The following is a 137,474-nucleotide window of genomic DNA, read 5'->3' as shown; positions in this document are numbered from 1 at the left end:
CAGCATCCTGTTATCCCCATCTCATCCTCTACCGCCTCCGCCCCTCTCCGTGGGTTCACTCACCATCTCAATCCCTGGAACAGACCAATTTCCTTCCCTTCGAGGCCTTTGCGCCTGGCTTGGCCAGGAATGATATCCCTCTCTCTCCTTCACTAAGTTAATTCCTCTTCATCCTCACCTCTTTAAAAGTAACTCTTTATAGAGAAGCCTTTCTTGACCAGCAACGTGTGTGCGCACACATACGCACGCACACACACACACACACACACACTCACACAATTGTGTTAAATCTGATTGTCCCTTTGTAGCTATTTTCACAATTGTAATCAAGCAATTAATTAGGAAATTCATCTTTTCTTTTCTCTTGCCAGAATGTATTTACGTTGATCCATAGGAAGGTGCCATTTTTGTAGATCCAAAAAGGTTGAATATTGGCAATTGTATTTTCATCCAATTCAACTTAATAAATTCTGTGTTTACCTTATTCATTGCTGTATCCCCTGTGCTTGCTACTGTGTCTTGAACACAGTAAGACCTCAGTATATAAGATGAATGAATGAACCCTGGGTATTCTTAACTTAAAATGCTCAGACATTCCATTTAGGTAGATTTTCCTCAAGTTTTTCTGGGATTCTCCAAGCTCATATTACCCAGGTTAATTCTTGACTCAGTCTTGATGATTGCTTCCTTTTGCTGTTGCTGGATACCTGCAATTCTGCCATCACCTCCACTGTGCCAAGACTCCTGTGCCAAGACTTGGTGGTAACCAAGCTGGAGATCTATCCTGCTATTAGCTGGGATGGGGATCTGCCAGAATTGCTGCCTTCTGCTTCAGCTGAGCTGGGACTCTGTCACTGGGTGCAAATCCCTGCCAATGTCACTCGCCACCAGTGCTTTCCCTTTATATGCCTTGATGACTCAGAAATTGGCTTCAGTTGGGGAAGAGAGCCACTCCCTCTCTTCAGCCATGTTGCAGGAGGCCCCACGGCAAGAGTGCTTGGGTCTCAAGGAGTTAGAACTTAGGAGTGAGAGCAGCATGTTCATGTTGCCCAGTCAGCTGGGTCAGGAAGGGTCCCCCAGTCAGCCACCAGGTCTTACCTCCAGGTCTTATTTCTGAATTCGCTTTCTAATGATGACATTTGATAAGTTACCTTTCATTGGTCCCTTTTTCCTCCTTTTTTCTTTTAAATTTTATTTTAGTTTTCAATGTTCATTTATTTTGAGAAAGAGAGCTAGCACGCGTGTGGGGGATGGGCAGAGAGAGAGGGAGAGAGAGAATCCCAAGCAGGCTCCATGCTGTCAGCGCAGAGCCTGACACAGGGCCCAGTCTCATGAATGGCGAGATCATGATCTGAGCCGAGATCAAGAATTGGGTGCTTAACCAACTGAGCCACCTGGGAACCCCTCTTTTATATTTTAAAAGTAATACATGTTTGAAAATAAATTCAAAGCAGTAGAGAAAAATGTGAAATAGAAAGTAAAGGTCCCATAGTGGTAGCCACTGTTCACTTTTTCTTGTGTGTATCTTTCTGTATGTTTTCTATTCCAGTACAAATATATGTATAGTTAATAGTCTTTAAAAACCCACAAATAGGATAAGATTACAAGGCTCTCCTGCAATTTCTTTTCTCATTTAATAATCTTGTACATCTCTTTATATCTTTTCATAATAATTGTTTCTTGTACATCTACCTCATTCTTTTTGATAGATGCAGAGTATTTATTTTACTCAATGGGTCCACCATTGATGGGCATTTGTTTTCCTTGTTTACTGTAATAAATGAGGCAAATGAATGTCCTTGTTCACAAATCTTTGCATACTTGTAAAATCTGTAGAATAAATTCCTGGCAATGAAATTGCTTTGTCAAGGAGTACGTGTGTGCACTTAAATTGTTTAATTACATCACCAAATTGCCTTCAAAAATGCTGCACCAATTAGACACTCAACAGTATGTGATGGTCCCTGTTTTATCACACCCTTACCAGGTCTGGGTATTGTCACCTGCCCTTTCTTGAATCTGGACTCTTGTTTGCATTACCACTATGGGCATGGTTATTTTTTGTCTTTTTCCTAGAGGGGTGCTCAGTATCCTCAGTGTTTATTTGAAACCTGGTGGGGGTGGGAGTGGGAAGGAAAAGTTGTCACCTAAGACCTCACACCAGCCAAATCTTAGCCTATCTTGCTTTTTGGAGGAATTAAACAAAAGCACAAATGAGACCCCAACTGCACACCAGTAGGTCCACAATAATTTTTAGCTCTCTCTCCTTCTTTGGGGATTAGGCTGGTTTATCCCATGCATTGAGGACCAGCATCTCAGGCCAAGGCCCACATCATGAATTTACTTGCTCTGGTGGAATGAATTGCTCAGCCTCGGGGCCATGCAAGGCTGGGTCATTGAGAAATGATCTGGTGTCCACATTAGGGCCAGCTGAGTCTCCTAAGGCTGAATTTGTTTCTGTCCAGATAAAAACATTATTCCCTATGGCCTTGTCCATCCCCATGGTCTTGTACTATCTTGCTTTTAATGTGACTTTTCCTGTAGTAAAGTAGTCAGTTTCCTTTGGGAAATGTCTAACTTAGTCTTCTGTGTCTGACCTGGGGAAAAATAACTCGAGATTTGATTGCCTCTGGGAGGTCAGACCTGGTGGAAAGAAAGCCTCTGTCTAGAGTTACAGTGTGTGAGAATCACCTTCTTTCCTCTGTGTTGACTCAAGAGACTGGAACCTGGGGTGCGGACCAGGAGGCAAAGAGCTCAAGGGATGAGAGAGAACAGTCTGCTTTGTACCGTCAGTCCTTCTGGATTCTTGATCCCCTTACTTATTCCAAACCTTCAAGAATTTGACCCAAGACCCTCCCTCAACCCAGGATGGAGAAGAAGGGAGCCCAGGTTGGTCCTTGATTAGATGTCAGACAACCCCTTTCTTCAGGATCCAGGGAAAACTCATCTGCCAACTGTTTTCAGCAGCTATCAGTTAGTATGCCCTAGACTCCCCCTACATCTTGCAGGACCAGGAAGCTCAATCCCTGGCCCTACCCACCTAGGCCATTTGGCTGTGGGGGTCCAAATGTGGTGCCAAGAAGCTGCTCCTGACACAGAAAGAATCAAAGTCCCCTTCTGTATTAGACCCCACTCCCTCTCCCAACTTACTCGCAGTCCAGATCTCTGTACCCAGCCCATCCCCACTCCTGCCCATGACCGGGGCTGGTCCAGGTCCTGGGCTCTGCACACACCGGCCTACCTGCCTCTAGCCCAGGTACCACCTGCCCTTTTGGCTTCTGTAGGGAAGCCTGTCAGATTTTACCTTAAATTTCTCTCTCTGTCTTCAGTCCTCAAAGTCCTCTCTCTGAAACTGATTCTTTGCCCTGACATCTATTTCCCTTTCCTCTAGCCCTAGGAGGATGGTGTTTATCCCCCTGTGGCTGCAGCTATCCCTTGCTGATCCTGAAACCACCCCCTTGGACTATATTCTGGCCTCAGGAACTACAACCTCCTTCCCAGAACAATCACCTCTAGGGCTCTCCCAGGCCTGCCTTTCCTGCTGTTGGTGCGTCACATGTCCACCACCGAGGCTAATCCAGACATATTGACATAAAATCATGCTTCCTCACCCCTAATTCCCAGTGAGCGCTAGTCTTGTTCTGAAATGTACTTGTGATCAGACCGCTGGGTTCACAGTGACCCTGAGCGTTTGTGGAGTGCTGGGAAAAAGTACAAATAGAGGCCTACATACTATGTGTCTAAATATTTAAAAGTTAGAAGTTAGGGGTGCCTGGGTGGCTCAGTCGGTTAAGCGTCCGACTTCAACTCAGGTCACGATCTCTCAGTCCGTGAGTTCAAGCCCTGCGTCGGGCTCTGGGCTGATGGCTCAGAGCCTGGAGCCTGCTTCCGATTCTGTGTCGCCCTCTCTCTAGAGACTGCCCCTCCCCTGTTCATGCTCTCTCTCTGTCTCAAAAATAAACGTTAAAAAAAAAAGTTAGAAGTTAACACACTGGTAAACATGTTCCATCCTCCTACTTTGACAACTATACCTTCATAATGACAGGGCAGAAAAATAGGTGCAAAGCTGTGGTTTTAAGGACCGAAAGTCAGCACATTATCAAAAATGATTGAATTAAATTGTCACAGAAAATATAAAATATTTTAAAGTTCTTTCAGCGTTTTGGATCAACAACTTTATAGTGTTCATCATATTGGTACAGGTTTTGGTAATTGTTTCTTAAAATAATTTTGTGTACTTTCCCTACTTTTCTAGGATTCCAATTACAGGTAAATTTAACCACTTGAAATTGAGTCTGTTTATTTTTCCCAGTCTCTTTTTCCCCCTCTCTGTTCTCCATTTTGAATAGTTTTTACTGTGTGTCTTCAGCTTCACTGATGTTTCTTCTCCAGTGTCTAATTTGCTATCCAGTGACTTTTTCACATTATATTTTTCATGTCTAGAAATTCCACCTAGTTATTGTAAAATCTTTTATTTCTCTTCTCATCATGTTCATATCTTCCTTCAAATTACTTCAAATTTAGAAAACTATTCAGCAGAATATACTAATGCTAAACAAACGTGTTTCATGACTGTACGACTCAGCTCCTTGGGTATATGCCCAAGAGAAATGAATGCCTATGTCCACTAAAAAATATGCATGTAGTATATTCATAGCATCTTTTTGCATTATAGCCCCAAATTAGAAGCAAACCAAATGTTAATCAACAGTAGAATGGTTAATAAATTATGATATAGTCATATCTGGGATACTAAACAGCAATGAAAAAGATTTAACTGCATGCAATAACATGGGTGAATCTTACAATTGTAAAATTGAGCAAAAGATCCAGACACAAAAAGCTACATTCTGTATGATTCTATTTTTACATAAAGTACAGGCAAAGCTACTCTATGCCAATAGAATTTCAAAAAACAGTGGTTATCTCTTGGAATGTATTAAGTGGCATCATGCATAAGGGAGCTTTTATGGGATATCAGAAATGTCTATATCTTCATCTGGATAACAATTACATATGTAACAATTCACAGATCTATACAATTAAGATTTGTGCAGTTTATTGCATATAAGGTATATCCCAATAAAAAAGAAGAAACTCTTATGCTTCTAAAAAATGTATAGGAGTAATGATGTGATAACCATTTCAAATTTTAAAAACTTATTTTTAAAATAATTTGTTTTACATTTATTTTTGAGAAAGAGTGAGACAAAGTGTGAGTGGGGGAGGGGCAGAGAGAGAAGGAGACACAGAATCTGAAGCGGGCTCCATGCTTTGAGCAAGCGGTCAGCACAGAGGCTGATGCGGGGCTCGAACCCACAAAGACCTGGGATCATGACCTGAGCTGAAGTCGGACCCTCAGCCGACTGAGCCATCTAGGTGCCCCAAATTTTAAAAACTTCTGTTAAAATTCTAAAAGTTTCATTTAAAAAAATATTTAAAAAACTTTTAATTTCAGTATAATTAACATACAGTGTTGAATTAGCCTCAGGTGTACAATATAGTGATTCAACAAATCTGTACGTTGTTCAGTGCTTATCATGGTAAATGTACTATTAATCTCCTTCACTTATTTCACCCATCCCCCCAACCCACCTCCCCTCTGGAGTTTGTTGGTTTGTCTCTCTTTCCTTTGTTCATTTGTTTTGTTTCTTAAATTCCACATATGAGTAAAATCATATGCTATTTTTCTCTGACTGACATATTTCACTTAGCACTATACCCTCTAGACCATCTATGTTGTTACAAATGGCAAGATTTTGTTTTTTTCTGTGACTGAGTAATATTCTATTGTATATGCATACCACATCTTCTTTATCCATTCATCTGTCAATGGACACTTGGGTTGCTTCCAAAATTTGGCTATTGTAAATAATGTTGCAATAAACATGGAGGTTAATATATATTTTTGAATTAGTACTTTTGTATTCTTTGGGTAAAGATCCAGTAGTGGAATTACTTCCCACCAACAGTGCACAAGGGTTCCTTTTTCTCCACATTCTTGCCAACACTTGTTGTTTCTAGTGTTTTTTATTTTAGCCATTCTGACAGGTGTGAGGTGATACCTCACTGTGGTTTTGATTTGCATTTCCCTGATGATGAGTGATGCTGAGCATATTTTCATGTGTCTGTTGAACATCTATATGCTTTCTTAGAAAAAAATGTCAGTTCATGTCCTCTGCCCATTTTTTAAAATTGGATTATTTGTTTTTCTGCTGTTGATTTGTATAAATTCTTTATATATTTTGGGTACTAATCCCTTATCAGACCTGTCATTTGCAAATATCTTCTCCCGTTTAGTGGGTTGTCTTTTTGTTTGTTTCTTTTGGTGTGCATAAGCTTTTTATTTGTAGACAATTATTTTTTAAACATTTTATTTTTAAGTAATATATACACCCAACATGAGGCTGGAACTCACAATCCTGAGATCCAGTATCACATGCTCTATTGACTGAGCTAGCCAGTCACCCCTTGTGATAATTATTTTTGACTTCCGTATTTTCTTCTGGTATTTTCCAATATATATAATACTAGCTTGAGGACTCTGAGAAGATGGCAAAAAAGGAGTCACCAGGAATCTGTCTCCCCACCGAGAGGACAATTGCACTGGCAGAATCTCTCTGATGTAACCGTTTTGGAACGCTAGAGTCTTTGAAGGCTTGGAACTTCTGGGGAAAACTTAGGATGGTAAATTATGGCTAATTTTGGTCATTCTTAGCTATTAGTACAATAACACCATCCCCTCCCCCTCAGTCACATAGCAGACAGCTGTGTAATATTCCTGGAGCAACTTGCACATAGTACATGGGAGATAGGGTGTGCAACTATGAGCCTGTCTTCCAAATATACGGGATCTGTGCTCTGATCACTGATAGTTGCTTCTGATCAAAGAGGTGCAAAGAGATGTGTGGCCATTGTCGCACCACCCTGATCCCCCCTTGTTGAAAAACACATTTCTGCTGAAGTGATTTGCAGGAGATTTAAAGGGTCAGGGTCTCTTTTTCCTCCTTTATTTTTGCTTTTTCCCTTTTGAGAGACAGATATGTAAGATTAGAACATTGAAAAGCAACTGCATATACAGAGAAAATTAGAAAGTGGCCACACTTGCCCAGGGAAAGATCCAGAAAGACCAAAGATATTAAGCTTACACCTTATTCTGACCCTCAGCACAGAAATGGTCTAAAATGACCAAACAAACAAAACTCACAGTAAATAAAAATAATAATAATAATAAGATTGAGCAAACCCTAGGGAGGGGGAGAAAATGATTTCTTGAGTTACCATAATTTTAGATTCAAATTTGTTGTGTTCAGCAAAAAGTTCCAAAGCATACAAAGAAACAGCAAAGTGGCCCATTCAAAGGAAGGAAAGGGGCGCCTGGGTGGCTCAGTCAGTTAAGCGTCTGACTCTTGATTTCAGCTCAGGTCATGATCTCAGGGTCTGTAAGCTCAAGCCCTACATCCAGCTCTGTGTGCTGACAGCTCAGAGCCTGCTTGGGATTCTCTCTCTCCCTCTCTCCCTGCCCCTCCCCTACTCACACACACACTCTCTCTAAATAAATAAACATTTTTTTTTAAAAAAGGAAGAAAAATAAACCACCAGAAATGGTCCCTAAAAAAGACCTAATGGCAGACCTACTAGACAAAGTCTTTCAAACAACTATCTTAAAGGGGCACCTGGGTGGCTCAGTTGGTTAAGCATCTGACTTCAGCTCAGTTCTGTCTCACTGTTTGTGAGTTCAAGCCCTGCATCAGGCTCTGTGCTGACAGCTCAGAGCCTAGAGCTGCTTCAGATTCTGCAACTCCCTCTCTCTGACTCTCCCCCACTCATGCTTTGTCTCTCTCTCTCTCAAAAATAAATAAACTAAAAAAAAAATTAAAACAACTGTCTTAAAGATGCTCAAAGAACTAAAAAAACTGTGTGGAGAAAATCAAGAACATGGTGTATGAACAAATGAAATATCGATAAAGAAATAGAAAACCTAGGGATTCCTGGGTGACTCAGTCAGTTGAGTGTCCAGCTCTTGATTCTGGCCCAGGTCATGATCTCATGGTTCATGGGATAGGGCCCTGTGTTGGGCTCTGTGCTGACAGTGTGGAGCCTGCTTGGGATTCTCTCTCTCTGCCCCTCCCCTACTTGTGCTCTCTCTTTCTCTCTCAAAATAATTAAATAAACATAGAAAAAAAAAAGAAGGGAGAGATAGAAAACCTAAAAGAAATCTGAAAGAAATTCTGGAAATGAAACGTACACTAACTGAGATGAAAAATTCACTAGAGGGATTTGAAGGAAGATGTGAGCATGCAGGAGAAAGAATCAGCCAACTTGAAGACAGGACAATGGAAAGTATTGAGGCTAAGAAACAGAAAGAAAAAGATGAAAGAAAAGTGAGCAGAATCTCAGGGATCTGTGATACAATCAAGTGGACCAACATATGTGTCCTAAGAATCCTAGAAGGAGTAGAGAGAGAGAAAGGGTCAGAGTTTTTGAAGAAATAATGGCTAAAAAATTTGATGAAAGACATTTGATGAAAGACATGAATATAAATGTCCAAGAAGCTCAATGAATCCAAGTAAAATGAATTCAAGGAGACCCACACCAAGGCACATTATAATCAAACATTCAAAAAACCAAGAGTCTTGGGACACTTGGCTGGCTCAGTTGGTACAGCATGCAGATCTTGATTTTGGGATTGTGAGTTTGAGCCCCATGTTGGGTGTAGCGATTACATAAATAAATAAATAAATAAATAAATAAATCTTTAAAAAAAGAGAGTCTTGAAAGCAGCAAGAAATAAGTGAATCATTATATTCAAAGATTGTCAGCATATTTTGCATAAAATTTGGAGGCCAGAAGAGAGTGGCCAATATATTCAAAGTGCTAAAAGAGGGGTACCTGTCTGGCTCAGTTGGAGGAGCAGGTGACTGTTGATCTTGCGGTCATGAGTTCAAGGCCCACCTTGGGTATAGAGATTCCTTAAATGAATAAAAACTTAAAAAATAATCCCAAAGTGCTAAAAGAAAAAAACTGTCAATCAAGAATCCTATATTTGCAAAACTGTCCTTCAAAAGTGAGGGAGAAATTAAGACATTCTCAAGTAAACAAAAGCTGAGGGTGTTGGTGACCACTAGACCTGTCCTGAAAGACAGGTAGAGTCCTGCAAGGTGAGAAGAAAAAACACAGTAAACAGTAATTTTTTTTAAATTTTTTTATTTATTTTTGAGACAGAGAGAGACAGAGCATGAGCAGGGGAGGGACAGAGAGAGGGAGACACAGAATCTGAAGCAGGCTCCAGGCTCTGAGCTGTCAGCACAGAGCCTGATGCGGGGCTCGAATTCACACACCGCGAGATCATGACCTGAGCCGAAGTCAGACGCTCAACCGACTGAGCTACCCAGGCGCCCCAGTAAACAGTAATTTAAAGTTGTATGAAGAAATAAAAGATCTCAGTAAATATAAATAGGCAATTATAAGCACTAGTATTATTGTCACAATGGTTTGTAATTGTATTTTTTGTTAGTTTTCTACCTGGTTTAGAACACTAATGCATTTATTTATTTGTTTGTTTATTTATTTATTTATTTATTTATTTTTGAGAGAGAGAGAGAGAGAGATAGAGATAGACAGAGACAGAACGTGCACTCGTGCACACACAGGGGAGGGGCAGAGGGAGAGGGAGAGAGAAAATCTTAAGTAATTTCTATGCCCAGCACAGAGCCTGATGCAGGGCTCAATCTCACAAATGGAGACTTAACTGACTGAGCCACCCAGGCACCCCTAAACGCTAATGCATTTAAAGAAAAGACTTATTAATGTAAAGCCTGTATTACTATAACTTTGGTTTGTAACTCCAAACCTTGTTTTTTACATAATTTGGGGTACTAATGCATTTATTACTTTATGTTTTTGGACACTTAATGTTTAAACATGCAATTTTGGGCACCTGGGTGGCTCAGTCAGGTAAGTGTGTGGTTTCAGCTCAGGTCATGATCTCCCAGCTCGTGGGTTCAAGCCCCACGTTGGACTCTGTGCTGACAGCTCAGAGCCTGGAGCCTGCTTTGGATTCTGTTTCTCCCTCTCTCTCTGCCCCTCCCATGCTTGTGCTCTCTCTCTCTCTCTCTTAAAAACAAACAAACATTTAAAAAATCTTTAAAAATGCAATCCTGTGATATCAACAACCAAAAGGGATAGGGACAGCTGTAAAGGAGCAGAGTTTTTGTATGTTATTGAAATTGAGCTGGTATAAATACAAATTAGAGTGTTATAACTTTAGGATGTTAAATGTACTCCCCATGGTAACCACAAAGAAAATAGCTTTAGAATATACACAAAAGGAAATGAAAAAGAAATCTAAATGTTTCACCAACAAAAATCAACTAAATGCAAAAGAAGCTAGTAATGCAGAAAATGAGGGACCAAAAAGGTAGAAGCCATGTAGAAAACAAATAGCACAATGACTTAAATAAGTCTCATTAGCAGTAATTACTTTAAATGTAAATAGATGCAATTCTCCAGTCAAAAGGAGCAGAGCTTGGTAAATGGCTCAACTGTCTGGTATCTACAAGAGACTCACTTGAGACCCAAAGGCACAAACTTTGAAAATGGAAGGATGGAAAGATTCCATGCCATGGCAACCAAAATAGAGCAGGAGTGGCTATACTAATATCAGGTAATATAGTATTTAAATAAAAAAAGTTTACAAGAGGCAAAGAAAACCATTACACGTTAGCAAATGATTTAATATGGTAAGAAGATACAACTATTACAGGCATAGCTCATGTAGTGCACTTTGCTCTCCTGCACTTCTCAGATACTGTATTTTTATAGACTGAACGTTTGTGGTAACACTGCAGTGATATTTTTCCCAACATTTGTTCATCTCATGTCTTTGTGTCACATTTTGCTGTTTCCCACAATATTTCAAGCTTTTTTTCATTAGTATTATATTTGTTATGGTGATCTATGATCAGGGATTATGATCTGATGAAAGTTCAGATGATAGGTAGCATTTTTAGCAATAAGTTATTTTTTTAAATTTTTTAAAAATGTTTTTATTTATTTTTGAGGCAGAGAGAGACAGAGCAAGAGCAGGGGAGGGGCAGAGAGAGAGGGAGACACAGAATCCGAAACAGGCTCTAGGCTCTGAGCTGTCAGCACAGAGCCCCACGCAGGGCTCAAACTCACGAACCGTGAGACCATGACCTGAGCTGAGGTCAGATGCTTAACCAATAGCTAAACAGGCGCCCCTAGGTATGTACTTTTTAAAAAAACATAATGCTATCATACACAAAATGGACTATAATATAGTATAAATATAACTTTTATATGCACTAGGAAAGCAAAAAATACACTAAACTCACTTTATTGTGATGTTTGCTTTATTGTGGTGGTCTGGAACCTAAGCTGCAGTGTTTCTGAGGTGTGCCTGTAAAAACTTTTCACACCTAATGGCAGATGATCAAAATATATGAAGCAAAAACTTACAGAATTGAAGGGAGAAATAGATCTACAATGATAGCTGGAGACTTCAATGCCCCACTCTCAATATTGGATAAAACAACCAGACAGGAGTTAAGTAAGGAAATAGAAGGCTTAAGCAACACAATGCACCAACTACATCCAACAGACGTATACCGAACACTCCACCCAAGCATACACATTCTTCTCAAGTGCACATGGAACATTTTCCAGGATAGACTATATGTTAGGTCATACATTAAGTCTCAATAGATTTTAGAAGGTAGATATCAACAAAGTATCTCTCTGACCACTATGAGATAAGGTTAAATGAAACAGTACATTTTCCAAACAACCAATGACTCAAAGAAACCACAAGGAAAATTAGGAAACACTCAGTTGAGTGAAAACAAAAATGCAATACGTTGAAACTTATGAGACATAGAGAAAGCAGTGCTAAGGGGGAAATTCATAGTTATAAATGCTTACATTAAAAAACAGGAAGGATCTCAAATCAACAACCTAACTTTATAACTTTAAGGAATTAGAAAAAGAATGAACTAAACCCAAAGCAAGCAGAAGGAAGGAAACCATAAAGATTAAAGCAGAGATAAATGAAATAGAGAATAGAAAACAATAGAGAATGTCAGTGAAACCAAAAGTTGGTTCTTTGAAAAGACTAAGAAAATTGACAAATCTTCAGCTAAATGGACTAAGAAAAAAAAGAGAAAACTCAAGTTACTAATATCAGAAATGAAAGTGGGGACATTATTGCTGATTCTATAGAGATAAAAAGGATCATAAGAGAGTACTATGAACAATTGCATGTCAAAAAATTGGATAGCCTAGATTAAATGGACAAATTCCTAGAAACACAAAACCTAACCAAGACTACATTATGAAGAAATAGAAGAATATTTATGTAGCTATTATAGTTAGGAGATTGAGTCAATAATCAAAAAATCTCCCAATGAAGAAAAGTCCTGGACCTGATGGATTCATTAAGGAATTCCACCAAAAATTACAGAATTAACATTATTCCTGCTCCAACTCTTCCAAAAAATTTAAGAGAGAATACTTCTTAACTTATTCTATGAGGCTAGAGTAACCCTGATACCAATCTAGACATAGATAATACAAGAAAAGAAAACTACATACCAATATCTCTGAACACTGATGCAAAAATTCTCAACAAAATACTAGCAAACAGAATTCAGCACCATATTAAAGGATTATGCACTATGACCAAGAGAGATTTATCCCTGAAATGCAAGAATGGTCCAGCATATGAAAATTGATCAGTGTCATATTTGACATCAACACAATGAAGGGAAAAATCCACATAACCATCTCAACTGATGCATTTGACAAAATACAACACTTTTTCATGATAAAACCACTGAACACACTAGGAATAGAAGGAAACAGCTTCAACACAATAAAAGTCAAATATAAATAAACCACAGCAGACATACTCAATGGGAAAAGACTGAAAGCTTTTCCTCTAAGACCAGAAACAAGGCAAGGATGCCTACTTTCACTGGTTATATTCAATATAGTACTGGAAGTTTTAGAGCAATTAGGCAAGGAAAAAAATGCAACGTACAGAATGGGAGAAAACATTTGCAAATTGTATACCTGATAAGGGATTATTATCCAGAATATAAAGAGAACTCCTAAAATTTAACAACAAAAAGCAAGCTGATTCAGAAATTACGAAAGGACTTGAATAGACATTTTCCCAAAGAACATATATGAATAGCTAGTAAGCACATGAAAAGATGCTCCACATCACTAATTTCTAGGAAAATGCAAAGCAAAACTGAGACACCACCTCACACCTATGAGGATGGCTACTATTAAAAAACAATAATAGCAACAGAAAATAACAAGTGTTGGCAAGGACATGGTGAAATTGGAACTCTTGTACACTGTTGGTGGAATTATAAAATGATACAGCTGCTGTGGGAGACGACATGGAGGTTTCTCAAAAAAATTAAAAATAAATTACCATATGATCCAGCAAGTCTACTCCTGGGTATATACTCAAAAGAAATGAAAGCAGAGTCTTCAAGAGATAGTTGTACAGTCATGTTCACGGCAACATTATTCACAATAGCCAAAATGTGGGAGTAACCCTTGTGTCCATCAACTGATGAATGGATAAGCAAAATGTGGTATATACCTATATTGCATCTTAAAAAGTAAGGAAATTCTGTAATATGCTACATCATGAATAAAACTTGAGGACATTATGCTAAGTGAAAGAAGCCAGTCACAAAAAGGCAAATGGTGTAAGATTCTACTTATATGAGGAACATGGAGTAGTCAAAATCCTAGAGACAGAAAGTGTAATGGAGTTTTCCAGGGGCCATGAGGAAGAGAGAATAAGGAGTTATTATTTAATAGGTATAGAGTTTCAGTTTTACAAGGTAAGAAGAGTTATGGGGATGGATAGTGGTGAAGGTTGCAACAGCAGGATGAATGCATTTAATATCGCTGAAATGTACCCTCAAAATGGTTAAGATGGTAAAATTTATGTTATATGTCTATTACTATAAAAAAGGAAAAAAAGTTTGTTGTTCAATATGACTCTTGTTCCTGTAAAATCTAGTTGACTGAAGTAATATTTACTTATCGAAATTTTATATATAATTTCTTCTCTCACTATATTGCCCATTATATTGTTAATCTCATTTGAACTCTTTATCTCAGAAATGATTACTCATTTTGTCATTACCCTTTTATCCACTTTACATGTTTTCCATTCTATAATAAAATTTCAAAATCATCTGTACTATACCCAGAAAATATCTATTGATTTCTGGAAATATAGTGCTTTTGTTAGTTACATACCAAATATAATATTATCCTTTTAATAATATCATGGCAACGTTCTTTATCAAAGTGCATATTTGTTTAGTGCTGACAATTGTTGCTCCTTTTTTTATCCTTTTCTTCAGACATCTTATTGGACGTAATTTCAACAGTTTTAGATCCAGAGGGACAGAGGCATCCTTGTGTACTTTAATAAATTGTGGTGTGTGTGTGTGTGTGTGTGTGCGTGTGTATGTGATACGCAAGATTCTCCTAATCACAGGGACCAGATATGGACCTCTTTTCCTTCAATTTAAGGAGGCTACTGTCTGGACCCATATGTTTGCTTTCCCAACACTTGGCCTGTAGTAAGAAAATAAAATATTGAGAACAGTCTTCATTTCAAATATTTAGACCTATTGTCCTCATAAGTGGGAACAGCCGTTTACTGTTTCCTACATCTCAGGCACTGTTCTACACATTTTATACTTACTAGTGAAACATCAGTATTTAATCACAAGAATTCTATAAGGTAGTTTCCACTATTATACCTATTTTAACAGATGAGGAGACTAAGGATAGAGAGGCTAAGCAAATTGTCTGATCATTAAAATATCCCAAGAATGTCAACACTTTGCTGTTAAAATTTTCTCTCTTGAATCTAGGAGAAGCACAAAAATTCAAAACAAACTGGTTCCCAGTTCTTGTTTCAGAAACTATGGTCATCAAATCTATCTATCTATCATCTATCTATCTATCTATCTATATATCTATCATCCATCTATCCTGGAGTTCTCATACCACAGGTCCACCTGTCTATGAGGGAGAGTCTCCTGGGAATCCCACAGACATCTCCAACTCAACATGTTTAAGATAATATGAGTAGTTTTCTCCTCCAGTCTTGCTTTTCCTCCTGTGATTTTTATTTTAGTGAATGACACTGCTCAGTCATCTGAGCCAGACCCTGGGGTGATCTGAGGTTCTTCCTTTCTTCTTCTACCAAGTTGTCCTTATTTAAACATATAATTTAGTGCTGATAATGTGCTGTTTCTTGATTAGGACAAGTTACAGGAATGTGTTTACTTTGTGACATGTTGATCAAGTGGTACACTTACAATTTATGCAGTGAATATATGTATGTACATATGTATGCACATTATATACAATCCAGTTGTAATTCAATATAATTATTTTATAAATTTAAAAATGTAATTTACTTAACATTTTAATTAACTTAAAGAAGAAAAATATACTTCAAAAAAGCATTTTAAAAACTGCTTTAAAAATAAATGTGGGGCGCCTGCATGGCTCAGTTGGTTAAGCATCTGACTCTTGGTTTCAGCTCAGGTCATGATCTCGTGGTTCGTGAGATCGAGTCCTGGGTCAGACTTGGGAGTCTCTCTCTCTCTCTCTCTCTCTCTCTCTCTCTCTCTCCCTCCCTCTCCTGCACTTTCTCTCTTTCTCTGTCACAAAATAAATTTAAAAACTTACAAAAATGATATAAATGTAACAGAATGTTATGGTTGTGTATGAACTGGGGCTCAGGTGTTTCTAAGAAAGGTTGGACAAATCCTCCTCTCTTTGTATCCTTTTACATCTAGTGATTTACACAAGGCCTGAGGAACCCCTGGCGATAAGTCCTAAACTCTTTTCAGAGATATACAATATGGTGGATGAAAGGGGTGACCCTAAATAGAAACCAGATGATAGGGAAGGAGACCAGAAACCACTGAGGGAAAACTCCCTATATAAATGGGAAAAGTTGTTGAGTACATAAACCAGCTCTAACAATAGGTCACAATAATGGAGAAGAGTGTCCATGTATAGGACAGTGGCTGAAACTGGAGGTGATTCCAATCCAACCACTCTGGTGGCAGATGTGCATCCTGGTAGACATGCATTATGAGTTTTAATTGGAAGAGTTAAATCACTGATTTTTTTAAGTTTGTTTGTTCATTGATTGATTGAGAGCTGGGGAGGGGCAGAGAGAGAGGGAGAAAGAGAATCCCAAGCAGGTTCCATGCTGTCATCACAGAACCTGATGCAGGCTCGAACTCACAAACTGTGAGATTATGACCTGAGCTGAAATCAAGAGTCAATGCTTAACTGACTAAGCCACTCAGGTACCCCTAAATCATTGATTTCTGAAATACCCTGGGGCTCAGTCAATCTCATTATGTGGTTCCCCTCCTCTTTTACCCTGTGCATGTCTCAGGAGAATCTTTCTTACTTTCAAGGGGTGAAGACATGGACTTTCTGCCTTGAGTGTGATGCAGTGTCCAAGTTTCATGGCCTTCAGTCTACAGCTGAATTCTAGCACCAGCATGTGGGAGTTCCTACATGGGGTGGTAGGGATGACATCCATAGGAATGGAGTTTCAGCAGGAATATGACTCTTATGGAGACAATAAATCCTGAGGTTATGGAGTCCCTGCCTGGATGTCTATGGCAGTAAGAAAAAGAAGGATATAACTAACAGCTCAAGCAATTTCATGGCAGGACCTCTCCAACTGAGCATAACGTAGAAAAAGCATTCTCTCTATTTCACAAGAGATAACTTTAATCCCAAGCATCAAGCCAAAGCTGCAGCATTTCAGCTCCACAAACAATGGCTTGTGGCAATGATGGGATTCAATTGCCAGTGTGGGGTGGCACTTTCATGAATGGTTGGGGCCTGAGCATGCAGATTTCTGGCTCAACTAGCCATGGTCCAGAGCTCCCACTTTTTGCTTGCTTGCAAAAATCCTTGGTTTTAAGCTAACAAGATCTAGTTGCAAATGTTGATGGGTGACATTTGTATTACCAACTGGTAAAAGTTGAGAGTTTTGGTTATCTTTGTACAATTACATGTAGGTGTGTGTGCATGTGCATATGTTTATATAAGACTTGGTCTATACCCATGTTCTTGTTAGAGTGTTTCTTTCTTTTTTTAAAATTTATTGAGAGAGAGAGAGAGAGAGAGAGAGAAAAGAATGATTGGGGGAGAGGTACAGAGAGAGAGAGACAGAAAGAGAGAGAGAGAGAGAGAGAGAGAGAGAGAGAGAGAGAGAGAATTTTAAGTAGGTTCCATGCTCAGTGTGGAGCCCACTGTAGGGCTGCATCCCACAACCCTGGGATCATAACCTGAGCCAAAATCAAGAGTCACATACTCAACCAACTGAGCCACCCAGGCACCCCTAGAGTGTTGCTTCTTAGAACAAATTTGACCATGTTGGTCTTCCTTACATGAAAACTCTTCACTGACTCATTGCCTAGGGGTCCAGCTTCTTAGCCAGGTTCACCACACCCTCCATAATCTTGCTCCTGTCTGTATCATTAATCTCATCCTCCTCTGCTATCCTTACACAGTGTAATCATTCTGAAATGGTACTTGGATTCCCACTTTCATTGAGTGTCTCGTATTTAAATTTTTCTACAACTATTTTGGAAATTATGTACTCTCTTTCTATTCTTTTATTGATTACTCTAGAAATTTTAACATATTTATTTATGAAAGTCTGAAGTCAATCCCCTTACCCCACCGCCACTCCCACCCCAAATTCAAGGACCTTGGACACTTTAACTCCACTTTTTCCTTTCCAGAGATATAAGCTACTGTCCTACGCTTTAATTTCATCTTTGGAAAACTCACCAGAGCTCATGATTACTATTTTAACAGTCATGGTTTATGCATATGTATCTACATATTTACCATTTTCTTTGTCTTTATTATTTCCTGCATCCTAGACCTTCCATCTTAGATCACTCCTTACAGAGGAGATCACATTTGGTCTAAAGAACTTTTCTTTTATAATTTTATTTATTGAGGGTCAGCTAATGGCAGTCTTTCCATTTTTTCTTTTCTGCAATGTCTTTATTTCACCCTGATTCTTAAAAAATATTTTTAACTGTGCATAGATTTCTAGGTTGACTGTTCCCTCAGCACATTGGACATACCATTCCACTGTTCTCTGGGTGTCTGTTGTTGCTTTGTGAAGTCAGTTGTCAGCTTATCTATTGTTTGTTTGAAGGCAACCTTTCTTTTCTCTGGCTGCTTTAAAATTTTTTTTATTCTTGATTTTGCAGTTTTAACATGATGTAATAGGTGTGGACTTATTTCTATTTATTCCATTTGAAATTCATTGGGCAACTGTAGCTTGATACCTTTATCAATTCTGGAAAAGCATCAGCCATTATCTCTCCACATATTGCCTCTACGCCATGGTCTCCCTCTTTTGGGGGGGTTTCTGATTAGATGTATGTTTGGCCAACTCGCATTACACTTCACGTTTTGTAACCTCTCCCTCAGAGCTTTCTCTCTCTAGGATGTCTTCCTCATATATTTTTCAGCTCTTTCTGTTCACTGATTCTATTAGCACCTGCATCCAGTTGGCTGTTAAACCCATTTATTGAGTTTCTAATTATAGTTATTATATTTTTCATTTCTAGAAGTTATATTTAGTTCCTTTTCTTATCTACTTGATCATTCTTTAAAATTCCTATCCTTTGCTCATATTTCAAAATTGTCTTTTATTTTTTAATGAATCTGAGACACACAGAATTAGATAAATCTTAATCCTTGATTCATGGTCACACACTGTGATCATTGGACACAGACCTCTATTTTGTGTATGAATGTATGTATGTATGTATGTATTTTTAAAAAATGCTTATTAATTTATTTATTTAGAGAGAGGGGGGTGGTGCAGAGAGAGGGGGAGGACCCCAAGCAGGCTCCAGAGTGTTAGCGCAAGCCTGTCGCAGGGATTGATCTCAGGAACCTTGAGATCATGACCTGAGGTGAAATCAAGAGTCAGAGGTTTGACTGAGCCACCCACGCACCCCTGCGTGTATTTCTAAAAGAATGTAATGAATTACCTAATCCCACCATCCAACTCAAGAGCTAGAAGACCTACCTATCTGCTTCTTCCCATCCTATAATTCTGCTTTCCCCCTTCTGAAATCTGTGATTATTGGGGTGCCTGGGTGGTTCAGTCGGTTGGGCGACAGACTCCAGCTCAGGTCATGATCTCTCAGTCAGTAAGTTTGAGCCCCGCATGGGGCTCTCTGCTGACAGCTCAGAGCCTGGAGCCTGCTTTGGATTCTGTGTCTCCCTCTCTTTCTGCTCCTCCCCCACTCGCACTCTGTCTCTCTCTGTCTCTCAAAAATGAATAAATGTTAAAAAAAATTTTTTTTTGAGGTCTGTGATTATCATTCATTTTTTTTGTTCTTATAGTTCTAATAAATATATATGTGACCTAAATATATTGTTCAGTTTTAATAGTTTCTGAACTTTATGAAGAGTATTATGGCATATATAATATTCTGGGATTTTAAAAAATATCTGCATTATATTAACTAAGACTTTTCTATATTTTTGCACACTCTATAATTTCCATTGTGAGACTATTCCATGACTATTTTATTCATTCTTCTCCTAATGAGCATTTTGGTTGTTTCTATTTTTTTCTACTATCAACAGTCTTGCTATGAATATTCCTTTATCTATTTTTTGACAAACATGAGCAGAAATTTCCACTGGGCACATAGCTATGGGTGGAATGCTGGGTTGTAGTGTACATAAGATAGTCAGTGCACATCAGTATAGCTACAGGCTAACATCTAGTCTGGTTGGTCAGGCACTCCATTCTGATTAGTCAATATCCATGTGACATTGGTTGTTCATACTTTGAATATTATCCTTGAGGATTTATGAATGGCAAACTTTGTAAGCTAATGTCAAATTATTTTAAATCGTTGTCCTAATTTATACTTCCACCAGAAATAATATGAGATTGCGTTGATCCACATTATCTCCAACATTTGGAATTGACAGATATCTTAATTTTTGCCAATCAGATGGGTATGAATTGGTATCTCATTCTGGTCTTGACTTGCATTTCCTGTTTATTAATAAATTCAAGTATCTCTTCAAGCATATATGGCCATATGCATTTCCTCTGAGAATTTCCTACTCATATACCTTGCTCATGTATCTTACTCATGTATCATTCATGTCCTTTTCTATTTGATTGTCTTGTTTTTTTTTTAAGTTTATTTATGTATTTTGAGAGAGACAGACAGCATGAGAGATGGAGGAGCAGAAAGAGGGAGAGAGAGAGAGAATCCCAAACGGGCTCAGCACTGCCAGTGCAGAGCCTGATGCAGGACTTGAACTTACAAAACTGCAAAATCATAATCTGAGCTGTAACCTAGTTGGATGCTTCACCAACTGAGCCACCCAGGCATCCCTGTCTTGTTCTTATCGATTTGAAAGAGTTTATATAAAGAAAATTTAAAATCCCTTATGCCAATTCTTGGTCATTTATGTATATAATGAATATGTCCTCAACATTTGTAGCTTTTCACTTTCTTTAAGATGATTTATAAAATAAAAAATAATCAAAAATGAAAAAAGATGATTTATGAATAGAAGTTCTTCACTTTCATATAGTCAAATGGGTCGATATTTTCTTTCCGAGATAGTGCTTTTTGTATGCCTTGTTTAAGAAAACCTTCTTAAACCAGGTTCAGAAAGATATTTACCTATACTTCTGTGATGTGTCACACTAGTTTCATGTGTCAACATGACTGGGTCATGTGGTACACAGATATTTGGTTAAATATTACTTCTGGGTATGTCTGTGAAGGTGTTTCTGGATTAGATTAACATTTCAGTAAAGCAGATTGCCTTCCCCAATGTGAATGGGCCTCATCCAATACGCTGAAGTCTGAACAGAATAAAAAGGCTGAGTAAGAAAAAATTCTCTGTGTCTGCCTGTCTTCAAGCTAAGACATCAGTCTTCTGCTTTCGAACTTGGACTCCAACTGGAACTTATGCCATCTGTTCTCCTGGTTTTCAGACCTTTGGACTTAGACTAGAACTATACCATTAGTTTTCTTGGGTCTTTAATTTGCCTACAGGAGATCTTGGGACTTCTCAACCTCTATAATTGCATGAGCCAATTCCTTATAATAAATCTTTATATATATATGTATATGTTTAACACATATATAAATTATATATTTGTATATATATTTATATCCTTATTTATGTAACTCATAAGCAAATATATATTTATATATGCAAAATATATTGACATGTATTTTATATTAAATATATACTTATATATATATTTTTAAGATTTTTTTTTAAGATTTTTAAATTTTAAGCAATCTTTACACCCAATGTGGGGCTCAAACGCACAAACCCAAGATCAAAAGTTGCATGCTCTACTGACTGAATCAGCCAGGCACCCCATATATTTAATGTACATAATTTACATAAATGTACCTTAAAATAAATATAAATCTATCTATCTGTCTATCTATCTACCATCTCCTATTGGCTCTGTCTCTTTGGAGAACTCTGACTAATACAATTTCTATAAGACATTTAAATTTATTTGATATTTAAGTCTTTAACCCATGTGGAATTGAATTTTGTGCATTATGTAAAGTAGGGATCCAATTAATTATTTTTCTAAATAGATCATCAGTTCCCCTTCTTTTCCCATATATCTGCTATGCCACCTCTGTTGTACATCTAAGTTCCATATGTAAATCTGTTTTGAACAATCTAGTCTATTGTACTGATCATTTTGTATCTCTGAGCCAGCATCAAATGGTCCTGTTGCTATACCTTCTTTTTTTTTTTTTTTTTTTTTTTTTTTTTTTTTTTTTTAATTTTTTTTCAACGTTTTTTATTTATTTTTGGGACAGAGAGAGACAGAGCATGAACGGGGGAGGGGCAGAGAGAGAGGGAGACACAGAATCGGAAACAGGCTCCAGGCTCCGAGCCATCAGCCCAGAGCCTGACGCGGGGCTCGAACTCACGGACCGCGAGATCGTGACCTGGCTGAAGTCGGACGCTTAACCGACTGCGCCACCCAGGCGCCCCGCTATACCTTCTTAATAATCCCTGGTATCTGATAAGGCAAATCACACCACTTTATTCTTTTCTTCAGAAATGTTTAAAGTAATTAATTAGATCTCTTAGTACCCATTTTGGAGCTTTTAATATGATTTCCAATTAAAAGAATCCTGGATTCTTGGAAAAATGGCTATTTTTCACATCTGGATAGAAAATGTACAAAATGAGTCGAAACATTTTCTAATATTACAAAATGAGGAAATTATAAATATTTCTGGGACTGCAAATGACCCGGTGGCCAACTTGAACCCTGGTCAAAGATGGAAAAATAGAGTATAAGTACAACAATAACTTTGACGGGTTAAAATACTTCAAATATATTTTAATACATACATTTGTAATGATACTAAAAAACCCTCATTGGTGACCTTTGGAATATGCTAGTGAACCATTACTTTTGTTTGATTATCTTACTTTGTATTGGGTTAAAAAAGACACAGCAAAATGCATTTAAATGTATAGGCCTTAATATGTGCAAATTAAGTGTATAATCTTAAATGTATAAATTGATGAAAATTTACATTTATATACATCTATGTAACTATCACTCAATATAAGGTATAGAATAATTCTTCTCAACTCTTAACGTGTATATGTATCAGCTGGTGATTTTCAAGTTCTGATTCAGTAGGTCTATTGTGAGACCTTGGATCCTATGCATTTAATAAGCTCCCAGGTGATGCTGATACTGATGATTTGTGGCCCACACTTGAGAAGCAAGAATATAAATTCTTCTATGTTGTAGCGTGTAGTAGTAATAGTAGTTTTTTTTTAGTTGCTGAATGATTTTCATTTGTTAATAGAATTACTATTCCTACATTTATTACTTATTTTACCATTAATGGACATTTTTGTTTCCAATTTTAGGCCATTATGAATTCAATTGCTGTGAAAATTCTTGTACATGTCTTTGGGTGGACATATGCACTTACTTGGTAGGGAGTATATACCTAGGAATAGAATTGTTGGGTCATAGGTCTCTGTATAACTTTAGCAGATACTGTCAAACAGTTTTCCAAAATGGCTGTACCGTTTCGCTCTTACCAGCAAGGTATCAGAGTCTTGGTTGGTCCATACTTCACGGACACTTGTACTGTTCTTGTTAAAATACAGTTATCCTGTTGAGTGTGTGGCGGTATCCAATGCAGGTTTTCTGGCCAGTGGGAGACCCTCTTTTGAGAACTTCCTCCTCAAGTGATTTTTTTCTCCTACTAAAATTTGTGGCTTGTTTTTTTGTTTCATATTGGCTTGTAGGGACTCTTCACAGATTCTGGATGTGAGTTCTTCATTTGATCGATATACTGCAAATACCTTTTCCCAGTCTGTGGTTTGTTTCTTCACTCTCTTTAATGATGTCTTTAATGAACATAAGTTTAATTTTAACAAAATCCAATTTGTCAGTATTTTTTTCTTCAATTTTTGAAAGTTGTGGTAAAATACACATAACATAAAATTTACCATCCTGACCATTTCTAAGTGTACAATCAGTGGCATTAAGTACATTCATACTGTTGTGCAAGCATCACCACCATCCATTTCCCGGACTTTTTCCCTTGCGAAACTGAAACTCCGTACCCATTAAACAACCACTCCCCATTCCCGTTTCCCCTCAGTTGCTGGTAATCATCATTCTACCTTCTGTCCCTAGGATTTTGACTACTGTTAGTACCTTGTGTAGGTGGAATCATACACTTACACCTATGGAATAATACAGTATTTGTCTTTCTGTGACTGGCTTATTTCACTTATTTCTTTGTCTCTTGCAATGTTTTTTGATTTAAAATTTATTTTGTCTGATACTAGCATAGCCACTCCTGCTCTTACATTACTGTCCTCTCTTGTGCTTATTTTTTGTAGTGAAATGCTTATATTCCTTTCTCATTTCCTTTTGTGTATATTTTATTTCTTTTTTTTTTTAAGTTTATTTATTTTTGAGACAGAGGGAGATAGAGCACGAATAGGGGAGGGTCAGAGAGAGGGAGACACAGAATCTGAAGCAGGCTCCAGGCTCTGAGCTGTCAGTACAGAGCTCGAGGCGGGGCTAGAACTCATGGACCACGAGGTCGTGACCTGAGCTGAAGTCGGACGTCTAACCGACTGAGCCACCCAGGCGCCCCTATTTCTTTTTTTTTTTTTTTTTAAGTTTATTTAGTTATTTTGAGAGAGAGAGAGAAAGAGAGAGAGAGAGAGAAAGAGAGCGAGCATGAGCTGGGGAGGAGCAGACTGAGAGGAAGAGAGAGAATCCGAAGCAGGTTCCCCATTGTCAGCAGAGAGCCTGACGCCAGGGTTGATCTTACAAACCATGAGATCATGACTTGAGCCGATATCAAGAGTCCTATGCTTAACCAACTGAGCCGCCAGATGCCCCATTGTGTATATTTTAGAGCTCTTTTCTTTGTGGTTACTATGAGGATTTCATTTAAAATTTTAAAGTTATAACTACTTTGAATTTATACCAGCTTAACTTTAATAACATACAAAAAGCTCTATCCCCACTGCTTTTGGTTGTTGATATCACAAAATTATATCTTTATATATGGTGTGTTCTCAAACATAAACTAATAATTATTGTAAGTGCATTAGTCTCCTAAATTAGGTAGAAAACAAGATGTGAAGTTACAAACTAAAGGTGCAGTAATACTAGCTTTTACACTAACACTTTTTTTCTTTAAATGTATTAGTCTCTGAAATCATGTAGAAAACAAACAAAAAATGCAGTTACAAACCATTCTTACAATAATATGAGGTTTTATGATTGCCCATGTTTTTACCTTTACTGAGATCTTTTTAAAATGTTTTTAAAAAGATTTTACTTTTAAGTAATCTCTACACCCAATGTGGGGCTTGAACTTCATGACCCTGAGATCCAGAGTCACATGCTATACAGACTGAGTCAGTCAGGCTCCTCAGCCTTTATTAGGATCTCTATTTCTCCATACAGCTTTGAGTTACTGTCTAGTGTCCTTTCATTTCACCCTGCAGGACTACCTTGAGCACTTTTTTGCAGGGAAGGTGTAATGGTAACAAACTTCCTCAGCTTTTGTTTTCTGGGATTGTTTTAATATCCCTCTTAGTTTTAAAAAACAGTTTTGCCAAATACAAGATTTTTGATTGACATTTTTTTTTCTCTTAACAATTTTGATATATTGACGACTCTAGTCTGGCCTTCAGAGTTTCTGATGAGAAATCTGCTTATGATCTTATTGAGGACACCTTGTAATGCGACAGGTCACTTCTCTCTTGTGCTTTCAAAATTCTTTGTCTTTGTCTTTTGGCAGTGTGAATATAATGTGTCTCAGTGTAGGTCTCTTTGAGTTCATCTTTGATTCTTTGAGCCTCTTAGATGTTTATATTCATGTCTTCCACCAAATTTGGGAAGTTTCAGACAATATTTTTTCAAATATTCTCTCTGTTCCATTCTCTCTTTTAATCTCCTTCTAGGACTCCCACAATATATTTGCTGGTCCTTTGATGGTATCCCACAGGTCCCTTAGGCTCTGTTCATTTTTCTTCAATCTCTTTCCTTTCTGTTCCTCAGCCTCAATAATTTCCATTGTCTTACTTTCAAGTTCATGGATATTTTCTTCTGCCTGTTCAAATTTGTGTTTGAAAGTCTCTAGTGAATTTTTCATTTCAGTTAGTGTATTTTTCATCCCTAGAATATCTTTTTAGATTTTTTTAAACATTTATTCATTTTTGAGAGACAGACAGAGCATGAGTGGGGGAGGGGCACAGAGAGAGAGAGAGAGAGAGAGAGAGACAGAATCGGAAGCAGGCTCCAGGCTCTGAAATGTCAGCACAGAGCCTGATATGGGGCTTGAACTCACGGACTGCAAGATCATGACCTGAGCTAAAGTTGAATGCCCAACCGACTGAGCCACCCATGCGCCCTTCTTTTTAGGTTTTCTATCTCTTTATTGATAGACATTTTGTTCATACATTATTTTCTTGACTTTCTCCATAGCTTTCTTTAGTTTTTGAACATTGTTAAAACAGTTGCTTTAAAGTCTTTGTCTAGTAAATCTAGCATTAGGTCTTTTTAAGGGACTGTTTTTGTTTGTTTATTATTTCTCTTTGCATAGGTCATACTTTTCTGTTTCTTTGTATACTTTGTGATATATTGTTGAAAACTTGAGATTTGTACCTAATAATGTGGTAACTCTGGAAATCAGAGTTTCCCCCATCTTTCTTTCTTTCTTTCTTTCTTTCTTTCTTTCTTTCTTTCTTTCTTTCTTCCTTCTTTCATCTTTCTTTCTTCCTTTCTTCCTTTAAATAAGTTTTTTGTAAACTGTTTCTATGCCTAGGATCAACCTGAGGTGTAAACTTAAGGTCTTCTCCACTGTTTTCTGAGACCATGTCTTTTCCTGGATATGCCCAGTGACACTCTAATTTCTCCTATATATGTAGTTGCTTTTAAATATCTTAGTCTTTAATGTCTAGTTACCAAAAAGAGAAAGAAAAATGAAGGGCAAAGAAGGATCTAACTTCTTAAACCCCTGGAAGCCACTTTAGCCAGGGTGTGTGCGTTGGTGTCTTGCAACAATGAGAGGAGGTCCAAATACAACGGCCACCTCCTCTTTGTCTACATCTTGTTATTTGAAGTAACTTTCAAGGGTCAGAGCACAGATCCCTGATATTTGGAGAAAAGGCCACTTTTGGCACCCTGGCTTCTGCAAGCTGCTCCAAGAAAACATGCACAGCCACCTGTCAGGTAGCTGGAGGTGGGGGATAAGCAGATGTTACTGTGCTAAACCTGAAATTGACCAAAATTAATAGGAATTTATTGTCCAAGTTTTTCCTGGAAGTTGCAAGCCTTTCCAAAGACTCCAGAGCTCCAAAAATAGATTCTCCAGTGCAATTGTTGCCTGGGTGAGGAGACAGGTTGTTGGTGCTTCCTACTCCATCATCTTCCTAGAATCCTTCTACGATATTTTATTATATGGTTATCACCTTTTGCATCCTGCTTAGGATTTTCCCACTCTAAAATCATAAAGATATTCTCCTATATTTCCATCCAGAAGATTTAATACTTTACCATTCATATTTAGGTCTGCAATCCATTTTGAATTGCTTTTTTTCATTAAGGAGGGCACTTGGGATGAGCACTGGGTGTTATATGTAAGTGATGAAGCACTGGATTCTACCCCTGAAGCCAAGACTACACTGTATGTTATTTAACTTGAAAATAAACAAACAAAAAACAAAAGAAAAACAGAAAAAAAAAAGAATTGCTTTTTTGTAGTCAAGATTTTTTAAAAATATTTTTTGATGTCAAGGTTCATTTTTTTAAGTTTATTTACTTATTTTGAGACAGAGAAAGAGAGAGAGAGAGAGAGAGAGAGAGAGAGAGAGAGAGAGAGAGACATCAGGGGAGGGGGAGAGAGAGAGAGAGAGAGAGGGAGAGAGAGAATCCCAAGCAGGCTCAGGACTCAATTTCATGAACCGTGAGATCATAACCTGAGCCAAGATCAAGAGTTGGTCACTTAACCGACTGAGCCACCCAGGCACTCCAAGTCAAGGTTCATTTTAACCAACTCATGGTTTCTCAAACTTAAAGGGAACAAATCAAATATTTTTTTGCTTTTCCTATATGAACTATGCATTGAGGAGAGAATATTTCTCTTCATAGAAGAGATAATTGAGGAATGATGTTTCTCTTCATAGAAATGATCCAGCTAATAACTGAGGAGGGAATTAAATAATTGGTATGTCACCATTTTTCAGCCTCTAATGCATAAAAAAGAGGCATCATATAAAGAGATATTACCAGATACAATCATCCACTGATGGAAATATACAATACTAGCTATAAAAAATTATTGCCCTCAAATTGAACTTGTGTCTGATCAAACCTCTAGATATACTTAAGAATTTTATAAAATTTTATAAAAAAATATGGGGGGATAGAGAAATATGATAAACAACTTTGCAAGCAAACCCTCAAACTATAGGAAATTCTCAAGATAAACAATCTTCTTTCTGCAACAAATGAATTTGCTGAAAAAAAAAATGGAGAGGGAATCTATAGATTAAAAAAGACTTCAGTGACATTAATCAATTATAATGTATGAGAAGAATCAGAGAAATTTGTGTATTTTACTATATATTTAATGATATTAAGGGATTATTGTTAAATTTTTAGATGTGATCATTATAATTATATTTAACAAAAAAAATGCCTGTATTTTAGAGATACATACTAAAATGTTTATTAGTAAGATATTATGTCTAGGACTTGCTTCAAAATAATACAAAGAGAGGAGGAAGTGGAAGATATAAATTAAATGAGATTGGCCAGGAGTTTATAATAATTGAATTGGATAATTGAATAGATACAGGGGGAGGAGTATTATATTATTCTTTCTTCTACATTTTTGTTGTGTGTGTGTGTGTTTGAAATTTTTCATGATAAAAAGTTTAAAAACTGTCCCCTTGTTACTTTTTCCATATTGATTTTAGAACCAGCTTATCAAATTACATGGTTTTTTATTGAAACTGCACTGAATCTAGGATCAATATGGAAAGAACTGACTTCATTATAAAGTTATACTTTTTAAATTCATGGATGTGAATTATCTTTCCATTGATTAGCTTTTTTAAAATTTCAAGAGGGCGCCTGGGTGGCGCAGTTGGTTAAGCGTCTGACTTCAGCCAGGTCACGATCTTGCGGTCCGTGAGTTCGAGCCCCGCGTCAGGCTCTGGGCTGATGGCTCAGAGCCTGGAGCCTGTTTCCGATTCTGTGTCTCCCTCTCTCTCTGCCCCTCCCCCGTTCATGCTCTGTCTCTCTCTGTCCCAAAAATAAATAAAAAACGTTGAAAAAAAAATTAAAAAAAAAATAAATAAAATTTCAAGAAATGTTTATACTTTTCTGCATCTTTATTAGGTTATTAAATATCTAACCCCTCATTGTAATATAGTAAATGATGTACTTTTGCAGATTACATGTTTTAGTATTGTGCTAATGTAAAAACATGCAAGTGACTTTTGTATATTGATCTTCTATCCAGGCACCTTGCTAAATACAGTTGCATCTAACAATTTGTCTTTCTTTTGTATTTTCTAGGTAAAGAGTTATGTCATCTGAAAATAATGTTAGTTTTATTTTCCCTCTTTAATCGTAACATGCATGTGCGTAAAAAAGTACCTTAAAAGAAAATTTGATAGGGCTACAATAGATAGGAAATAAACAAATCCACCATCATAGTGGGAGATTTCAATACATTTCCTTAAATTGGTGATAACACAAACAGATAAAAATACACTAAATATGTGGAAGACGTGAACAATAAAATTGTACAATAGAGACTTGACAATTAGTACAATTAAAGAGTACAAAATCTTCTCCGGAACTGTCTTAGTATCTATCTTACACTACTGAGAAAACTCAGTAGTGTAAAACAAAAATAAGCATTTAAAAAATACCTCAATGTCTGTGGGTCAGGAATTCAGGAGGAGCTTGCCTGGGTGGTTTTGATTCAATACATCTTTTAAAAATTTTTAAATTTATTTTAGGGGGAAAGAGGCAGAGAGAGAAGGGGACAGAGGGTCTGAAGTGGTCTCTGTGCTGACAGCAGAGTTGGCTCAATTTTCTCATGAGATTCACGGAGATGATTTTAGTGACTGCAGTTATCTGATGGCTTGATGGAAGCAGAAGTATCTACTTTCAGACTGATTTACCCACATAACTAGTAAGTTGGTGCTAGTGGTTGGAAAGAAGCCTCAGTTCCTCCTCATTGTAGGTCTTGTCACAGGGCTACTGGAATATCTTCATGACATGGCAGCTGGTTTCCCTTAGGGTGAGCAACCTCAGATAACAAGGTGGAAACTGCAAGGTGTTTTATGACTTAGCCCCAGAAGTCACATGCTATCATTTTTGCAACATCTTATTGCTTGTACATAGCAGGCTTATTATTCAGTGTGGGAGGCGACTACCCAAGATTATTAACGCCTTGAGATGAGAATAATTGAGGGCCACCTTGAAGACTGATAAACACATGTGTTATGTTTACAAACACCATTTATATACTAGTCACAGAGCAAGTTTCAACAAATTTTAAAGAAAAAGTATCATACAGGCAAGGTTCTTTGATCACAAATATACCCTAAATACTGCTATTTAGAAATGAAAAACATGCTTTCAAATAACTCATGTGTCAAAGAAGAGATCATAATGGAAATTTAAAAATACTCAGAACTGAATGATAATAAAACATGTGAGATACAGCGAAAATAGTTCTTCAAGGATAATTTTTAGCCTTACATATTTATATGAAAAAAGAAGAAAAGCTGAAAATTAGGGAACTAAGTTTCCAACTTAAGTGGTAAGTTAAAGAATAAGTAAACCCAAGGAAAGTAGAATAAAGTAGATAATAAGAATAACAGTAGATATCAAGAAGTTAGAAAAGATACAATAGAAAAGATCAGCAAAATTAACAAATTGATTCCTTATAATGATTAAAATATGGACAAAGAGTCTCTGCCAATGAGAACCAAAAAAATAGAGCAGACAAAAATAAATGTTAACCAAAAAAATAGAGCAGACACAAATATATGTTAACCAAAAAAATAGAGCAGAAACAATCACAGAGGAAGCAGAGATTCAGAAGATAACAAGAGAATTTTGTCAACAACTTTACAGCAATACATTTGAAAACTTAGACAAAACAGACATAGTATTAGAAAAATATAACTTATTAGAACTGACTCAAAAAGAAATAGAAAACCTGAAATAGTGCTTTAAATATTACTATTAAAGAAACAGAAGAAATAGTAAAACAAAACAAAACAAAACACTTCCCATAAAGAAAACACCAGTTCCAGATAGTTTTACAGATGTGTTTCACCAAATTTAAAAATATCAGATCATTCCAACCTTACATAAACTTTTTAGAGAAAAGAAAAAAGATAATACTTGTCCAACTCATTTTATAAAGCTAGAATAGCTTAGATACCAAATCCTAGATAACAAAAAAATGAAAATATCAGGCTTATTTTATTTATTAATATAGATGAAAAAATCCAAAACAAATATTAGCAGATCAAATCCAATGATATATGTACAATAAATCATAAAGTTCCTTGAGTAAGTTGGGTTTATTTCAGGAAAATAAAATCAAATATCAGGAAAATCTCTAAATATAATTGACCACAACAGATTATAGGAGAAAAACCATACGATCATGTCAAAAGATGCAGAAAAAGCCCTTGATAAAATTCAATGTGGATTTAATTAAAACTTTTAGTAAATTAGAACTAAATTTGAACTTCCTTTACTTGATCAAGAGAGGTCTCCAAAAACTCTGCAATAAATATCATCATAAAGAAGAAATGCCAGAGCATTAAATTCATACATAAGACAAAGTTACCTGCCATCATCACTTCTACCATTGTACCTTAGGACCTGGCCAGCACAATAAAAAAAAGGAAAATAAGTGAAAGGCAACAGGATTATTTTATCTCTAAATATATTAAACAGTTATTTTATATTCTGTGTTTCACAGCTCTAAGTTGAGTTATTTGCAGATGTGTTTCTGCTACTTGTTGTTTTAGCTGGTTCTTGTTCTTTTTTCTTGTTTCTTTTTTTAAGTTTATTTATTTTTGAGAGAGAGTGGCAGAGAGATGGTGGGGAGGGGACAGAGGATCTGAAGTGGGCTCCATGCTGACAGCAGAGAACCTGATGTGGGGTTCAAACTCATGAACCGCAAGATCATGACCTGAGCCCAAGTTGGCTGCTCAACTGACTGAGCTACCTAGGCGCCCCGCTGGTTCTTGTGCTTGATGTCATATTTCCATGTGTGTTTGGTGATATTTGATTGTGTTCATTCATTTTCTTTGGAACCTTATCTGTGGAAATCATTCGAGGCCTGAGTTTTATATTGGCTTCTGCCTGGCACCTGGGGCACTACCAGTTTGGAATCATTTAATGCTAAATTCTTGGTTTGAGGTTTTTCAGATGTCCCAGATAGTTGCATATTGTGTGAGGTCTAAGTTGTAGTTGTGGAATCTCAGGAGGTGATTCTTTTTTCCTACATTCATTGCTATTGCCAAGGTTTAAAACGTAATTTTCTTGAGGCACCTGGGTGACCCAGTCAGTTAAGCGTCTGACTCTTGATTTCAGCTCAGGTCATGATCTCACAGTTTGTGAGACTGAGCCTTGCATCAGGTTCTGATGCTGTCAGCATGGAGCCTGCTTGGAATTCTCTCTCACTCTGTCCCTCCTCCACTCATTCTCTCTCTCTCTCTTTCAAAAATGAATAAATAAACGTTAAAAAAAACCCCAGTTATTTTCTTGCAATTTCCTGGGTGTAGGGATGGGGCAAGTTTCTTCTAGTTCGTCTGTACCTTAGAGTAGAGAGAATGCTTTGAGGTTCTAAGTTTATGCAGAGGAGTGTTTGCTCAACTTGGGCAGACCCTATGCTTTATCTTTTTTCCCATATTGCCCTGAGAGATCATGAAAACTGAAGCTCAATTTCACCTGTTAGCAAATACCCCCATGTCAGTTATTTATCGCCACAATGTTATGGCATAACATACCGTTCAAAAATTCAGTGGCTTAAATTAATAAGCATTTATTATTGCTCAAGAGTCCTCAACTTTGTGGGATGGTTCTTCTCATTCAGCTGGCCTCACTTAAGTGTCTGCAGTCAGCTACAGTCAGGTATATACCTCTGTTGCTCTTGGCTGGGCCCTCTCTTGTTTGGGGGTCAGCTGGCTATACCTGACCAAGAGATGGTGGCTCTGATGGTCTTGGCTGGGAAAGCCTGGCTCTCTTGCACCTGTCTCTTGTCTCCAGCAGGCTATCCCAGGCTTACACTCACCGTGGAGGCAGGAGTTCAAGAGAAAGAGCAGGCGTATGCAAGCTCTAAAGCTTAGGCTTAGAACTGGCACGTGACTTCTTCCCTATTCTATTGGCCAAAGCAAGTGGTAAGTCAGATTCACGGTGTGGGAAAGTAGAGTCCATCTCTTGATGCAGGGAGTTTCAAAGTCATATGGCAAAGGACATGGATGCAGGGAGAGGTGAATTGGTGCCATTTTTGCAACCAATGTATCATAACCGCCAAGACTAAAGTTGCCTTCAGTGCTCTTCATACTTCTCTGGTTTTGCCTTCAGTTAGATTTTGGCTGGGGTGATTTTAATTTTCTTGCCAGCTCATTGATGCATTTAAGAAGATTAAAAAAATTTTTTTTTAGCTATCACTTTTTAACACTTATCACGTTTTCAGTGGGAGGATCAACGAAGCACCTAGTCTGCCATACTGCTTGAATGACAGACAGTTTGATGAGTTCTTGTCTCTGCACATGTGTGGTTTTCTACCCTAATTCTCTCTCCCAACTTGGAGCCTACTCAAATGCTTCCTTTATGTTTCTTTGCTTTTCTGACTACTCCTCTTCACTGAGGCAGAGTTGGCTGTTGCCTCTAAACTCAAAGTATTCTGTACTTATCTCTATTAAGGCATGGAATTCCTAACACGGCAATCATACTTTGTGAAGTGCAGGGTCCCTTGTTAAAGATTAAGAATTCCAAGATAGTGACAGCAGAGCATTACACCAAGAGTGGGGCCTTTTTAAGTGTGGGACTCTGTGTGACTGCACAGCTCACACTCCTAAGAAGCTGGCCCTGATCGTAATTATTGGCTTACATTTCCATCTCCTTTATATGTCACTGGATGGCTATGAAAGAACACGGCCTGAGGTAAGCCTGTCTGATTAATCATAATCAGTAAATCGTTGTTGAGTTAACAAATGAAAGCTGCCCTATATTCTCAGTTCTCAAAGATATCAACCCTTTGATGACAGCTTTAAGAGAAAAGTAGAAAACCATATTAAATGTCCCTATTCATTATAAGATGCATTCCAATGTCAGAATAGTTAACAAAATGTGTATCTGAGAAACCATGGTGGTGCCTTTTGGTGTCTGACATGATGACTATTCTCATACTTCATGGAAAGCAAAATGGTTCTTTCGGTTCTAAAGTGGGTTCCTGAGAACAAGTTTCTACTTTATTTTCTGTCATATCTGCTCGTGGGTGGTCCCTGGCCTGGAAATGGTCTGCAACCTTAGCTCATGATTGAAAATTCTTGATGGAACAGGGTTGTGGGCAGCAGGGCACGTAACCATTCTGCCAGACCCCTGTCCCCAGACTTCTAAGTTTCCTTGGGGAAGGGCTTTCCAAACTCCTTTCTGTCATTTATGTCATGTGGCATCTTTAAACATTTCCCTGGAGAAAGGGGAAAGGGCGTAGCTCCCTTTTGGAGCTTTGAATTCTACTTTCCCTGCTTCAGTTTCCCCCTTTATACAAGGAAGAGCCAGGAACCCCAAAGGGGTACAGGGAAAAGGGAACTGTTGAGTGGATGTTCAATCATAACTCCTCCAAGATCCGTTCCCGGAGAGGAGGACAGTTGGTCTCCCAAGCCTGCAAGCCCTCACTTCACCACCCCAAAGCTTTCAAGACCAGACAAGGTGAAGGAAGGAAGATGGGAAGAGGGCTTTAAGGATTCCTCTCCACCCCAACTTTCAGCGCCTGAGGCAGTGTTCCCTCACACCCACCCTGGGACGTCAGGATCCAGGACCAGCCCCTCCCCCACATTTCCAGCCCCTCCCCCTGCGGCTTCCCCCAAGCTGCCCCTCCTCCCCCCCCCCCCCCCCCCCCCATTACAGCATCGCTTTGGGCGCCAAGACGGATTCCAGCCAGGAACTGCTGCAGTCAGCTCTCCTCCGCCTCTCCTGGCTCCTGCAGCCTGTGTCCTGGCTCTGCAGCCTCCGGCTGTGCTTCGGACAGTCCCCTTTCCCTTCCCCACCCCGCCCCCGCCATGGCACAAACCCTGGCTCAGGGCCTAGAGGTGGGCGGGCACAGTGGGCAAGGGTGGGAGCCCCAGCAAAGTCTCCAGGTATAGCGGGGTTCTCCCTCCACACTGGGAATGCCTGGGGCTGTGCGGACTGTGGGTGGGGGACTCCTGTCCGTGGCTTGGAGGCCGGGCACAGCGCCCCACCCTGGCAGGGGCTGGGGCAGAGAAAGGGGGCTCCTCGAACCCAAGCCAGGAGCCGAAGTCGGGTAGCTGACTGGGAAAACCCGAAGGGTCTCCCGAGGCAACGTGTGTAGGGGGCTGTGTGTGACATTCAGGGTGTGACTGTGCCTCGGTGGGCGCGATTCCGTGCCTGTGGGGCTGTGCGACTGTCTCCCCGGCCGCCCGCCTCGGGGCTTGGGTCCCTGTGCCTAGGTCGGCTGTGCTTGGTCGTGACACCGTGTGCCTGTTCCTGGGTCGGGCGGACACGGACCCGGTGGTCCCCGGAGAGGGGAGCTGGTTCGCACCCCCGAGCTGGGGGCCTCCCCAAGGCTGTCGCTCCGCCCGGCGGGCGCTCCTCCGAGACCCCGGCGGCGGTCCGCCGGCTGCGACCTCGGCCCTCCTGGGTCCGGTGCGGGGGCGGGGAGCTCGGTCCCCCTCCCTCTCCCGGGCTCGGCAGCCCTGCGTGGGGGCGGGGGCGGGGGCGGAGCGCGCGGGCGGGATCCCCCCGCCTCCCCTTCCTGGTCCCCGGGAAATCCAGCCTCCGTGGCTTGGCCGCCTCCCGCTCCCGCGCCCGCTGCCGCTCGGCGCTCGCTCGGGGCTCCGCAGCCGGCGCGGCCCCTCCGCTGGGGGCTCCGCAGTGCCGGGCCCCGTCCCTGCCCGCCCGTCCGCCCGCCCGCCGCCGCAGCGCCCCCGGCCCGGGCCACCGGCACCATGTAACCCGGCCGGAGCCCGAGCCGGGCCAGGTAAGCCGCGGGGAGGGGTGGGGACGGGGCCGCGCTCGCGGCGCCCTCTGCAGCGCCCCCCAGCCTCGGCCTGGCTGCGGCCCCGGCGCCGCCCACGCCCCGGGCTCCCGCGGCCTCGGCTCCCGGCCCCGGGAGCGGTGGGGGGAGGGCTGGGCCTCCTCCGCCGCCTCCGCCCCCGCCCCGGCCTGGCGGCCGCGGGCCTGACCCCGGACACGGGCAGGGGGACCACGCGGAGCGAGGACCGGCCCTCCGGGGTTGAGCCTCGGGGGCCGGCCAGCCCCGGCCCAGTGCTGGCCGGGGCTGGAGGCTCGGGCTGGGGAGGGAGTAGCCAGCCGGGTTGTGGGGGGAAGTGGTGGTGTTGGGGAGATCCGGAGAGAAGTTTCCTTTGCAGGTGTGTGAGTGTGAGTGCGTGTCACTGTGTCTGTGATGAGTGTGAGTGTGTCACCGTGTGGGTCTGTGGGTGATTCTGTATGGCAGTGAGTGTGCGTGTGTCATTGTGGGTGAGTGTGTGTCAGTGGGTGTATGCAGTGAGTGTGGAGTGTGTTACAGTGTATGTATCTGTAGACATGTGTGTGAATGAGTGTGTGTGCTGTCACCGTGTGTGCCTGTGTATGTCTCTGTGCGTGTGTATGTGAATAGGATGTGTGTGTGCCAGTGTGACTGTGTCTCTGTGACTGGGTCCAGGTATCTGTGTGTGTTGGCTGTGTGAGAATGTATCTGAGCAGGGTTCACTCTGAATCACTGACACCTGGGCCTTGTCCCTCCTCTCCCCAGGGGATTCCTGGTGGTGTGGAGGCATGGGACAGGGAGATCAGACTTTTCTGAGGTCAGATCATCCCTCCTCCCCTGTGACTCCTCACCTCTGACTCAGGCAAGAGCTGCATTGTACTCCCCACCTTGATCCTCACCTTCACCTACCTCAGGGGGTATCCTCTAGGATGCTACTGGTTGTGTCCTTCCTGCCTGCTGGGGCCCCTGGTGGTAGTATGACCAGGGGTGAGCTGGAGTGTCTGTGTGCTTCATTTTGGAGCCTGGGAACTTGTGTCAGCCCAGTAAGGTTTCACCAAGGGCCCTTTAGTGCCAGGAGCTGAGGAGGCCAGGTGGAAGCTTCTGTCCTGTTGTTAGTCATCAGAGCAGGTGGCTGTCTCCCAGACTTCCAAGTCCTAAATTTCCAAGTTCTGGGTCATTTGTTCAGTTCCTTGGCTCCAGGTGGGTCTGTGCTAAAGCTCTTTGAAGTAATAATAGTAGGAAAACAATGCCCTTCTATCAGCCCAGGGCTTTTGAAAAATACTCCCCTCTCAACTCTTTCTTCTTATCCCCAGACAGCCTTGGGAAGCAGGCAGGCCAGGTTAAGCCATATGAAATTGTCAGTATTCAGTTGTTTTTGCTTTTTACCTATGAAAACAGCAACTTCATGTAATTCAACTAAATACAATGCCAATTTACAGATGAGGATGTTGAGGTTTGAGAGGTGAATTGCATTTCTCATGATTTCACCCTGCTAATCAGTGGAACAGAAAGACTCCAACCTAGGTCTTTGGGTGATTTCAAAGAGCTGGGCTGGGCCAAGGTTAAAGAATAGTACTCCCTGGTGTGTTCTCTCTGACCCTGGGAGCACTGATCTTCACCTCACCCCAGCATTCCCTGACTGCTGGGGCTACTTCTGCACCCAGCTGCCAAGGCCTAAAAGGGAGAGAGGGGGAGAAAGAGAGGAGGGAGGGAAGGGAGAGGCTTCGTGAGTTGGCAGTGAATCAGGGTCTAAAAAGGGAGCCGGGAGGGCTAGGGTGGCAGGTGTTTCTAAAAGGAACATGAACATAGGATGAACAGCCTCAGATACAAGCCCTGCATCCCCTCACTCCCACTGTCCCACTGATCTAGCAGACAGTGCCCACTGGCATTTTATGCCAGGGTGCTCATGTCCAAGGAGTGAATTTGTATGTAGCTATTGAATGATGGCCAGAGAAAGGACCTTAGAATTAACTTCGTCTAACCTCTTAATTATAAAGTGAGGACACTGAAGCCCAGAGAAGGGAGGGGACTTGCCCAAGGTCACACAGCAAACCTGTGTGTTCCTGGCTAGTCTTAGCCCAGGAACTTTCCAACCCCCCATGTTGCTTTCCCTTCCTGGAATTCTCCCCCTGCCGCCCCCATCTGTGCCCATCAGAGCTCAGCAGAGGGGATTTGAGGAGAAGAATCAAAGACTAACTAAGCCTAAGGCTGTAGATCTTTCAACCTGGGGACCTTTTCAAAAAGAGAGATAGATGTTATTGGGGATGGGGATTTGTAACCATACCCACCACTGAGTAGGCCATGGGCTTGTCCTGATACCTGCTGGTGAGGGGCTGGAGTTGCTGAAGGCCAGACTCCCAGACTTTTCTTCTGTGGCAGCTCGGCTGCTGCCTGGCACCTCACATCATCTCTCTCCAGCTGATGTTAGGGCTTGAGCAGGCTGAGCTCCATTTTCCTTCATCCCACCCAATTTCTGATGCATTTTGCCTCTAGCTGGCCTGACAATTCCTTATTTCATGGATTCCTGTTGGGTAGAGAAACTTCTGGGGCTTTTCTGGTTTGGGAAGGGTCTATAGTTACCCTTAAACCCTTTCTAATTAAACTTTCTGGAAGTCTAGGGGAAATGATAGGATAATTGTCCCCATTTCACAGATGGGAAGACTGAAATTCAGAGAGGGGCCTTCTATTTGGCTGTTTTTTGTTTGTTTGTTTGTTTTGTTTTTTCTCTTAGTCTACTAAGATCAGTAGAAGAGGTTCTTGGAGTGAGGCGATGAAGGGAGCAAATGACAAAAGAAGCTTTTGTCTAGAGGGGCTTCTAGTGTCTTATCATCCCCATGGTCAGGAAACCTTTCCAGAGTCTGATATTATTCCCACTTGGTGGATTCAACGTGTTGTCTCAGTGGGAGTTGGAAGAACAGCTGTGTACCCTCCACTATACAAGCATTATGTCTTGATTCCTTCTTTACCCGCCCCCCAGTCTGAAGACTGCTGGCTCAGCGGGCCTCCTGCTGTCTGGGGAGTCTGGGTTTGAGCTGGGGTGAGGCAGTGGCACCATCGTTATGGTAACGAGCTGCCAGCTCATTGTTGCTAATAACTTGTCGAGTCCCTGGGCTCAAATGCAGCATGCCTTCCCACCAGCTCTTCTTCCCATGTCACAGAAAGAAAAAGTGAGGCTATGAGGGAGGGGGCCAGTAAATAAGGGCTTCTAGAGAAGTGGATGGCCTTGTCCTTGGATTGTAGCTAGAGAGTTGGGGGTAGGTCACTGGGGGGCTGATTTACATGTTTGATTACATAAGTTTGTGTATGATTGCCTGAGCTATTACATGTGAATACACTCAGAGCATTCTTGTATAGACCTGTACATGCTAGCTGACATGTTCATATGCTTCTACACAGCAACCCACATGTAAACATGCTTTCAAGTATCAGAACATGCTTGCACATGAATACTGCCTCTACCATCTGCACATAAGTCACCCAAGAAATCTGGGTTTGTGGGGGTGTCCAGGTATGTGGGTGGGGATCTGATCTTTTTCTGATGCAGCTTCAAAGTGTCTTGTTAACAAAGGGACAGAATGGTACCAGGGTTCCTCCTTCCTTCCAGTCAAGAGCTGAGAATGGGAGTGGGCTGGGAATGATGTGGGGGGCTCAAACTCCCAGCTCCTGAAGGCCCCTGCCTCTGTGTCCTTTGAGCTCAGGTATCTCCTGCTCCCCTCACTCTCTGTTCTTTCTCATCCTCTCCTCTTCCTATGTGTAGATATTAAAGAGCTGAGCCTGCAGGGCTGATGTAGACATGGGGAGAGAATGAAATTAAAAAGGATTCCCTTGCCCCCATCTCGACACCCCCACCCCGCAGTCCCCCGCTACTGCCTCCTCCCCTTTCCCTTCTCCCCTCCCCTCAATCAGTGCTTCCACATGTCTCTCCTCCCCCCAGTCCAGATGGGAGCTGGCTCCTTCAGAAAGGGGGCTCAGATCAGGGTGTGGGGAGCTACCTCTCTCTGCCTCCCCCCACCACATCTGCCTACAGGGCTGGGAGCCCCCACGTGAGTATTTCTCTTATCTTTGGGGTGGTGGTTAAGAAGGAAAAGTGGTTTTTAGAACCAGCTGTGAGTGGCGTTGAGAGGCTCAGGGCTGAAAGGAGGTGGGTGGGGTCCTCTCTCTAGGTTCCCTCAGGGAAGCCTCGTGTCTGGGTTTCTTTTCTTTCTTTGGACATAGAAGGAAGGGAGCAATACCAGGTGCTCCCGGTGGACGGGAGCGAGTGTGGGATGGGCAGGGGAGAGGGGCTTCTGTTTTAAAGAGCACTCTTGTGCGGTGGGGTGAAGCATCCTGGATTTCTGGGGACTGGCCCCTCAGAGTCGCTGGGAGCTGTCCCGAGTGCTGAACGGGACTCGGCGGGAATCTGCTTCTTCGGAACTGTCTTGGGTCTTGAATGGGGCTGCGTTGGGACCCGATGATGGAATGGTGACTAGGCAGTGCTGAGGGCTCACTAGAAAAATTCTCCCAGATGACCCACTTTCCAAGGAAGGAGTCCCTGGATGGAAAGATAGATTCTGGGGTCCTCCCTCTGTCTTTGGCCTCACAATTATTAGTGGTATTTGAGAAAAGGATTCCTCTTTTCCTGTTTCAGTTCCCCCTCCCCTTTCCAAAACCACCTTTCTGTTAGTGTGGAGGTAGGAATGGAGGATGATATTGTGGCTGTGAGCTCTCTTCTGGATAGTTTTTAGTGCAAGAAGCTCAGGGGTATGGGCACCAGCTTTTCTCTTACTGGGTCCCAGAAGTTCAGACTCAAGACGGTTCTGGATTAGGAGAGCTTAGGTTTACTAGTTAGGCCTGGGGTAGATAGAGCTCAGGAGTTCAGGACAGTTTGATTGACTATGTGGTACTCCTTTGCCCGGCATACTTCGGAATTGAGGCAGGGGACAGTGAAATATTCTGCAAGCCTGTCTCATGCTCTGCCTACCCCAAACACAGCTCAGAGCAGCATTTGGGAGAGACTTTTGTTGGGGAGGAAGATTTCCAAGCAAAGGATTCAAGAGTGGGTGGGGTTGTTCAGAGCCACAGAGCAGAGAAGGAGGAAGCCACTGGAGACAGGGCAATGAGAAGAGGAAGATTTGGGGGAGAAACCCCTCCCCCTGAAATTAGGGGATAGGGTCTGGGTTTCAATCCTCAGCTTCCTTGGAAATCTTTTCCCCACTAACCTAGAGTTGTCTCAATTTTCTGGGTTCTTGGACTTCATCTTTGTAACTCAGAAGGGAATAGAGCAAGGCCTTATTTCTCCAGGTCCTTTCCCTTGTCATCCCAGGGGGATGAGAGCCAAATGTCAGGACATGCAGATGAGACTGTGGGGGAACAACAGGCAGGAGGGGTTGATGGCAGCTTCACTTCCCATCCCCAAGAGCACAATCAAATATTCAAATGGGATCCTTCTTGAGGGGAGAGCAGAGAGGGTTCCAGATGATGCTGGGCAAAAACTGGGTGTGGCAGGGAGTTCAAGAAAAGGGGGAAGTATGTAGGGACCCCAAGCTGAGCCAGTTCATTCTTTCCCAGATGTGACTTCTAGTTAATAAGGAGCCCATCACCCATCATGGTTTTGATGTAACTCATCAAGATGATTCTGCTCTTCTCTAGCTGCTTGGGAGGAGCTGAGTTTTCCTATGCTGTGGGTGCTGGGAGGTGGTGGGTGTGGGTGTGGGTGCCTGTTTGGGGAGGGGAGGTGTTTGTGCTCCACTCAGCTCCCTTGGTTACATAACAGCTTTGATAAGACTTTACTTTGGATCTGCTGCTACTGCCTGAAGCAGTCACCCCTCCACCCCCACACGGAATACTGGATGTCCACCTCCCTCTCCCTGGCCCCTTGGAGAGTCCTGCTATTCATGATCCAATGTTCCGGCAGCCACTTTCCTGCTGGGAGGTGTCTTCAGCTTCCCTCCCTGCTCCCTACCCAGCTCCTGTTTTTTAAATACTTGCTTTTTTTGTTATCTTGAGCCAAGGTCATCATCTTTACATTTTGGAGCCTTGAGATCCTCTCTTTGGCAGGGTCCTTGGGCTGGGGTGGAAGAGGTCCACTGAACATCATGAAGTTGCCCTCTAGGAAAGGAGAGGCATCTCAGGAGGTTTTAGGGCCCAGAGATAATCTGACTGTTCCTTCTTCTGCTCCAGTAACTGTTTTGGAGTCTGGGAGCAGTGGACCATATCCAGAGGTACTGGGAGGAAAAACTCTGATCTTGATATTTTCTCTTTATTTTCTCTTTTTAAATTTAAGAGTTACATATGTATATGGGGGTGGGGGTGGGAGCTGCCTCTTCGGTGGGTAAAAGTACACCTACTCCAAGGTGTACCTGCTTCATTGTTACTGATCCTCCAGGTTGCCTGAGGAAATATTGGTTACTACAGACATCGGACAAAGGGATAACAGAGCCCATTTTTAGAATGACTTTTTTTCTGAGAGTGGGTGGGAATGGGGTGTGTCCAGGACTGGGACATATCCTATTGATAGTAGGAACAACTTTCCAAATGGAGAAGTGGGAGACTGGCAAGAAAGAGAGGGAGTGCAAACCTGTGATGTCCTTTGGAGAGAATATGGACTCCTGGCTTTCTTCACAGGATAGAAGTCAGGGGATGGACTGTATATCTCTGCTCTTCCAGTGCACATGTATGTGTTTTTCTGCCTGTGAGTGGGTATGTGACTGTGGATATGTACACATATGCATGAGTATGGTGTATGAATGTGTTCAAACACATTAACGGACTTGTGTATAAGTGTTGAGACATGCATACATAAGTATATGTATGTATGACTTTATGTGCACATCCACGTATATACGTGACTTTGAAGGCAATTAATTAAACCTATGTGTGAGTGTGTGTGTGTATTGGGGTGCTCGCTCAACAGTGCATATGTGTTTAAGTTTGCATGTGAGCATGGATGTGGGGACATATGTGCACACATGAATTAATAGCGTATGAATATATGCACTTAAGTTGGGTCATGTGAATAAATGTGACCTAGAGAAAGAATGAAAGAGAGAGAGAGATTCTGGCTGACACTGGGGCTGTCCAAAAGTTGTTTTCCCACAGGCTTGAATTTGATCCACTCTGATGCCTGTGGCTCTTCTCCAGAAAGCAGCCTCTTTGAGATGTCTCAAATTTTCATGTTCCTCACTACCATCCATAGGATGTGGGTTTTCAGAGGAGAAACCTATACAGGCCTTGAGGATGGCTAAGTGAGGGAGTCGAACCCAAGCTGATCAGATGCTATGGCGCTTAGGAGTGTATGTGGGGAAAGAATATGGGAGATTAAACATTAACGTGATCACAGACATTTCAAGAATCAAGCAGAACAAAGTAGCCTTGGTGGCTGAAAGGGGCAGGGATATTAGAGAGGCCTGAGTATGTGTATGAGTCTCACACGTGCAGGGCATGTGGCAATATGTGTGTATGTGTGTCTGTGTATATTACTTGTCTATGCTTCAGTATGCCTACCTTGACCTAAATGCACATTCTAACATGTACACACATGAATAAATCTACAGGAATGTATTTGTCACCATGTACTTACATGCTAACAAACATACATATAAACAGAGTATGCAGAGATATGTGGGCATATGCTAACACTGGCCTAATTGCAACTGGTGAGTGCATACATGTGCACCTCACTCACCCACTCACATGTTAACAACAGCCTGCAGATAGTCCCTTTTACACCACACATGCCTCATCCAATGCATCCCTTCGTTCAGCCAATGTTTATTTTATGCCTACGATCTGCTACAGTCTGTACTGGACACTGGGGATGGTCCTTGACCTCAGGTAACTTACAATCTAGGGAAGGTAAAAGACCTGGAACCAAGTAAGGAGAGTATTAAGGAAGGCGGTGCAACATAAGTGTTCGTTGGAGGTGGTGGAGACCTATAGAGAGGTTGGTCAGTTCTGGGGTGGGGAGGAGAAGGGTTTGGCAAAGGATCCATAGGAGAGGAGGCCTTTGAGCCACAGCCTGAAGTTAGAATAGGTATTCCCCAGGTGGACAACTGTAGGAAAAGGTGTTTCAGTGACAGGAAATGTCCTAGCTGGTCTCCCTATTTCCACCCTTGCCAGCCCCCTCCCCCATAGATTCTCCCCTGGAAAACCAGCCTGAGTAAGATGAGGTCCTGCCTTTCCAATGGCTTTTCATCTCAGAATGGAATCCAAAGTGCTTAGTGGGGCTTGAGTGACATAAATGCTGACCTCCCAGTCACCAGTGACCTCCCTGATCTCAGGTGTCATTCCTACAAGGTCTGCCTTTTGGTTCCACAAGAACCAAAGATGGTGAACACAGTCCCACCTTGAGGCCATTGTACTAACTTTTCCCTCAGCTTGAAACGTTCTTCCCCCAGATACCCATGTGATTTGCTCTCTTACTTTATTCAAGTCTTTGCTCAAAAGTCACATTTTTGGAGAGGCCTCCCCCACAGTCTATCTTGACTATCCCCTTGTCTTTCTGTCTCCTCACCCCACTCCATTATTAAATATCTTTGTTTATCATCTCTCTTTTTCGGAGTCAGGGACCCAAGCCCGAGGCTGATCAGACGCTGTGGTGCTCAGAGGTGTATGTAGGGGATATATACCCTATACATTCTAATATACATGCTATAATACATGCTGTACTAGAATATAAACTTCTTCAGAATGGGAGCTTTGTCCGTTTTGTTCACTGCTGTATTTACTGTGTCCAGAGGAGTGCCTGGCTTGGAGTAGGTATTCAATACATATTTGTTGAATAAACACATTTTAGACAGATCACACTGGCAGCCAGTGAGGAGAATAGATGGGGGTTGGGCCAAGATGTGAGGTAGGGAGACCAGTTAGGAGCCTGCTGAAGTAGCTTTGGTGAGAACTTAGGATGAGGGCCGCTTTGATGTAGAACAGTGGAAGTAGAGGTGGATAAAAGGAGATGCAATGTGTAAACACATGCATGCATGCACTCCTGTGCACACACATGCACACGTATGTATTTTGGCCAGTCAGATCTATTGTCTCAGCTGGAGACGGCTAAGGAAGAAAGTAAAAATGTCTTTATGTGTGTATGCGGTTTGCATGTCATGAACACCCCATGGCAAGCCGGACACCTTCCAGATAACCCTGGCTGACATTCTCCCTTCCTTTTGGGTCTTGTCACCGCCACCCCCCCTAGGCCTATCCCTGCCAGCCAGATTACAGAGGGCTGCTGTGTAGGGGTCCCTCTGGTTCCATTTGGTCAGTGATACAGGGCTCCTGCCTTAGGGAACAGGGTAGGGAACAACATTCTGGACAGGGGGAAGGGTCTTAGGAGGTCAGAGCCGCAGAGACTTAGGACAGAGGCCCTCGGGTCTGGACCCAGACCCGGAAAGGACTCAGGGCTCTGGGCCAGCCTTTCTGAAGTCAGATATGGTGGAGGCAGGGCAGCCTCCTCAGCATTTTCCCTCCCCTCTTCCTCTCCCTGCTCCATTCTGGGTCCTCTCTCCTGGTGGGGTGGATGCCTTGGCCGAGTATGGGCTCAGGAGTGAGTGGTTCCCCCAGGCTGTGATGTGAATTCAGGTATGTGGGGACATCCAGGGAAAAGGGACCCGTTTTCCAGAGGACGGAGGGGGGGGGGGTTGGTGGGGGTGGTAGGGGAGGAAGCTCTCGGAGAGTCTCAACTTTGGCTGTTTTCCTCTCTCCCAAGAGACACGGGGAATCGCGCCGGTGTAGCAGAGTGCGGGACTGAGGTTAGACCTCAGGTGGGGCTGGTTGGCGGCCGGCGGGAAGGGACTGAGACTCGAGGCGTGGGGCAAGCCGGGAGGAGGGCCGGCGAGAAAGGGGAGAAGTGGGAGTGGTGGGCCAGCCCCGCCCCGTGCCGCTCCCCGAACTGGGGTAGGGCCGGTTAAGGCCTACAGCCCTCTTTGAGCTGCTCCCCCAGACCTCCAGGCTCGCGCCCGGGTTGCCTCATCCCCCCGAGGCCAGTGCTAGAGCCCCCTGCAGGCTCTAGGTGTCTGGGGGCCTTCTGCCAATCTCCTCTCCATCTGGACTAGGGGCGGGGGCGCTGTCGCCGCTCCCCTCCCACCTGGGCTCCCAGCTTGGGGGTTGGGCCGAAGCTGCCGCCAGAGCCGCCCACCTGCCCGCGGTGTCATGGCAACGACTCTGCCCACGTGGACGAAGAGGAAAGGGAGAAGAGAGGAGGTATCACGACAGACGTGAGGATGGGAGGAGGCTCCTCAGGGTCCTATGTGCTGGAGCCCCCACCCTGCCCGTGGTTTGGCCCTAGCTGCTTTCACCCCAGGGCCCCCAGGGCAGGGTGGGGCTTGAGCTCCAGTCCTGGCCTCTGAGTGCCCGTGCCCTTGGGTGTCCTGAGTAATGCTGATGACCTTGGCCTCCTGTGCTGGGGGTCTCCCTGGCAGCGTCCTGGGGGAGATGGGGCCGGGCCGTGGCATGTGCAGATCTCTCCTCACCCCACCCGACGACAAGTCGGGGATGGTACCTGGGGCTGAGGGGATGAGAGCCCGACCTACTTCTCCATTTTCTCACTATTTTTCAAAAGGAAAATGACCCACTTTTCAGCCAATGGGACTGGGGCCTGCTCCCAGGCTGATTCCGTGAGCCCCCCTGCCCAGGCCTCTGCCCCATTCTCAGCCTCTTAGCCACGTGCTGGACCCACTTCCTGAGGGAAGCAGGTGCACCTGTGTGGAGGGGTCCTTCCCTGCCATCTGCATCAGGCTGTGGAGGGGCCTGCTCTGAATGAGGCAGGGGTGTGCTAGGCCCCTACCGATGGTAGGATCAGCCCCACTTTGGGCGGACCCCATTGGCAGCCACAGTCCTGGGCAGTTTGAGTGTCTGTCTGCTATCCCCATGCACTCCCAGGATGCATCTGTGGAGGGGAAGGGAGGGGTGGGGGGGGGCGCAATCCTCTCACTCTGTATCAATGGATGGTGGTAGGCTTTCTTCTCAAGCATGGAAAGGAAGAGCCTGTGGCCCTTGAGAACCATGTCTGTCTGTCTGTCTGTCTGTCTGCCGGCCTGCTAGAGCTCCTCCCCGAGAGCACTCCTGGAGGGTTCTGTCCATCTCTTTCTTCCCAAGCTCCTCCCCCTCTCTAGGATATTGGTCTGGGCCTCAGAGCCCCCTCCCTCCCTCAGCTATATTGGCCTGGGCTGGCTTGGGGGGGTGATTAGGGATTTAATTATTTAGTTTCTCCAGCTCAATAGATTAATTCCATCCATCACAGGCAGGCTGAGCCTTCTCCCCCTTTCAGGACTGCCTGGCCAACCCCAGAGGGAGGGAGCATCATTGCTCACCTGGGCCTAGTACTGGATCTGGGAACAATGGATAAAGTTCTTGTTGGGGGAGGATTTGGTGTACGACATTGAGCAGATGTGGGTGCCTGAGTGATGTGAAATGAACATGTATATTTGTTGTTTGGGGATAAACATGTGAATGAACATGTATGTGAGGTTTGTATCTGGGCAGCTTCTCTGTGTAGAAGCATCAATGTCCATTGGATAAAAATGCAGATGTGTGAACCCTTGTGGGAACAAGTTTGTGTGTATTTGTGCACATTATGTAGATGATGCCTATATATATGACAAATGCCACGTGAATTGTGTTGGATGATATGCATGGCTGTGTAATCTGACTCTGGATGAGCACATATGTTAAACTGTGAATAAGCAGCCTTGGCAACATGTGCCCATGTGCGAGGGAGGGATAGCAGGGATGGAGGTTTTCTGAGGCTGAGTGATGAGTCAGGACACACTGGGAGTCCACTTGGTGGCCTCATCAAATCCATTTGGTCAGAGAGACATGCTACTTTTGACCTGCTTGGGCTTGGTCTCCTAGTGGTTGAGAATGTTGGGCCTGGACTCAGACCAGATTTCAGTTCCTCTTCCTCCACCCTTGTGACCTTGGGCAATTTTCTTTATATTTTTCAATGAGCCTCAGTCCCTCATCTGTAAAATGGGAGTAAAAATGGTACCCACCGCAAAGGAGAGTTTGCGAGGATTGCATAAAGACGTGCATCAAAAGCACTTGACACAATGCCTGCTCCATTGTAGGCATTCACAGAGCTGCACCTTGGACTTCAGAGTTGAAAGGCAGCAGAAGTTGTCTGTTTGAAATGTGTTCAGTGCTTGAATCCATTCTATAGCATCCCTCCAAAGTGGCCCTCCAACTTCTGCTAACATGCTTCGCTAGACAGAACATGCCCCGTTCTTCAGGAAACCCACATCACCCTGGTCCAGCTCTGCCTGCTGGGGAGTTCTGATCCAGCTGCAGGCAGTCATTTCCCTGCTGCCACCTTCTGTCTCTCCTCTACGCCCCGTGCCCCAGCTGAGGGGTACTACTTCTTGATGGCTCAATCACTTATTGAGCGTCTATTATATGCCAGGTCTTGTCCATACAGAAACAGATCAGATGAATCCTGGTTTCCAAGGAGCTCACAGGCCACAAACAAATATTTACCCTATTGGGTTGAAGTATGGGGCCTAAGAGGAGATAGCAACTGCTGTGTCCTGGGATTGATGGGGAGGGCACGCGTAAGTAAGGTTTCTTGGAAGAATGGATACCATTCTTCAGAGGGCAGAGCTGGGAGGGCAGGCCTTCCATATGGAGGGATCTCACAGTCTGTACTGTCTCCTCTCCCCATGCTGTCTCCCACTGTGGTTGTGGCTCCTGCTAAGCCTAGAAGTCCAGAGAGGAGAGCAGAGGCTAAGGTACCCTGGAGGCTGGGACAGGATCAGGCAGTGGTAAGGGGTGGGAGGTGTTACCACGTGAACTCTGACAGTCAGCCAACCAACCAGCCTTCATGGGGGCCCTGTGTGTGACTCCCCTGTAGGAGAAACCCAGAGGAGGAGACAGGTCTTGATGCAGGCAGCCCCCGTCCAAGCTGACACAGAGAGCTTACAGGACAGTGTGCTAACTCAGGAGGCAGACCTAAATTCTGGACTCCATGAGGAGACCAGACATCTGGGCCAGATGGTAGGAAAGGCCATGGGCCTGGCCTGCCTGAGAAGCTGCTGCCCAGTGGACCCTTGCCATGGGCTTGGGATCCTACCTGTTGTTCTCTAATGGCTCTGGCAGGATGAAGTCTGGCAGCATCATGGAGGCCAGAGCAGCAGCAGCCCAAATTTTATCAAACACCTACAAATGGCAGAAGGTGCTGGGGTGCTAAAGTCAAAAGAAGCCACCATATGGAGACATAAGTGTCAGCTGCCTTGGTTAGATCAGCTTGTTTACTCATTGCCACAACCTTAGGAGGTAGGTATTATCCCTATTTTACAGATGAGCAAATTGGGACTCAGACAGATAAACAAGTTTTTCAGCATCATGCAGGCAGGTTGCAATATAATGGTTTGAGGCAGATGACTGTCTTTCCAATACCCAGCAACAAGGTCACTGGGCTTTCCCTTTCAGATCCCTGGCGTTGGAAGAGAGACCACCAGCCCTGGCTTCAGGGTTTGGTGGGTCTGCAAATCAAGGGCCTCTAGTCTCAAATGCCACTATCTTTGGCCGCCGGGGCTGCTCTGCTATCTTCAGCATGCTCAAGGTGTAGGAAGTCTTCCAAAGGAGCTCAGGCAAACAGAAAGTCCTGGGTGAAACATGAAATAAATGAGTTTCCAGAGCACCCATTTCTGATCCAAACCTGAGTCAGGTATGGCTACAGCCTCTGCCCAAGGCCATTTGAGAATGGTCTTAGAGACCCTGCTTCCAGACCTCACACATTTTAGTGGTTTCTCCCTCGTTATCAATAGGATTGATGGACAGTTTGCCTGTATTATCTTAATCCTTGTGACAATGCTATGAGAAAGGAACTATTTTTGCCCCCATTTGGAAGTTGAGGTGAAGAGAGCTCAAGAGAGATGAAGGGCCTCCCTTAAGCCCACATGTCTAGTAAGTGGTGGACCTGGGACATGAACCCAAATAGTTTAACTCAAGACCCACAGTCTCTCTGACTAGCTGCATCTGACCAGGGTCCTCTAGGAGTCTTGTCCTAAGAGTCCTGCCTTACAGCAATGGGCAAGCATGACTTCCCCCAAAGGAGGCTTCTGGAGATCTTCAGGAGGGGGAACATGGACATGACAAGGCAGAAGAGCCTGAGAATGGGTTCACTTGGCAGGAAGGGAGGAGCAGGCCAAAAGCAGTTGGCCATGGCTGCAATTAGGAAGGAGGAGGGGGTGGTGGAGATCAGGCTGAATTGTGTCCCACAGGGCCTTTGGCAGCCCTGGAGAAGGAGGAAAACTGAACTTTGCTCTGGTGTCTCTTGGCTATATGGCCCCAGCTGGGAGAGGAGCTGGAACCCAGAGAGTCTGAATAAAGAGACCTACTTGGTGTGGGTGGTGGACCCTGAGCCCTGAGATTCCCTCCTCAGAGTCTCATTCTTTTCTGCAGTGTGGGGAGAGTCATTTTCCCCACTCTTTCTTCCTCTTTCTCCCAAATGCCTTCCTTGAACTGTGCAAAGGGGCACATCTGGAGAGACCCAGATGCAGCTAGAAAAAAACCCATCTGTATCTGCCCAGTTGAGAGGGGCTAGATAGGTATGGTGAGCAGGGCTGGGTTTGGAGGCTGGACTTCTAATACTACATCCTTCAGGGGCTCTCTAAAGCTTTTAGATGGAAAGGAGTGGAGGTCCTTTCTCTGGGCTATTGGGCACAGGAGTAGAGTGGATGAGGGTAGCAAGTGAAGACTTTCATTCATACAGATACACAGATATATATGTCTATATTTGTATATCTATATATTTAGTTTATTTTTTGAGAGAGTTAGTTTATTTATAGGGAGAGAGAATGAGTGGGGGAGGGCCAGAGAGGCGGGTGGGGGGGTAGAGAATCCCAAGCAGGCTCTGTGCACTGTCAGCACAGAGCCCAGTGGGCTCCGATGTGGGGCTTGAACTCACAAACCGTGAGATCATGACCTGAGCCGAAATCAAGAGTTGGACACTTAACCAACTGAGCCACCCAGGTGCCCCCATGAAGGTATTTTTTTGAGCATCTGTTAATGTCAGGCATTGTTCGAGACACCCAGAATACTGCAGCACATGAAACAGACAAAGTCCATGCCGTCCTGCAGCTTATGTTCTACTATCAGGAGACATACTATAAACATGTAACAGATAAAGAAAATAATCTCAAAGAACAATAAGTGCTATGAAGGCAATGAAGCAGGCTGATGTAGAGCGTACCTGGGGGATGGGGCTCAACTTTAGTTAGTGAGTGGTCAGGGAAGGCCTCTCTGAGCTGAGACCTGAAAGATGAGGCAGAGGAAGCCATGGGAATATCTGGGGCAGAGCGTTCCAACAGAGAGAACATCAAGTGCAAAGCCCCCTGAGGTGGGATTTTCAAAGAGATTATAGGTAGTGTGGGTTATTCACAGACTGAGCACTGTCCAATGGGTCAGGAGATGGATTTAGACTTGCCTCTACCTAAATGTCTCAAGTGTTTTGGGGCAGTAAGCCTGTTTTCTGTAAAATTCCTACCCTAACCCCCCAGGAAGACTTGATTAAATAAAGCAATAAAGGGGAATGAAAAAGACCCCAAGCCTTCCTCCTAATATTCTCTTCCTCCTTCCTTCTCCATTTTCTGGGGGCAGTAAGTGTAGGAAGTTTTTCTCTGGGGTCCTAAGGGCTGGTGGTAGGATTGAGAGAGGTCAGGGACAAGGGCACCAGCCCAGCTACAAGAGATGCTGCCAAAGGCAGCTGGGCAAAGCCAAATGTTGAAATGGTCAAGGGGGCTCAGGCAGAACTGGATGCAGGAGGAGGCAGACAGCTGGGGGAGGAACGCCTACCCATGTACACAGGAGTATGGGCTACAGGTCATTGGCTGTGTGTTAAGGCTCCCCAGTAGTGAGCCCCCGCCACGTATGCTGCTGTTAGGACAGGGGGTGGTAGAGGACCGGACAGGAAAACTGAGGCAGAATCCTGGCCATGCTGGTTAAGTTGACACAGGGAAAGGGGATGGGTAGACAAAGCCTGAAACTTGCAGAAGCCCAGGACTACAGCAGCAAAATGAGTTCCAGGCCTTGCTTGTGGCAAGCTCTGTTGTGTTGGAACTGGTATGGGGATGACCTCATAGGTTCCAGTGTGAGGGGACTAGATAGGGCTGATCCCCAGCAAGAGAGCAACTGTACCCCTTTGCTGCCATCTGGACCATTGTGTCCAGCGTGTAGCTCTCCCAGACAGCTTCGTGGGGGGAGGCATGAATCAGTTAACATTTGATTTTTGAAATCTTTATCTTTGCTTTGCCCAAGGCATCGCTTTGTGTCTACCTCTGAGACATTGGCTTTTGCCAAACACGTCTGGCTCCCTGGTGCCCAGGTGTGGACAGCCTTGACTAAGAACTGCTTTTTTCCCAGCAGAATACCTTTGGTCTTATATGGTTGTCCTGGAGAGATTAAGTGGCCCACCCAAGGTCACACTGTAAACCAATAGAGGCAGTTAAAAAAAAATTGAAAGGACAGATAATGAGAGCTACTTTTATTAAGTATTCTGTACGGTACAAGGGCTTTAAAGACTGCACTTTGTTAACCATCACATCACTATTACCTTTCTGATGGTTCTATTATTATTGCCATTTTACAGATGAGAGGCTAAGACCTGCCCAAGGACACACAGCAAGTGAGTAAGTGGAAAGGGACTTGAACCCAGAAAGTCTGACAACAGAGTCTGCACCCATAACTACTTTGATCCAGGGAGTTTGTGAGTTGCCTGGGTCTCAGAAAATGAAAAGCAACTGATTTGGCTGGGCAGGGCCCTGGGGGAAAGAAAAAGAAAACACTCTGACTCTTTCCTCTGCAGCCCTTTTCCTTCCTCCATTTTCCATTCTTTTTCTGGAAGGTAATTGCTTGGGGCAGTGACAACCTCCTGGCGAATTACACAGCTGGTTTCCCAGTGAGATTTGTAACAACAACCCCGCCAGCCTGGCGGCCCGCAGCAAGTTCCGGTTTAAGAAACTAATTGCTGGATTGTGTAGTTGGTGCTAAATTGGGTAATTTCTTGGTGACGGCATGTGTGCCAGTTCTTCCATTCCCAGATAGATTCGAGCTGCATCAGAGAATTTGTCATACACGGCACCCTCCCAGACTCCTCCACTCTCCACTTCCCGAGCTAGCACAGGCAATTGCAAAAGTGGCTGTTTCCCTGGGCCCAGAGGTTCATCACCTGAGCAGCTCTCTGTGTCCTGGGATAGTAGAGAGGTGACTTCATGCAGTAAAATGGGGAACATACCACCAGCACCTAGAATTGCCATAGGGCTTCAGGGAGCTTCCTTTACTCTGTACTTATCTGACCTTGGACTTGGAACAAACTCAGCACTCACCTTTGGGGAAAAGGCTAAACCATATACCACACTCTGGTTTGCTCTGGAGTGTGTGGGTACGTGTGAGGTTTTTGTTTGTTTGTTTTCTTCTTCTTTTGACAAATTCACTTTCATTACTGTGTTTACTTCAGAATGGCTTTTAATAAGGGTGTCTTCTCTGGGCTGACAGCACAGGTGGGAGGAAAGCTAAGGTGTTGGGGTGAGGCAACACTGAGTTTGACTTTGGGTTTTACCACCAACTCTGTGACCCAGGACAGATCAGTTAGCCTCTCCCAGCCTCAGTTTCTTTTTCTGTGAAATGGAAGTGGGGAGGATAGTACCTATCCCTTGGAATAATTGTGGAAATTAAATAAGATGTCATAAGTGAAATGCTCACATTCACTCAACAAACACCTGCCATATGCCAAGCATCATTCTGGGGCGGGGGGTGAATAAGATGGATGAAATTTCTACACTCACATGGAGCTTACAGTGTAGTGGGAGAGACAGACAATCTCCAAATCACACACATTGAAAATGGTAATGATATAAGAGCTATACAGGTACCTAATGCCTTGAGAGCAAACAGCAGGGAGATCTGACCTAGTCGGGGAGGCCAGAGAAAGCTGCCCCGAGGAAGTAACAACGGGGCTGAGATCTGAAGGGTGTGTAGGAGTTAACAAGGCAGAGGTGGGCGGGAAGAGCTTTCTGGACAGGGGGAACAGGTCCCTGATGGGATCATGGGATTGCAAAAAGACTGGCCTGGTTGGAGCAGAGAAAGCAAGGGGGAGCATGTTGTGAGAGGGTGTTGGAAACGTAGGAAGGGCCGGACCCTGCAGGCCTTGTTGGACAGGTTATGGTGTTTTATCTTAAGAACATCAATAAGCCAATAAAGAGGTTTAAGCAGAAAAGTGACAATATCAGATTTCTGTTTCCAAGTGACCATTTGGATTGGAAGCTGGGTAGGAAAGGAAGCAGGGAGACCAGTTAGGAGATTTTTCAGATGCTCAGGCAAGAGATGGTGTTCTGAGTTAGCTGGATTGGTTAGTGGTGCTTTCTACTTACAAATACAGAAAACCTGGCCAACGATGGTTTAAATAAAGAAGAGTTTATTTCTTACCACATTTAGGCCCAGAGGAAGGCAGACGGCTTATGTTGGTTCCATGGCTCAATGACTCCAAGACTAGCATTTCTGGGATTCTCTAGGCCTTTCTCTCATGGTGGCAAGACAGCCCGCCTTAGCTCCAGGCTTCATGGTTGTATTCAAGCCTAGAAGAAAGGGAGGAAGGATGGTACTAGCAAGCTCCACCCCTTTTATCACAAAGGCAGAATATTTTCCAGAAACCATCAGAGTTTTATGTATGTATCATTAGCCAAAAGTGAATCCTGTAGCCTCTAGTTACAGGTGCTGGGAAGGGGGAAGGGAGGTTGAGAGTGAGTTTTAGCTAGGCAGCCAACCATTGTTGGTGGATATGGAAATAGTGGGCAGATCTATTTTTAGGAAGCAAAATCCGTAGGTCTTGGTGATAGATGGAATTATTAGTCCCCTCCTTGCTTGTTTTGCCTCTCTATGGATTAGTATATAAGGTGACAGCAGGAGAATGTGATGGTAAAGCATACCATATAAGAGGAAGCCTGTATAATCCAATCTACATCAATGATGTCTTTTCTTTAGGAAATCCATAAATTGGGTATCTCCTTCCCTCAGCAGTTTGCATTTGATCATAGTTTAGTATTTGGACATTGGGGATTTTGCAAATTCAGAATAAAGGCTTCGCATGAGGGATTACATTGTGTAATCTTTTAGAGTTCATAAAATGGTTTCATATACATTTTATCATTTGATATTAAGATCCTGGGAGATAGATGAGTGGGCATCATCTGGTCACTTGTCTAGTGTCACACACCTTCTGGTCTCAGAGCTTGTACTTTTTCCACTACCCAGTGCTACCCTATAGGACATGGGTAGTTTGTCTGAAGAGAAGCCCATCTCCCCTGAGACTTAGAGCTGGGAGAACATGGACTGATGCTAAAGGGACTGAAGTTTGATAATCTTGATGGAGGTTCAGAGGCTTCGCAGCAGCACCTGTGTGAGGCGGGGCCAAGGAGTAGGGGGAGCTTGGGAACATCTACCCTTGGGAAGCTCAGCATGACACTTCTTGATGTGAGCACAAACAAAGCAAATGAGATGGTCTGAGCTTCTGCCAAAGTGGACTTTTGTGCTGTGAGTCTCAAATGTGGGTCCTGCCTGGGCAAGAGGAGGAGGATCATGATGTGGATGAAGGACCAGGCTATCAAAATTTCTTTCCAAAGCAAGAGATGCTTCCAAGAGCTTTTCCAACAACTGCTTGTGAGGCCTCTTGGTCTGAAGTCACTTCTGCTTCCCCAGAGAAGGGCAGTGGAGAAGAATTGTTATCTAGAGCCAAGCAGTTGATATCTGTGAGGTCACCCCAGGTTCTCTCCAGGAAAGGTAACCAACAGCTTCTCCAGTCCAGGCCACAGGGTGGGCCAGGGGCTGGGCATGTCTCACCCTCTCCTCTGTGGAAGATTTCCAGGAGACTCTACCATTGTCTCCATTGTCTCACATTCCTCAGGGTCAGGAAGTTCTTCCTGATGTCTGACTGTGTCTCTTCCACTACTATTAATCATGCCTGCAAAGCTAGCTCTTCTTTCTGACATCCCTATGTCTAATAATGGCATCATTAGTCTTCCAGTCACGGCTGCTGCAAACTTCAGAGTTGTCTTCCTTCCTGACTCTCTCTCTCTCTCTCCCACCTCATCCCAGTATTTGCCAAACCCTAAATGTCTGCTGGAACTCCCACAGCCCACCCCTAAGAATTCCTTATTTGCCCACCTCTTCTGCCTTTGTGCCTCCTGTTTCCTCCTCTGGGAATTCTCTCTCCCCCACCACTTCGTCTTCAGAACACACAGCCATCTTGTTCTCCATCCCAAACACATCGTTCTCTGGGAAGCCTCCTCACTCTCCCTCTATTAAATCTGTTCCTGTCTTCATCTGAACTAGCATAATGTTTTGCTACCCCTTTCTAGTCCAGTCATTTATTCATCTACTTGGTGAACAATTTATTAAGCACCTGCTCTGGACAAAGCCCTGAGTGAGGTGTTGGAGATTCAGAGATAAATAGATATGGTTCCTACACTGCAAAAGACCACTTTCTAGTTAGGAGGACAGAAACTGAAACAGACAATTTCAATGCAGTATTATGTTTCTTTCATGGGGGAACCCAGGGTGTTATGAAAGCCCAATAGAGAGATATAACCCAGAATAAGAGTACAGAAAGTCTTTAAGGGATGGTGAAGCTTCATCTGGATAAGTGTTAGCCAAGAGAAAGGGTTGAAGGGAGTAGATGGAAGGAGATCTAGGAGGAGGGTACAGCTTGTGCAAAAATATAGCGACCTAAAATAACCCTGTCATGTGGGATTGGTCCCTTGTTAGACTATAAGCCTCTCAATGACAGAGACCACACTTAAATCACCTCTACACACTTCTTACTTAGAGTCTTACTTATGGTAGCTGCTCAACAAATATTTGTGGAATGGAGTTATATTTGAGGGCAATGGAGGAAAAAAAAAAAAAAAAGTAGTGGCTCAGCACCATGGACAGATCACACAGACACCTGCAGTTGGAGGTAGTCCAACCTGTAAGCTCATTTGCATGTATTTGCATAATGAAGCCAACTTCATTTCCCCGGGGTCCAAAGGCTCTGCATCATGGGGGATCTAATCAGTCCTGGTTTGGGGGGGGGGGGGGGTTGGGAAGGGAAACTGTCAAGGCCAGAGGCTGGTCCTCTGAGGACTCTGGGAGAATCTCTTTCTTCCTTTGCTCACTACTCTTCTTTTCCATCAGGAGCCAGTGGTCCTGAGCCTTCTGAAGTTAGAATTCTGTTTGGTGGTGGGGATCCTGACACCAAGGATGGGAAACCCCGGATGGTGAGTTGTAGGAGTCTGGGAGATGAGGAGTAGATTGAGGTTCTGAAATCAGAATGACTTGAGTTATTCTGGATGCAACCTGAAACAGTGGATATGGAGAGGTGGTGGTGGGGAGGAATGGAGGATGGGTCTCGGAGGTGCTGCTGTCTGGAGTCTTTGAGGCTGTCATCCCCTCCTAGTCAGCAGATGGCCCAGGAGCCTGGTCTAGGATGAGGGAGGGCGCCGTCTGCCAGCTCCTCAGTCCCTGTCCCTCCTGCTGACACCCCCTCCTGCTGTAGCTCCTGTCCTGGCAGCTCTGGAGTCCTGCTTGGAGGCAGTTCTTGCTGAGAGCTGACCTCTCTGTCCTGTAGCCTTGGCAAGCCTGGGATGGGGGCCAGGGGCACTGGTTCCAACGCTTTCTCTCCACCACCTCCCTGCCCTTCCAGCCTACTGTTCCTGGGAGGAGGAACTCCTGAGTTCCAATCCCAGTTTAGGATTTAGATGCTGCCTTGTACAACCAACGTTCTTCCTCTTTATGGTTTCTCCTCCCGGTGTGACTCCCCTACAGTGGAATGGGAGTGGCCAATGGGAGTGAAAGGCAAAAGGGGAAATTTCACTGGGGAACACTTGGAACCCAGAAGAAGAAGAGGCAGTCATCTTAGGTTATTCCTTCCTGTCTTAGCCCTGGAGTGGGTGGGTGGGGGGGTGTGGGAGGGAGGAGAATGAGCCTGCAGCCAGATGGAAGGAACAGGGTGTGGAAAGAAGGGGAGGGGGTGGGTATGTAGATGCAGGTCCAGCGTTCTCTTTGGTTGCTGCTGCTAGAGGCCATGACCCTGAGGCCTGGCTCCTGGAAGCAGTGGGTGTGGGTAGGGCTGGGGCAGAGGTGTGGCTCTGGATCAATTTGCCTACAGCCAGTTTGTTGAAAGCTAGTTCACCTAATGACTGGTTTCATATATATATATATATATATATATATATATATATATATATATATATATATAGTCTGTTTGGGTATCCTTTTATTTTGGGTACCCTAAGGATTTTTAGAAACTCATTTGGCTGAGGGTATTTTATCTTGTGAATAAGTATTTATCAAATTTGCAGCATTTGACAAATGATGGCATTATTTTGTGCCCTTGTGAGTGTCTTTGTCTAGTATGACTGTTTTAAGGAATTTGAAGCTCATTTGTGGAAAGATAGTACAATTAATTACAATAAATTGATATGCATTACCTAAAGGGATACTGGAATACCTAATAATAGATAGTTTTAGGTGAAGTGGCCTGTTGTTCATTCCAAATCCTTTTTCTCTTTATTTTCCCAGGAGGTTCCTGGGGCCTGGCCCCCAACACTATGAAGAACACTTGCTGAGGCCATGAGGGGTTACCATGGCGACCGCGGTAGCCATCCCCGCCCAGCCCGCTTTGCCGACCAGCAGCATATGGACGTGGGCCCAGCTGCCAGGGCCCCGTACCTGCTGGGCTCCGGGGAGGCCTTCTCCACCGAGCCCCGCTTCTGTGCCCCGAGAGCTGGCCTGGGACACCTTTCTCCTGAAGGGCCCCTGAGCCTGAGTGAAGGGCCATCAGTAGGCCCTGAGGGAGGGCCAGGGGGGGCCGGGGTTGGTGGGGGGAGCAGCACCTTCCCCAGGATGTACCCCGGCCAGGGCCCCTTTGACACTTGTGAAGACTGTGTGGGCCACCCTCAGGGCAAGGGTGCCCCCCGCCTGCCTTCTACACTCCTGGACCAGTTTGAAAAGCAGTTGCCAGTTCAACAAGATGGCTTCCACACACTCCCATACCAGCGAGGTCCAGCAGGGGCCGGGCCCGGGTCAGGGCCAGCGTCTGGCACTGCCCCGGAGGCCCGCAGCGAGAGCCCCAGCCGTATCCGGCACCTGGTTCACTCTGTGCAGAAGCTCTTCGCCAAGTCCCACTCTTTGGAGGCCCCAGGGAAGCGGGACTATAATGGGCCCAAGGCTGAGGGAAGAGGTGGCTCCGGAGGAGACAGCTACCCCGGCCCGGGCTCTGGAGGCCCCCACACCTCCCACCACCACCATCACCACCACCACCACCACCACCACCAGTCCCGGCACGGCAAGAGGAGCAAGAGCAAGGACCGCAAGGGGGACGGGCGGCACCAGTCCAAGGCCGCTGGCTGGTGGAGCTCTGATGACAACTTGGACAGCGATAGTGGCTTCCTAGCGGGTGGGCGGCCCCCTGGGGAGTCTGGTGGTCCCTTCTGCCTGGAGGCTCCAGATGGGTCCTACCGGGACTTGAGCTTCAAGGGGCGCTCGGGCGGGTCGGAAGGCCGCTGTCTCGCCTGCACTGGCATGTCCATGTCACTGGATGGACAATCGGTCAAGCGAAGTGCCTGGCACACCATGATGGTCAGCCAGGGCCGGGATGGATACCCAGGGGCTGGGCCAGGCAAGGGACTCCTGGGTCCGGAGGCCAAGGCCAAAGCCAGGACTTATCACTATCTGCAGGTGAGGCTTTGGTGGGGGTGGGGAACAGGGTCCTCAGTCCTCATTGAGGTTGTCACCCGGGGAGCTATCAAAGGGGTTGGATGGGAGTCAGTTGTCCCCATGATGGAGGCCTGGAGGCAGGGAGGTTCTGCCTGGCCTCACTGTGTCACCTCGAGCCCCTTTTGGGATCTCGGTTTCCCCATTTGTACAACGAAGAGGCCCTTCTATTCTGACATTATATGTCACTGCCAGGAAGACTTCCCTTCGACCTGCTGTTTGGACAAGCTGTGCTGGCCTCTGTCTCATGAGCTCGGAGGCAGAATGAGGTTGAGGGTAGGCAGTGGACAGGATAGTGTGGTACTCCCTGGCAGTTGCTTCCCTTGAGATTAGAGGTCAGCAGTTGGAAAGCAGTTCTCCTGCCCCCAGGCCTTCTCCAGACCTCTTTTCTGCTCAGATCTGGGTGGTCCAGATACTGTTTGAATATGAAGGTCAGTTATTTCCAGAATGTGCCTGTGCTGGGGTTTGTCATTCTGGGGTGCCTGCAGTAGGACACCACAAGGCTGTGGAAGAGCCTTGGGAGCCTGTCCTGTGGGTTTTCCTAGGCTGGGGACACACTGAAGTCTGAGGCCCAGATACAACACCAGGGCAGGGCTTCTAGGGAGTGGATTGTGCCCATGATAGTTGGCATGCTGTCTCCATCCTGTCTCACCACTTGTGTGGTCTCTGCAGGTGAGGCGAGGAGTTCTGACTCCTCCTTATGGAGCCCTTATCCATCCCACACTGTCCCCTCTCCATCTTCTCACTGAGGTGGGATCAGGTTCTTCTCACCATCTTCTCTCTCAACCTTCCTTTTCTCTGCCTCAGGACCCTCTCCCATACCCCTCATACCCCTGGCTTGCTTTTTTTTTTTTTTTTAAATTTCATTTATTTTATAATCTCTATGCCCAACATGGGGCTCGAACTCATGACCCTGAGATCAAGAGTCACATGTTTTTCCTACTGAGCCAGCCAGCCAACCCCCCCACCCCACCCCACCCTGGGCTTACTTTCTTGAGGCCTCCCATGGGTTTAGGAGGAAAAGTCATTACAAGGTCTGGAAGTCCAGCAGACTTAGAGTTATCCCCCAAACCCACATTCCACGTGTTTAATCCACAGTCATTCATTCAGTGAGCTTTCCTGGGTGCTGTGGATATAAAGAGGAAGACACAGACGCTGCTTGTGAGGAGCCCACAGGGTCGAGGTGGGATTGACAAGGAAGCAGGTAGAATAGAGTGATGAGGCTGTGATAGCACAGAGCCCCAGGCACCGTGGGGGCACAGAGGGGGCACCTCACCCACCTGGGGTGGTGGTGGCCAGGGGACTGCTCAGAGCAGCTTCGGGGGAGGATGGCCCCTGAGCTGAATCCTGGTGGAGCTGGAGTTGGTTGAATGCAGAAGAGGATTAAGGGTCTTCCAGGAAGAGGCTACAGCTTGTTCAAAGGTACAGAGAATTGACCTTGCATGTGTCTTTTGGGTGTCCCTGGCCTTGCTGGTAAGTTCTTCACACATTAGGGCTCTTCTGGGTGGAGAACTTACAAGAGCTCAAGGGAAAGCAAGAAGGAGGGGTAGACAGTAGGGAAGGTTAGAAACTTCTCAGATTCAGGACTTCTGGGTTGTCCTTGAATTGCCCCTTTCCTGGGTAGAGAGGTCCTCTAAGTTGGGATTTGAAGGGTCCAACAGAAAGGGCCAAGGAGGGAACACCAGCCCTTCTTCTGCTATAACTGAGCCCTGGCTGTCCCTGGAGCTTCACTGCCACTCCGCTGCCTCCTGCTGCTTCTCCAGGGCTGCCCTGACCTCTCTGGGGGCTTCCTTTTTAACATGCACCTCACAGTGTCCTGCAGAGGAGCGAGGAGCTGCAGTGGCTGTGGAGTGGGAGCCCTGCAGTGTGGCAGAGAGTGCCCTGGCTATCCCATCTGCTGGCCTGTCTCTCTCTGCTTGCTTGTGGCTCCTCTCTGTAGAGTGCAGAGACGGGAATGATTCCTTGGGGCCTGGGGTTCTAAGACATCTGAGGATTGCAAAGTCAGAGCCTGTTTGGGGGAGAACTAACAGATTGCAGGGACCTTGCACAAAAGCAAGGGAAGCTGGCCCCATCAGACCAGGTGTCTTTGTTGGATCCTTAACCCTTTTGTTGGGACCCTATTTCTCCCACTGGACCTCAGCTCTCCCTCAACCCTCTTTTGAACCCCTCTTTGTCCTCAGAGCCCTTGTTCCTTTATGTTCCTCCCTGCGTTACCCTCTTCTGATTGAGTTCCAGCATCTTCACTGAGCCCTGCTCCTCCTGGTGGGTTACTTCCATCCTGGAAACCCATTCCATCCCTGGGTCTCTGTTCTTGTATTTATCTCTGTCCCTTCACCTAGCCTCACCCCCAGAGTCTCTGTCCCTCCCCTGAACCCTATGCTGTCCCTGAATATTGACCTTCTTAGTCTCCATCCTCACCCCATTCAACCTGTTTCTTACAACAGGTGTTCGAAATCTTCCTTGCCTGCCCCAGCCCTCTCCCCCACACCTCTATTTATACGTCATTCTTCCTAGTGTAGGCCAACCATCACAGGTTCCCTCACCTTCCTGTCAGCCACCTATGGATTCGTCTAGATCCCTAGCCACCCCCATTGCCTTCCTTCTTGGCTCAGAGAAAAAGCCAAGACCACTCACCCAGACTGATCCCTCTAGCAGGGTTTGAGCCCATCTCCCAGGATCCCCTCTATCCCTGAATTGACTGCCCCTTTTCCATCCTACATTTAAAGGCTAGCTTTGTCTTTACTGGCTCTTTCTCTTATTCTGAAAACATGCCCAAGTCTCTCATCCTACAAAATCTTTAACTCCATACCCCCTTCTGTCTACTGTCTTCTCTTCATACCCAAGTTCTTAAAGCATAGGTTCTACACCTTCACTTCCTTTCATTCTCCCTTTATTACAGTCTGACATCCACATTCCCTGTCCTCTAAAATGTTCTGGCATTGGTCCCCAGTAGTCTCTTGGGAGCTCTCCTTGAAAGGCACTTTTCAAGGCTTATAATAATAATAGCTAACATTTACTGAGGACTTACTATGTGCTGGGCATGTCATATTGACTTATTTATCCTTCCCACCAACCCTGGGATGTAGGCATAATTGTCATTACTGATTCATAGATGAGGAAACTGAGAGAGTAATCAGTTTTGCCCAAGTTTGCCTAGCAAGTGATGGGGCGAGATTTTGAACATGGATTTTAACTCCTGAGCCCGAATTACTAACCTCTGAATGCACTGTGGCATTTGACATTATCAACTCCTTTTATTCTGGAAATGTCTCCCGTTTCCATGACATGGCATTCTCCTGACTTCCCTCCTACCCCTCTGCCCACTCCTTCTCAGGTGACTTCATAGGCTTTTCTTCCTTTCTTTGCAGTCCCCTTTTTAAATGTCAGTGAATCCCTCCCCAGCTCTCTTTCTTCTTTCCCCTGGGCTGTTTCATTCACCCTTATGGATTCAGCTGCCGCCCATGACTCCCACGTGTCTGCCTCCAACCCAGATTTCTCCAGTGAACTCCAGAACTGAACATCCAACCACCTGCTCAGCAGTTCTCTGCCAGACTTAAGATGCTCAACCCTGACCTATCACCTCTTCCCCAAACCTGCTTCTCTGGGATTCTGTGGCTCAGTGAACAACAGCACCATCCCCCAGGTCCTCAGCCAGCAGCCTCCCAGTCATCTGTGACTCCTCCCAGCGCGCCCCCCACCACCCCCTCACCCCCTACATCTAATCAGGCTCACTGATGCTCCTTAACACCTCATTTCCATCTCCTCGTCCCCCTCATTGTCATGGTCTTAATTTAGGCTCATCATCTCTTGCCTGGCTAACAGCATAAGCCTTTTAATTGGTCTCCCTCCTGCCACTCGATCCCCTGCCCTTCTCCCAGCGCTACACAGTGCATCCCCCCTTTGGACTGTCAGAGTGCTCTTTCTGAACCAAATTTGATGGCACTTCCCTGCTTAGAGCCCTCTGTGACTCCTCAGAGAGGGAAGGAGGGAGAGTTGGAGGATTTAGGATGTCAGCAGGTTAAGAGAAGGAAGGAGCAGGAGGGGTGAAGGGTGAGGGCAGGTGATACTTCACTGCGGGGGGTGGGTCAACACAGGTCACTTTGGCCTCCGATCTTCAACCTCTTGGCACTTGGCATATCACCTCCAAGACTCCATAGGTGGCCCTCAATTAAGTAGTAAAAGGTCCATGGAGGATGATGAGGCATCTCCTGTAAGGGAGGGGACAGCCTGAAACCTTACTTCCAGCTCCGCTTCTGCATGCCCCTGAGCATGGCCTGCTCCAGCTAGCAGAGCGCCCCGGCAGTGGGGATAGAGGGTTCTGGCTTCTAGATTTCATAGGGACGTGTCTGAGAGACAGAAGCCCCTGTCCCTGCAGGTGCCGCAAGATGACTGGGGGGGTTACCCCACTGGGGGCAAGGATGGGGAGATCCCCTGCCGCAGGATGCGGAGCGGCAGCTACATCAAAGCCATGGGGGATGAGGAGAGTGGAGACTCAGAAGGCAGCCCCAAGACGTCCCCCAAAGCAGTCGCCCGGCGCTTCACCTCCCGCCGCTCCTCCAGCGTGGACCAGGCCCGGATCAAGTAAGGACCGGGAGGGCTGGGGGCGGAGAGTGGGAAGCTGATGCTGGGTCCCTGCAGGAGGTGTGCACCAGAGGGGTTCCCTGCCTAGGATTCAAATGGGGGAGTCTCGCTTTGCCCCACAGAAAGAGGGGGTCCCTGGTGAGATAGTGCCTCTCTGAGTGCCTCTTTAGGAGAGTCTCTTCGCCCAGGAGTCTCCTGGGAGGATGCCTGTCTGGGGGTTTCTGAGGTATAGAACCTGCTCAGAGGCCCCAGTGCTATTATTCCCCCTTCTAGCAGACCCCCGTTCTGAATCTGGAATTTTGACCTTTCCCAGCTGCTGTGTCCCACCCCGGATCCATCCCCGGAGCTCCATCCCTGGCTACAGCCGTTCCCTCACCACCGGACAGGTAGGGATGGTCCAGCACACCTGAAGGAAAGGGTGGGAAGGAAGGGGGGTGGGGTCAGTCCCATACTCAGCGTATGCCTGCAAATCAGAGGTCTGCCCATGGAGAGAGCCCAGGTCTGGTTCTGGGGGAGCTGGGAGGCCTTGGGACTCCTGGATCTGACTCAGCCTGGGGGTCTCAGTCACATCCTTCAAAACCACCGAGGGGCCTCTGATGAGTTTGCAGGGGCAACATCAGTTTTCTGAGGTTTTCCAGTCCTGTCATGGCCTGATTACTCCCAGTTCGCCCCATGCAAAAGGCAGGCTTGATTGTGCAGATGGTACAGGGATAGGCAGAGCTGCGGTCTGAGAGATGGCCTGTGCTTGAGTTCTCTCCCCGCCACTCCAACCATTGGAAGACACGGCAAAGCCTCTGTTTTCTCACCTTTAAAATGACAGTAGTAGTGATATTTATCTCAGGGGCTTTGTGAGAGTTCCGTGAGAAAATGTATGCAAACACAAGGTACCTGGCTCCAAAGTGGTACTTTATAAATGTGAGTTCCATCCCTAAGTGTAGACTTTCCCCTTAGCTAAGCAGAGGCGGTGCAGTTTAGTAATTACATGTATGGCATGAATTGGAATTCTAGCTCAGCTCCTTACCAGCCGAGTGACCTGGGGCAAGTTACTTGACTTTTTTGAGCCCCACTTTCTCTATTTAAAAATAGGCATCGTAATAGTGCTCGTGGCACATAGCCAGCACTCAGTAAAGGTTAGCTATTTTTACTGTTTGCCAGGGAAAAAAGAGCAATGCAAAAAAGCAGTGCAGAAGAATGTCCACATTGGCTCCTATTGTTTGCTGCTGAGGTCTTTGTTACATTTCCTGAATCAGGGAATCTGATTGGCACAGCTGTTGTTTCTCATCAGACTAGCTTATGTTGCTCAACCCACTAGTTCAATGCTCAGTCCTCATTTTACTTGACCCATCAGCAGCATCTAACACAGATGAGGACTTTCGCCTTCCTGAAACACCTCAGTCAGTTGGCTTTGAGGACACCATACCTTTTAGGTTCTCCTAGATTCTCTCTGGCTGCTGACGCTTGGTCTTGCCACCAGTGCCTCTCCAACTCGCCAGGATCTGAACACTGGATTTTTTTCAGGGCTTGGTTTCTGGACTTCTCTCTACACTCACTCCTTAAGTGAGCTCATTTAGGCTCATGGCTTTGAATATTACTTTATTTTATTAAAATTTTTAAAAGTGTTTATTTGTTTTTGAAAGAGAGAGAGAGAGAGCAGGGGAGGGGCAGAGAGAGAGGGAGACACAGAATCCAAAGCAGGCTCCAGGCTCTGAGCTGTCAGCACAGAGCCTGATGCGGTGCTTAAACCCACAAACCGTGAGATCCTGACCTGAGCCAAAGTCAGATTCTTAACCAACTGAGCCACCCAGGCACCCTGGCTCTGAATATTATTGAGGGCCTGGTGACTTCCAAATGTGTATCTCCAGCCCCAATCCTCTCATAATTGCTGGGCATGTGTGTCTAACTGTGTACTGAAATCTCACTTGGATGTTTAGTAGACATTTCAAATTTAAGATATCCACAACGAAACTGCTAGTACCCTTACCCCATTCCCCCTACCTCCCCAAACGTACTCCTCCGTCCACTGTTGTCTCTGTTTCAGGTAATGACAACTTTATCCTTTTAGGAGTTCTGATCTAAAAGCCTGAAGTCAGTCTTGACTCCTTTCTCTGTCTCACGTGCCCCATCCAAGCTTTCGGCAAACCGTGTTGGTCCCATCTTCAAGTATATCCAGGACCAAAGCACTTCTCACCTCCGATGCCACCACTCCAGCCTAAGTCACCATGGCCTTTGTCTGGGCTTTGACACTGCCTCCTGAATGGTCTCCTGCACGTGCCCCTGCCCCACTTCATTCTCTCTCAGTACATCCCAGAGTGATCATTTCAAAATAGAATTACGTTCACTCAAAACCCTCACCTTACTCAGAGAACTTACAAGGCCCTGCACAATCTGTCCCTTGCTACCTGCGAATCCCGCTCCTAATGCTTCTCCGCCTGTCACCCACTGCAGCCACAGTGGTCCTCTTGCTACCCTTCTGACACCACAGGTGTGCTCCAGCTTTTTGTCTCCTTATGTTTTAGGTAGGTCTTTTGTAAATAGTTTAAGGAATTTAGTTTATATCTATACTGACAATGGCTCGAGGGTTTGGTACATTTACATTTATTGTGGTTACTGATACACCTGTATCAATACAACAGCATTACTGCTGTTTCATTGTGTGCCTTCTATTTCTCCTGCCTTTTGAGTGATGCTTTTCTACTCCTTTCCTACCTTCTTTTGGATTAGTTTTCTTCTTCATTTTTCTTACTACCAAATCCCACACTGGTTTGGCAGTTCTATTTTCTATTTTCATTCTTTGTGGTCACTCTTATAATCTTCATGTGCATATTTGACTTAGCAAGGTCTAAATTCGACAATTTCTTCTTTCCTTAGGATACTTTAGTTTTGATGACCTCTTCCCTTCTTATTGTACATGTTGCCTGGTATTTTGTTCCATGTTCTTTTTACCTCTCCAAATTAGTCTTTATTATTGTCACATTAAAATTTTTTTTTAACATTTTATTTATTTTTGAGAGAGAGAGAGAGAGATTGAACGGAGGAGGGGCAGAGAGAGAGGGAGACAAAGAATCTGAAGCAGGCTCCAGGCTCGGAGCTGTCAGCACAGAGCCCGACGCAGGGCTTGAACTCTTGAACTGTGAAATCATGACCTGAGCTGAAGTTGGAGGCTTAACCGACTGAGCCACCCAGGTGCCCAAATTTTATGCTGTTAGTACTTGATTATATAGACTCATATCTTTAACCCCTCCCCCCATAACTTCTTACGTTTCATTCCTTCCTTTTAAATATTCTTTAGTTACAATAAATTACGTTTAAAAAAATAAAAAATAAATCTTCTTTAGTAATTTTTTCAGTGAATGTCTGTTAGTATAAAACTCTGCCTTAAACAAAAGATGTAGTCTGCCCTCGTTATTTAACATAAATTAGCTTATTATGGAATCTTAGGTCAACATTTATTTTCTCTCAGTGTTTTGAATGTATTCTTTTGTCATCTGTCTCTTCTTGTTGCTGTTGGGAAGTCTGCAATCAATCTAATTGTCTTTGTGCATAGTTTTTCATTTCTTTCTGATTGCTGTTGAGATCTTCTCTTTGATTTTGGTGTTCTGCAGTTTCATTGTGGTATGTGTGTGTGCTCCCTGAATCTGAAGATTAATGTCACTCATCAAATCTGGAAAATTCTCTCATGGTTACTGTTTGTTGGTACATCTTTTTTCATCCTTTTACTTTCAACCTACTTGTGCTTCAAAAAAAAAAAAATCCAATCTAACAATTACCACCTTTCGAATGAGGCTTTCTTGTTCATTCACATTTAATGTGATTATTGATATGGTTGGATTGTGTCATATGTCATTTTTGCTCCTCTGTTCTTTCTTTACTGTCTTCTCTTGTATTAAATGAATGTTTTAGTGAACCATTTTAATTTCTTTGTTATTAACTCCCTTTTACTATATTATTTGAGTTATTAGAGTTGCTTAAGGAATTACAAAGTGTATCATAACTGATTAAAATCTAATTAATTCTGGTAAAAAAAATTAATTCTGGTAATTCTGCTCCAATGTGTCTCTTTTTTCTCTCCTCTCTTTGTGCTGTTATTGTCATGTACCTTTCCTATGCATATGCTATAAACTAACAGTTATTATAAAGGAATGTTGGTATTATAAATAATAGCTTTGTGAAATTTTGCACCTTTTAAAGAAGTTAGGAGAAAAAATGAGAAAAACATATCTATAGAGTTTTTTATATTTGCCATTTCTGGTCCCCTTCATCTCTTCCTGTGGATTTGAGTTACCATGAGGTATCACTTCCCTTTAGCCTGAACAACTTCCATTGTTTCTTGTAAGATAGGTCTGCAACAAATTCTTCAGTCTATATGTATTTTTACATCTTTAATTTTACTCCATTTTTGAAGAATAATTTTGCTGAATATAGAATTCCTGGCTGACAGTTTTTATTTTATTTTATTTTTTAAATATTTTTTAACATTTATTTATTATTGAGGGACAGAGCATGAGCATGGGAGGGGCAGAGAGAGGGGGAGACACAGAATCTGAAACAGGCTCCAGGCTCCGAGCTGTTAGCACAGAGCCCGACGCGGAGCTTGAACTCACGAACCGTGAGATCATGACCTGAGCCGAAGTCGGACGCCTAACCGACTGAGCCACCCAGGGGCCCCAGTGGCTGACAGTTTTTAATTTCAACATTTTGAATATACCATTCCACTGCCTTTAGCGCTCATTGTTTCTGATGAAAAGCCCGTTGTTAATCATATTGTTGTTTTCTTGTATGTGATGAATTGTTTTTCCCTTGTGCTATTAAGATTTTCTCTTGGTTTTTGGCTTTCAACATTTTGACTGTAATGTATCTGGCTATGGATCCCTTTGTGTTTAACCTACTTTGAATTTACTGAGCTTCTTTAATCTGTGGAATAATATTTTTTTTCATAACATTTGGAAAGTTTTGAGCTGTTATTTCTTTGTTCCTTTTTCTTCCCCTTTCTCTCTTCTTCTTTTGGAATTCCCATTACATGTATACTGCTTTACTTGTTATTGTCCTGTAGGTCTCTGAAGTTCTGTTTATTTTTATTATTTTTTTCTCTCCATTCTTCAGATAGGATAATTTATACTGATTAAGTTTACTGATTATTTCATATGCTGAGCCGTTCTAGTGAGTTTTTCACTTCAGTTATTGTACTTTTCAGCTCCAGAATATCTATTTGGTTCTTTAAAAAAATGTTTTTTTCTATCTTTTTGTTGTGATTTTTTATTCATGAAGTTATTGTGCTTTCTTTTAAATCTTTCAACATGATTTACTTTACTTCTTTTAACATATTTGTAATAGCTGCTTTGTAGTTTTTGTCTGTAAATCAAACATTTGGGAACATTCATATTTTCTTGTTTATTTGCATGTCTCATAATTTTTTTGTTATATTCTGAACATTTTAGATAGCGTATTGTAGCAACTCTGGATTCTTACTTTACCCCTTGATTGTTATTGCTTTGTTTATTATGTGTTTGTTAATCCCTGGACTAAATCTGTGAAATCTGTCTTCCATGCTAAACGTGGCCTCTGATGTATTCACTAAATTTCTTTTCTTTCTTGTTTTTATTTTTAAGCCTGCCTTCCTAGGAGTTGTCCTGTGTCTGTATAGCTTAGTGTTCAGCCAGAGATTGGTCAGAGATTGTGCTCAAAAACCTTAAGCCAGAAAGGCTTCTCTCTGCTTATGGTTGTGTGTGTGGACTTGGGAGTACAAACTTCAGGCTCTTTTTAAGCCTACCCTGAATTTTACTTTTTGCCAGTCTCTCTTGTGTTATCTCCTCACATGTGCACAAGTCCCATTGGCCAGAGGTGTGGGCAGCTCAAGACGTCTCTGGTCTCTGCTGTGTATGCACTCACCCCTACTTAACTCAAGATATGTGGAGAGCTCATCAAACCTTCTCTAGCTGTTTCATCCCCTGAAACTTCTCTGTTAAATCTCTGCCTCATCTCTTAGTCCATTGCTTGTCCCAAACAGCATTGAAATCTCAGCTTAGCAGTGCTGCTGGCTATTCCTGCTCTATTCCCCACCCCCCCCATTCTTGATACTATACCTGACAATGTTCCAAATTAAGTGAGCCCAAATTAAGTGTCAGTGGCAATGAAGCAGCTGGTTTTCACAGCCTGCCTCACCCTGATTGAACTATTGCAACTGATAGAGCTGGGAACTTGAGTAATGGGAGCAGCCCCAGGCAAGGCCACCACGGACTCATGCTCTTCAGTAATTTTCATGTATATGTTTCTTTCTTGTATACCTTTGACTGATTTTCAGAGTGAGGAAATAGTTATTTTTGACAGTTTTGTCCAGCTTGTCACTCTGTCATGCTTGAAGTTAGAAGTGTGGAAAATTCTCCATCAGTATAATTATCTCCAAATATTGCCTCTTCTACATTCTCTCTATTCCCTCATCTGGAGCTCCTATTATTTGTTTTGTTTTAAGATTAAAAAAATGTTTATTTATTTTATTTTATTTTTTTGAGAGAGAGGCACAGCTCAAGTGGGGAAGGGGCAGAGAGAGAGGGAGACATAGAATCCAAAACAGGCTCCTGGCTCTGAGCTGTCAGCACAGAGCCTGACATGGGGCTTGAATCCACGAACTGCAAGATCCTATTCTTTCCTCCATGCATCTTAACCTCTCGTTCATATTTTCCATCTCTTTGCCTCTTTATGCTGCCTAAGTTCCTTAGATGTATCTTCTGATTCACTAATTTTCTTTTCAGTTGTGTCTCATCTACGATTTAACTCATTAATTATGTTTTTATTTGACTGACTTTTTCAGTTCTGGAAAGCTGGTTTGGTTTCTTTTAAATATTTCTAGTCTTCTTTTCAAAGTTTATGTTCTCTTCTTATATTTTCAGTTTTATCTTTTAAGTTTTAGAAGTTTTAAACATAGTTTAAAAGCTAATCTGTTTTAGCTAAGGTAACACGAGCTGCTGTAACAGATGAAGCTTGAATTCTCAATGGCTTAGCTCAATAAAAGCTTAGTTGTTTATGTCACAGTTTGTTTTAGTTATCTATTGCTGTGTGACGTATTATCCTCAAACATAGAGTCTTAAATCAACAAATATTTATTATCTCACCATTTCTGTGGGTCAGGAATCTCAGTGCAGCTTAGCTGGGTACCCTCTGGATCAGGTGACTCACATGGCTTCACTAAGATGTTGGTCAGGGCTGTAGTCATGTCACGGCTTGACTGGAGGAATATCTACTTCCTTACTCACTCATATGGCTGTTGCCATGTGATGCTCACTGGCTATTGGCCAGAGTCATCAGTTTCTTGACATGTTGGACTCACCATAGGGCTACTCAGAACATAACAGCTTGCTTCTCCCAGAGCAAAGACACTGAGAGAGAGTGCCCGAGATGGAAGCCACAGTCTCTTTGTAATCTAATCTCAGAAGTGACATTCCATTGTATCTGCCATGTTCTATGTATTACAATAAGTATAGGCCATACTCAAGAGGAGGGAACTATACAAGGGTGTTAATGCTAGGAGGTGGACATCATTAGGGGCTGTGTCGTGGGTAGTGTACCACATGGTCTGGTATGAACTCATCTTCAGTGGAACTTTATCTGTGACAATCCTGAACAGCCTGGGTTAGAAATTTGTTCCTCAGAAAATACTTTGCAATCACTTCTGTTAGACTATTCTTGGTCTGGGACCATTTTATGTTAATTTTTAATTTGCAGGGAGGTGTCTGGGTCACCCAGGCCTATGCAGACAGAATCCTGTATCTATGTGAAGACCAGCTTGTGGCTACAAAAATCTTAGAACATTGGCCTACTTCTCCCTCCCTCCAGTGCCTAGATTACAGACTAGCTTCCTATTATCATCCTGTGCTGATAATTAATTTTTTTTTAGTCTACTTTTCATGAAAGGTTTCCCCTTTCCTACCTTTATGGAGGTTCTCATTTCCAATGCTGTGTTTCATGTGGGCCCAGCGCCTTACTCCTACACCCAAGTGAGTGTTAATACCTAAACCCGTTAGTCCCTGAGACCAGCAACCTGCACCCCCACCTTCCACCGCCCCTGGGCTGTTTGCAGCCCTGACTCACACAGTTAATATTCTGATTTTCTAGTCTCCTCTTTGCTTTTGTCCCCTGGGGACACATCGTGCTTTCTTGTGAGCTCAGCTATGCATATAAAACATTTCTTATATTTTATCCAGTGTTTTAGAGTGTTTTGAAATGGGAGTGTTTTCCAAGGTTAGCTAAACTAAATGACACAGGTAAACTATGGAGGATGTTGCGTAGCCCCCAGATGAACCTGCCAACTCCAGCACGGACAATTTCAGTTAGACCCAAGCAAAGCGTTTTCTGCTAAATATCCCACACCCTGGGAAATATTTACCGATTCTGAGTCTGATTTGGAAAAAGGCTAAGGTTCCTATTTTCTAAGAGGATTCTTTGACTTTGACTCTACTGAAAGTGGGGGCTGGGGGAAACAGGGTGGAAGACAGTGCAGGGATAATAGGAGAATTCACAGCACAATGTTACAATTTTATAATTCTAATACAGTAAAGATCAACACCGGTGCAATATTCCTCTGGGAGTCTATACAATTCTGTGTTTCCCTTAGGTCCTGGTCCCTTGTGGGAACACTTCAGAAGCTCCTCTTGGCCAGTAGAGATAGAAAGTGTGTCCCCAGGGAGTTTCTCATCTTCCCTCTGTCTGCCTTGGATAGAATTGGTCATAGGAATAGCATATGGTTGGGATTTCAAGAGCTTCAGAGACTCTGGGAAGGAGAGGCCTCTGAAAGGTACTGTCATTGTGATTTAAGACCCTCTGCTATATGCCAGATATTATGTCTAGAACTTTACACACAGAAGAGGCTTGGAGATACAGAGATGAGCTGCAAAATGAGATTCCTTCCATCTGTGGTATCCAGAATGCTCTCTACTGGAGTTAGATCAACTCTCCTATGCCCCAGAAGGGACTCTCTGAGCTGGATTGGTTCTAGTTGGGGAGTATCTTGAGCCTGGCCTAGAAATAGCAGGAGTTAGATCAGTTTCTGAGCTTTAGGAAATAAAACTGGTCCTTGGTACCCCAGAGGTCCAGAGATAGGAAACTTGCAGAAGTCATGATGAAAACCACAGGTGCCACAGAAGTGTGGCCTGTGCCAAACATGGCAGAACTTAACTTCTACAGGATCTTGGATTGATTTTTCCATGACCTGTGATTTCTGTACACTTGTAATGAAATTACTTTATTTTATTTTATTATTATTATTTTTAATGAAGTTACTTTAGAACAAGCCACAGAAAGAAGTCCAGACACTCCTTTTTGATTACTGGGCCCACACTGGAACCACTGAATCCAAATTTTCACAAAATTTTGTCCCTGAGCTTTGAAGCAGCCAAAGCAAAGAGAGGCATATGGTTAGAGAGCCTTGGGTTCAGATCCTTGGAGTGGAGCTTGAGTTAAGGTAGGTTTAACAAGGTCCTCAGGAGATTCTGATGCTCAGTCAGCCTGGGAAAAGAGCCAGGAAACCTGGCATTTAACTTTGGTAAATCACTTACAAGCTGGGCATCTTTGGACAGTTCATCGGCTCTCTCTGAGCCTTAGTTTGGGCAAATTAAGATCAGTAGAATTGGATGGAAATTTCTGCTCAATTTGAGGTAGAATTTAGTGATGTCATGTTATGCTTTGGAGGTGGAGTTATGGAAATGTCAAGTTGCATTTTACACGTGAGCCAAGCCACTACTTTATCTGTTGATTGCACATAAATATGATGTCATGAATCTCCTGGGAGATGTCACAAGATGCAGCCATGGGACACTTGGTGTCATATTTACCATGTGGATGCTACCGAGGACCTTATCCATGACTTCCTCCAATGGTCTCTACGTAATCACTCATGGGGGGATTTCTCTTGGGCTCAATAACAGGGAATAGTTGTGGTTCTCAAGAGCAGTGGCTTGTTTCCAGGTAGGTCCTGAGACCTTCACATGTCATCCACTGAAGGCTTAGGATGTACCAGTACCTGCACCAAATGCCCCACATGTTTTTCTTTGAGTCCCCTAAGTATCCCCATGAAGATGGTACCATTATCATTCTCATTGGGCAGGTGATCAAACTGAGGCCCCAAAGCTTTAAGTAGTTAGTGCTAGGAAGGTGCAGAGCCAACATCTGAGTCCAGGCGGGTCTGGCTCTGTAGCCTGTGCTGCAGGCAACCTGCAAGCTACACTCCTTGATGCTTTGGCTGCTCTGAAGCTCAGGGTCAAACTTGTACTCATCCTGTGCTCTGGGTGTAGAACTTATCCCTGGACCACCTACCTTTATTTTTCCTTTGTGCCAGTTTTCTCATATAATACAAACGATGCTGCAATCTCTGCGGTACATTTAGTCTTAGTGCAGTGCTAGGGGACACGGTTCCATGAACAGAATTTTCGTTTTGCTTTTTTTCTTAGTTGCTTTAATTTTTTTTAAACCACCATGGATTCTGTACCACAAAATATCAAAACAAAAACTTTTGCTCCATCACTTACCCATTAATTTCTGCCCTGCCCCATGGTATATATATCTCTATAGGGTGCAATCAGTTTTGTAATGTAATGGATCATAAATAATAAAATAAAAGGCGCGCACTGCCTTCCCTGCAGTTCCCCACCTCCATACTGGGCAGGAGGGTGGATGTCCCTGGTCCTCTCCCTCTGGGTCAGGTGAGAGAAATGTGAGGGGCTGGCTGTAGGTGGAGAGAAAGATGACGCGGTCCCAGGTGTCCAGGAGAGGCATAGATGGGATGGAAGGAGAAGTATGTAGGGTAAAGAACAGACCCCAAGACAGTGGAGGCAGGCCTGAAGAGCCGCACAGGGCATAGGATCCTCAATCCTTCTTTGCACAGAGTGAGGGTTTCTTTTCGTCCCAGCATCACACAGAGGCAGTCTCTGCAGATCCAGATATATTCCTAAGGCAATGCGCCTCAGAGACACCCGCTTTCATCCCAGCACCCCTGTAACTATCGTCCCTACCCCCTGCCCCCAGCTCAGTGAGGAGCTGAACCAGCAGCTGGAGGCCGTGTGCGGGTCTGTGTTTGGGGAACTCGAGTCCCAGGCAGTGGACGCCCTGGACCTGCCCGGCTGTTTCCGCATGCGGAGCCACAGCTACCTCCGGGCCATCCAGGCCGGCTGCTCTCAAGACGACGACTGCCTGCCCCTCCTTGCTGCCCCTGCCTCTGTCTCAGGGAGGCCCGGCTCCTGTGAGTGTGCCCTCTCTGCCCCCCCGCCCGGCCCTAGGTTGGAGAGTGCCCTGGGCTCTGGCGCTGGCCCCAGTCACAGCTGTGCTGTGTGATCTTGGGCAGCTGGCTTGCCTCTCTGGGCCGCATGATGGGGAGAACAAGCCTCGGCTCTGTACATAGCAGCGCTTGGAGGACGCGTGCCTGCTGCCTCCTCGGGCACCGCGTGGGTGTGGGGCGGTGGGTCACAAGACACCCGATGGGACGCGAGTTTCTCACCCGCTGCGTTTCTGCGTTCCGGCCACAGCCTTCAACTTCAGAAAGGCCCCGTCCCCCATCCCGCCGGGAAGCCAGGCCCCGCCCCGCATCTCCATCACGGCCCAGAGCAGCACCGACTCCGCCCACGAGAGCTTCACGGCCGCCGAGGGCCCCGCCCGGCGCTGCAGCTCCGCGGACGGGCTGGACGGCCCGGCCATGGGCGCGCGCACCCTGGAGTTGGCTCCGGTGCCACCCCGGGCCAGCCCCAAGCCCCCTACACTCATCATCAAGACCATTCCTGGCAGGGAGGAGCTGCGGAGCCTGGCGCGGCAGCGGAAGTGGCGGCCGTCCATTGGGGTGCAGGTACGGCAGGACGAGGCGCCGAAGCAAGCTCAGGCCCTGGCCGGTGGGGATGGGTTGACCTTTTCCTTGGTCTGCTCTGCGCCTGGTCATCGACAGGGCCCTTACAACCAGTCCCGGCCCACTCCCTTGTCACTTGTCGTGGAGCCATCGCCTCTACTGGTTGCCAGTACGATGCCTCTGACCTCCTGGGTCTCTTTTCTTGTTGGGTCAGATTGTCTTTGCAGAATCTGCCCACTGGCTTGGGGCTCAGCCTCTGCTCACCCCTCTGCCTGCGGAGAGCTTGTGTCCCTTGTCTAGCCCCGGCCACTGACTCCCGCTACCCTGCCGCCAGGTGGAGACTATCTCGGATTCGGACACGGAGAACAGGAGTCGAAGAGAGTTCCACTCCATTGGTGTTCAGGTGGAAGAGGACAAGAGGTAGGTCTGGGTGGGGCTATCTCAGGCTTCCTTGGGGGAGAAGAGGAGAGGAGGCTGCACAGTGCCCTAATTGGTGCGGTCTGACTGCACACCCTCTCTTTCTGGACTGCGACTAGAGCCCTCCTAATGGGGAGGAGTCTGGGCAGCCACAGAGGTTACCCTTGGAGATGTCAGCAGGGCAGCCATCAGATCTAAAGTGAGTTCTCCTTGTACCCGTGCCTGTCCCAGGTGTTCCGAGGCAACAGGAGTGGTTGGAGGAAGGGGCTGGTAGGGAGAGGTAACAGGTAGGTGCTGAGCAGGCCTCCAACAACTGTCCTTTATAGGGGATAGCAGGATTTTCCTAATCCCTCCTTATGACCTGTGGTGTACAAGTATGTGAGCTCAAAAAGAAACAAATAAACATGAAGATTGCCTCTCAGGGGCCTCTGGCAAATGTAATACTCCTCCTCACTTGGCTCACACAAGCATTTAACCAGTCAGGGGTACCTATTACATGCCTGAGATGGTAGAGTTACCAGCAGCCACTATTCTGGCATTAGGTGGCCTCAGAAACACTGCTTCCTTAATTTCCAGCTGAAAAATTAGCATTCAGCTCTGGAGGGGATACTGGGAGGAGTCCCTCTGTTGTTGGCTCCCTATGGGAAGATGCTTTCTCTAATGACCATGTGGCAGTGCCACAGTGGCCCATCTGCCCTCTGGGCTGCAATGCCACCAGGCCAGTGGCCCGAAGTACGGCGGCTGCAAGAGTTTCATGGTAATCTGTGTTGTCCAGGCCATACGCACTAGAGGAATAAAGCTAGAGTCTTAGTAGCAGCCCCTTGAGCTGTTCCTAGCTGCCACTGTTGGGCCTCTTGACCTCCCCTAAAGTTCTGTTAGCTGTTTCTGGGAACCCCTGGGAGTAGTGTGTGTGTGTGTGTGTGTGTGTGTGTGTGTGCGCGCGCCTGATCAAGTCGTGGGGTTCCTGTGGGCTGCACCAGTTTTCTTTATGCACGCTCCAGCTCCCTGCAGTTCCATATGCTCCTGAGGCTGTAAATGCTTCCACCAAGGGTGATCAATAGCTGCCTTGTTGCCTCCATTGCTCCTGAAAGCCACTGTCCTCCAAACTCTTAATATTCCACAAAGATCCCAGGAAAGGAGCACTTTATGGCAAACCCAATTCACAAGTCCATGACCTGAGTTCCTGATTGGTGGGGTAGGAGTCATGGAGGGAGGCAGCTCTGTGTTCAGAACTCTTCCCCCAACTCTAATGCTGCTCTGTGGACCATCAACCAAACCCACTACCCACACTCACTCCTTTATAAGGCTTCTTGGTCCCTCATCCAGTGAGACCCCTGGGGGTCCCCTATTCTTCCTAACAAGCCTGAATCCTGGGAAGAGTGCAGTAGACATTCTACTGAGATTCTGGCTAAATCAGTAAACTTTCATTCATTCATTCATTCATTCATTCATTCAGAAAATGCTCATTGAGCATCTCTTATATGACTGTTCCTATTAAAGGCTCATGGAAACATCAAAGACATGAGTCTTGCCCTCACAGAAGTTATGGCTTGGAAGGGAACCAAGGCAGTGAATAAATACTCCACAGAAAGAAATATGATCATGCATTATGGTGTAATATGTAATGGGATATTATTACATGTTATGGTGGGAATATGAAAGAAAAAATCTAAGAGAGAAGGGATCTTATTTAGGGTAAGTGGGTAACTCAAGGATTGACTGGGAATACTCAGGTGATGATTGTTGGTGGAAGGGTACCAGGAAGAGGGAATAGCATATGTGAAGGCACTTGGGCAGGACAGAGTTTGACATGCATCAGGAACCAAAAGAAGGTTCTGGGGCTGGTGTGGAACGAGATGGGGCAGTGGTGAGGGAGTGGATTGGAGAATAGGCAGAGGTCAGGTCATGCAGAGCACGGGCATGATAAAGAACTGGAATTTAATTATAACTAATGAGTAGCCATTAAAAGGTGAAAGAAGCATGACAGGATCTAATTTGTGTTTACAAAAGATCACTAGCTGCTAAGTGGAGAATGAATTTGAGGGAAATAATAGTGAGTATGGGGAGGCTAGTAAGCAGGAATGTTTCCTGATACAGAAGAAAGGTGATAGCCTTTTGCATCATAGAGGACCTCTTTTTTCTATTTTATTTTCTAATTGGGCACTACCAGTGCACGGGAAGATTATAAAGTTTTATACGTTGATTTTTGTATTCAGCAGATTAGCTGCTGTCTCTTATTAGGACTCATAGTTTGTCTGAAAATCATGATGGATTTTCTATATAGTTGGTCATGTCTTCTGTAAATAAGGATATTTCTTTTAAATCTGTATTCTTTTAATTTCTGTTTCTTGCAATAATGCATTGTGTAGGACTTCTAGTTCACTGTGGAGTATAGCAGTCTTGTCCCATTCCTGACACTGGTGGTTATCTTCTCAAATCCTGCTCACAAGTAAGGTGATGTTTGGTACAGATTTAAGTGGATACTATTTATCAGGTTAAGGAAATTCCCTTCTATTCCTAGTTGGCTAAGAAGTTTCATTTTTATTTTAAATAGAAAATGAGCTGGAATTTTATTGCATGCTTGTTCAGAATCTACTTGGATGATCATAGATTTTCTCCTTTCATCTGTAATGTGAATTATATTAATAGATTTTCCATGTTGATCCATTATTTCATTCCTGGGATGAACCCTGCTTGATGCTATTGTCAGTTTGGATTAAGTTTTGCTGGAAGTAGCAGAGCCTCAATAGAATCTTTAAAAAAATTTTTTTAATGTTTATTTTTGAGGGGGTGCAGAGAGAGAGGGAGACAGAGAGGATCCAAAGTGGGCTCTGTGCTGACCAGAGAGTTCAGTGTGGGGCTCGAACTTGTGAACTGCAAGATCATGACCTAAGCCAAAGTCGGACGCTGAACTGACAGAACCACTCAGGTGCCTGGAACCTCAATAGTATCTTAAGTGAATTTCTCCTTCACTTAGAAAAAGAAAAGCCTGGAGGTAGAAGTGCAGTGTCAGGATCCAGGCTTTTTCTATCTTGCTGGTCTTGCACTCTGTGCATCACCTCCTTCCCAGGAGGTGATGCCCAAGCTCCAGCCAGTCCTATCTGTATTCTGAGAAGTACCAAGGAGGAAGAGAGGAGGGACACAGTCCTTCCTTGTAAAAAAGACTTTCTGAAAATTACATATGACATGCTCAGGTACATCACATTGGCTAAAACCTCATCATGTGGCATCTAGCTGCAAGGGAGGCTATGAGATGTATAGTCTTAGTTGGGAAGCAATGTACAACGAGCAGGGCACATTGCTGAAAATCAGGGTTCTTCTGGCTAAAGACAAAGAGAAGAATGGACATACGGAACTCTAGTGGCTTTTGTCACAGTCTTGCTGTATTATTTTTATATACATTACTGGATTTTTGAATAGCTACTACTTTAAGATGGTTTTTTTTTTTTTTAACTTTATTTATTTTTGAGACAGAGAGAGACAGAGCATGAACGGGGGAGGGTCAGAGAGAGAGGGAACACAGAATCGGAAGCAGGCTCCAGGCTCTGAGCCATCAGCCCAGAGCCCGACGCGGGGCTCGAACTCACGGACCGCGAGATCGTGACCTGAGCCGAAGTCGGACGCTCAACCGACTGAGCCACCCAGGCGCCCCTGAGATGTTTTTTGGGTTTATTTTTGAGAGAGAGAAAGAGAGAGAGTGTGAGTGGGGTAGGGGCAGAGATGGGGGACAGAGGATCTGAAGTGGGCTCTGTGCTGACAGCAGCGAGCGAGATATGGGGTTCGAACTCATGAACCATGAGATGAACTTGGATGCTCAACTGACTGAGCCACCCAGGTGCCCCTACTTTAAGATTTTTATATCTGTGTTCATAAGTGATATTAGATGACGGTTTTGCTTTATTGTTGTTATTCAGTTCAGGCATTTAGGTGATGCTGGAGTCCTAAAATGAGTTTGGAAGCCTTATCTGTGGTTCTGTTCTTTGGAACAATTTGTGTAAAGTAGGAATTATCTATTTCTTAACGTTTTGGTAAAAGTTGCCCATAAAACTATCTAGGCCTGATGCCTTTGGGGCTAGGAGAAACTTTTTGAACTACAGCTTTAGTTTCTTTCATGGTTATTGACCTATTCAGGTTTTCTTTTTCTTCTTGAGTCAGTTTTGGTGATTTATATTTTTCTAAGAAATGGGCCATTATACAAAAAAAAAAGACAGTTTAAAAAAATTTTTTATAACATTTATTTATTTTTGAGAGAGAGAGAAACAGAGCATGAGTGGGGGAGGGGCAGAGAGAGAGGGATACAGAATCGGAAGCAGGCTCCAGTCTCCGAACTGTCAGCACAGAGCCTGACATGGGGCTTGAACCCACAAGCTGTGAGATCATGACCTGAGCTGAAGTTGGATGCTTAACCAACTGAGCCACCCAGGCACCCCAAAATGGCAGTTTTAAAGCATTTTTGGCACAAATATTCTTTGTCATAGTGTTATAATTTTATAAGTTTTTATTGTATCTGTAGCTTATGCCCCTTCTTTTCATTCCTAATACCATATATGTATGTCCGATCTCTATTTCTTGATCAATGTTGTCTGAGGTTTGTGTAGTTTATCATTTTAATATATTTTAAAGATATATATATTTTTAGAAGAAGTTATTTATTTATTTTGGGGGGGGGCGCAGAGAGAGAGAGGAAGAGAGAGAGAATCCCGAGCACGATGTGGGGCTCAAACTCACAAACCGGGAGATCATGACCTGAGCTGAAACCAAGAGCCAGATGCTTAACCAGCTGAGTCACCCAGGTGCCCCTTAAAGTTATATTTTATCAGTCTTTAAGAAAACTAGCTTTTGGGTCGTTAGCATCTCTATTCTTTCTTTTTTATCTTTAATGTTTCCTTTTTTTTTTTTTTTTTTACTTTTGTGTTATTATTTTTCTTTTTCCTATCTTCTGTGACTTTTTTACAGGTTCCTGAACACTATTTCTTATTTTTTAACATGTGTTTTTAAGGCTATAAATTTTCCTTTTAACTATGCTGCTATAACTGTACTTCATAAATTTTGAGATGCAGTATTTTTATTGTTCAGTTCTAAATAGTTTGTAACTTTTATCATAATTTCCTTTTTCACCTGTGAATTCCATGAATTATTTACAAGTTTTTGTTTTGTTTTGTTTTAGTTTCCAAATTATTTTGTGGGGGGTGGTGGGGAGCTGTCTTTCCACTACTAATTTCTAAATTTGCTGCATGTGGTAATAGTATGCATTCTGTATGATATTTTTTATTCCTTAAAATTTGTTGAGACTTCCTCTCTCATATATACATTTATTATATAAATGGTCAGACTTCTAAATTATATTTTTCAAATGTTTAGCTTTGATTTCTGTTTAAATTTTTTAGCCAGTTCTGAGAGAGTTGTATTAAAAATGTCTCACCATGATTGTGGATGTATCATTTTCCCTGGTACTTTTATTAGTTTTTTCTTCAGTTTGAGAGTGCTACTTAGAAGTATTCAGGCTTATGATTGTTATGTCTTCTTGGTGGGTTGCCCCTTTGATCATTAAATAGGCTGCTGATCATCCTCACTAAAGTTTTTTGCCTTGACGTCTATTTTGCTTAATTTTATCATTATGGTTGTTTTCTTTTGGTTAATTTTCCAAAATCTCCTTTTTCATACTTTGATTTTCAACCTCCTTATATCCTTTTTAGATCTGTTGCTTGTAAACAGTGTAGGGCTAACATTTAGTAGATGTATTTAGTCTATTTCTATATATATACATATACATATATATATATATGTATATATATATATTGATTACTCATTTATTTGGATTTATTTTTATCTCTTTAACAATGCCTTTTCTACACCCCCCCTTTTTTCTTTTTTAAAGTAAGCATAGATGCCCCACATGGGACTTGAACTCATGACCCTGAGATCAAGAGTCACATGCTGTATTGACTGAGCCAGCTAGGCACCCCGTCATGCTTTTTCTTTGCTTTCCTCCTCTCCTACTTCTCTGCCTTCTATTGAACTGATCAAATTTACTTTATTTCTTTTTTCCTTCTACTGCTTTGGAAGTTTACATTTTAGTAGTGATTTTCCTCAAATGTTTAGCAAATATACTTAATTTCATATTTTTCTACTAAAGTCTAAAACCAGTGAGTATTTCTACCCTTCATGGGCAAACACCAAGAAGCTTGGAACACCTTAATTTCCTTCTTAACTCCCTCTTCCTATCTTCCATGTTGTATTTGTTTAGTATTTTGACTATACCTCCTTAAAAAAAACTCTGCTAAAGCAGCTGTTCTTGTATCTTTCATGGTCTAATAGTTTAGATTTACAAGCATATTTTAGACCAACTTACATGTTCACTATTACTTGTTACTGCCCACTCTGTCCTCGTGCGTTCAGCGTTTTCTGTGCTGAAGTACTGCTTCAGCTTGGGACCAGTTGTAGAGCCCATGTCTCTTCTTGAGGTTTCTGGATTTCAGTGCTAGCACTCACTGTAACTCATACCCACACACAAAACGGACTTCCAGGCCACATTTCTGAAGCATGACCTGCATTTTCTAGTCCATGTTTGTAAGTAAAATGACCCTTCGTGGCTGCTGGCTTTGTACATGGGGTCTCCTTCCAGCTCCCCAGGATGCACGGGTTTGGGGGCTTTCCTCTCTTCCTCCCTGAGCATTACCATCTAGCCTCTAGCATATGTCTGGCCCACTATTCCTGTGGCTCACTTGGCTTAGATTCCCTCTCACTTCTTAGGTTTTGAATTTCCTTTTTGTCTCTAGTACCTGATGATTTCTCTCTTTCTATTTTCAAGCTTGGCACTATAGCAGAAACACCGTTTGGCTTTATTTTATCCAGTATTTCTCTGTGTTTCAGTGTGTGTGTGAGTGGGAGCTTTTCAAGTTAGTTCAGTCTGCCGTATTGATCAGTTGTCTGGACTAGGCTGATAGCAGTAGATACAGAGAGAAGCAGACCAATTTGAGAAGCATTTTGGAGCAAAGTCATGGAAGGACAGGGACAGGCTGAGGGGAGGTCCTTCTTGCTCTTGTGTAGGTATTCGTGGGGTCTTGGTGGGGTGAGCTGGTGAGGGGGAGAAGGTGTTGGATAAATGTCTAAAGAGCTGAATTGCCCGGGACAGGTGATCATGCTGGGAATCCAAGGGGGTGACAGGTGGGGAGAGAAGAAATCTGGCGCATCTCTCTGGCCAGGCTCCCTTGCTTGTCTGCTGCAGGCATCCTTAGTTGTCCACCTGCACTGTCCTTTCTGTCCCTTATGTCCCTGGCACTTTAAGTCTGACTTACCACACACCATGCCCCAAATGGTACATAAAAGTGAGCCATGACTACCAGCAGCCTTTCCAGGCAGACATCCAGGAGCCCCCACCTGCTGCCGCCCCATTTTCTTGGACTCTCTTGTTCTTACTCCTGTCTTACTGGCCCCAGTATCTGTCATCTCTCTCTGCCCGTTGGTTTTAGAAATTGCCAGAAAGGAAAGGTCTCTCCTCTTCTGCCTTTCAGTGTGTTCCCTGCCAACCTGTTGGGTGAAGAGTTCAGACTTATTGCCCCTTAGACCTGTTGTCAGTGGGTTTTTCCAGTTGCCCGTATCCGTGGTGACTTGGCTTAGAACTACACAGGGATGGGTGGCTGTGGGTGCTTCTCCAGTTCCATCTCTGCTGCACCCCCAACTAAGATTCATTTGTCCACAGACATTTATTAGACCCCTATTATTTGTCAAGTACTATGCTGGGCACTGAGGATACAAAGGTAAGTGGAACCAGACAGCCCCTGCCCTGTGAAGCATACTGCCATGTTAAATCTAAGTAGCTCATAAATGATGTAGAAGTACAGCTGTGGTGGTGCCACAAAGGAGAGGTATGTGCACAGTTGAGAGTGTATCGTAGGGGGCTTTGACCTAGTCAGGGTTTGGCGTGGCTTTCCTGAGGAAGTGACATTTGGGTAGAGATCTCGATGAATGGTTAATACAATTTAACGAGGTGAAAGTGGGAGATAAGAGTGTTGTAGGCAGAAGGAATAGTATGTGCTAAGTCCCTGTGGTGGGAGGGAGCATACTTAAGAAACAGTTACCAGGGCTGTTTTAGGGCATCCTACAGCACCTGTCTACCCAGACCCAGCATACTCTGGGCCAGGATAAAAGAATGCATGGGAGGGCGCCTGGGTGGCTCAGGCGGTTAAGTGCCTGACTTCAGCTCAGGTCATGATCTCACGGTTCGTGGGTTCGAGCCCCGCGTCGGGCTCCGTGCTAACAGCTCGGAGCCTAGAGCCTGCTTCGGATTCTGTGTCTCCCTCTCTCTCTGCCCCTCCCCCACTCACACTCTGTCTCTCTGTCTCAAAAATGAATAAACGTTAAAAAAAAAAAAAAAAGAATGCACGGGGATGCCTGGGTGGCTCAGTTGGGTAAGTGTCTGACTTCAGCTCAGGTCTTGATCTCATAGTTCATGAGTTTGAGCCCCATAATGGGCTCACTGATGTCAGCACACAGAACCTTCTTCGGACCCTTTGTCTCCTTCTCTCTCTGCCCCTCCCCTACTCATGCTCTGTCTCAAAAATAAAAATAAACATAAAAAAAGAATGTATCACATGACCTTGCTAAATGTTAGAAGACTATTCCTGGGGCCCTTTAAGAACATAGAAACCATATGAGTTTTGCTTCAAACTCTAACTATGGGAATCCCCTCCTTTTACCAGTAGATCCTTCCTATTAAGAGCTTATCTTAAATTCCAGATTTAGCAAAAAGAAAACAAAATAAAGAAAAAACACCAGAATGCTCAGTTAAGTCTGGTTGTCAGATAAACGATGAAGAGGTTTTAGTATATGGAGTTCCCCCAAATTGCATGAGATATACTAAAAAATTACCTGTTATTTATCTGAAATTCAAATTCAACAGGGGCTCCTGTATTTTATCTAACAACCCTACTTATACCCAGTTGTGCCCAAACAGGGCCACCTGGAGAACTCTATGGGAGGAAGGCAGCCCCCTCCTCACCCCACCCCCACCCCCCCTTTCCTTAGCATCATGGTAATTTCTGACTTTGGGGCCTTGGGAATGGCATGTACTGAAAGAATAGAAGCCCCTGAGCCCTGGGAAGGAAGTTTCCATCCTCATGAATTTGTACTCCCAGAGCAGTCATGCGAAAGCAATGCACTGCTGATTGACCACAAGCCCTGGATGTGGATGTGGCCTCCATTCCTCAGTCTTTAACTGCTCTTCTTAAATCTCCTACCTTGGCCCCACCTGTTACTGTCTTAGTCCCCAGGCTGGGGTGGTGGACTCAAGGCCCCTGATTGATGATATGTATAAGCCTTTAGCTGCTTTCTCAGAGAGGGAGCCAGTACAATAGGTGTACCTTGCTGAAATGTCAGTGCCCTTCCCCCTCCCTGCCCAGTTCCCTCCTTACACCCCCGCCAGCCTGCTGCCACATACTCCTGGCAAAACCTCTTGACAACTCCTGAATGCTGAGCATTCCTTGGACGCTGTGTCTCTTGGGATAAACCAGTTTCTTCCCAGAGCCCTTTGTGTTATCCCTTAGAGAATCACAGTAGAAATGTCTCTCTGAAGTAACCATGTAACAACTTCCAGAATCATCAGGAATGTGATCATTGTCACCCCAAAGAGCTCGAGGGGGGAGGCTTCCTCAACCTTGTTAAAAAGCTTGGGGAGATGGGGCGCCTGGGTGGCTCAGTTAGTTAAATGTCCGACTTTGGCTCAGGTCATGATCTCACGGTTTGTGGGTTCGAGCCCCGCATCAGGCTCTGTGCTGACAGCTCAGAGCCTGGAGCCTGCTTTGGATTCTTTCTCTCCCTCTCTCTCTCTCTCTGCCCCTCCCCCACTTGTGCTCTGTCTCTCTCTCTCAAAAATAAATAAAGTGTAAAAAAAAAATTAAAAAAAAAAGCTTGGGGAGAAAATATTGTGACAGGCATTGTTAAGAAGTAGTGATGATTCACAACTGAAGCCAGTTTATATCCTGTGTTTACAGCTATTGGTGAGACCACAGCAAATACTGCCAAGAACAGAATTAAGTAGGGACATAAGCCCTGGACTGAAAATTCATCTGTTAGAGTTAGGATTAGGTTTGGCTGTAAGTTCCAGAAAACCCCCAGTATGACAGAAGTTTATTTTCCTCTTGCTTACAAGAAGTCTAGAGAGATTAGGTTGAGAGCTGGTAGGTGCTCTGCAGTGTCGGGACCCAGGCTTCTTCTATCTCATTACTTCTCCATCCTTAGCACTTGGCTACCATCTCATATTCCCAGATGGCTGCTTGAGTCCAGCCATCACATCTGCATTCCAGTCAGCAGGGAGGAGGAAGGAACAAAGAAGGGTACATTTTCCTTTTAAGAACATTTCCTGGGAGTTGCACATACCCCTTCTGCTTATATCCTGTGAGCTAGACCTTAGCTATATGGTCTATATATCCCTAGCTGCAAGGGAGACTGGTAAGAGAATTGTTATTCAAAGTGGCCATGTGTCCAGCTTAAAACTGTGGTATTCTATTACTAAGGAAGAAAGGGAGGATGGATATTGGGGGATGATTAGTGGTCTCTACCATCCCTTCCTTCCAACCAGCCTACCCACCCACCCACCCATCCACCAACCAACCAACCACTCAGCCAACGTTTATGTGAGGAATGGCTCTATTTATAAGGGAGACAGAAATGCAAATAACTAACTATAATACAATGTGCTTTGGAGTACAAAAGAGGTTTTATTCAGAATGCCCTGTGAGAACAGATGGAAGTGATCAGCAGCAATCACAATAATTAATAACTACAATCCCTCACTGGGTTCTCAGTGCTACATTCCCACTATTGTATTTGTCTAGCTCCCTTTCTTTTCAGTGAGAGCTATAAACCTCCCTGCCTTTCCATACAATAGCTAACGCTTACAATGGGTAGGCCAGGTGCTGTTCTAAGTTCTTTACATATATTATCTCACCAGAATCCTGTGATCATTCTCATTGATAGACAAGGAAACTGAGGCACAAGCTGTAGAGCTGAGTTTTGGATCCAGGCAGTCTGGCTCCAGGGAGCATGCGCTTAGCCACTTTGCTGGGCCGCGTCCCCCTAAAGCTGCTCATTCACATTTCTTCCCCCGACCCCCCCACCCCCAAATATCCAGCCCACTCACTTCATTGTAATGATTGGGGTCATCTGTGGGACCTCTCTCCACTTCTGCACCGACCCCCACCTATTTGCATCCCTCCCCTCCTCTGCCATCAGTCCTGCCTGAGGTTAGGGCACTCCTCTTCCCGATTAAAGCTGCCCCTCTCCCACAATCCCGGGGAGGCAATGGAGTGTACTGCTGTCAGAGCTGGTCTCCATGACCAGACTGTACTAAAAATTGGTTTTGATCTTTAAAAAAATTGTTTTGAATTTTTATTGATTTTTTAAGTTACATTCAAGTTAGCATATAGTGCAACAATGATTTCAGGAGTAGATTCCTTAATGCCTCTTACTCATTTAGCCCATCCCCCCTCCCACCACCCCTCCAGTAACCTCTGTTTGTTCTCCATATTTAAGAGTCTCTTATGTTTTCCCCCCTCCCTGTTTTTATATTTTTGCTTCCCTTCCCTTGTGTTCATCTGCTTTATGTCTTAAAGTCCTCATGTGAGTGAAGTCATAGGATATTTGTCTTTCTCTGACTGACTAATTTCGCTTAGCATAATACCCTCCAGTTCCATCCATGTAGTTGCAAATGGGAAGAGGTCATTCTTTTTGACTGCTGAGTAATATTCCATTACATATATATATATAATGGATGTGTATATATATATATATATATACATATATATATATATATATATATATATATATACCACATCTTCTTGGTATATATTCATCCATCGATGGACATTTGGGCTTTTTCCATACTTTGGCTATTGTCGATAGCACTGCTAGAAACATTGGGGTGCATGTGCCCCTTCGAAACAGCATAGCTGTATCCCTTGGATAAATACCTAGTAGAGCAATTGTAGGGTAGTTCTATTTTTAATTTTTTGAGGAACCTCAATACTGTTTTCTAGAGTGGCTACACCAGCTTGCATTCCCACCAGAAGTGCAAAAGAGATCCTCTTTCTCCGCATCCTCGCCAATATCTGTTGTTGCCTGAGTTGTTAATGTTAGCCTTTCTGACAGGCGTGAGGTGGTATCTCATTGTGGTTTTGATTTGTATTTCCCTAATGATGAGTGATTTGGAGCATTTTTTCATGTGTTGGGTGGCCATCTGGATGTCTTCTTTGGAGAAGTGTCTATTCATGTCTTTTGCCCATCTCTTCACTGGATTATTTGTTTTTTGGGTGTTGAGTTTGATAAGTTCTTTGTAGATTTTGTATACTAACCCTTTATCTGATATGTCATTTGTAAATATCTTCTCCCATTCTGTCGGTTGCCTTTTAGTTTTGCTGATTGTTTCCTTTGCTGTGCAGAATCTTTTTATTTTGATGAGGTCCCAATAGTTCATTTTTGCTTTTGTTTCCCTTGCCTCTGGAGACATGTTGAGTAAGAAGTTGCTGCGGCCAAGGTCAAAGAGGTTTTTGCCTGATTTCTCCTCAAGGATTTTGATGGCTTCCTGTCTTACATTTAGGTCTTTCATCCATTTTGAGTTTATTTTTGTGTATGGTGTAAGAAAGTGGTCCAGGTTCATTCTTCTGCATGTCACTGTCCAGTTTTCCCAGTACCACTTGCTGAAGAGACTGTCTTTATTCCATTGGATATTCTTTCCTACTTTGTCAAAGATTAGTTGGCCATATGTTTATGGGAAAAATTTTTAAACATTTTTTTAGTGTTCATTTATTTGAGAGAGAGAGAGAGAGAGAGAGAGAGAGAGAGAGAGAGAGAATCTGAAACAGGCTCCAGGCTCTGAGCTGTCAGCACAGAGCCTGATGCGGGGCTCGAACCCACAAACCGTGAGATCATGACCTAAGCTGAAGTCAGATGCTTCACTGACTGAGCAACCCAGGCGCCCTCCCCCCCCAATTTTTTTTAATGTTTATTTATTTTTTAGAGAGAGATGGAGACAGAGCATGAGTGGGAGAAGGGGCAGAGAGAGAGAGGGAGACACAGAATCTGAAGCAGTTTCCAGGTTCTGAGCTGTCAGCACAGAGCCCAACGCAGGGCTTGAACTCACAAACTGTGAGATCATGACCTGAGCCAAAGTTGGGCACTCAACTGGCTGAGCCACACAGGCGCCCCGATAACGGTCTAATCTTAAGAGGCCACTTGTTCTCTTTAAGCCTCAGTATTCTCATCTGTAAGTAGGGATGATACTGACACTCTTATCGTGGGACTGTTTTTGAGGACTTAGCATGTTTTTATGCAAAATGCTAAGTCTAGCACACACTAAGTGCTCAAAGCATGTTAGTTATTATTTATTGCCCTTATGTTTGGTCCTTTGACTACTGCCTCTTTCCTCTCCAATCAGTTTTTCTTTACAGGTTGTGTTAGTTTCCTATTGCTGCTATAATCAATTATCACAGATTTAGCAGCGTTGAAGAATACATTTAAAATTTTTTTAAAGTATTTGTTTACTTACTTATTTACTTATTTATTTATTTATTTAGAGAACATGCATGTGAGTAGGAGGGAGAGGCAGAGAGAGAGGGTGGCAGAGAATCTCAAGCAGGCTTCTCGCTTGGGAGAAGCGTTGGCAGAGCCCAATGTAGGGCTCAGACTCGTGAATGGTGAGATCATGACCTGAGCCAAAATCAAGAGTTGGACAGTTAACCAACTGAGCCACCCAGGTGCCGCAATACATTTTTATTATATTACTTTTCTAGGGGTCAGAAGTCTGAACTGTGTTTCACTGGGCTAAAATCAAGGTATTGGCAGGACTCCTGGAAGCTCTGGGAAGAATCCATTGTGTCACTTTTTCCTGGTTTATAGAGGTTATCCACATTCCTTGCCTTGTAGCCCACTTCTGTCTTCAGAGAGCCACAATGGCAGGTTGAGTCCCCACATTACATCACTCCAGCCTTGATCCTCTCATCCCATCTCCTTTGGTTCTGACTTTCCAGTCTCCCTCTTTCACTTATAAGGACCTTTGTGATTAAATTGGACACACCAGGATAATCCAGACTTTTCTCCTCGTCTCAAGATACTTAATATAACCATATCTGCAAAGTCCCTTTTGCCACGGAAGGTAACCTATTCAGAGGTTCCAGGAGCTAGGACGTGGACCTCTTTGACCATTATGCTGCTTCCCCTGTAGGTTCTCTCCTGTCAAGATATGGCATGGGAGAACCATTCTAGACAAAATATCCCTCTCTTCCCCTCCCCCCGGCTTTATTGAGATACAATTGACAAATAGACAAAATATCGCTCCCTTAAAGGTATACTGTTTTCTCTCTTCCTCGTTTCTCAACTAACCTTTTTGAAAGAATTGCCTTGCCTAGTTTTCTCCACCTCCTGACAACCTCCTGCCATCTGCCTCAGGCTCCATGCTCCACCAAACTGGCTCTTGCCCTGGTCTCCCGAGGCTTCCATATTGCCAAATCAGTAGACACCTTTAATTCTCAACTGGCTGTATTTTCCATGTCAATTGCTCATTCCTTCTTGAGACCCTTCTGTCCTCTCTCTGCCTTTAGGTGACTCTCCCCTGGTTTTCTTCCTCTTCCTCTGTGGCTTAGATGCCTCTGGGGCATCCACTTGTCTCCATCCACTCATGAAATGTCCATGTTCCCCAGAGCTTTGCATCTCTATCTCTGTTCCATTGCTCTTTTCTTAGGTGATCATGTCCCACACTGCTGGTTTTATTCTCTATTTTTATTTTTAATTTAAAAAAATATTTTATTCTTTTCTTTTTTTAAATGTTTACTCTTTTTTTTTTTTTTTTTTTTTTTTTTAGAGAGAGAGAGAGAGAGAGAGAGTGAGTTGGGGAGGGGCAGAGAGAGAGGGAGACACAGAATCCGAAGCAGGCTCCAGGCTCTGAGCTGTCAGCACAAAGCCCGGTGGGGAGCTCGAACTCATGAACCATGAGACCATGACCTGAACTGAAGCTGGATGCTTAACCGACAGCCACCCAGGCGCCCCTAAAAGATTTTATTCTTAAGTCATCTCTACACCCCACATGGGGCTTGAACCTAACAACCCCCAGATCAAGAGCTGCATGCTCCACTGACTGAGCCAGCCAGGTGCTTTACACTGCTGGTTTTAAATACTACTTGCATGGGGTGCCTGGGTGGCTCAGTCGGTTGGGCGACCAAATTCGGCTCAGGTCATGATCTCACAGTTCATGGTTTTGAGCCCTGCGTCGGGCTGTGTGCCGAAAGCTCGGAGCCCGGAGCCTGCTTCAGATTCTGTGTCTCCCTCTCTCTGCCCCTCTCTTGCTTGTGCTCTGTCTCTGTCTCTCTCTCAAAAAATAAACAAATATTTTTAAAAATTAAAGAAAAATACCACTTGCACAAGGTTGACTGACTCCTGCTGAAACTCTGCCACTTTCTGGCCCCCTGCTGGGAGAATTGGTAAAGACTGTGCTTCTAGGATTCCCATAAGCTCTAACTTTTTTGGTCTTCCTCGAGGCAGACATGGTGAAGAGGCTTCATTGAGGCAGCGTGGGGCACTTATGCAAGCTTCTGTTCCAGCCCATGTGGCCTGTTTCCATCAAGACAGAATGTAATCTTCTCAGGATCCCCTCAGAGGTGAAAGGCAGCACACCAGTGGTGCTGAAGGACAGAGCCATGTTCCATGAGGGTACCAGGGAGGCAAACAGGGAAGGCAGGTCTTCAATAATGTCTTTTACTGGGGTAAGTCCCACCTTTACCTGTGTGGTTTGCAACTGCTGGAGCTCTGAAGGAGCCAAAGGTTAACGGGAGCTCAGAGGCACAGAAATATTCAAGATGGATATTTTGAAAGTGCATCCCAACAGTTCAGTTAGACACACAAGACTCTCACCTGAAACCGAGAACAATTTAACTGAACTTGGGGTGGGGGGTGGGGGGGCTGTCTCCAAATGCAAGAAGGCTGCTGAGGGAGATACAGTGCTGAGGATGGTCTTGGGGGCAATCAGGAGGCTCACAGAGGAAGACATGACTTGAGTAGGGAATGGACAGGGAGGGATGGAGGAGGAGGAGGAGGAGGAGGAGGAGGAGGAGGAGGAGGAGGAAGACCATTTCAGAAAGGCTTAGAGTCAGGGCCAGTGTAATTGACTTGGGGAATAAGGAGAATGCAGGGGGCGGTGAGGTTAGAGAAGAGGACTGCTTCCAGACTAGATGCTACCATTGGGGAAATGCCAGCAGAGGAAACCTGAACTTTATGTTGTTGGCAGTGGGGAGCTATGGAAGAGTTTGGGGCATGGGAATGAGCTGGGCAGAGATCAGCTTTAGGAAGACTGCTCCAATCCTGAGTGGATTGGAGGGAGGGAACATTCCCTCAGTGGTGAGGGAATGTTGGGCCCCTGATCTGAAAATATGCAAGGTATAATTTTTGAAAGAGGAAGTACCTTAGTGATTATTGGTCCATTCCTATCATTTTATATAGGATGTATGTGTGCATGTATGCTTATGTATAATTACATATATTGTATGATATATTTTACACACTAGATGGAGGGGAGTAACTCCCCAAAGGCACACAGCAACAAAGCCAGCGTTAGAACTCAGATCTGGTTCCTCATCTAGTGCTTCTCTTTGGTGCTGTGCTGAGTGGAGACGGAAGTGTCTTAAAAGGAGTCTGGTCCAACATCAAGGCAGAGGCTGATAGAAATCTTGACCAGGGCAGGACAGAGCAGATGCCAGGGTAAAGATCATGTGGGAGGCAGTGCGGATATGTTCTTGCTTTCTCTGTCTCTCTGGGTGGGGGTTGGGACATAGGGCTTGTTGGAGACTGCACATGAGTGCATCTCTCTTTCCTGGGTCCTGCAGCATCCTTCTGGGCCTGGTTTCTATGGCAACAGGCTCCCAGCAGGCAGCCCGCCAGCTGGAGGGAAGCAGGCAGGCAAGGCAGGCAGGGAGAGGAGGCCTGGGCAGCAAGAGGAAGGCTGAAGTTGTGGGGGTTGGAGGAGACTCCTGGGAAGCTTGAGGGGTCCCTAGAGCTGGTCCCCCAAGTTCCCCTCTTTTTAGACCGTAATGGGGTGGAGGTAGCTTAGGACATATGGGTCTTTCTTTTTTGGTCTGGAAACTTCCAGACGTCAAACTTCTGTTCGCCCCTCCCCACCACCCCCACATCTCCTGACTCCCACTTCTTCAAGCATTGTCTGACCCCAGCTCCATGCACTTCAGAGGCTACTGACTTCTTCATAGGAAAGAACTCTGAACTGAGGAGGGGGTGAAACAGAAGAAAGCCAACTGACTTTCTGTTTTGCAGAGGATTTGCATATTAACTCAAAGACAAGAAATTTCCAGGCCCTATGTCATTCCTGCCAACAACTTAATTCAACTCCACTGGCACTGGCTGACTGTGTCTGGCCAGGCTCTGGGCTGAGCTGTGGGGCTCCCTAGAGAAGTCCTTTCAGCTGCAGGCTCCCCCCACCCTCCGGCCGCTCCAAGGCAGTTCTTCCTGATGTTCCAGCAGCTGGTGTGCTGGGAGATGCTTGGGCTGTGGAGCCAGCAGCCGTGGGTCCAAATCCTGGCTCAGCTGTTTTGTAGCTGGGTGACCAATGGCCTTAGTTTCTGGGCCTTACTCTCTGGGCCTTAGTTTACTCGTTTCTGAAGGGCTGAAGACAAACCCGGGCAGTTGTTGTAAACTAGCAAAGGCATGCTGTTTGTCCAAATGCTGAAATGTTTCTGTGTTCATTGGTAAAGAGCCACCACCCTGGTCCCTCTCTCGCCCTACTGCTTTGCCCCTTGCTTCTGCAAGGCCGTGCTCTAAGCACTTTGGGTGCGTCCATCCTGATTGCTGTATGCCAGCATCTTTTCTGCCCACCGAGTACAGATTGTTAAATATTCTGAATACCACCCCTGTCCAGAGGCAGTGCAACAGGAATTCTGTACCCACCTGCAAGGGCTAGTATAGTTCAAGGTCGTGGATTCGTGTCCATCACATTGTAGGTTTCTTTTCTTCTTCCTTTTCCTTTGGGCCTGGGGTGGGGGTGAGGATGGCGATGAGAGCAGGAAGGGGCAGGGATGACAGCCACCTCTCTCACCAGGCGGGCAAGGTTCAAGCGCTCCAACAGTGTGACGGCGGGTGTGCAGGCAGACCTGGAGCTGGAGGGCCTGGCTGGCCTGGCCACAGTGGCCACAGAAGACAAGGCCCTGCAGTTCGGACGTTCCTTCCAGAGGCACGCTTCTGAGCCCCAGCCCGGGCCCCGGGCCCCCACCTACTCAGTCTTCCGCACGGTCCACACACAGGGCCAGTGGGCCTACCGCGAGGGCTACCCACTGCCGTACGAGCCGCCGGCCACCGATGGGTCACCAGGCCCTGCCCCTGCCCCCACCCCTGGCCCCGGGTCCAGCCGTCGGGACTCCTGGATGGAGCGCGGCTCACGTAGCCTCCCCGACTCAGGCCGCACGTCCCCCTGCCCTCGGGATGGCGAGTGGTTCATCAAGATGCTGAGAGCGGAGGTGGAGAAGCTGGAGCACTGGTGCCAGCAGATGGAGCGCGAGGCGGAGGACTATGAGCTGCCGGAGGAGAGTGAGTGGGGGACCCTGTGTGCGCGAAGAGATCACCACTGGGGGTGGGCGGAGAGCCGTGGAACAGGGGGGCCCTCTGGTTGGGCTTGAGTGTGCCTCTGTGAGGACGTTGACCTCCATAGGTCTCCCCTTGGCAGCATGGCATGCTGGGAGCTCTTGGAAGGAAGTGGGGAGCAGCTTCAGAGGCTGAGGTCAAGGTCGGACAGGGAAAGTGACCAGATGAAGGAGCTGGGCCTCTTAGGAGATGGCTGCCAGTCCAAGTCACCCAGTCCATGGGGATCAAGGGGACTCTGTTCTCATCTGAGCTGGTGTGGGAGTCCAGGTCTGATCTAGCGAGTGGGACCATACTTCAAGGCAGAGGGCAAGGCAGTGCATGATGTTAGATCACTGTCTGAGGCCTAGGTGAAGGAGACACAGCCCTGGACTGAGGGAAGCCATGGCCCTTCTCTGCAAATCCATCTGAGGGGAGACAGTCATACGTCAGAATCCCTACATTTATGGAATAGTGACTAAGAAGACAAGAGTCAGGCATATGAAAATTTCCATAATTCTTAATGAGCCAAGGAGTCCTATACTGATGAGTGACAAAATTCGACCGATGGTGGTCATCGAGCTAGTGCCTGGCTAAGCCTAAAGGGCCAGGTTGGGGCTGGCTTCCGTCTGTTCCATGACATGGGAGGGAAGAGAGACACAGGAGGATAGGTGCTTACGAAATGGAGGTTGTATGAAGGAAGAAACACTGGTGTCTGAGGATACAGCTGGCCTGGTGAAACGGGGTAGGAGCTGTTTGTTAGGAACTTGAGGATGGGATGGGGAGGGGACTGGAGGAGACAGACAGACAGAGAGTGCCAGATAAGGGAAGGTTGAGTCATTCAGGGCAGACATCTTGGAGGCTGGGAAAGGAGAGTCATCCGGCCCTTCCCTGAATCTCCTTCTGCTCTCCAGTCCTGGAGAAGATCCGCAGTGCCGTGGGCAGTACACAACTTCTCCTGTCCCAGAAAGTTCAGCAGTTCTTCCGGCTGTGTCAGCAAAGCATGGTGAGTGCCCATGGGCTAGAGCCTACCAGGTGTGCGTATGCCTGGAGGTGAGACCAGGTGTTTGTGCCCAACAGGGAGAGGCCTGGGCTCGCTCTTGTCTCCCTGTCTCTCATCCCCCACCCCACTGTCCCAGGTTGAACTTCCTGACAGTGAGGGTGGATGGGGCTTTCTCTGGTCCTGGCTGGGGCACAGATCTTCCTGACTGGCTGCCTCTCGTCTGTCTCTCTCCACTAAAGGACCCCACTGCGTTCCCCGTGCCCACCTTCCAGGACCTGGCGGGTTTTTGGGATCTCCTGCAGCTCTCTATCGAGGATGTGACCCTCAAGTTCCTGGAGCTACAGCAACTTAAGGCCAACAGCTGGAAACTCCTGGAGCCTAAGGTAGGGGAGAGTCCCTTCAAGCCAAAAGGACAGACTCTGGAAAATGCCCTTCCCCAGACAGACCTGTTGTGGGGAGAGGCAGGGGAACAGAGGACATTCACAGGGAGCAAAGGCAGTCCTGGACAGGTGATGGTGACCATCTTCTTTCAATATGATCCCACTCTTGGTCACTGCCATCTGCTTGGCCCTGTGCTCATCACTGCCTGAGCTGCCAGAGCCCCGAGGTGGCTGCAGCCGCCTAGGACCAGCTGTAGTTTGAAGAAACAGAGGAGCGAAATTCCAGACTGCCCTTAGCTTGGACCTAGGCACAGCGGGGACCTTGGCGGGCCCGTCAGCCCTCACTTCACTAGAGGTTGTCTGTGATGAGGCCCAGACGTCTAGTAGCGAACCCCCATTTCCTTGCACGAGTCAGGGAAGCCGCTCTCCTCCCGACTGGGGGGATATCGCTCACTTCCCACCGTCTCGGAGGAGCGAGCGCTCTGATGCGAGTAGTCGCGAACGGCGACACCAGGGGGCGCCCGGTTTCCTAATTTTTAATGAAAAGTGGCTTTTGACCTTGCCGCAAGCACCCCCGGGACTTCTTGGCCGGCGTCGGTGGCGACGCCTTCGGACGGTTCTCCCGCGCGGGAGCCTGGTGTCAGTCCCACGCGAGGCGGGAGCGTGAGCTGGGGATCGGGGGTGGGGGGACCCCGACCTCCAGACTGAGCCGCCGCCCCCTCTCCCGGCAGGAGGAGAAGAAGGTCCCTCCGCCGATACCAAAGAAGCCCTCGCGGGGCCGGGGCGTGCCGGTGAAGGAGCGCTCCCTGGACTCGGTGGACCGGCAGCGGCAGGAAGCGCGCAAGCGGCTCCTGGCGGCCAAGCGCGCCGCCTCCTTCCGCCACAGCTCGGCCACAGAGAGCGCCGACAGCATCGAGATCTACATCCCCGAGGCCCAGACCAGGCTGTGACCGGCCCGGCCCGCCCAGCCTGGGCCCGGGCCCGCGGTTTTCTACCCGTACTGTACACCCAGCGTCGAGGTCACTGTGAACGCGGGCCGCCCCGTGCGCCCGCCCCGCCGGCACCGCACGCCCCGGCCCCTCCTGCCCGTCACACTCTCGTGGGTTTTTTACCTTCCTGACCCCACGCGAAGGCGCCCGGGCTGGGCTGGGGGCCGTGCCTCTCCGCCCTGCGCCCCCACCTGGACTCCCCTCCCTCCTGGTCCGACGCTTCGTCCCCACCTCCTCCCCACGGGCACCATCTCTGCCATTACTACCCCCCACGGGCCAGGCCGGGCCGGGTCCCCCATCTGGGCTCTGCGTCCCCCCCACCCCTCCCCCCACCCCGCGGGGCTGGGCTTCGTGGGGATCAAGCTTCGTGGCTTTTTATGAAGAATCCCGAACCCCACCTAGGAGCCTGCCCCACCCTCCCAGGGGCTCCACCCTCAGCCCTCAGCCCACCGGGCCCAGGGACCACAGTGGCTGGACCAACCCAGGACCAGGGCGCCTGGGCCTCTCCCCTTTCCCAGCTGCTGGGGAGGGGAGACGGGGCTTCCCTTCACCACACCTGTGGCTGTTCCCACATCCCCTTGAGTATCCCAGGAAAAATAAAACGGCAGAACTGCACTCGAGCCGGCTGCTCTCTCCAGAAGGAGCCACCTCTGCCCCGTGCATGGGAGCCGGGGGTGGTCGGGAAGTGGGTGGTGGGAGGGGAGGCCGGTAGCCGCTCTTTTGATATGGGGAGAGCCCAGTCGCCTGAGCCAGCTGGGGCAAAGGGGATTCGGCCCCCTGGTGGCTGCGAAGGATCTGAGCCCTACTGGAGGGGCCCGGGGGCAGTGAAGAAGGGTTTCCTCCTCACTCCTCCTCCTAGTTTAGTCCATTTCTCTGCCTCTCAATGCTCCCAGGCTTCCCTCCACCAACAGGGCAGCCCAGAGTCCAAAGCCTGGTTCACCGGCAGGCCTGCGCTCAATAAACAGGGTTTGCTGTTATTCTTAGACATGGATGGATATTGGTTTCCCTTCCCCGAACGGTCCGGTGTTCCCTCTGTTCCACTCACTACTGATCAGCAGCAGAAACATTATTCAATTTAGTGTTGTCGCATTTTTCTGATGCCTCCTCTGGGTGGGCACTTTGGTGGGGGGGGGGGGTGCGGGGGGGGGGGCAACAGAACTTTCCTGGGAAGCTAAGAAGAAACCCAGACCTGGTAGTGATGGCTAATGTTTATGGGATGTTTGCTCCGGGTCAGGCAGGGGGAGAGCGATTTACATGCATAGAGCTCATCCTTATGACAGGTGAGAGAGCTGAAACCCCGGACAGGTTCAGTGACCCGTCCAAAGTCACAGGCAGGGCTCAGAGTGGTGGACCCAGGTCTGTCTAATGCCAAACCGTGAGCTTTTAGCTCTACAGCTTTCCCAGTCCAGAAAGGGTTTGATGACAGCTCCCACCCTGTCTGGCAACCCCTTCTGGTCCTTGGGGTTGATGTGTCACCCTGAGGCAGGAAGAAGAGCCATCCAAGTCTCTGACTGCCTTTTTGGGCCACATTGGACTAGCCAGTTCCCATTCATTTATTTAGCAGGTATTTATCAAGAACCACTGTTGGCACTGGCCAGCACCTGGAACATAGCCCTGAACAAGTGTAGTTGCTATCCTATGGCACTAACGGTCTTATGGGAAAAACAGATAAGTAAACAAGCAGTTACAGAATGAGGGTGAATGCTGGAAAGAGCCACTGGAGCAGTGCCAGGGCTGGGAAGAATGTTCCAAGGTCTGATAACAGCTGTGCAAAGGCCAGGAGGAGGGAAAGCATTGGGAGTGCAAAGGCTTGGCCATGCTGGGCTTTTGGGTCAACTTGAGGAGAGTGGGTCTGGGTCCTGAGAGCCACGGGGAGCCACGGAAGGGTTTTGAATAGGAGAGTGGCAGAAGCAGCTATTTTCCAGGCTGGTGTGGGAGACCACCTGAAAAGCATGAGGTCGTACACACACACACGCCTAGATGAGGCCACTGGAAGGTGGAGAGGAGCCCTATATGTTCCAAATTCCCCAAAGTGAGTCAGCTTGGAGCTGATCCCAAACAGATTCCTGGGCCCTGTCCAAGACTGTGAATAGACTCTCTGCCCCCAAATGAGTCTTTAACAAGTGTGCCAGGTGATTTTGATGGGCAGCCAGGTTTGAGAACATTTAGATTGGATGACTGTCCAAAAGTTTCAACTAGAAATGCCCATTTGTCTATTTCCCCTGGACTTGCCAAGTGAGCCTTTGGCTGGGTCACTTTACTTCTCTGAGATGGAGTTTTCTCATCTCTAAAATTGGGTTTGAACTGGATGATACTCAGAGCAATCCTCTGGAGTGGATATTGTTACCATCATTTACAGCTGAGAAAACAGGCTTTCAGAATTTAAACTTACCCCAAATCACAAAGCTGAGAAGTGGCTTCGTCTGAGTTTTACCATCTGCACTATACAGCTCTTTATGGGTCGATGTCTTTTCCCAGAAACTGGGCTGGGTTTTCCAGGACCATGAGGTATATGGGACTGGCATAGAGGAACAGGACAGCCCTGAACAAGTGTAATGGGCATCTTGCTACAGACAGGACGTCTAAATCTCCCCATGTGGGGCTGATGTGGCAGCAAGTCCCTGGATGTTGAGGCCTGGGGAGATGTGCTGGGCTCCATGGGCAAGTGAAGGGTTAGATCCAGTCCCTTTGCTTAAATTGCTCCCTGTTTGGCCATAGCCAGGCATATAAACAGACAGGTACATACAAAGGGAGGCCTCTCCCAGAGGGGCTGAGGAGACCAGAAGATAGAGCCTCCAGCAGCCAGTTGATTCTAGGAAAGCTTTCTGCAAGAGGGGCATTTTGAACTGGGTCTTGCAGAATAAGTTAGAGTTTTGCAGCAGAGGAAGAGAGGGAGGACGTTCATTTCAGGCAAAGGGACCAGCTGGGGCAAACGAATGGTAGGGTAAGTGTATGTGGGGTCATGGGAAGAGCAGAGACTGGCAGTAGGTGACAGGCTCAGAGAGAGGCCAGAAGGGACCCATGGGAAGAGAGGGAGTTTTAGCTGGAGATTTCAAGGTTTTATTTAAGGTTTTGAAAGACCCTTTGGCTAAGAGTGGAAATGGACTGGGGGGAACAATGGAAAGCAGGAAGACCACTCAGGGAATTGCTAAGGTGGTCCAGGTAAGAGATGATGAAGAACTTCAGAGACATTCCAGAAGGCATAAGCTGGGTTTGGGGAATAATGCAAAGATGAAGAGATTTTGAAGGTGTCATTTAGGTTTTTGGCTTAGGGAATAAGTAAAGCCTTCAGTGGACACAGACATTACAGAAGGAGGAAGCAATTTGGGGAATACTGAACATACCAGTGACCGTTTACTGAGCACTCGGGGCGGGGGGTGGGGGTGGGGGCAAGCACTGTGCCAAGCACTTTATACACAGAAGGTGATATAATACTCAGAACCACCCTAGGAGATGGGAACTTATTGCCTGTGTTTAAACAAAGAATGTAAACAGCTTTTCTGAGATTAGCAGGCAGCAGGGCCAGAATTTGAACCCACATTTGATTCCTAAGTCTGTACGCTAGAGCTCCACTCAGTTCTGCTTGACGGAACTACCAGCCATCCCTTAAGACTCAGCTCAAGGGTAGGTGCCTCTGGTGAGCACTCTCTGATTCTTCTTGGGCTCCTCCTCTGGGCTACTTGTGCATGCTTCTGTTGTCACTCCCTTGGCAGTTCATAGACCCCTCTGCTTTCAGGGCCGAGCAATCTCTTCAGAAAACTCCTGGGACAGGGGTAGTCACAGTCAATTTTGCATCCCCATTGCCTAGAACATGTGGATTGGCTGACTGAATGCTAATTATTCTAGGCAATTCTATTTCCTTCTCCTCTCTTTTGAGGAACAAGTTCTGCTAATAATGGTTTCTTACACATTTACGTGTTTCTTTATACTGTTCCTTTCTCCCTATCTCCACTTCCAGAGCGTAGCACTTTTTTTAAAAAAAGTTTATTTATTTATTTTGACAGAGAGGGTGGGAGAGGCAGAGAGAGAGGGAGAGAGAGAATCCCAAGCAGGCTCCAGGCTGTTAGTGCAGAGCCTGACACGGGGCTCTATCTCATGAACCGTGAGATTACAACCTGAGCTGAAATCAAGAGTCGGACGCTCAACTGACTGAACCACTCAGGCACTCCAGCACTGACTTCTTTGAGATCATAGAGGAAGGGCAGCTAATGTGATGCCCTAAGCAATCTAGGAGGCTTCCTATTTGGAGGTGTCCCTGAAGCTGGAAAAATGAGCCAGAGCTATTTTGGTAAAGAAAGGTGGGAGGGGCACTCCAGGTAGATGAAAAAGCATAGTAAAAGAAGGCACAGAGGTGTGAACTGTTTGGTCTGCATGGAGGAATATGAGTTTAGCCTGCGTCCTACAGATAAACATGCTTGGCTGAGACTCGTGGAACAGATGTCAGAGGGGCTAGTGGGGGGTTACGGAACTTGAGCTTTGGTGTTTTTCTCTACACAGTTGACCCCTGAACAATGAGGGCATTAGGGGTACCCACCTCCTGAGCAGTCGAAAATCCGTGTGTAACTTTTGATTCGCCCAAAACTGAACTACCAATAGCCTACTTTTCACCACAAGCTTTACAGATAACCGTTGATTAACACATATCTTGTATATTATATATATATAATGTACTGTCTTCCTACAATAAAATAAGCTGGAGAAAAGAAAATGTGATTAAGAAAACCATAAGGAAGAAAAAATATATTTATGGTACTGTACTGTATTTATTGCAAAAAATCCGTGTATAAGTGGACCCACACAGTTTCAAACCCCTGTGGTTCGAAGGTCAACTGTATGTGATCAAATACGTGTCTGTACAGGGCATAGTGGATACAGGGGGAGTGAATACTTGTATCCGAGGGGTCAGGTAAGACTTAGGTTTTACTGCATTTCAATTTTTTGTATACCAACGATAGTACCATTTATTTCCCTGTTGCTCTGTGCCTGGCACAGCACTTTACATGCATTATCTCATCAAACCCTCACAACTTTCTGTGAAATAGGTGTTATTACCTTTATGCATAAGCTGGAAAGGAGGCGCAGGCTGATTAATAATGCCCCCAAGGTCACATGGCTAGAAAGCTAGCCCAGCTCTGAAGCGTTCTTAGAGTTCTAGACTATATTCTGCTAAGAAGATCTTGAAGTCAAGGAATCTGTCTTTAATTTTTGTGTGCCCAGACCTAGGTCTTAGAAGACGCCTAATAAACATCAGTTGAATAAAGAATGGATGACCTTCCACTTTCTCCCCGCGACAAGCACGTGCTAACGTCACTGGGAAACCTCCACACCACCAGGGGGCGCAGTACCCTTCTCTGTGCAGCGGGGCCTGCTGAGGACGCCTAGCTTCCTCTGGTTCTCTGGCTGGAGCTCAGCCAATCGCCGCGCTCCGAGAGAGCAGGCGCCGGTGGGCGGGATCCCGGGGCGAGGGCCTGCGGGCCGCTGGGAGTGGAGACGTCGGTGCTCCAGGCGAGTGAGCGGGCGGAGGACGGGGCCCTGACGGTGCAGTGCGGGCTGCGGCGCAGGTGAGCACGCGGTCCCGGCGGGCAGTTCCCTCCCCCAGAGCGGCCGCCGGGGCCGCCCGTTGCCGGGGGCACGGCTCCAGGCAGTGACCTCTGAATTAGGGAAGGGTGATCGCGAGTGTCTGCTCCCGCCCCGGCCTGACAGCTCCTCTCTTCTCAGGGCTCGGAAGCTGAGTCTGGGCTCCCAGCAGACCCTTTGCGACCAGGGCTTCTCGGCCTCAGGCACGTGGGTGAGAACGGACGCCGACAAGGCCACGAGCGTGGTGGGATAACGGGCAGGGCCTGGGAGCCCAGAGGAGGGAGAAGGGCAGATACTTGGACGTGGACCTCAGTTGCGCTCCCATCTCTGGGCTGGTCTCGAGTGACGGTCAGGGTCGGTCCTTCCACCCTGTCAGATCTCATCTGCCCTTGTTTACAGTTCTCAAATCTCGGAACTGCGGCTTCGGGTCTCATTGGGTCTCCAGGGCGCCGGCACAAGGACAGGCTTCCCGGGAACCCACTTGACCTTTACCGGACATTCAGGCTCCCTCTGTGTTGGGCCGGAAAGAATACGTTCCAGTATTTGCTGCTTTCATTTTGATACCCCAGGGATGACTTGGAGAGTATATAGCTTCTTGGAATCAGAAAAGTAGCCTGCTGTATTCCTGCCGCCTTTTGAGGGCGAGGGGGTGGGTGACTGCTGTGATTTTACACTGGCGGGTTGTCTGAGCTGTCATTCATTCATTCAACAAACTGTTTTGGGGAGCTTTGTACCAGGCCGGGGGGCGGGGGTGGTGGTGCACACAGACATGGTCCTTGCTCTCTTGGAGCTGAAGTGTTTTGAGAAATGCAGGTAAGTAGGGTAGGCTGCCAGCCCAACATCTGTCACAGAGAAAGTGGTTCTAAGGGTTGAATAAATGAATGAATTGACTAGTTGGGGAATGATTAGAATGTGGGCAGGACGACAGAGAGACCTTTGCTGCATGTGGGGAGTGATATGAATTGTGGACTCATGCTTGCTATGTTTGACGGCAAATGAGGGATCTGAATGGAGGATTGCTGTTTAGAGTAAGTGTTTACTTATAGGGAATTTGCATAAAAGGAAAGAAAATGAAGTATTAGGTTTGAGGTTCTTCAGCGGAGTTTTAACAACTTCTAAGTCTTATGATTTCACAAATCTGAGTAATCTTAGAGTTTGCCCAAGAGGGAAGCTCTTCCAGATAGTGACATGCCAAGTAGATGGGAAGAAATTGCCGGAAGCTCTCCCCAAGTCCAGGACTTGGAGGAAACAATACACCTGTCTTCACTGTGTTCTTACCACTAGAAAGAGCACAAGCATTGAAGTTTGGAGAGGCCTGGATTCAAAAGCTGTGGCTGTGTCACTTCTAGTGATTCTGGACAAGTTAACATAATGTCCCTGAGCCACTGTGGCCTTAGACACAAATCTGGGCTGATAATTCCTGCCTCATAGAGGTGTTGTAAAGATCAGGTGATGACTAGTGTGTGACTTGTCCAGCATAGGGCCTGGTGCTAAGACAAAGGACCCAGAGGGGAACCTTGAGGCTGCTGCAGTTTTTTTTCCTTGATGATGATCCATTATAGTCTTGGTGCACAGAACACTGGATTTCTCCAAAGAGAATTGGAACCCAAAAGAGAGAATCATTTTATCCTTGGTGACGTTTCAGTTGTACACTTTAGACCAGAGATAGCCAAGTTGGAGAAACACCTACAGAGTGCAAATGGAATGATCTTTTAGTTGAGACTTTGGGCAAGTTAGTTAACCCTCTGATAATGCCATCCACTTCTTAGAGTAGACATGACGATTAAAGGGAATACTATATATAAACTGCTTAGCCCAAGGACTGGCATATAAGAGCTTAATTTACTTACTTTCAGGATGCTCCAGAGCCATTCCACCTTTTTTTTTTTCTGCCATGGGCTTGTACAGTGTTTTTTTTTGTTTTTTGTTTTTGTTTTTTTTTTTTTTTACAGAAAAACTCAAGCCCTAGTTTTTCAGTGTTGGTGATATTTTTAGGAGTTTATTATGCAAAATGAGGGTATGGGCTTGGTTGAAGAGAATGTATATTGTTATTTATCTATCTATCTATTTTTGAGAGGGGGTGAAGGGGCAGAGAGAGGGAGAGAATCCCAAGCAGGCTCCACGCTCAGCAAGGAGCCCAACGTGGGGCTTGATCTCCTGACTGTGAGATCATGACCTGAGTCGAGATCAAGAGTTGGATGCTTAACCAACTGAGCTACCCAGGTGCCCCGAAGAGAACGTATTTTGAAGGAGGTTTGGGCAGCAGTTTTGTAAAGTATACATATGTCTTGTTAGGGAAATCAAGGTCAGAATAGGAAAAAATCATCATTATATAACATCCAGAATGGTTGAATTAGGGTTTTGGCCACTTAAATATGCTCCTTATTATTTTTGTGAGGCAAAGAAACTACTTCTCATTATCTTGGAGCCAGGAGACTCACAGTGGGACTACACATGGTAGGAAAATTATGGCTGGCTGTGTTCATGGTGAAACTGCATAGAGCAGAGAAAGGCTCTTGTCCATTTCTGTAATGTTGGCAAACTGTGGAGGCAGGGCCTGGGGTCAATAACAGACTTGAATCTTTGGTAGGTAAGCTCAGAGGTTCCCTTGTGGGGAACACTGCCATGCATGGTTGTGTAATTGTCAAAGAGCATGGTACATAAAAGAGATTCTTCCCCCTTTCCCTAACAATCATGTCTTTGAAAACTGCCTAGGTTGTTTCAGGGCCCAAACTGTTGCCTAAAGCAAGGTACCCTCTTGGATTACTCTGCCTGGGGTGGATGCTCAGTAAATTGTGCCAGGCTGCCTGGGAAGTGGAGAGCCCCAGTGGGTTGGGTTGTCCATATTCGGGGAAGAGGGGGTGCTGGTTTCTCCCTAACGCGGCCTTGTGCTCTTCTGCAGATGTCATGTGGCCTGTGCTCTGGACCGTGGTGCGTACCTATGCTCCCTATGTCACATTTCCTGTGGCCTTTGTGGTCGGGGCTGTGGGTTACCACCTGGAATGGTTCATCCGGGGAAAGGATCCCCAGCCCGTGGAGGAGGAGAAGAGCATCTCTGAGCGCCGGGAGGACCGCAAGCTGGATGAACTGCTAGGCAAGGACCACACCCAGGTGGTGAGCCTTAAGGACAAGCTGGAATTTGCCCCTAAAGCTGTCCTGAACAGAAACCGCCCGGAGAAGAACTAATGGAGGACACAGAGCCCCATGGGTCCTTCTGTGGGCCATGAGTGGCCCTGCCACCGTGTCTACCCGGCTCCAGAACCCACATGTCATTTGCTTTGTTGCTTCTTCTGGCCCTTCCCGCACCACCCAGCCTTGCACATACTGGCTGCTGTTCTGTTGCCAGGCAGACACGTGAGCAGCCGAGGGGCCAGTGAAGAGGAAAGGCCCTTGGGGGTTCTGGCCTGAAGGTTGCATCCGTTGTGTGGTGCGCAGGCTTCTGCGCTTCTGGGCGTGCTGCTGGGAGAAGTGTTATAAACGATGGCCGTCTGCTTCTGCGGGGAGGCTCTTCGGCCTCGAGGGGGAGGGGCTGGAGTTGGGGCTGCCTTAGGAGGCATGCCTGCAGGCCTAGTTCCTGTGTGCACTGGGAAGAATTCAAAAAGCTACCTGGCTTCTTTCACTAGTTTGCCCTCTTCCTGTGCTCATTCTTCCTGAAATCCTATCCTATCAGGTCAGGAAAGAGACTCCTCGGGGAGGAAAGCCTTTTTCTGTTCTTGGAAGTCCAGGCAGTTTGCCTTGGGACAGGTGAATTTGCTTGAAAACAGTCATGATTTTTCACCGCCCCCCCCCCCCATCACTGTATGGTACAAAACTTGATTAAAGTGGCATCTGAGAACCATATTGATTGAATCCTATCTTCCAGATAGTGTTGGGGTCTCCTTAGGAGTTATGCAAGTGCAGGCACTTCAGGGGTGGATAATACTGGCCTTTAACTAAGGGCTCTGGGGCCCAGGCAGTGAGTCCTGGACGTGCAGGTTCCCAGCATCCTTTTTATCATGATGGGAAGAGGCTTATAGGATATTTCAAAGTGTGAATTCAGTGTAGACCAGGGAGCTTAAGAATTGCTATCAAATTTCCCAGTTGTACACAGAACTACATTTTTCCCTATAAAAATAATATATATATATACATTAAAGAACATTTGGTAGAGATTTAAAAAGGGTCAGCCCCATGCCCAACCCCAGCTAGGGCTCTAGTACAACTACAAAGGTAGCATTTTGTTCCCTTTCACTAATTCTTGGCATAGGTTTTTAAGATTTTTACATTATTGTCCACTTAATTTTATATTCTTTCTTTACATAGTTTCTCATATCGTAATCATTTTTTCTATCTTATCACATGGTCTTCACAATCCTACTTTAATAGCTTCACAACTGCCCATCAAGTGGGAAAAACGTAGTTTTCAGTAATTTCCCAGTTGCTGGACATTTGGATTGTTTCTGGTGGTTCACTAGTGTAAATATTGCAATACATATCTTTCATAAAGCTTTTCCTGCATTTTGGAGTCAATGGCAGGAACCACAAATGGCATTTTGGGTGAAATGGATGTGCAGTGTTGAGGACCTTGATGCATAATACCAAAGGTCTTTCTTAAATGGCTGCAGGAATTTATACTAAATGCTGCCGCTGAAGATGTCACTAGTGCTGTTGGAAGGGCAGTGAGAGCAGAGGGTGGGAAGAGGTGTAAGAACCTATTGTCCATGAAGTCAACTGACATTTAACCTAAGTGAGCAAAAGCAAGTAAGGAGCATATGATGAAGAATGAACTGTCTTTCAAGGTGATGATGGTGGTGGGGGGGGGGGGGGTTTGTCCTGCTTCTCTTCTCTTGGGATCTGAGGCCTGCTGGTATAACAGGTGGGTGGAGGTGGAATTCCTGAACAGGTGGGGTGGGCGGAGCTGGGAAGATGTGGAAGGGGGTGGCCCGAGGAGAGAGTGAGGAGAGAGCAAGTCGTCAGTGGCCCTCCTCAGTCCCTGAAGCGAGTGGCAATGCTGAAATGAGCCACTGTTGCTTTTAGGGAATAAATCTAATGAGTGTGTGAGTGTCTACCACTGAGGTAAGCATGAGATGTCTGGTTCTGCAAGGGTGTGCCGAGCTCAGCTTGGTTAGCCTGCTGGCGGGTGACAGACCAGTGCTGCCGCCCTGTGGTGGTCCTGAGCATGACCAAGCCTGGCAGCCCTTCCCTGGCAGCCCTTCCCTGGGCTTAACAAGGAGCGGCAAAGGCTCATGCCCCCAGGGGTCAGTCGGGGGAGGGGGGGGGGGGCTTAAGTGAGCGGGGCTTAAGTGAACAGGCCAGGCCAGGAATTACAGGGACCGGCCTGCCTAAAGGGGGCAGTGGCCATGCAGCATCTTCCAATTTGTGATGCCAAATTTTTCGTTTTTTTTTTCTTTTTTCTAAAAGATGCTAGAAATTTAGAATATTACGCATTTTTTTTTTTTTTGGAAACTTGATTTTTAAATGTTGACATTTGATTTTTTAAAAAGAATTCAAAGCCTGCTAACATACCCGTGGATTTAATTTCATCCAGTAGCTGCCAATTTGTGACTTCTCAAACTGTCCCTTTCCTTTCAGTGAAATCTGCGAGGTATACATTTTTTTTTTTTTTAAAGCAGTATAACAACTTGTGGCAAATATTAGGGCCCAGGATTAGTTTCTCTTGAAACCAGTCTAATAGATATTAGACACTTAATATCTAATATCAGTCTAAGCAGAACTTTAGAGGATAGAAAACCTACAGAAACCTCACCAAAAAAGTTTTCCCACAAACTAAGACATTTTTGGATTTGCAGATATTTCAGAATAACCCTGTCACTGCTGATGTAGCTCCGCCCAGGGCCTGGCTGCCGAAGCCCTGTCTTTGGAAACCTACATTGCTCCCTTCCAGGAGTCTCATTTTATGCCCCCTCTAGGGCAGTTTCATTTCCTAGGGTTTGCCCTCACTGAATCTCTGCCGCCAGCAGGTCTATTAATATCCCCAGCTGGCTCTTTCTTTCCCACGGCTGGCCGGGATCTGCTGCCGCGGTGGAACTCTGACACAGTGCATGCCTTCTTGCCTCTGCTCAGGTGACATTGAGTAGCAGGATTCCTGTGGTTGTTGGCAAAGGCAGGCCAAAGTGGCTGGAATGAACCAGGGCACTGGTTTCTTCCATGCTTGCTGATTCACCTTGGAGGCACATGTCCCTCTTCTGGACTGGCCCAATTGTCACGACTCACTGAAACACATTATTAGTAAGGAGAGGTGCTTGGTGCTTGCTAAAGGTGCTTGGCCCCTTCTCGGGTGCTTTCTCAGTCCAGTGATGGTGGTGGCTTTAGAGCAGGGTTATCCTGTCTGAGCTTGGCAGGAATCACTTCTGTCCCCTCAGAGGCCCAGTGTCTGGTGCTTTTCCACTCCCTCTAGAGCCTTTCCTGTGCCTGTTGCTGTGTTAGCACAAGTCAGCTGGGCAGCTGCCAGGATAAGCCTGCCAGGGAGCCCTTTGACTCTCGTCGGCTTCCCAGGGTCCCAGGCTGGTGGGACTGTTGGCCGAGTGAAACACGATGGGATTAGCCTCCCTGAAGCTGCCTGGGAGCCGGGCAGCAAACATGGAAAAGCTGTCTTGCCTCCCTTTTCCACTTTGGTGTGGACGTCTCTGCACTTGTAGAGTGGTGAGCCAGGGCAGCGTGGCAGAGTAAAAATAAAGTGCATTCTCGAGTCCAACAGTTGAGTTATGAATACTGCCTCTGCAACTAGCTGAATGACCTTGGGCAAGTCACTTAGCCTTTCTGAACCTCACTGTCCTCATCTGTAAAATGGGGATAAGAATACCTATATTTGCTGGGTGGCAGCAGGCTAAGGGAACATGTAAAGTTTTTAGCAGGGTCTATGACAACCAGTAGGTAGGTGCTCAATAATGTTAGCTGCTTTCATTTTACTGCAGGAAAAGCCTCCACTTCCTGCAATAGTTGCATGTGTCCTTGTGATCCTGGTGAAGTGGGGATCTGGAGGCAGGACCAGCCTTGGCTGGGAGAGTGATAACAGGACCCTGACAGGCCTGGTGGCTGAGGACTTCTTAGGAATATTTTACAGAAGGGACTGCCTTGGATAAGAACCAAGCTGGCCAGACCTGTGTCACTAAGTAGCAGTTCTGTTGGTGCCGTCTGCAGGGTCAGAGATGGGAAGTGGGGAGCAAGGGGTTGCAGAATCCCCAGGAGTCCTGTATCAGGAGCACAGGTAGAGGAAAGAGCCTTGGACTTGGGGACAAGGAAACTGGGTGACATGGGACATGACCTTTCACTTCCCCTGGCCTTGGCTTCTCCACCTGCAAACTGGGGACGTGCGTGTGTTCCCTGCTGATGGTGTAAAGAGAAGGAGAAACCAATCCCGAGGACGCTTTGAAAACCGCGAGTGCTAGGTGATAGTCCAGTGAAGCCTTACTTCTAGCGCACTGGATGGCAGCCAGTCTGAATAATGAAATGGAAATAAATGCTCTTCTATTCCTTTTCTGTACACAGTCTCCCAGAGTATTTGCTAAAGAGCAGTCTTTGGGATACCAGCTTTAAGAATGGAGAAGAGTAATTAGTCTGGATTTCCCTCCAGTATCGAATGATGGGTTTGCAGATAGCTCCGTAATCTAGTTGTGTGACTAGGAAAGTCACTTCACTTCTCCAAACATCATCTGTAAACTGGGGATGCTTCTGCCTCACAGAGTTGGGAAGATTGAGGGAATCCACCCCAGGTTTGGTGTGGAGCCCTCCCCCTCTGTCCTGTTTCTCCCTTGTTGTCTGACTCCCTCCCCCACCCCCCCTCTTGTGGGCTCCATTGAGCCAACCTGCAGTTACCCTCCTCTGTATCGCATCATCTTGCCTAAACTGTCAGTCTCTTCCTGGAAATTCTTCCTATTTCTGCCAGCATTTTCTTTCTGAAAGACATTTCTGATGAGGTCACTGCTTAAAGACCGCCATGGCTCCTCTCACCAGAGCCCCTGGCATGCCTCACTCCTTCTTTCACCAGCTTGCTCCAGCCTCCCTCCCATCATCCCTGGGACAGAGGCCAGCCTTTGCCGCTTCCTGAGCACACGATGCTTGTTCCAATCCTGATACCTCTATGTCCATCGTGTGTCCCTCCTCCTTGGCTACTTGGTGAACTCCTGTGACGCTGCAAGATATAGTACGGGCTCAAAGGCACTTTCCTAAGCGGAGGCTGTCCTTCCCTCCCTGCTTGTCCAGCCCTGTGGTCATTGTCCTGTGGCATTTGTTACAAGGCACTGTAATGGGTGTGTGTCTTCCCCCGTTAGACTGTGAGTTCCTTGAGGGCAGGCGCCACGTCTTATCCACCTCTGCCCCTCGCAGGGGGCCTGGCACAGAGTTATTTTCAATAAATGTTGAGTGAATTAAGAGGCCCCCCGAGTGTTGATTCTGGGGTGGAGCGGACAACTGGGGCTGGGTGCGGAGACCAGCTTCTATGGAAGCTGAGGGGGCAAGACCACCGGGCGTGTGCTTTGAGGCGCCTGGCCGCCTTGAGCTAATGGCGGCACTGTGTTGCTACTGCTTTGTCTTCCCCGAGGCTGGTCATGAGTGAAACCAAAAGAAGCCACTGGCTTCATTTTCCCAGGGGAAGTGGGGCTTGGGCAGAGGGCTGGCTTTCCCCACTGGGTGGGACCTGGACCAGCATAGCCCATGATGAATTTGACCCTGATGACTCTGTAGTGGGGAACAATGTCCTCAGGAAAGCATTCAGGAAACCCTTCGTGTAGTAGTGATCAAAGCCCTGCAGCAGCTCGGCAGGGTGGATGGGAACGCTCCAAGGAACCCGGCAAGGCCCTGGGATGGAGCCCAGGGAATCCCTTAATGCCCTTACCAGGTGGGGCTCTCTCTCAGCCTCAGCAGAACCCTGGGCCAACCCTGGGGGACACAGAAATCCTAGGGAGGCCTGGGAGTGCCGGGGGATCTGAGGGAGCCCCTGCTTTGGGAGTGTCTCCGTTTTGTCTCCATTCATCCCTTAGGCCGGGGAGGGCAGGTGGGCTGCTAGGTGAGGCAGGCTTCCGTTTCCTCATTTCACCTAAAAGCTGAGGTAAACCTTGTATTCACAAGAAGCCCTCTTCGTTTGTCCCTCATCCCCAGTGAGTTCAACCAGAAGGGAGAAGAGCACTGGTTCCTGTTAGGCTGACAGGGGATCTGAGGCCCCGAGCGGGAAATGGCTCACCCCAGATAACCAGCAGAGCTGGGTCTGTAGCCACCCGGTGCCCCCTCCCCTTCCCAGTTTACATGTTGTCATCACACCAAAGCAAGGTCAGCTGGCCTGCAGACGGGTAGACCCGATGAGGGAAGCACCCTTTGAGTGCAGGCTGGCCATAGGGCACAGCTGGGGCCCTCTGTGGGCGGCTCACGTGACATACCTCGGATGGAGGCTGCAGCCTGCTTTTCCTGCCCCTTCCCACTTTCGTTTTCCCAGTGCACGGACCACAGACAAACCTTTAGGGGTAGCTCTGCCTCTCTGACGCTCTCCAGGCTGTTTTCCCCACGCGCAGGAGGGTAGGAGGTCACAGACTTTCCCACAGATGGAGCCCCGTGTGTTTATAATTTGGTCAATTGATGACAAGGTTTGTTTATCTACTGTTGTCCCTAAAGCCCTGTCCTTGGCTGGCTGTCACCTCCCTGACATATGCTGGGGCCTCGAAGGGCTCCGATCCCAGCCCTCCCCACTTCCCCTCCAAGAAACTCAGCTCTGGAGTTAGGCTGCTTGGGTTCAAAACCCAACATAGCCACTTAGAACTCTGAGGCCTCGTCCAAGCTTCCCAGCTTCTCTGTTTCAATTCCACGTGTCAGGTGGGCTAATACAGGACTTATCTCAGGGGGTCATTGTGAAGATTAAGAGAAAACATGCAAGGCATTTGGAACTGAGACTCACTGATAGCCCTCAGGAAAGGTGGTTATTTTGATTCATAGCATTTTTTTTTGTGTTCCACGCATGTACTCTTGCAACAAGGCCCTGTTCTCTGGGCTTTAAGAGGAGGTTCCTGAGTGTAGAGGGGAAATGGGCCTACAGTAATGCCGTGACAGGAGGCTGGGGAGTGGTGAGGGCATTCTGATCCTCAGCTCTGAGGCCCTTTGGCTTTGCCATTTGGTGCTTTTCTGCCCCAACCCCTGCTTCACTGCCTCCCCCACCCCCCAGCCTCTTCTGCATTGCTTTGGCATCTCGCAGCATCCCCCGGTTCCCCTGGGTCCCCGACACCCACACAGCCCTGCCTTGGTTGGCCCACTCATTGGCCTGTAGGCAGGTGGAAGTTTCTGGAGGAGGCTGTAGAAGCTGGGCATCTGAGGGGAAGGGCCAAGCTGAAGGGGTCCTTCCTGGGTTATCGTGGCTCTCGGAGCACCAACCCAGCTGACAGTGTGTGAGGAGGAAGTCCCCCCAGACCCCTCATCAAGAGGAGGGTCTTAATTTGCTAGGGTGGCTGCAACAAAATACCACAGTCCAGGTGGCTTGAATGCAGGCATTACTTTTCTCACAGTTCTGGAGGCTAAAAGTCGGAGATCAGGTGCCTGCAGTGTTGCTTCCCTCTGAGGTCTCTCTCCTTGACTTGGAGATAGCTGCCTTCTTGCTCTACCCATGGTGGTCCCCCTGTGCACTTGCGTGACACCGCGTCCCGGGTGTCTTTTGTATCCAAATCTGTTCTTGTAAAGACAACAGATTGGATTAGGGCCCACTCTTAATGGCCTCTTCTAATTTAATCACCTCATTAGAGGCCTTATGTCCAAACACAGTCACATTCTGAGGTACTGGGGGTCAGGACTTCAACATGAATTTTGAGGGGACACAATTTTGAGGGTAAGGCAGCGGTAGGGAAAAGGCTGCCTCTGCCTCAGGGGAGAGACTTGGGTGTGGGGTACCCAGCCCCCTGAGGCAGGGGCCTGCTGGCCTCTGGCGCTGGCCTGGTTCTGGGGTGAAGCTGGTGCTGGCTCCCCCTCGCCTCCCCAAGAGACCGTAGGGTAGCAACTAAATGCCTGAGGCCGGAAGACACTGTGAGCTGATTATCCCTGTGGTCTCTGGGGTGAAGGAACAGTCAGCGGGCCCCAGGCATGGGTCCTGTCCTTCCCCTGCCTTATCAGAGCCTAGACGCCCTTCCGCCTCGAGGCAGCCTTTACAGGCCTGGCCATGGCCCCAGGCTCTCCCAGTGGGGGCTGACTTTGAGGGGAGAACTCAGCTGCCCTTGTGTTAGCTGAGCTGTGCAACTCACAGTAAGTATCCTTTCAGGTAGGGAGCGGTAGAAAGGCACCGAGAATTATGATTTTTTCCAGAAGATTTACCTGCCTGCTTGGGTTGGTTCATGCTGATATTCCAGTATAGACATTTTCCCTTGAGCTCATGTGTGTTTTGATAAAAGCAGAGGAGGGTGGGAAAGTGACTCAGATGTTTGCTGGGATTCGGAATTGGCCACAGATAACCAGCCAGCACCTTGCTTTGGCCCGGAGCCCACCTCTGTGTCACTTTCATGCAGCCCTGTTCAGATTAGAGAACATTTCAGGGGCCTCTGATGGTGCCCTGCCCTTCCCCAACCCTCGGTGTGTCCCTCTGGGGTCTGCAGCCCCGGGGCTCATGTGGCCGCTGGTTCCCTCAGGGTCCGGAGCCAACGTACAGGCAGGGGTGATGGATGCTTTAGGACAGGCTGCCAGCCACCTCCTGCCCAGCCAGCTCAAGTCCTGGGATTGCGATGTTCCGGCCTCTTGGAAGAGAGCTGGAGGACAGCTGCCCCGGTTCTCTGGTGGCCCTCATTAGTCTCGGCACCTGAGGCAGACAAATCCCAGCCAAGAACAGGGACATAAGCTTGCTTGCTGAGCTCCTGCAGGCTAAGTGTTGGGTGGGTGCTTCATGAAATCTCACTTAATCCTCCCAAGATGCCTGCAAGACAGGGATTGTCTCCATGTTAAGGAGGTAGAATCTGAGACTCAGCCACTAAGCCACCCTCTTAAGTCACAGGTGGAGAAGGTGGTGCCACTTAAGCCCAGGTCTGCTGGCTTCGGAGTTCTTTTCTACCCCAGGGAAGCTGGCGGTCCCTGCTGATTTCACTGTGCCCATGGCCTTTCTTCCCCTGGGACAGGGAGGGTGGAGGGTGGGAAAACTGGTGAGTGCTTCCTCCCTTTCCATCTCCAGAGACCTCTTTGTTCTCCCCATTCCTGGACATTCCTGGGCCTGGGGCTCCTCACTGGCTGAGCTGGAGCTCTCAGGTCTCCAGTGGCTAGCTGGGAATGAATAGGGTAGTCACCCCTTGACCTGTCTGGCTTCCCACACCACTCCCCCTCCCCCAGGCAGCCACAATGGCCTGAGGCTGATTCAGTGCCTCCTTTATCGAAAGTGGAGAACAATGCTCAGAGGCAGGCTGCTGGCGGCAGGGTGGGTACAGCCCCCTGCCCTCTGAGGGTTGCTTCTCCAGTGCCAGGAAGTTGAGGGAGGACTGTCCATGTCTGGGGTCTGGGGTAGAAGGCCTAAGGGGGCACGTGAAAGGAGGGGGTAAATGGTACCCTTCCCTTACTCCCAGACCTGAACGTGTCTCCCAGTACAAAGCAAGGCTAGGGGTGGTATGACTCCGCCTCCCATTAGCTGGGTGACCCTCTGCCAATGACCTCATTTCTTTGTGTCCTTGCCTTGAACATGAGGCTTTACCAGCAATGTCACCAGGTAACAGAGAGGAAAGCTCTCAGTCTAGTGCCTGACTCCATAGAAAATGCTCAGTTGCATTTGTTCCTAGCTGCCCCCTGTCTTGCTCTCTCTGATCAGCCTCTCTTGGGAGGCAGGGTTCATGGGGGAGGCACTGCCTGGTTTTCCCAGACTTTTCTTGGGTCTAGCTGGAGCCTGGAGGGAAAGGAGGCCTCCCTGCTCTCTTGTTGTGCTGTGCTTTTCATGACCCAGAGGAAGCTGAAGGAATCCTGAGCATCCATTCTGGTAGGATAGATGGTTGAAGGGGTGACTGAAGAGGCCTTCATAAGCCTAGAACCGTGCTTGGTGTGTCCCAGAGGTATGCAGGGAGACACGGGAAAGCCTTTCCCAGCAGAAGGCCTGAGATCCTGGAACTGGGGGCTAGGGGACTGTTACTGAGGAAGGCCACACAGTCTTTAAAAATAGGTCATTTTGTTCTGATTCGGCTTGGGTGGGGTTTGGCAAGGAGGTGGAGAAACAGGGCAGAGGCCAGCAGGGAATTCACCCTTGAATCAGAAATGAGGTGAGATGGGTGGCTTTCTTGGCAGAGAGAGTTGAATCCTGCCTGGGCCAGGGGGTGGACAGGGAAGCCCCACCACTGCCCCTGCCCCCAGCTTTGCCGAGCTGTATTTTCAGAGACAGCACAGGAAGTGGGCTTTCACAATGTCAGGATACAGGAAGCTATCGGACTATTGAAGGCCACTTCCTGTGAGCTGGTCATTCACATACATTTGTCACCGGCTATCAGGCCTTTTGGGCCCTGCCATTGTCTGGAGGGGCTGCAAAAGCCTGGGGCCGCCAGCAGAGGCTCTTGGACACAGAATGCACTATTGTGCTGAACTGGCAGCACCCCATGGGGTGGGGAGGAAAGCCGGTGGGTGAGAAAGGGACAGCCTGCCTCTCATTGTCACTGACTGCACAATGAGGTTGGGGGCTGGGGTCTGCTCCTGCTCATGGGAGCCTGAACTTCTGGGAGAAGGGATGGCTGCAGCAGGAGTCTGCTTTCGGGCGTCGTGCCAGACAGAGCTGGAAAGGAGTTCAGGCCCTTTATTAGCAGTGGTGGGTTTTCTAGATCTCTGCCAAGAACCAGTGTGATATAAAATGGGCTTCGAGTCGAGCAGACCTCGACTTTGAGGTCATACTCTGCCACTGTCACCTGTGTGACTTTGGCCAGGCCCCCTCACCTCTCTGAGCTTTAGGCTTGCTCCCACAAAACCAGAAGAATTACAACCACCTCATAAGATGATCAGTACTCGAGATGGTCTGTTGAAGTTCTGAGTACCTGGCATGAAATTAGAGGTCTGAGAAATGTTAGTTCCTTCTCCACCCTCATCTCCTTCCCTTCCAGCTCACTTCTGACCCCGCTGTCTGGTCCTCCAGCAGTGAGCGAATCAGCGTGTGCAGGGGAGTGAAGAGGTATTTTAATATCAGCCCAAACAAAGAGCTGTGCCTTCCCCTATGCCAAGAATATCAAATCAACTGTTAATTATCTGCACTAATGGACGGCACAGAAGCAGATCATCTTTCTTTGGCCATGTGCCTTTGGCCTTGTGTGTGAATCTGGGTGTGTCTGAGTTCTACAAATTCACTTCAGGCCAAACGGAGAAGTTGTAACAGGGCAGACCTAGCTCAGGAAGAGGCAGGTTAGAGACGTCTGGCAGCCCGGGGCTTTGCCCTGCTCAGCTCTGACCCGTCAGTGCCAGGAAGGGGCACTTTGCTCCTCAGCTGTGTAATGAGGTGGAAAACCAGGGGCTTTGAGGTCATACACTTGGGTTCAAACCTTGACTCTGGCCCTAACTAACTGTGTGACCTTAGGCAGGTTATTAAAGCTTTTTGTGTCTCAGTGTCTTCATTTGTGAGGTGGGGATAATCTCACTTTGCAGGGTTTCTGTGAGGACGAAATAAGGTAATGCATAGGCCTTTCTTTTCTTTCCCTTTCCCTCTTGTTCCCTGTCCCTTCAGCCCTACCCTGGACTGAGAGCCATTTCTGGTAGCTCCTGGTACATGGACACGGTTAAATGTTTGGATCTCAGAAGGTTTTACCGCCCCACCACACGGGAGAGCCAAAACTGCACTGTTCGATATGGTGGCCTCTTGCCATGTGCAACGATTAAAAGTGAAAAGTAATGGATTAAAACTAACAATTCAGTTCCTCACCAGCTGCACGTGGCTGGTAGCTACTGTACTGGACAGAGGAGCCAGAACATTTCCATCATTGTGGAATGTTCTGTTGGACAGCGCTTAGCTGGAGGATGTGCTATACCGCAGAATCTGATAAGTAGAAGGAAATAAATGAGTGAGGAGAGAGGGCTTGAGTGCGATAATGGCCCTCTTCTCCTTGGAGTGTCCGTGGGGTTTGGACTCTGTGTGTGGTGCTCTTCTTCCATCAGTGGAGTGAGTCCAGATCACACTTGGGCCAACACTCAGATGCCAGGGACCTCTGAGTGAGCTGCCCAAGTCGGCCCTGTGCCCCAGGGTTGGGCCATCTCCAGCCCTTGCACTCAGACATAGTTTGCCCTGTGTGCCACACCGCCCACACAGGTGTGAGTTGTGTCTACTTAGGACTTGGGGGGCACGACGGCCATAAGACTCTGTCTCTAAGCCGCTGCTCTGGGCTCTCTTCCCACATGGCCTTGCGATGACACAGCCTCCTCCCAAGCATAGTCCTGCATGTGACTCTCAGCGTCTTCTCACTCTGTGGTTAGCTGCAGGGGCCGACCTCACCACTCAGCCTGGTCTGATCCCTGACCCTTGGCAGGCCACTGGGCTCTGGAATTAGCTTTTGTTGCCAACAGCCTGGTGTGTGTGAGTCCTGGGCACCCCCAGACCTCAGCTGTCTGACTCCCAGCTATGCTTTTCCAGCTTATCCAGTTTTTAAGCCCTGCTTAGCTTCCTGACTCCCTGACTGGGCTCGTTACTGTCTCCTTACCTTTCTCTCTTTCCCCTCAGAGGGTCTGGGCTGGTTTCTGTGTTCCTAAGCTGTGGACTGGGATCCTGCTCTGAATATCCCCATCCCCTAAAACTCCAGTTCTGGAATATGTCTGCTTTGAGTTTCAAACTGGTCTAAAGACATCAGCATTGGGCTGGATCTTGCCTTGGAGTAGCTCAGCCTCCCTGTTCAGGTCCTAGCTTCCTGTCCCTTCCCTGATGGGACGCTGATGCCTGCACCAACAGAGGAGTCCCAGTGTGTGTGACAACTGAGGCCACTGGGTTGGCCTCGTGGGCTTGCCTACCTTGGGCAGGCATACAGACAATCCCAGCAGCTAGAGTTCAGAGGAGTTTGGCAGGTGCTAAGGTTAGGAGTGGATCTGGGGTCACACATGAGGCCAAGTTGGGAGAGATCAGGTTTCTTTTGCTCAGAATATATTCTCCCATTGCATATTTCACAGGTAGGGTCCCTGAAGGAAAGAAAAGAGAAATGGCTGACTCAAGGCCACACTGGAAGTCTAAGTAGAGATCAAACATCCATCTTTGTTTCTACTGACCAGAAGTCTCCCAGCCCCTTTCTCCACCCAGGCCTGGGGTCACTCCTGCCCTAGCACAGAACACCTTGTTCTCTTGTCCCCCATCTGAACTCTTCTCTTTCCCTCTCTGCCCTTGGGAAGTTGTAGTGAAAGAGGTGGTCCCCGGGCATCAGCTTTCTGAAGATACTAGAACTGCCCCTACTACCCATTCTTGCCTCTGCCTCATTTGGCTGCCAGCTGAGCAGTGGGGGTGTCCGGGGAGGTGTCTCAACCCAGAACGAACAATGGGCTGCCCGTGCCATTGTTGAGAAAGGCCCATGGGACCTTCTGGCTGGTGCCCCCTCCCGCTTTCCTTCTCCCTGGTGCTGCTGCTTTGTGCTGCCTCTCCTGGGAGGGAAGAGAAAGGGCATGTGGAGGCTGGACAGCGCCTTAAGCAAGTGGCCGAAATCCAGCTTACAGCTTTTCAGGCAAAAAGTGCTTCATAGTTTGTGAACCAGCTTCAGTGGCAGCCATGAAGCCCACCAGTACTTTCTCTGCTCCTCTCACCTCCGGGTGTCTCTCTGCGGTGGCACTAACCTCTGTGCACACCTGTTTCTTCCATGTGGAGGAATACGGCTGCTGAGAGCTCCCAAGTCTGATACAAGACAGGTTCTATCACAGGACTGACTGTAGTCCTTGCTTTCCAAATCCAGAAATCCCAGACAGGAGGTCCACTGGTCCATGTACCTGTCCCTTGACTGACAGGTAGTAGCCAGGGAAGGGCAAGTATTAGGCGAGAATGTGGCCGCTTCTGCAGTGGCCTGGGGAATGGGGCCAAAGTTTCCAGAGAAGGCAGGCAGTTTCTTAGGTGCATGATGAGGGTGGGGGCAGGTGTGATGGCACCTCTTGGGCAGGGCAGGGGCTTGCAAAGGCCTTAGTCCTCTGTGCTGCTGTGATCACTCACCACAAGTGCACTGGCCTTAGGAAGGGAGGTGGGGTGGGATGTCTAAGAGGATTTCTGGGACGTTGGCATTGACGTGAACATCAGGGGTGCCCAGGTAGACTAGTGTACTGGAAGGATCATGGCTGTGGAGCCAGAGACCCAGCATGGCACTGGCTCTCCCACCTCTGCAAAGGACTTGGCCTCTTTGAGCTCGATTGACATCCATAAAGGTTCATGAGATGTGGCTTTCTGTGGCTTCAGCAACCTATGGCTACAAATGAAATCGCATTGACGTTAAGACCTCACTTTTTCTGCCTCCTAGCTCTGCATCTATAGGACCCCAGACTTCTACTTGGTCACAGAGTCCCCAGGATATGCCACGTATGTTCGTAGCCTGCTGTTTCATGAGTGGCCCTGGCCTGCGGGCCCCAGAAGGGCTACAGGGACCCTTCTTCCAAGCCCAGTGCTGTCCCAGTGCCCTCAAACCTGCAGACAGGGTGCCAGGTGACATCACATGTCCCTCAGCCCTTGCTGAACTGGAGCCACGTGGAATTCTATGAAGAAGTGGAGAGAAGGCTCCTCTCACCAAATCCAAGTTGTACTGGGTCACTGGGCCCCCAAACAGTGTGGCTTGTGAGCCTTCTCCCACATAATCCCCCAGGAAAGGCATCTCCCCTGCTAGCAGCTCCCCCTCTCTCCCTGAGCTTCTGGCCCAGTCCCAGCTGAGCCGGGAGAAAGTGCATCTTGCTCTGGTCTCTCCAGGAGCCCCCTTCCTGTGTACTCCCCCCATGTTGGACCCTCCTCTTGTGGAGGGATGCTGGGAGGAGAGGGCATTGTCATTTTCATGTGTCAGATACAACCTGACTCCAGATCCTGATTTAGCCTCCTCTGGAAATCCCTTCTTCTCCACAACAGCAGTGACCTTTTAGAACGGTTGGTGTGTTGACTAAAGGAGATACATGACGGATGTCCAATAAATGGTAGTTCCCTTTCCTTAAGCCAGGAGTTCAGTGGTCTCCTTTTGGGAAGGCAGGGACGATGGTACCTCTTATCTGCTGAGGGAGTAGGTGCAGTGAGGGCGAGGAAGGCCTGGCCTGGCCTGGCCAGATGAAGCTAGTGTATATCCAGCCTAGCAGCTCTTCTGTGGTTTTTTTGGATGAGCTCCATGGGTCCCAATGTGGTGGAGTCAAAGGTCCCTGCTGGTTGTTAGGTGTGTCAGAGTTTGAGCCAAAAGGTCATGGGAGGTAATCCTGGCTGAGAACTCAGACCTAGGAGGGGAGTGAGGGACTACCTTGTTCCCCCTGGATGACTTCCTGCGGTGTGCGTAGCTGCCCCCCCCCCCCCCCCCCCCCGCCAGCAGGAATCCCCTCTGGAGCAGTCCTTCTGTGGCAGCCCAGCCCAGCCAATGGCTACTCAGGCTCTGCTAGAATGTTTCCAAAAGCAGGACCATCAGAGAGAAAAAAGTGTGCTCCACATTCAAAGACATCTCCATGTGTTGGAATGATGACAGTCTGGCAGGGCTAGGGGCATTTGGGTGGCTCTATCAGTTAACCATCAGACTCTTGATTTTAGCTCAGGTCATGATCTCGTGGTTCGTGGGATCAGCCCAAGTCAGGCTCTGCCCTGACCTCATGGAGCTTGCTTGCGATTCTCTCTCCCTCTCTCTGCCCCTCCCCTACTCATGCTCTCTGTCTCTGTCTCTCTCCCTTTCTCTGTCCCTCCCGTTTGCACTCTCTCTCTCTCGCTCTCAAAAAAAAAAATAAATAAAATAAATATTTAAAAAATCTAGCAGAGGTAGAGGGTAAAATAATAAACTGAAAAAAGAATGGAAAGAGCTGGTTTAAAGATAGTCTCAAAAATGACCTTGGGAAAAGTGGGGACAGGGACTCAATGAGGAGGGTGGGGGAAGGGTCTAGGCTAAAGTCACTGGGGCAGCTTTGGGATCTCCCTGAGACGAAGAGATCTTTCACAATGAGATGTTCTGAAAGCTAGGCCTAACTGTACCCCTGCCTCCCCCCCTTTTACTTGGAAAAGTTCCTCAGAGAAGGTTCTGGCTGGATCACTCATTCCCCAGCAAAAGTTGAGACCAGGTCATTGGCCCCTGAAGGGAGCACAGAGAGGTGGTGCCCTTGGGGAACAGGCAGGAGAAAGAGTCAACTGGAAGCTGCTTCTGATACATAGAAGCTGTTGGCTCCCCAGGGGGGATGGCTTGTGTACTCAAGAAGGCTCTCAGAGCTGCCTTTCACCCAGGGACATAACACAGAGAGGTGTCCACCATGACCTGCTGTCTGTCCGTCCAGGCTTCACTTTCCAGGAAGGGACATAGAACCCCAGGATTAGCCACGTGCACACATGGAAGTACATCACACACACCTCTGGCACCCTCATGGCTCATACACATACATGGATCCTGACACACGCGTGTCACTTCCTCCCCATCTTCAGCCACTCTTGTCCTGGAGAGTTAGTTGATGCAGGCCCAGGACTTCTTGTCTCCTCCTCCTCTGCCCTCACTGCCCCCCTCTCAGCCAGCCCCACCCCTGAGAAAGTACAGCTCAGGGGTCCCCAGGGCTGCACAGGAAATGCTTTGCACACTATGGGTCAGCCAGGCTATTTTCTGTCCCAGAACTGGAGGGAGGCTGGGCTGGGAGTAGCCAGTCATGACAGTCAGCTGTTTTCTGCCTCTTTCTCTGTGGCTTTTTCTCTGCCTCTACAATTTGCAGTGTTTGTCTGTCTCTCATGTCTCTATCTTGTCTCTGTATTTCTCTTCATGCCCCAGAGTCTTTCTGACCCACTGTCCTTTGCTTCCTTTCACTTGACTATTCATACCCTTCAAAACTCAGCTCCGTGCCACCTCTTCCAGAAAGCTTTTCCTGATCCCTCCTATCCAATCTGGGCTCCCCTCCCCTTTGCTTCCAAGAGCTCAGAACAGGATGCTCTCAGAGAATTGCACTGTGTGGATAAGAAGTGTCTTTGCCTCCTGGCCAGATTGTGAAACTCGTGAGCACAGGCTGTGAGGTGTGCCAATGTGAGCCCTCTTGTCAAGGGATACATAACTTGCCTAACAACAGATGGCTGCTGAATTGCCTTTAAGGAGGGTAGGTTTGGGCAATGCAAGGCTTCTGTTTAGCTGGGTGAGCTGTGTAGCTTTGGAGCCAGAGAAGAATTACCAGGAGAGTCAGCACAGTAAGGGGCTAAGGCCAGAGAAGGATGTATTAGCGTCCTATTGCTGCTGAAATGCATTGCCACCAATTTAGTGGCCTAAAACAACACAGATTATTTATTTTTTATTTTTATTTTTTAACATTTATTCATTTTTGAGAGATGGAGAGACAGAGCGTGAGCGGGGGGAGGGGCAGAGAGAGAGGGAGACACAGACTCCAAAGCAGCCTCCAGGCTCCGAGCTATCAGCACAGAACCCAATGGAGGGCTCCAACCCACGGACTGCGAGATCATGACCTGAACCGAAGTCAGACGCTTAAGGGACTTAGCCACCCAGGTGCCTCAACACAGATTTATTTTTACAGCTCTAGAGGTCAGAAGTCTGGAACAGACCACATTGATCCAAAGTTGTTTCTCTCTGGAGTCTGTAGAGGAGAATCCATTTCTTTGCCTGTTCCAGCTTCCAGAAGCCACCTAATTCTTTCCCACATGGCCCCCTTTTCTCTTTTCTCCATCTTTACAGCTATTTCGAGTCCTCATATCACATCACTCTGAAATCTACTTCTGCCTTCCTCTTCTACTTTTTATGATCCCCTTGATAATAGAGAATAATCTCCCCATCTTGATGTCAGCTGATGACCTTACTTCCATCTGTCACTTTAATCCACCTTTAATCCACCATGTAACCTAATATTTTCACAGGTTCTGGAGATCAGGATGTGGACATCTTGGTGAGGGTGGACATCATTCTGCTTACCACCTTGAGCTACTAGTGTGGTGGGAGGGAGACTGTGAACAAACAATGTCTGATGAGTTTGGGGGGAGATCTTGTGGTGGGGTGTGCATGTCCTCTTTATTTCTTACAAACTCTCCAGCACTTGGACACATTGCATATTTTCCTTGGGGTACACGTGAAGGCACACAGACTCTGGCTTCAAGGGTTGGCATGAGGAAAAAGCCCCAGGTTTCCCACCCCAGGAAGAGCTGAAGGCTGATTTATACATTCATTCATCGACCCGTATGTGCCGGGTTAGGCTTCTAAGCTCACAGCCCTTAAGTTGCTCACAATCCACTGGGGGAGGCAGGTGTACAAACAGGCAAGTTCACTCTAGGGTGGGAAGGTCGGTCATGAGGATCTGCACAGACAGAGCAGAGAGGAGGCCCTCCACTTAGCCCGGAGAGAGGAGAGGCCAGGAAGACCTCATCTGAGTTTTGAGGGATGAACAGAAATTCACCAGGTGAAGATGGGAAAGTGTATTCCAGGCAGCCTGGGATGTCAGAGAAGGGCACAGGGATGAAGATACAAGGCAGCACGAGGTATGTGCATACGTGTGCACGTGTGCACGCATAAGTAACTGTGAGTACAGGTCCTGGCACATTAGTGGCACTCAGAAAATATATCTGGAAGAAGTTCCTCAGTGTTAATGCTGTCCTATTTCTGTTTCTAGGCCCTTCCAGACATAACTAGATAAGAGACACCTCCTTTTGCGAAGTCCCCCTTGAGTTACTGTGACTTATCTGAGAAGTCTTTTTCAGGGTCTCTCATTAGGAAAAAGAGGAAAGTTATTTCCTATCTGATCCCCAATGTAAGAATAATTCTTCTTGGGGGCATCTGGGTGGCTCAGTCAGTTAATTATCCAACTTCGGCTCAGGTCATGATCTCTTGGTCCGTGAGTTCAAGCCCCGCATCGGGCTCTGTGCTGTCAGTTCAGAGCTTGGAGCCTGGTTCAGATTCTGTGTCCCCCCTCTCTCTCTCTGCCCCTTCCCCATTCACACTCTGTCTCTCAAAAAATTAATAAATATTTAAAAAAATTTTAGAGTAAGTCTTCATATCTGAAGAAGGATGCTATACACTTTACTGAATCATTCGTAATGTCTCAGCTGATCTTTTTTTTTTTTTTTTTTTTTGTTAGTTTGTTTCCCCGCTGAAGAAACTGAGGCTCAGAGAATTAACAAACATTTCCCAAGGGCCCATGACTGAGATCCCACAGCTGGACTCCAGCACTCCTGCTTCTCAGCCAGGAACTGCTGGGGTGTCTTGTCCCCTTCCCTCTGGTGCTGAGGCAACTGGGAGCTGGGCCTGGGTGGCCTGGTGCTGCCCAGGACTCTTCTCCCCGACTTCCCCCAAGGAGTTTCCTGAAGGTGGAAGTGGGTCCTGAAGTCCTGAAGGGTGCTGCACCTGGAGGGTGAGCTCATGTCAGCAGACAGAGCAGGGAAGGCAGTGCCAGGCAGGGGAGGGCCTGAGCAGTTCCCTTGGCCCAGGTCCCTGCCTCCACCTTTGCCTCCTCTTCCCGGGAATGGGTCCTTTCCCTGGGTTCTGGACTGATAATCAGGAGACCAGGGACCCAGTGAGGCCAGGAAAGTCCCTCAGTTTCCCTGTCTGAAAATGAGGATTGAGTTAGATGGGGGTTTCCCTGTCTGCTGAATACTCTTCAGGGAAAGGGTGGCATGGACAAATGAGGGAAAAGCTCCTGCTCCTGGACTTACACAATATTCAGTGGTGTATCAAAGGCTCCGACAAGTCCTGAAATGAAAAACCCAAGTTATCCAGGGTCTGTCACTTGGCCTTTCTCACGCTCCTGTCCTCACTGTGTCCCACTGAGCACACATTGGAAAATGCTGGCACAGATGGTCTCTAAGGTCCTTCCTCACCTCTACTTCCAAAATGTAAGTTCCTTGCGGCAAAGGTGTACTGTTGACACTTGTCATACATTTTTGTCTATCCAGCACCCCCAACCCCCTCTTTGTCATGAAGGGGTCACGTATGAGTCTCGGAGGGTAGCAGAGCCCCATCTTTCACTACAGACGCCTCCCTTTGCAACATACATCCTCCTCGTCCTTTCTGGCAGCTTGGGTGGGGACACGGGATCTAGGCTTAGGGCTGAATCCAGAGACAAGACCCAAAGATAAAGGCCAGCAGTGGTCTCATTCAGAGAGGCTGAGCCTGCAGGCGGGAGGGACACTCACAACATTCGGCATGAGTTTTCCGCCCACAGTGTTGCCTCAACTGGAGCTCCTGCTGTCACACCTGCCTGGGTTCCCCACGGTTCTCTGGGCCTCATTTTTTAGTCTTCCTACTATTACTCTATATTCCTCCAATAATCTTTTCCACACGTGTTAGCCAGAGTTGTTATTACTTCTGACAACTAGGAATCCTGACTGAGCACATAGTAGATACTCCATAAATATTGGTCAAATGCGTCTGTACAACCAACTTCTGACCCACGACTAAACCCACTTTTTCGGCAATCTAATCCAGCTTGGTCTGGTTCTGCAACTCCTGAGTACAGACCCTCTGTGGGATGATGCAGCCTGGGGAGTTTGGAGATGGGTCAGACTCCATCTCTGTCTCCTGGGACCCCTAAGTCTTCTGTGGGAGACTGACCCACGCCAGCACAGAGGGCCTGACAGAGTCTGTGGGAACACAGGAGAGTCTTGCTAGCTGAGGAGACCTCCTAGCTTGGTGCACCTGACCTAGGTCTTGAGAAATGGATAGGTCAGGATGTGAGGGAGCATTTCCAGGCTGAGGAAACAGACAAGCCAAGGGAGGCAGGCAAGCCTGGAGCGTGCAGGCCTGGTATGTGTAGCAACAGGCAAGACCAAGGAGTCCATGCTAAAGAGATTGGCTTTTGTTCTGTTAGTCGTGGGAGTCACTGAAGTGTTGAGTAGGGGAGGGACATAATGACAGCATCAGTTTGGTGCCACAGGAAGAGCCTGGGTTTGGGGGCCAACAGCTAGATGTTGCCACTTTCGGAGCTATGGCTCAGGCAAGTCACTTGGACTTTCTGAGCCCCAGTTTCCTCTCCTATAAAAAGGGACACAATAAAACTCAGTAGAACCATTGCAAGGATTTGAGACTTACATGATTTAAAGTACTTGGCATATAGTAGGTGATATGTTTTGGAGTGGTGGTGGGGGTCTGGATCTGATGGCCAAGAAAGAAAGGTGATTTTATTAAAGCACAGGGACAGGACCCCAGGGCAGAATGAGGTGCACCCCTGTTGTGAAGAGTGACTGATTGTATTCTATGGAGTCAGATGAGGTAAAGACAAAAGGGAGGTTCCTAACAGTACTTTTACATGCTAAAGAAGACTCCTAAGATACTGGAGGCCAAGCTATTGTCAAGCTAAGGTTGTTTTTTCCTCTAGTAAGGCATTAAGACAGTAGGGAGTTCCTGGAGGAATGTTTTACTCTGCCCATCTCACATATTTGTCAATGGGCTGTAGACTATAAAGAAATTTAATTTTACCTGCCATTTCCTTCTTGCCTTTGTTTCCCACATTGCTGTGGAGGGGAGAGTGATGTTGGGGCTCCAGGAAACTGAGTCTATGGGTTTCTGGAGGTTAGGCTATTAATAAGATTGTCTCTGTATTGTAATTTCCTAAGACATTTGTAAACTGATGGAGACTCATGTCCTGCAGGACTGTGATCTCTATCAGTTAACCATTGGTTTTTCCCTTTCCTTTGTTCTTGGGCAACCAGAAGTATCAGAGGAATGTCACACATATCCCACAGGGGCAGGTGTGTGTGTGTGAGTCAGGGGGAATGCAGGATGTCAGCTTGCCTTATGCTCCCTCCTCAGTAGGCACCCAATGATAGATCATAGTATCATCGTCGGATCCCTATGAGAGAAAGATGAGCCCCTTCTCTAGACAGACTCCTTGAGAGTAGATCTGCCTTTTATCTCGTCATCCTTAGCATAGCTCCTGGCACAGAGTAGATGCAAGGTAACATTGTTTGACGAAGAAGGATGGACAGAACACTGTAGCCAGTGTGGAGGAAGGAATGGTGGGGTGAGACTCCCTGTCCCCACAGTGGAGAGAGATGTGTGCCTCATGGCTCTGTCACCCTTTCACTGCAGGGGGTGAGGAAGAGCAAGACTTCATAGACCCGAGAGTGTCTTGCCCTGTGCAAAACAGAGAAAAGAGAAGATTTTGATTTTGGACATGCTGACTTTGAAGCACCAAATGGGTATAGGAGAGATTGGGCTACTCTTGTATGGATCTAGGAATTTGGCCCAAAGGCTAAAGTACACAGAGAGAGGAGCGCCTGTGTGGCTCAGTTGGTTAAGGGTCCGACTTTGGTTCAGGTCATGATCTCATGGTTTGTGGGTTTGAGCCCCGCATTGGGCTCTGTGCTAACAGCTCAGAGCCTGGAGCCTGTTTCAGATTCTGTGTCTCCCTCTCTCTCTGCCCCTCTCCCACTCGTGCTCTATCTCCCTCTGTCTCAAAAATAAATAAACATTAAAAAAAAGTACACAGAGAGAGACTTTAGCTCAAAATATGGATAGATTTTTGGGACTAGGTTGCCATTGAAGGTGATCAGATTCCCACTGATGGAGGTATATGAGAAGAAGCTGGCTGGCCATTGGTGGAAAGGCTAGACCACAATCTAACACTTGGTTGTGTAGCGCATCAGTCAGCGTTTTCTGTGTAATAAAGCCTGAGTGGTATACAACAATAGGGTGCGTGGCTCACAAGTCTGGAGTCAACGGAGGTTGGCTAGGCAGCTCTGCTGACGCTGGATGGGCTCATTCACATGTCTGGGGGCTGCTGCCTCGGCTGCTGTGGCTTGGCGCATTTCCACCAGTCTCTGCTCTCGCAGGCAGTCCAGGCATGCTGTCTTGGCTGTGGTGGAGATGCAAGAGAGCAGATGTAAACATGTAAGACCTCTGGGGGCCCAGGCCCAGAGCTGGCACATAGTCATTTCTGTTACATGTTGTTGGTCAGAGCAGGCCACGAGGCCAGCCCAGATCCAGGGGGTTGAGGGTGGGGTGGGGTAGACTCCATCTCTGTAGTGAGAAAAGCTACAAAGTCAGCTACGAAGTCATCTACAAAGGCTGTGGGTCCAGGGAGTGATAAAGTATTAGAGTCATGACTGCAGTGCCAAATGGGTGGTGATTAGCCCATTGTTTTAAAGTCTGAGTTCCTGGTAAACCTAAATTTTGAACATTTTCTTCAGGGATCCCTGTAAGGCCTGGGGGAGGGTGAATGGGTTGGCATTTTTTCCTGTGGACTGTTGTATAAAAACCTCTTAATTCAGTATTAATAATGCATTATTAACTTGGCATTAGTGATGGTAAACACTATTGGGTCCTCACTACACATCTGGTGTGTTTTAGCTCCCTTGTTAATCCCTGTGAGACGGGCATTATTACTTTACCGTTTTGTTGGGGAAAAGACATCAAACCTTAGAGAAGTCGAGCAATCAGCCTGTCTGATTTTGAGGTCCTGGTTCTCAAACAGGGAGCTGGCAGGAGAGAGGATGAGTTGGTAGAAGAGCTTGGGATCCAGTCTCCGAGGGAAGGGCCAGTGTGCTCCGAGGGGGCTCAGAGTTTGAGATCCTGGAGAAAGAGCCATACTGAGTGTTGAAGCTACCCCAGGTGGGTCTGGGCCTCTGTGGCCAAGGTGTGGGCTGAGGAAAACTCATGTACTTCTTCAACTGCTAGCTGCTGAGTGCCTCTCTTGTTCCAGTCACTGCTCTAGGTACTGGAGACATAGTGGGGGAAGAAGATGCACCAGGTCTGCTTTCCTGAAATTTACTTTTCAGTGGAGGCAGACACTAAACCTATAAGCAAATCATAATAAATCTTCCGCTCATGACAGGCACTAAGGGCCAGGCCTCCCTTCAGGAGATTTCCCAGAGGGTTCAAGTTTGTGTTGATGACATAATGTACAGGTGAGAAGTCACCTTATGTGCTCCCTGTGGGTCTGTGCAGCAGGACCACTGGGAGATCACAGCTCTGAGGTAGTCCGGCCGGAGGCCAAGTTTTTTTGGATTGAATTCTCAGGCCAGGACCCTAGGAGCCCTGGGGGCAGGAAGCAGGTGTGGAGTTGGACAAGAGCATGGCAAAAAGGCAAAAAAAAAAAAAAAAAAAAAAAAAAATAGCGCCGAGGACAGTGAGGGAAGATTAGTGAGGATTGGGACATCAGAGAGGTAGGGGTGGGGCCCTGGGTTATGTGCAAGAGGATGGGGTGCAGGCTGGACCCCTGGCCTTAGAGAACAGCCTATGGACCATTTCTTGAACAGGGTCTGGGCTAAGAAGCGTAAGGTCCTAGAGGTCAGTTCTGATGCCAGCTCAGAATATAGTTGCTGAGAGTCGTGTGGAGGATGGGTTTTGTAGCAGCGTCTCCCTTCAGTGGAAAAGAGCCTGGATTGAATCAACATGTCTGTTGGGGATACAGAATGGGGGAGGAGTAACTCAGTGCTGTGGTGGGTGGGAGGGCTATTTGGTCACTAATATTCTCGAGAATTGCCGGTGCTTAGTGATAATAAGTCAATAATAAAATTAGTTTTATTACTTACACATTTCCTGTAGACAATGGACCCCTTTATTGTCCACACCTGGGGTAGACGACCCCCCACCCCCTGTGGTGTCCCTCTGTGCACATGCAAATGGTAGGATGAAAACAGAGCAGAACACCCCATTTCTAGCATCTGTTATAACCCCCCAGTGACTGGATGCATACTCCCTCTTTTCCAAACACTTGGAATCAGAAGATAGCTGGTTGTGATCAAGTTGGACAAATCACTTGAATTTTCGAACTTTTCCTCATCTGCACAGTGAGGTGCCCAGTGTGGCATTCTTTGTGCACCTGCATCGGGCACTTTGGCATTGAATGATTGGGCCACCAGGGGTGGTTTGTAAGAGTCCCTGGACGTAGTGGGAGAAGTGGTGAAGGGTGCTTGTGGATTATTATATGGCTGCTGGACAGTAATATTAAGACCTTCTTTCTGAAAAGGAGGAAATAAATCCTGCTCCCACCTTTTGGAGGGGGAAGTCATGGGTGGGGATGGAAGACGGATGGAAGAGGGGAGGATCCAAGGACATAGTTCTCTCTGGACAGGGTCAGAATTGATGAGGATGGTGAGGCTTATAATCTCGGGGAGGGGTTCAGAGCCTGGGGGGTTGGCTGCAGGGGCTGTGACTCTTGGTGAGAGGTTATCCACTTACCTAGAGCTGAAGATGGGCCCATGGGGTCTGAGCCTCAGTACACATAGGTCTGGGCATGGCATGGCCTGGGGGAACATTTTGTAGTTATATCTACAAAATGGGGATGATTTCTCTGTTTACTAACTGTGGCAGAGGCTGTTAGAGCCCCACTCATGCCCCTTTGGCACCTACCTGAGGACTTTCTCTGGCCGTAGGACAGTCTCAGCCCCTCATAGGCAGTCTCAGAGAGCTAAGGTGCCCAGGAGCAGCCCTCAACGAAAGATGGGTGGCAGTGATGGGGGATTATGTCAGCTTCCTTGCATCTCTGGGGGACAATTCTGTTCTGTGTTGTGTTCCCAGTGTGACTGAATCCCAGTTGCCCACAGCTGTCTTGGCACACTGATGTGCCTAATGGGAACTTCCTAGGATCAATTCCTGAATTAACTACGCTGCACTCAAATCCTTACCTCAGAGTCTGCTTTAGGGAAATCCCAAACTGAGACATTAACCTAATGGGTCTGTTGTGAGCTTCCTTATGAAAAGTGAGGATAGCTATGGCAGGTCGATGATAGCCCCCCAGCAGCCTCAGTAAATGAATACAGCAGGCTGTACGTACTTTGTAAATTGGAGACCCTCACATATATGAAGGGGCTCGCTAGGGCACGATGAAAAAGATCATGAGCTTTGTGGTCTGGCAGATGGGGATTTACATCCCAAGAGCTGTGTGGCCTTGGACAAGTCACTTTGCCTCTCAGTCACCTCATGTGAAAAAGGTAATGGGAAGCAATTCTTGTATCTTATTTCCTCTCTAGTATTGAAAATGGTGGTATTGGTAAGGGGGCTGTCCCAGAGAATAGCCGAAACACGGGCGCCCAATGGATGGGTGCACTTTTGCTATCAAACGTTAGCATGCATGTATTTCTGAGGTCAGTGATGGTACTTGTGGCTTGGAAGCCCCTGTCCTCTCTTTTCAGTGTGGGCAGACTTGGAGTTGAGTGCTTTATCCCTGGAGGGGCCAGGAGCTCACTGTCCCCACCCTGACTCTGAAGCTGGCATTCTGGCCTGAGTGACCTCCAGGGTGGGCCCAGCCCTGCCCCTGCCCCTGCCTCTGCAGCCCTCGTTGGCAGCCTGGCAGCCAGGCCTGTCCATGCTTATCAGCTCCTGTGTTTGCTCAGGATGGGTACGGGCCTCCTCCTCCCCCTCAGAAAACAAGAAAACATGTTTTGCCAGTGGCGGGGTGGAGTGGGGTGGCCTCTCTGGCTTCCAGCCTGCCCCTCAGCAGGGCCGCCAGCGGGCAGCAGCCTGTTGTTATTGGAGGGATAGCTGGCTCTCCGGCCGCCTGTTTCCTCCAGCTGTCCAAGCATGGCTGGCTGGGGAGGAAGCCCCCAGTCTGCAGGGCCCTAGCCGAACCCCCTGTCACAACAAGGGAACAATGGCCTGGATCGGCTGGTGGGTGGGTAGAAGGGCAGCCCCCTGCTCCCACCAGCGAAAGGGACAGTTTGTTGGGAGGTCTGCTCCCTGCTTGCCTCCCCCACCTTGTTTTCCACCTTGTTGGGCATACTGTCTCCCATCACAGGGCCAAGGAAAACAGTGGTCTCAGGAAATGTCTCTGGGCTGTTGCTGGGGTTCAGCAGCTCTGGGAGGTAGCAGAGCTGGGGAAGGGAACCAGAGAGGGAGAGGTGTTGCACAGGCTCCATTCTTTCTGGGACTGTAGCTAAAGAGTCATGATCTGTTTCCTCAGAAAACCTCAAGGACTTTGTCTCCCTGCATCTTGTGTCCTCAGGCCCAGTGCATGGTCTGGCACAGAGCAGATGGCAGAAATGATTTGTTGACTAAATCAATGAAAGATCAAATGTATGAATAAATTCAGTTTCTAGCTCTGCTACTACTGGCTGTGTGACTTTCAGCAGGTTACTTAACCTCTCTGAACCTTGCTTTCCTTATCTGTAGAAAAAGTGCTTCATAGAATTGTTGTAAAAATAAAATATACTTCCATCATTTTGATTTTCTCCTGGGGAGTCTATGATACAATAAGCCCAAGAGATTGTAACTAGTGTTAGTACACGATTATTGCCATTGCTGTTGTCCTCAGTTGTGATTTAGAGGAGATTGCCACAATATTTGCAGTAAGAGGTCTACAGTTTTGTCTCCATAGGTACAGGAAGTGGTGCTGAGCAGATGTTATCTCTCCTGGGGTGGGGTGTGCCTCTTCCCACACGTTCACAGCCCCCTACATTGTAGGCGGGCTCCTGGGCCAGTCTTGGTAGCCCTTGGGGGTGAGGCAAGTAGTTTGGGGTTCATTGCAGGACTTAAGTGTATCAGAGGCTGTGCGGGCCCCTATGATCTGTTATCTAGTTTAGTCTTCACAACAACCCTATGAAGAAGACATTATTATCTGCATTTTACGGATGGGGACACTGAGACTCAGAGAGATAGAGTCACATGGCCAAGGCCACACGGCTGGTAATTTATAGAGAGATTTGGATCTAGGTCTTAGAAACACAAAGTTTTGTTCATTCTCTTGTGCCTCAGTGCCTAGAGATAAAGACATGCTACTTAGATGTGGGATTTGGTCTATCAGTGACTTTAGACTCAGGATTGTAACCGAAAGTAGAGTAAAGATGGAGGTTTGAGCATGGAGCCGGGGATGGAAACTGAAGAGTGGGAAGCTGATCCCAGCATGAACTAGGGCTTTTGAGGAGTTGTGTTCAGAGTACGAGGGACAAGCATAGCAGATACTGTGTATGGGTATACATATACATATGCATGTATTGGATTAGTCAGGGAGGCTAATGGTATAACCACAACAATAAAAAACCAATCCTTCATGGCTCAATACAATAAAGGTTTATTTTTTATTTATTTCACAGTCTGGCACACCACATGGGCCGTTGGGTGGGGAAGGGAGCTCTGCTCCATGCGATCATTCAGGGACCCAGGCTCCTTCCATGCTGTGGTTCCATCATCCTCTAGGGTCTCAGAGTCATCCATGAGACCATCTCCATTCTCCAGGAAACGGAACATGCAGAAGACAACCCACTCTTAATTGCCTTGTTCAGAGGTGACTCATACCACATTCATCTGTATTCTATCAGCAAGAACTAGTTGCATGGTCCTACCTAGATGCAAGGAGGATAGAAAAGGGATCTAGCAGTGTGTCCAAGAAGAAGAGACAACATGATATGGATGAGCCTCAACAGGCTCTAACACAAAAATATCAGTGATTTCTTTATTTCTGTATATCAATTATCTATCTATCTATCTATCTATCTATCTAACAATTTTTGAACTTTCTATGTGCAAGATACTGTGCTAAGCTTTGGTCCACGGGGTACAGGCAAGGCACTCTGTGCTCCGGCAGTTGCTAACAGGACTGATGCTTGTTTTATTCAAGTTACTGGATCTGAACTTATACAGAAGTACCTAGGTGAAGGGGCTCTAATAGTTTGCAAGCTTTTTGAAATGGCCAGAATAAAAAAAGCATGTCTTATCTTGGATGAAGTTGATGCTATTGCAAGGGCTTGTTTTGATGATGGTGCTTCAATGCTGGAACTGATCAATGAGCTGGACGGTTTTGATTGTCAAGGTAACATGGGAGTACTGATGGCCACTAATAGATCTGACGCTTTGGATCCAGCACTGAGGAGGCCAGGGAGATTGGATAGAAAGATTGAATTTAGCTTACCTGATCTAGAGGGTTGGACTCACATTTTGAAGACTCGTGTTCATTCCATGAGTGTTGAAAGTGATATCAGATCTGAATTGTTAGCATGACTGTGTCCCAACAGCACTGGTACTGAGATTAGAAGTGCCTGCATAGAAGCTGGTACGTTTGCCATCAGAGCAGGGTGAAAAATTGTTACTGAGAAGGATTTCTTGGAGGCTGTAAATAAGGTTATTAAGTCTTATGCCAAATTCAGTGCTACTCCATGCCATATGACTTACCACTGAGCCCTGAAGGCTTTCATGGAAACACTTCTTTTAATTGGAATCCTAACCTTATTATAGACTTGTTAATGGCCATTACACACAAAAAATGAAAGGGTTTCAAAATTGTATGGCTTTTTACAGACGTCTTTTCTCTGTAGTACAATGAAAGGTGATATTTAATATCATTAGGCAGAAAAGCTTATCACAATGTATGTTGACTGTTTTGATCCACTACCATTTAAGCATCCCATATCATAAAGTGCTTGCTTAGACCACGTAAGTTCTAGGCAAATGATGGCTGGGTGGTGATTGTATCTTCCCATTTGCCTAGTGAGGTGGGTCTAATGCATGCAAAACTTTCCTACCTAATTTACTTGGAGAAGAGCTGGGATTCAAGTCCAAGTTTGTCAGCTCTATCACCTATGTTTCTCCCCTTCATACTCTTCTGTTCTTCGTCAAAATAGCCCATCTCAGCACAGGACCAAACAGGACCATTCAATGTTTGTTTATTTTTTTCCTACTATGTTGAGTAATACAACTTTGGTCATTAAAAAATTTTTTTTAATGCTTTTATTTATTTTTGAGACAGAGAGAGACAGAGTACAAGCAGGGAAGGGGCAGAAAGAGAGGGAGACACAGAATCCAAAGCAGGCTCCAGGCTCTGAGCTGTCAGCACAGAGCCCCACACGGGGCTCAAACTCACGGACTGTGAGATCATGACCTGAGCTGAAGTCGGATGCTCAACTGATTGAGCCATCCAGGCACCCCAGCCATTTTTTTTTAAAGTGGAAGAAGCATCTGCTGTATTAGATTTTGCTTTGCTATTTGAGTTGAGTTCAAGTTAATCAAGAAGAATTAGTGATTTTAATGACCAGTGATATGGTAAAGAAGAAAAAAAATATATACACATAGTCATCTAATTTAGAAAATCCAGGTTGGTTTCATACAGAGAAGTACTTATTTTCATCTTATAAAATAATGGTTTAAAATTTTGGTAAATGTCCTGCTAGACTTCTGGTCTCTAACAGTGAGTTATTTTTTTTAAAATAAAGTTATATTGGGGGCACCTGGTTGGCTTAGTCAGTTGAGTCTCTGACTTCAGCTCAGGTCTTGATCTCATGGTTAGTGGGTTCGAGCCCCATATCGGGCTCTGTGCTGACAGCTCAGAGTCTGGAGCCTGCTTCAGATTTTGTGTCTCCCTCTCTCTCTGCCCTCTCCCATTTGTACTCTTTCTCTCTCTCTCAAAAGTAAAATAAACATTAAAAGAATTTAAAAATAAAGTTTTATTAGGATCCTAAAAAACAAAAACAAAAAAGATACTGTGCTAAGTTCTCAATAGAGGTCATCTCATTTAATCCTTGCAACAAGCCTGGTTGGTTAGTACTAAGGAAGATGACTTTTTTTTTTAAATTTTTTAATGTTTATTTATTTTTGAGACAGAGAGAGACAGAGCTTGAATGGGGGAGGGTCAGAGAGAGAGGGAGACACAGAATCTGAAATAGGCTCCGGGCTCCGAGCTGTCAGCACAGAGCCCGACGCGGGGCTTGAACCCACAGACTGCGAGATCATGACCCAAGTCCAAGTCGGACACTTAACCGACTGAGCCACCCAGGCGCCCCAGGAAGATGACTTTTTACAGTAGGAAACTACCAACCATTGATCTGCTTTCTCCCACTGAAGTTTTATCTTTTCTAGAAATTCAGACTAATAGAATCATATAGTGTATCATCTTTTATGTTTGTTTGTTTGTTTTTTCAGTTAGCATGTTTCTGAGATTCATCCTGTTGTTGGTATGTTCAGTTTTATTTTTTCATTTTAGCCTTTATGGTGGGTTTTGTAGTGGTATTTCATTATGGTTTTAATTTGTATTTCCTTAAATTTCCAAAATGTTATTGAGCAGCTCTTCACTTATTTCAGTTATTGCCTTTGATGAAGTCCCATTTATCACTGTTTTCTTCTATAGTTTGTGCTTTTTATGTTCTGATAAATGTTTATCTAACTCATGAATTTCTCTTCTTTTTACTTGTAGAAGTTTTATATTATTAGCTTTCATGTTTAGGTTTTTGACCTATTTTCAGTTAATTTTTGTGGAGCTAAGATCTCAGGTTCCTTCCTTCCCACCCCATCCAATTGTCCCAGCATGGTTTGATGACAAAACTATCCTTTCTCCATTTATTTACCTTAGCATTTTTGTGAAAACTCAATGGACCATGTATGTATGGATCTATTTCTGGACTTTCTATTCTGTTTTATTGGTCTATATGTTTATCCTTATACTGATACCACACTTGTTGATTATAATAATTTTATAGTAAGTCTTGAAAACAGGGAGCATATGTCCTCCAACCCAGTTCTTTTTCTAGGTATA

At 46.3% G+C, this 137,474-nt stretch overlaps 2 protein-coding genes across 6 annotated transcripts; both read left to right on the top strand.

The window, feature by feature from the left end:
* The first annotated feature begins 35,872 nt into the window (after positions 1-35,872).
* Positions 35,873-98,340, top strand: DLGAP3 (DLG associated protein 3). Of its 2 annotated transcripts, XM_042997230.1 has the most exons (13): positions 45,970-46,115; positions 52,498-52,533; positions 57,078-57,160; positions 58,464-59,621; positions 64,033-64,238; positions 64,552-64,624; positions 75,249-75,462; positions 75,746-76,059; positions 76,391-76,476; positions 94,565-95,049; positions 95,994-96,085; positions 96,322-96,465; positions 97,194-98,340. In XM_042997230.1, the coding sequence occupies exons 4-13, from the start codon at positions 58,515-58,517 to the stop codon at positions 97,410-97,412; spliced, it is 2,940 nt and encodes a 979-aa protein (XP_042853164.1). In that variant the 5' UTR covers positions 45,970-46,115; positions 52,498-52,533; positions 57,078-57,160; positions 58,464-58,514; the 3' UTR covers positions 97,413-98,340. The 2 variants fall into 2 exon arrangements, with proteins under 2 accessions (XP_042853165.1, XP_042853164.1); XM_042997231.1 differs by lacking the exons at positions 45,970-46,115; positions 52,498-52,533 and adding an exon at positions 35,873-35,930.
* A 4,558-nt stretch (positions 98,341-102,898) lies between these two features.
* SMIM12 (small integral membrane protein 12) lies at positions 102,899-106,988 on the top strand. 4 transcript variants are annotated; one of them, XM_042997271.1, is made up of 3 exons: positions 102,899-103,012; positions 103,170-103,231; positions 105,931-106,988. In XM_042997271.1, exon 3 carries the CDS (start codon positions 105,936-105,938, stop codon positions 106,212-106,214), a length of 279 nt encoding a protein of 92 aa, XP_042853205.1. In that variant the 5' UTR covers positions 102,899-103,012; positions 103,170-103,231; positions 105,931-105,935; the 3' UTR covers positions 106,215-106,988. The 4 variants fall into 4 exon arrangements, with proteins under 4 accessions (XP_042853205.1, XP_042853204.1, XP_042853203.1 ...); XM_042997270.1 differs by having other exon boundaries at positions 103,170-103,239; XM_042997269.1 differs by lacking the exon at positions 103,170-103,231 and having other exon boundaries at positions 102,900-103,012; positions 105,931-106,982.
* Positions 106,989-137,474: the final 30,486 nt, after the last annotated feature.

This window comes from Panthera tigris, chromosome C1, assembly GCF_018350195.1.
Source record: "Panthera tigris isolate Pti1 chromosome C1, P.tigris_Pti1_mat1.1, whole genome shotgun sequence".
Classification (NCBI taxonomy): Eukaryota; Metazoa; Chordata; class Mammalia; order Carnivora; family Felidae; genus Panthera; species Panthera tigris.
This window is presented reverse-complemented; position numbering and strand designations above follow the sequence as displayed.

What these genes read in the sequence shown, in the direction of transcription:
- DLGAP3 (XM_042997231.1), top strand. Translation starts at nt 58,515, where the DNA reads ATGAGGGGTTACCATGGCGACCGCGGTAGCCATCCCCGCCCAGCCCGC. An exon ending in GGACTTATCACTATCTGCAG is followed by an intron (nt 59,622 to 64,032) that starts GTGAGGCTTTGG and finishes CTGTCCCTGCAG; the next exon opens with GTGCCGCAAGATGACTGGGG. An exon ending in GTTCCCTCACCACCGGACAG is followed by an intron (nt 64,625 to 75,248) that starts GTAGGGATGGTC and finishes CCCTGCCCCCAG; the next exon opens with CTCAGTGAGGAGCTGAACCA.
- SMIM12 (XM_042997271.1), top strand. Translation starts at nt 105,936, where the DNA reads ATGTGGCCTGTGCTCTGGACCGTGGTGCGTACCTATGCTCCCTATGTC.